The sequence below is a fragment of the Aplidium turbinatum genome, chromosome 15, assembly GCF_918807975.1.
Source record: "Aplidium turbinatum chromosome 15, kaAplTurb1.1, whole genome shotgun sequence".
Classification (NCBI taxonomy): domain Eukaryota; kingdom Metazoa; phylum Chordata; class Ascidiacea; order Aplousobranchia; family Polyclinidae; genus Aplidium; species Aplidium turbinatum.
Window position 1 is genome coordinate 21405596 of NC_137486.1, and position 144179 is coordinate 21549774.

Genomic DNA, 144179 nt, shown 5'->3' on the forward strand with positions numbered 1-144179 from the left:
GCCCCATCGGCCTAACACTAGCAAGACAGGCATGGGTGCGCCTCAGCAGTCTCCGTACGGGCGTCGGGCTTTTCCGCTCCACCATGCACCTATGGGGAATGGCCTCTTCCTCCTCCTGTGAATGTGGTGCTGAAGAACAGACCGATGACCACATCATCAATAACTGTACCATTTTCAAGCCACCTAACGGAGTGGAAGGTCTGCGTGTCATGGATGATGAAACCAAAGACTGGCTGCTCTCTAGTAGCCTTACAGTGTAGTCCGGGAACATCGTGAATCTGGGGTGGTAAAAGGATAGACCCTCGGCCCCAGAGGCTCACACGACGACGACGCAACAAATGAAGCTCTTCTCTATTCATATGTCGTGCCTGTGCTATATGTTGTTTGTTTTTACCTTTGATCTTAAATCAATTTGTTGCCTTCATAATTCACACTATAGGAGCAACAGCGACATCTGCTGACCATAGATTCTTACACAAAGTGTGGTTCTCATTCACAACAGCAATTCCTTGAGATTAGGTTTTATGACAATTGTGTTTGACAAAGTTATATATGGTGTTTAATTCTTTTAAAAAAATTACGAAATTCCATGTCAAATGTCCCCACTTTTCCATATCGTAGCCTATACAAGATATGTTTCACGTTGCTCTTTTAAAAAATTGGATGTGTCAATTTAATTGTTTAGTAGTAGTAGCAATTTATACGTCGCCAATATACTGTCAAAATATAATATAACCGCAAAAGGTAACGTAACTAATCTTAGATGCACTATAGTAGTTGAATGCGCGATGTGTTTCCTGTCGAATACTGCATCATTTTTTGTTTGTGAAAAACAAATGAAAATGTTCTACCCTCAAGAGTCAATATCTATTAGTACAGAAAACATACGTGCCTCATACCGCTGGCTAGGTGAATGAAATATAAGCGAGCGAAAAATGCTTGTACCAACCGGAATAATTACAAATCTTCTCTCAGTTTTTAAGATGGTAGGCTACATGGCCTTGTGCCTCACTGGATCCACTATTTGCTCCTTGATGTAAGTTTTGCGTTAATTCGTGTAATGGCAAATTTTATGTTATTGCATAAAGGTAAATAAAAATGATTTCAGATTATGTTTTAGAAATAAACTCGTTGCAAGTGTTAAGCCTACCATCACTGTCCAAAACTTCACTGTCACAATCTTGATGAATGAATTAATTAAACGAGCGAAAATTAAACGAGCGAAAATTTTTTGCAAATACCGAAACAATTAAATACGTGAAATTGAGAAGGGCCCAATTTTCACAAAGGTGTTTTTGAGATAAATACGTTGTATTTATTTTGATCATTTACTTTTATGGTGGAATTTCGATAATGATTTTATGCTCAGATATAGGCTACCGGTGAGAAGTATTATGTCCGAAAATTGCACTCAGTAAAGATTCTGCAAAAAAAACTATGAAAAAGTTGATTCTCAATGTCTGGAGTTGGTCCCTTCTTAGCCCTAGGATGTACAACGATTTCCGTTTCGTACTTTAAACGACCACAATCAAATTGACCCTAATGCATTTTTAATTTGATTTGGCAACTGAATTCCTCCGTTTTGCTAATATCACAATACAAAACGATATAACTGAATTTGCCATGTTGAGTTGGTTTATTTTAGTTTAATAAAACATGATATTGCGAAGACATCAATGGTTTGTATAACTAATTTCTCATTTGAAACAAGTCACCAGGGTGACGCTCGGAGCAAACTGCTTCATGCCACTGAGCGTAGTAACATCGCATTTTCGATGTTTTGCATACGTGCGATGTGAAAGAGAGAAACAACTTTATTTACGAACCAGATTCTATAATGATACGGTGCACAATAACTTAACATCACAATAGTATACAATTGATAAACGTAAAGGAACGCATCAGCACGCTCAATGTTGAATAATTCAATCTGATTAGCCAGGAGCAGCGAAAGACCGTTTGGTCACCCAGTCAGCTGCTCCCAACTGGTTATATTACAGTAATAAAGCAAAACGAAAAAACAAAAATGGGTTGAAGAAAGCACTCAAATTGCATAGTGGCAACAAAATAATTACGATGCATCAGTATGTTATTTAGTCATTTTTAACACCGTAAACCTTTGTAGAAGTAGGTTAAGTTGCTTTTTTAAGTAGGGGTTGGTTTGCGTCGTTTTTAGATAATGTTATTTTAATTTATCACTGAAGGCTTTGACGTTGGAAAGTTTGGGCATTTCGTGTGGAATTTCATTCCATACTTTTGGACCTTGAACTTTTAGGCTAGAGCTTGATTTCTTTGTTTCAAATCTAGACAAAAAGTAGTTGTTCTGTTGAGAAGGTCTTGTGCTATGGCGTCATATCTTCCGTTTTGAAGAACCGGTTTGTTGTTGCAATTGATCGACATAAATCAATGACAAACCGCATCTTATCGTTGCCTCTCTGATCGGTTTATGGAGCGATCGTGTTGCATGGCGCTTTCTCGTGTAAACCATAATGGGTTGTGCGCAAGTTTCTTAATTGAGCAACCTTCTCGCGTGTGTTACTCCGCCCATGTAAAGGTAAGCGAAGTCCCATACTTGACCCAAGCATAGGTGAATGAGAAGACAAAGTCCGCTCCGTTAGCTCAGTCGTTACGCGCCCGGCTCAAGATCACGCGGCGCTGGTTCAGCTCTCGGGATGTGCGCTTGAGCAACGCACTTTCAGGACTGGTCTCCATTCAGCGGCACCTAGTGAATGGAATAATTCCCCGGCAACAACACTTCGACAATCGGAAAACTTCATTCTGTCAATCTCGGTAACCGGCCCTGTGTCATGAGCCTCCACAAATATGCGAAACTACCAGGAATAACCAATCAAGGCTTTGTCAGTCCGAGGATAAAGATTCAAAAACCAACTATTCTCATTGTACTACGCCGTCGGCACTAACGATAGTAGGGTGGCCAGTTCCTTTCTCTCGGTCACCTTTCCTTCAGCAATTATGCCCACTCAATTTATTACACCCTAGGACCTAGGTAAAGGTGAGCGGTGTTTTCAACAACCAGCTTAAGCCTGGAGTTGAACCAGGATTGCAAGATTGAAAAGCGAACGCCTTATTCGCTGCGCGATCCCACCCCACCGCCCATGTAATTAGGTTGAAATGTTTTGAACTTGGTGAATGCAGTCGGTGCGGCCATGCCAAGCTTGTTATGCCAAAGAACTGTCGGCCACCTCCTTGCCATCCTTTGCAAGAAAACATTTTCATCATCTTGTCAGTTATATCAACTACAGTTGTATAAGCTTACAGGGATATTACATTATGAGAAGCGCAGCTCCGTTTTCTCGCCTCATTAGAAGGGCCAATTGCAAATTTGAGAATTTTTTTACCCCCTGGCCTACTACAAACATTCTTTCAACAAAAACCCTGAATTGCTTAAAAACCAACCTCACTACTCATATATCTCATATAAAGTAGCGTGCAATATTTTGTAAATTGTAATTGCAGAGCACAAACGGCATATTGCGGTTTCGGCACACCAACATCATCCGTTGCTATAGAGCCAAATCTGACTATGATGTAACGTATAAACGAATATGAACAACCAAACACCTCAAACGTAAATCTTTTCATGGTTTGAAGCAAGGTTGGCACTTGGCAGGTAGTTCCATTTTGTAAGCCATATGTTTTCAGAATGAGTTTTAACAACAGGAAAGTCACAACCATTTATGTCCGCTTCTCTTTGGTTTATTTTTATTGACAGACCACACTAATCCCAAACAGCAAAGTGACTTCCAACTACTGCAAAACGATTTGTTGACGATCGAGAGCCCAATAAGATTCATTACGTCATAACCACCCAGTTGTTTGCCAAAATAAAGCACCCCTGAAAAGGCTTTAGTTGGGTTAGACAGCTGCTAGCCTATGTCGAATTTGCAGGCTACAAGATGAAAATAGAATGACCTGATTCAAAACCTTCAGTAAGACAATTTTTTCTTTTCTGAAATATTTGATCGTTATTTTTATAAAGATAAATCGGTCATTAAAGTATTGAGAGATCACGTAGTGATCAGTGAGTGAGTGAGTGGTTCGCCATCCCTGTTATAAGGCTACATCACTCAGCACGAGAAAGCACAGAAATTATGCCGAGAAAGAAAAACAATTTGAGTACGGCGAAAAAACACGTTCGGATCCAAACAACACTCAATAAATTATTTTAAAAGTAATCGCGTGCTGTCACCGGTACGCGTACCACAGTGTGAGTAGGCTAGCACTGGTTCAGAAGACACTGAAAGAGTCTGAAAGCAATCAGACAACAAAAATTGAAATTTGGCAAAATAGAGTTGGGACTTTTTTATTCAATATTAAATTTTTATCTCGGTTTCTGTGATGGTGCGTAACCTTAGATCTCCCTGGATCCGCCACTTGTTCTCTGATGTCAGTTTTGCGTTAATTTGAGTCAGTTAATGGGAAATTGTATGTTATTGCATGAAGGTAAATAGAATTGACTTTTAATTATGTTTCAGATATAAGCTCGTTGCAGATGTTGAGGCCTACCACAACTGTTCCAAACTTTAATCTCCCAATCTTGATTTGATAAGTTGGTTATTTCGAATTTGTCATTCAGAAATGTCAATCAGTCGTTGTAGGATTGTAATTGTGTTACTGTTGTTTTTACCTTAATTCGGCTTTATTTTCAATGACCTGACCTGACCTGACCTGTGGAAAGAACGCGTTCCACCGTCACCTAAGCTACCGCATGTCTATGTTAAACTGTATGGGGCGCCGTTTGGAAAAACACAATTTAGCAATTTTGCAACACCAATTTAGCAATTTTGCAACACATTTAGCTATATTGCAACAATTTAACTAAATTGCAAAAATACGATTTAGTTATATTGCAACAATTTAGCTAAATCGTATTTTGCAATTTAGCTAAATTGCAACAATTTAGCTAAATTGCAAAATACGATTTAGCTAAATTGCAACAATTTAGCTAAATTGCAAAATACGATTTAGCTAAATTGCAACAATTTAGCTAAATTGCAAAATACGATTTAGCTAAATTGTTGCAATTTAGCTAAATTGCAAAATACGATTTAGCTAAATTGCAACAATTTAGCTAAATTGCAAAATACGATTTAGCTAAATTGCAACAATTTAGCTAAATTGCAAAATACGATTTAGCTAAATTGCAACAATTTAGCTAAATTGCAAAATACGATTTAGCTAAATTGCAACAATTTAGCTAAATTGCAAAATACGATTTAGCTAAATTGCAACAATTTAGCTAAATTGCAAAATACGATTTAGCTATATTGCAACAATTTAGCTAAATCGTTGTTGTAATATGCTAATGAGGACAGCCGCGTTTCCATCTGTAATTTAAAGAATTGCCAAAGTCGAATGGGACGGTTTTTGCTGTTTAGGCTAGGCCTATTCTGTTTTGCATCTGGTACGGTACCTGTAGATAAGTAACGCGTCGTTTCTTACAGTTTGATATGTTTTAGAGCCCTAGATCAGTTGCGGCAGTTTTGGGATGTGGATTAACAATTGCTTTGGAGAACCAAGCTTAACTCAGTAGGCCTAACTGTCTGACTATTAACCGTCGAATGTCTTTCAGGCTAAAATTGACTGCTTGGACGAGGCATACCGTACCGGTGCAGAAATAAGTTGTGTGGCAAGTGTGTCTGGCTATTACAGTTTAGTGTGCTGCATATTGGTTAGCAAGATACCAGTAGTAGCCTACCGGTAGGTTGCCATTTTGTATCGGTAGGTACAAGTAAGGTGGGTGCTCTTCCACAAGACGCCCTGTTGGTCAACCGGACAAAATGATGACGTCACACACATTGGAATGGACTATTATGAAGGAGGAAGTGCGGGGTGGAAATGCAATGAAACACACCAGAAGGAAATTGTCTCCCATTTATTGATTTGTTGTTCAATTTCAACAGATTTGCTATCGTTGAAAAGCACAAGCATAGATCTAACCAACTAAGTTAATACCAAGTCCCAAAATAGTTAATGCTTGCATACATGATCAATGGGACAAGGGGCTATGTCCCAGGGGACACTTTGCTAGATACATCAATTGATTGTCAAGGGTATGATGGAATGAAAGAGACTCAAGAGAAAAAGAAGCAGAACTTGTTTTCTTGGTTTTCATCAATAAATAGACCCGCTTTTCTTTTCAGACATGATAAAATAGGACACTTTAAATGTTCAATGAATTGAAATCTAAAAAGGTATATACTTTTGCCATGATCTATAGCAAAGTGTAGTGTAATAAGGCTTTTCAAGATTGTACAAAATAAAGCAGTAGCTCTTATTTACATCCCTAGTGAAAAATACTTTTTAAGTGAAAAAAATTCCTTTTTATCATTGCAAATAAACTTTTGATAATGGTTTGAATTTGGTCAAGTTTAGGTGGCCACCAGATGGAGCTAGTACTATTTTGGGACTTGGTATTAACTTAGTTGGTTAGATCTATGCTTGTGCTTTTCAACGATAGCAAATCTGTTGAAATTGAACAACAAATCAATAAATGGGAGACAATTTCCTTCTGGTGTGTTTCATTGCATTTCCACCCCGCACTTCCTCCTTCATAATAGTCCATTCCAATGTGTGTGACGTCATCATTTTGTCCGGTTGACCAACAGGGCGTCTTGTGGAAGAGCACCCACCTTACTTGTACCTACCGATACAAAATGGCAACCTACCGGTAGGCTACTACTGGTATCTTGCTAACCAATATGCAGCACACTAAACTGTAATAGCCAGACACACTTGCCACACAACTTATTTCTGCACCGGTACGGTATGCCTCGTCCAAGCAGTCAATTTTAGCCTGAAAGACATTCGACGGTTAATAGTCAGACAGTTAGGCCTACTGAGTTAAGCTTGGTTCTCCAAAGCAATTGTTAATCCACATCCCAAAACTGCCGCAACTGATCTAGGGCTCTAAAACATATCAAACTGTAAGAAACGACGCGTTACTTATCTACAGGTACCGTACCAGATGCAAAACAGAATAGGCCTAGCCTAAACAGCAAAAACCGTCCCATTCGACTTTGGCAATTCTTTAAATTACAGATGGAAACGCGGCTGTCCTCATTAGCATATTACAACAACGATTTAGCTAAATTGTTGCAATATAGCTAAATCGTATTTTGCAATTTAGCTAAATTGTTGCAATTTAGCTAAATCGTATTTTGCAATTTAGCTAAATTGTTGCAATTTAGCTAAATCGTATTTTGCAATTTAGCTAAATTGTTGCAATTTAGCTAAATCGTATTTTGCAATTTAGCTAAATTGTTGCAATTTAGCTAAATCGTATTTTGCGATTTAGCTAAATTGCAACAATTTAGCTAAATCGTATTTTGCAATTTAGCTAAATTGTTGCAATTTAGCTAAATCGTATTTTGCAATTTAGCTAAATTGTTGCAATTTAGCTAAATCGTATTTTGCAATTTAGCTAAATTGTTGCAATTTAGCTAAATCGTATTTTGCAATTTAGCTAAATTGTTGCAATTTAGCTAAATTGCAAAATACGATTTAGCTAAATTGTTGCAATATAACTAAATCGTATTTTTGCAATTTAGTTAAATTGTTGCAATATAGCTAAATGTGTTGCAAAATTGCTAAATTGGTGTTGCAAAATTGCTAAATTGTGTTTTTCCAAACGGCGCCCCATAAAACTGTGTAAAGAAAAGCCGCGTTCTTTTCTAATCTAATTTGGTAAAAACTTATTTATTCTAATTGTAGTTTTAAACTAATCTAAACAGTAGTTTTCAGCAAACGACAGAACATTCCTATCAACCAAACTTTATGCAAGGAAAATACAATAAAACGTCCAAAACCAAACTGTCATGCTATTATATCGCTTCAGTAAAGTCATTAAAAACTTGAATGTTTTATCAATTCATTTACGTCACAATGTCTATTATGACGTAAATGGATTTGGTGCTGTGACAGTGAAATGACACTATGATTCAGAGTTGCCATATTAGCGGTTTTGCTGGTCCTGCTGTGTTTAGGTCCCTGTGTACGGTTGCAGTGCATGGTCGGATTTATCTTATAATTTTCATTTTATGTATACTGTAGATTTAACTAATTCCTGATGAGGACACACGTACGTGTTAAAAACGTTTGAGTTGATTTTTTAATTATATTATATCTCTTTGTAATAAAACATGTTAAACCCCCTAAGATGCTTTGTTTTGTTTGTCTATGGTTCAACAAAGCAAACTATCTACCAAAGCTTTAGCAAACCTTGAAAACAAATCAACTCGTGGAATACCGTCCGACAGGAGACTAAGTTTTTTGTTGGTGGAAAATCCGCTCCGATAGCTCAGTTGGTTGAGCACCCAACTTTACGTGCAAAGAAGCTGCAAGATCAGGCGACACTGGTTCAACTCTCGAAATGTGCGCTAAAGCAACGCATCCAAGGACTGATCTCCATTCAGTGGCATTAATGGATGGAATAGCTCACGGCAACAACACTTCAACAATCGGAAACTTCACTTTGTCAATCTCGGTAGCCGGCTTTGCGTCAGTGGTGCAAAGCCTCCACAAGTATGCGAGACTGCCAGGATTAAGCTGTCAAAGAAACTTCCTCAATCCGAGGATAAATTCATCTTACGACATCATATTTGCATCAATAAAGATAAATCAAAGGTGATATCACACAAAGTAATTATAGCATATGTCCGATTTACAAAGACAAGAGTTTTCTTTGCTGTGTCGATACAACGTTTCGGATTGCAAGAAACAACGTAAAAAAGACGAAAATCTTGACAACAAGATTGCCTGTGGCATTTTGAATAATGAGGATTATGATGACGACCTATCACGACGCGTGTGAACCAAGTTTAAAGAATGAGTAACTAGGTTATTGAAAAATAAAGGTAATGACGCATTGTTGAAAGCAACAATTTTGCTGGATAAAAGAGCACAACAATGTGTCAGTGGTATTAACGGTGAAGGTATGTTCAACTACTGAGCGTATTGAACAAGAACTGGCTCAACAAAATAAGTCTTGAGTAGATGCTGAGTAGGGTGTTGCTTAATATCGTCGCTAAGAATTTGTAAGCAGAAGTCTGCTATGAATTCGTGGTCTCATTTTTGTTTTTAACAATATTGAAAAACCACACAGTTGAAATTATCTTACGCAGAATCGAAACATACAACAGTAAAAAATAAAAACAAATCAACTTGAGCAAACAGGATAGAGCAACAGTACTTGCACTGTTAATGAAGACAGTTTAATTTTCGAAGCGCTTGCTTTCATATGAGTATGATTTCTTCTTTTTTGGCTCTATCCTTTTTGCTCAAGTTGACTAAATGTTTCGACCATTATGCTCCGAAACAACAAATCAGTTAATGAAATTTCTTTTTCAAACAACAAACAAAAGCCCATGCGAATCATACAGCTGAAACTATCTAATGCAGCATTGAAGTATAAAATATTAAAAAATGACATTGAAGCATTGAATTTTTTGCTTAGTGGGATTTTTGGAAAGTTTTTTCAATATTAGGTCGAACAGACGCACGACAGACGATGTGGCAACTCTCAACTATACTAAGATTTTCATCTGTTAGCCTCGACCTGTAATGACTTTTTGTAAAGTGCATTTTAGAAGTGAAGGCATAAAACAGCTTTGAGGTGTCTTTTGTCTTTGCATGAGCGATTGTCAAATGGTTTTGCGGGCCGCACAAAATTCTTTGACGGGCCGCAGGTTCGTCACCTCTGGTTTAGTATGAAGTTGATTAAAGACTTGAAGAGTAGTATTATGGTACGGTATGCTACAAACAGCCTAGCCTGAGAAGCAGCAACGTCCGTCCGAATGAGATGAAAGCTTTCAGAGACCTTAATACTAATACCAGGGCTTTTGAGGATGATCTGGGCCCAGTACCAGTAAGATCTTCGGGATATAAATCATTTCTATAAAAAAAGGTTTTATACCTAAAGAATATGCGGTGTTTTTTCAAGTTTTAGGGCCCCTTAAAAAGTATCTGGGTCCCTAAATTCATCCCCAGCCCTTATCGAAAATATCTGATACATATCGATAATAACACATCTGTTAATACAGTACTAAAGAACGTTATTAACGTTGAAAACTACCAAGCACTCGCCGGTATAACCGATGTTCCACGAAGTGTAATCGGCTTCTGTCGAATGAGCGCTTGTGACGAGCTAGTTTCCCAGATAGAAGAAATGCCATCTCAACACATTTGTCGAACTGCAGTACATGAACAACATTGTGCTACCTTGCTCAATCACCTATAGCCTTGTGGCATTTGAGATAGCTGAAGGAAAGAAACCTTGATCACAAACCATCGATTATATGGAGTGTGGTTCCCCCTTCAACTACAGCCCTTCATGTCTCTCATGATCACGAGCAGTAAGCTGTTCTAGAGAGAAATGCCTACAGCTCTTCTGAGGGCTATGGTCTGCTTAACTGAATTGAATACTAGGCCTACTACTGTATATTGTAGAGAATCCTAGTTTTATCAGTGTTAACTACCATTCTAAAATGCTCATAAGAGTTATTGTAGGTGGTGGCTATCTCGTGGAGCTGTAATGTAATTGAGAGTTTTCTGATATTTTTTTTATTTATTTGTAAACTTTAGAAAACTAATGAAATTAACCTTGCAACATGAAGTGAAGGAAATAGCCTTTTTAAACCTTCTTTTACAGATTTTATTTTTGAAAGTGATAGGTATTTTTTCAAACGAGATGAGTGTGCATTTTTTTAATGGGAAAGGTAGAATGTTTGTGCGTTTTTAAACGTCTTCAGAAAATAAAATATTTTCAATTAAAACGAAAGATAACTTATCCCAAATGAGGACGCATGATAACTCTAATTTTGTATGTAACATTTAGCATACATGAAACTTTTATAGCCTATATGTAACATTTTGTAGAAAAGAGATGTAGCCTACTTGTGACCATTAAAATTTATTATACGACCCCGCGAAGGGTCGCGACCCCAGTTTGGAAAGCCCTGATATCTATTAGAGGAGTGTGCTCTGAACCGGCGGTTCCGTTTGAAGTTGGAACAAAGCCGAAAGAAGAAGAATTAGCATTTGACAACTTTGCCATTAAAGTCAAACATTTTTTAGTTACACACATCTTTGACTAGTTTTGAACTTATTTACCAAACACTTCAAAATTATGTTTTAGCTTTTCCAACTTTTGCTTTGAACAAGCAATCTTCCACCTCTATCAAGTTATGCATACTTCTACTGCACTATCTTTATCTTAAACAAAAGCTAAACGACTATAGTTTGCTTATATACATCATACTACGTTTTCTGCAGATAATGTTACAGAGTTCACGACCTCACACGCATTAGGAAAATTTGAACACCTCAAAACCTGGTTGCTACATTGGAAAAGCATTCTTGAATCACACTATGTTGCATTATATAGGTGATGACTTTTGTAGCTTTTGTCCTACTGTAGTCTTGTACATTGGTTGGTTGGTTGATTTTTGAATCTTTATCCTCGGACTGGCAAAGCCTTGATAGGTTATTGCTGGCAGTTTCGCATACTTGTAGAGGCTCTTGACGCAGGGCCGGTTACCGAGATTGACAGAGTGAAATTTTCCGATTGTCGAAGTGTTGTTGCCAAGGAATTATTTCATTCACTAGGTGCAAATAAATATTAATAATAAATGCAAATAAATAATAATAATAAATAGTTGCCTACCATTGATTTACAGCTGTTTGTGCAGGTTTATTAATCACAAAATTATGGCGGTTTATTTACTAGTTCTATTGGTTGTAAATACCGCTTTGATAAGTTGGGTAGATTGTCTGGAATGCATGAAACTATCGATAGTTTTGTCGAACGGAACCAACCAAGCACACTACACAGAATACTCCAATGAAAAACAAGTTTGCCAAGTTAGCCCCCAGCAACCAGGACCTGTTCAATGCTTTCGAATCGACATTAAACTCGACTTCTACGATGACACAACTGGTTCGTGAGCTGAAACTAGAATTGTTTGGAATTCTTAGGTCGGGCTGAAATTTCCAAAGTCGACTTGCTTTCTTTTTGCATTTAAGTTTGCCTCGATAGGATGGCGCAGCGGATAAAGCGTTGCTTCCCGGCTTGAGCTGGTTGTTGAAAACACCGCTCACTTTTACCATGTCATAGGGTGTAATAAACTGGGTGGTCATCGTTACCGAGAAAAGGACTTTGCACTCTACTTTCCTTAGTGCCAAAGGTTGAATATGATGAGAACTGTATTTTCCCATCCCTGACCCTTGAAATCAAGTATGGGGCCACTTTTACTAACTTCATCCACCTTTTTTTCAGGGTATTATTCACGAGGTAGTTGTGCATTGGAGAGGTATTGTCCAACTTTCCGCTGCGATCCCACTGAAGATTCGTTGTGGGGCTATCCGTATATCATATCCATAGGGTATGTAGTAGTTTACAAACAAACGCACATTTTTTTTCAATCAGAAACATACCGTAACAACTTTTCTGAATGGAACAAAAAGTTTATTGAAAATATAATAACACAAGACTTTCACAAAGAATATTGTCTAAGATCAAGTGTTGTTGATTCAAGTCTCGACGCTTGCATTCAAGAATCTTTTTTATCTAATTGTTTAAAAATGCCAAGCAAAAAAGCCAAGAACAGCAAATTACATCAAATATAGTTATGACTTTCTAAAACCTCTACAGCCTGTTTCACCCTAAAAGGGGGATCATCAGAAGGTCCGGAAAAATATATACAAAACCAAGAACTCGGTAATAGCCTACCTGAAAAGCTATTAAACAATTATTATCTTATTTTAATATGCAAAAAAACTCAGAATTACATAAGATTACCTCCATCGGACGCCACAAAAGCCTCAATTACTGCATGACGTCTAAATGGAGACCGACCAGATTTAATAACAACATTTGTGACGTCAGTTTAAAGTTTTTAAAGTTAAATGGTGGTCGTTTGAGTTTGAGATATGTTAGCAGTCAATCAATATACATTTATGTTCGACTCTCGGCGTGTGCGCTTGAGCAACGCACGTTAAGGATTGCTCTCCATTCAGCGGCAACTCATGGATGGAATAGTTCCCCGGCAACAAGACTTCAACAATCGGAAACTTCACTCTGCCTAGCTCGGTGACCTGGCGTGCGTCAGTGATTCAAAGCCTCTACAAGTATGCGAAACTACCAGGATTAAGCTCTGCAAGAAGCTTTCCCAGTCCGAGGATAAAGATTCAATCAATCAATGTTCACGCATTCTTTTCTTACTTGCATGAATCATCCTTAATTAGTAGGCTGGGGTGATTGGTGCCATGCTTAAGTGTGGAGAAACAGATGGCTTCGTTGACTTTGCGTACTCTTCATTAAAATATTTAACTATCTCCTCACCGCAGCAGCTAGTAGCTTGAAGTTATAATGTCACTTATTTTATGATTTCGACCGGACAACACCAAATAAACCATTTGTGTTGTTATTCCTTGGTTGGTTCGGCTGTGATCTGAGGATAGTAGGATCGGACTAAGCCCCTACTAAAATAAGAAACAAATGTGAACGATTTAGCAAAAAAATCATCATGTGCCTAAGCACCTGCATCACCAGGCTGATATAGACACTTGATCGCATGCTTGAAAACGGACACGGCCTTGGCTTCGCGTAATTTTCATTTAAATCTTCAGCAACCAGTCGTAAGGTTGGATAACCTACTGTATATTGTCAATGTCCTCTTGCTAGGACCTAGCCTTATAGTGAATTAGAACTTATAATCAATTATAAAGCTTGTTGTTGCATATTATCTTAAGCCTTGCAGGCCTACTCTTGGAAGGTCAGTACGACAGTGGTCAATGTCCTCAGGCGCGGTCAACCTTAGTTACGTCACTGAGTTGTAGCATAATCACAATGTGTTTTGTTTACGTTTCAGAGAATGCGTCACCACTTGTTGTGACACAGATTACTGCAACAACGTCACAGCCTTCTCAGACGACGTTACTGCGGCACCCACAGATAGTATTTCTACTGCATCTACTATATCTGCATCTACATCTACTACATCATCCACATCTAAGGGTATTGCTGGACACACAGAGGACATGTCTACCGAACCTACGGATAAACTTACAACTGGAACCCCACATACACTCACTACCGAAGGTGGTGCAGTCAACAACGCATTCCACAAGGTTGTGACATTATTGCTCATGTTTGTAGCGATGTGGCTTGTTCCTTGAATGTGTTGAAATACACAAAAGCATTCATTTAAAGTCATGGTGAATTTGAAAGTTTTATGTAATCCGTTATTTAAACAAAGCAGTTGTTCTTTCATTTAAAACCTAAATGTTTTTTCTCTCTTTACTGAATCAAACGTTTTTTTGTTTTGTTAGAACAGCTATGAAGTATTAACTGAGCTATCAAGTGAAACGTGCCTTGAATCAGTAGGCTATAACGAAAGGTGGAGACGTTTGGGGTGAAATTTTACTGAAAGAATGCAACGCTATACACAACTTTGTCAAACATAATTGTTATAATCCTAATCTTACAGACTTGTTGGTGGGAGCCGCATTTTCTGTAAAAATGTAGGTCAGCAGATGTCGCTGTTTGTTAGTTGAGCATTTAGGTTCCTTCCCAATGCCAACGTTGAGCAATCAAATGCCAGGTTTTAAAAGAGCAATGAGGGGTTAAGTTTCGGGATGGCGCTAGGTAAGATTCATAAGGGAAGCCCATTTGAGAAATCGATAATTAAGTTACATATCATCGTCATATTGTGCGTCAGAGTCTGACCACTTGGTTGATAAATTTGTTTTAACACAAAGAGCTGCCTAGTGCCTATGTAGCTAGCAAAACATGTGTGTGGTGACAATTAAGTATCATTGGACAATGCACATGTCAGTGAGCCCTTCAATAAGCCAGCAAAAAAGGAAGCACCCATAGGAGGTATGGGGGCTACCCACAAAAAAAAACTTAAAACTGCCCATTCTGAGAGCACTTTAAACCTAAATCCGTAGTAAAACTCTATCGAATGATGCTACCTAGGCCTATATTTGACGGTGTTCGACGTTTTTTCGTAAACAGTTGTTCGTAAAACAATTGTTCGTAAACAATTGTTCGTAAAATTAATTCTTCGTAACACAATTCTTCGTAAAGCATTTCTTCGTGCATGCAATTGACTGTAATACTAATTGTTCGTAAAACAGTTACAATTCTTTACGAACAATTAATTAGGGTTGCGTATATGCTAGAGATGTGCTAGACGTGACGTGCTGTAGACGAGCAGACAGAGTGTAGAGTCCCTGGTTCAGAATGGCAGCGAAAAAGAAAAAACTTTTGTATGGTGGCCAGCTTTATAACAAAGATTATAGTGCACTTAACGCACATTGCACAAGGGCAAGAAACTACTTATTAAAAATTTGAGCATTTTCAAAGGAAATGTCCTGCACGAGTAACAACAGGGGGGCCGAAACAGTTTTTGACTGGGGGGGGGGGGGGGGGGGCAGGATTATGAAAAAGGACACTTTTGTTGCTGAAAGGCCAATTTTTTTAAAACTTTTAAGATAAGATATAGCGATAATGCTCATCTATCAGCTCACTATCGAGTAATGATACAAGTGTCTGGTATACAAAGAAGGACACCATGCTATGTTATAATGATGTAACCTACTGTGTTGCAGAATTTGTGCTGTGAATACTTTTTTGAGCTTTTGATTGAAAGCTTTTGATTAAGATAACGTAGGCCTAAACACAAATTCCAAGAAGCAAGCAGAGATTAACGACTTTAAAAATATTTTTATTGTCGAATATCTCGAAAACTAGAGCCAATTCGAAAAAACTAAGTGCATTTTCGAAATCAGGAGCCTTGAAATACTTCAAAATGACTCTCACCTTTATTTGTGCCAACAATTTTTTGTTGGCCTGTGTTATAATTAGGCTAAAAGCGAAATTGTTATATTGCAAAATGTGCAGTAGCACACATGAATTTGAAAGGACACTATTGGCCCCTGTCCCTCCATGATGCCCCCTACCCCCGCTTTCGGCGCCCCTGAGTAACAACTGAAAAATTGTTTACAAACAATTGACCTATCACCTGTTTACGAACAATTCACTATACGAACAATTGATGTAGGCCTATATATGAAGAAAAGATTTACGAAGAATTGTTTTACGAAGAATTAATTTTACGAACAACTGTTTACGAACAATTGTTTTACCAACAACTGTTTACGAACAATTCACCTATAATCATATACACCACCTTCATGATGGTGAGTAGCTTGATGTTGGGCAACACTAAAAGGCGGAAATGCGGAAACGAGGAAATAAGCCGAAATAACTTTAGAATTAAAACAGTCATAGTATTTAATGATCTCACAATTGCTTCTAAATAATATCTTTCAATGATATTTCAACATAAGAAAATGTTCGGTATTGAGTTGTGGCTAAAAATCGCATTTCCGCCTTTTTCCTATTTCAATAAATTCCATTAAATTTCGAAATTTACTCGAATAACTGTAGAATTAAAACAGTCAAAGTATTTAATGGCCTCACAATTGCTTCTAAACAATATCTTTCAATGATATTTCAACATAAAAGTAGGTTCGGTGGTGAGTTGTTGTTAAAAATCGCATTTCTTGGTGCTCATGTGCACTTTTGCAGAGCTAAATAGCCTATTTTGATTGTCTTTTTTCTGCATGGATTGTTTCAACAACACACATACAATTTGAATTTGTTTTCGTACGTTTTAATGTTCGTTTTAGACAACCTCGTTGCACTGTCTTTTTAGCTTTTTTATTTTTGACTGGTTTTGAGAATAGCAATTTTAGAATAAATTCAAAAATCGTTCTACGAGTTACGATTTTTTTTCCTTTGGCTAACACCCCGTTCAGCTGCATCTGATGGATGGAATAATTTCCCGGCAACAACACTTCAACAATCAGAAACTTTACTCTGTCAATCTCACGTTAACTACGTTAGTGGTTCAAAGCCTCTACAACAGGAGTTTTCAACCTGAGGGTCGCGACCCCTGTGAGGGCCGAGTCGTTGTTCGAGAGATCGCGAGACTCGCGAATTTCCAGCCTATCGTTTTCAATTTTTTATTGCCACAAAAAATTAAAAACTGTGTTTTTTTGCAATCGATCATATCTCGACCTGAGGTTATTTTATTGTTTGAGCTTTCAGACGTTGCAACGGGTCAATAGAAAAGCATTTGATACTTTTCACCTAGTTCTTGTAGGCTACGTTGCTTCGTGCAAACTAAAAACTAAAGTTAACCAGTAGCCTAACCACGCTATGGAAAAAAGCAAGGCTAGGCTATTTTAGTATTTGGTATAGGCCACTGTGTCAAATGTGGATTTGTCCGTATCGTGTCCTATGGTATTGAAAAAATTCGATGTCTAGGCTATTTTGTTTAGGCCTATAAGTTCTTTCAATAACAGTTCCACGCATTAACAAAGATAAGCTTGTAAAAAAAAAATGTAACACCAGCCACCTCAGTGAAACTAACTTTGATCAACCCATAAAAGATTTCAGTAAATTGAACCTGTGAAAATGCAAAAATGCAGCTTCATTTCATTATATTTTCTCCTATCTAACCAAGCTTGATAGGAAATAGAAACAGCAAATGGAGGAAATGTAATCAGTCGTAATAACATCGTGAAAAGACGTTTTTGGTTTCAGAAGTTTGCATTAGATTATAAGATCAGCGAAACGAGACATAACTGGATGTCGTCGTGAATCAAACTTAGTTAAATTTTGCATTAAATATGCTTTTGTGAAGAAAGGCGTTCTTCCCGGCTATCAGCACAAGGCTGATTACTCACTAGCACAGCGAGCTGCAGTGACGCTTCGCTAACCAGAACGGTGTAGCTTCCACGCCAGCCATTGAGACCTCCAATTAAGCTGGCGTGGAAGCTACACCGTTCTGGTTAGCGAAGCGTCACTGCAGCTCGCTGTGCTAGTGAGTAATCAGCCTTGTGCTGATAGCCGGGAAGAACGCCTTTCTTCACATTGACCTACCCCTGGCACCTGCTGGTTTTGTTGGCTCTTTCTTTCCACAATGATAAGAGTTAAACTGACTGGTAAAGCGGCGGTCGATTACTCAAGTGGCAAGAATACGGTGCGATACTGATGAGCCCAGCCTCATGGGCGAAACACGTGTCTATCGCTGTCTATTCGATGCTACAATCGGCTGCCAAAATAACTTAAATATGCTTTTGTTAAATATTATGAGTGTGTTTAGAATAAGCATGCTGTTAATCAGAAATTACATGAATCGTGATGAAATTTTAATCAGCTGATCAGCGTTACAAAAATACGCGGTGAACGCTGAAGTTCTGAACAGCAGAGCCCATAGGATTTTTGCAGGACCATTGCTGCAACAGCCAGGGATTAGGGTTTAGGGCTTCCACTTGTGAGGAAATTTGACTTCAAAATTGAAGAAAGATGAAATTTGTGAGGAAATGAGAAATTAGGAGAAAAGTTGGCAAAAAAGCAAAATTCTTGCTTGACATTTGTCATTAAAAATAGGGGAAACAGATGACTAATATACAGTACAGTAGGCTACCGGTAGTCTTTTGGTGCTTTTTGTGTGTTATGGAATCTAGATTGTTATGGTGCTATTTTATTTGTATTGTTTATAATTGTACCGTATACTATTCTTGCAACAGACAAAATAAATGCTTTCTCTCTCTTTCTTGTTCTTGATGTCAGGGTATGGGACGGAGTAGAATGGAAGACATTTGAAAACATTGACATTGATGAAACCATTTTTTTTAAAGAAGTATTGTATATATAACTTTTTACAGCCACCAAACTAACTTGTTGAGAGCAAAAAATGTAATGCATCATTTGGCAAACACGGTCACATCCTCTTATGACAAACGGAAGATTACATTTCAATTTTTTTTATTTCTAACCATCACAACGAAAAAAAAACAATATATGACAAACATAGCAGAGGTCCAGAAAAAGCTAGAATACTAGAATTACCCAGAGAAATTCTCAAATTTTAGCAAATTAAAAAATTCTAACTTTATTAGCCTACTCATATTTGAAAAGACATAAAAAATTGGGCTGTAGGCTACTCAAATTAACAACTGACCACAAAAATGCAGCAGCCTAACGATTGAGTCACTTCGGGTCAAAATTTAGTTAAAAAAAAAGAACGCCCCCGGGTAGTATCAAATTCATTCCCTCTGAAACACCAGCCCGATAAGTATTGCGCGCGCCACTGATACAGTTGAATAAAAGTGTCAAATTTAGAACGTATATAGTCACTTTCTCGTCTTTTGCTTTGAAGAGAAAAAGAAAAAAAGTGCCTATATATAGTGACGTCAGGACCGGTCAAATAGTGTTTCAGATTAAAAGGCAAAGCGGTCAAATAGCCATTAGCCAAGCTGCCTATTTGTTTATTGCATTTGTTAAAGTCAATTTATTTTTCTTGAAATGCAATTTTTGTTCTGAAAAACATTATTCAAGTTTTATCAACTTATTGATTGATTGAATCTTTTATCCTTGAACTGGAAATGCTTTTTTGAGAGCTATAATAACAATCAATTGATTGATAATCCTTGCGGTTTTGCATACTTGTAGAATGTAGAGGCTTTGAATCACTGACACAGGTCACAGGCCTGGTCACCAAGATTGACAGATGAAGTTTCCGATTGTTAAAGTGTTGTTGCTGGAAAATTATTCCATCCATTACTTGCCGCTGAATGGAGAGCACTCATTACGTGTGTTGTTCAAGCGCACACCTCGAGAATCGAACCAGTGCCGCTTCATCTTGAATCTTCTTCGTTCATGAAGCCATGCGCTAACCAACAGCTGTTGGAGCAGAGTGCCAAAATGCCAATAAAGTTGGTAAATTCAATTTCACTTGCAATTGTACAGTTTATAATATAAGATACGGTATATGGTACTGTAACTGTACTCTAAAGCTCACTGGATAGCCTACAGTACACACCTGGCTTAGCATTTAGCAAACAATCGAATGGAAAGATGCAACATGCGTTATTGACTAATGTATTTCAAGAACAGCCCTTCGGGAATGCACAGTCTGCTGGTTCATGTTCACATATGAATTGAGTTAGGGAACAAATCTGGAAATACCATGACTTCGTATTTTGTTAACTATTGTTTTAGAAATAAGATTACTTAACTACAAGCTGTTGTCATGGGGAGTAGTGAATCAGTTGATGAAAGCAGTGAAGAACCTTCTATATTGAAAGATCAAGTTGGTGGTATGAAATACATATTTGTTTAACTTTTTATCAAATTTAACCTGTGATTAAAATGTGATATTAATGTTTGGATGGCAGCTGACTTTGGTAGCATATTGGTCTTTCGCTGCCATTTTTGTTGTGCAAATAATTTGTGTTTTGTATATTTTTATGTTTTCCCCAAAAAAACAAATAAACTAAATGATCTTATTGAATTAGTCTTAGCTTTTGACTTCATTGTTACAAACTTCTTGTTTTGGTTCAGTTCTTTGGTTTGATTTTATAATACTGTATTTATAATTCAGGCACGTTTTAAACCTTTCAAGGTTTTGCCACCTTTTCCCGTTCGTTAACGTGCTGGTAGGTTTATATCAATTTTTGTAGTTAGTATCTTTTTCGTCCCGGACGCGTTAATGACAAAAAATAAAATGATTGATTGATTGTTTAGTGTTTAATCACAGAAAGAGTTCAGACGGCATGACAGATCTGGTGGCAACCACAACGTCTCAATTATGCAAATTAGCAAAACCTTATCCGCTTTTGTAATGTGTATTCAGTTGCTTAATATGTTCAATTGTTCAATGTTCATGTATTGTGTGCAGTCCTTGCAAAAGATGCTGCAGATGAAAATGTTGACAATAATATTCCCAAAAGAAAAGTATACACATTATGGCTCCATGCGTCAATAATGTGCGGCCGAGAGTTTCTATATGCTGTGGAGATTGTTCTTGTGACTCCAATTATTCTTCAACTCGGTAAGTATATATATGTGCTTTCAACAGAACTTGTTTTGTATTGTGTATAAAACAATTTAGTTGTGAAGTTGCAAACTGTAATATACAGTGTATAATTCAACCACTGCTTTATCTCCCTTGTAGACATTGTCAATAGATTTTACTTCTATAAACATCAGATTGCATGGTTCTTGCACAATGCACATGTTGAAATATCATTCTGAAGGCAATGCGGTTTTTTATTGTTTATTATCTCAGTTTTTGATACTTGGTACTAGTGCATGGCCATTAGCCAATGCTTTCTAAGTAAACGAAGTTCTCTGTTGCAATAAAGAGATTGCGATTGAAAACAGTTCCAATTGTGTTGTATCATGGTTGTATGCAGTGCACTGTACTTTTAATGTTACATACTTTTTACTGCAAAAAACTAACATGGAAAAGTTCTGTCCCCGCCTACACAAGGTTTCATGTCACATGACAATTCCGAAAAAAACTCTTTATTATCTGTTATGCCCCTGATAATTTTCATCTCACATAAAGCCACAAGTAACACAGAACTTTTCTATGACAGTTTCTGTTGTCATTTTTTGGCTCTGTTTGCTGCATCGAGAACTTTATTTTGCAACTTCTGCATTATATTTGAAATATATTATAGCCTATACTTTTTATCAGGCCTGTGGACTGTGGAGTCTGTCAAAAAAATACCGACTCCAACTTCTTGGTTTATAACTGGACTACTCCGGTTTCAATGTTTTTCTGAATTTTTTTCTTTTTTGACTTTTTGAAAATTAATTTCATTTAAGTTGTAATCTTATTTAAAATGGTGACTTTCACAAAAGCACGTGAAACTTTTTTCTCATTATTAGTCGAATCGCAAGCTTTTCTCACATGCCAAGCAAAGTAACATTTCTAATAAAATTTGGCAAAGAGTCTGAGCGTCGACTTATAAAAATTCGAAGACTAGTTCTACATCTACTTGGGAAGCAGTGCATTCAAATATAACTGCAAATACGTTCTAGGGCTTTGTTTGCGTTCTTACTTGAGTGAACATAAAAACACGACATCATCCAACGGATTTTAAAATGGCAAATTTTTAATGGATTTTTTATCTTGACTGCTGGGCGCGAGAATTTGGCCGCCTGGAAGAAGCTCTGGTCGGCCATGCTTGGTCGCCGGCAAAATATCGGAGCTTAGAGGCGTAAACTTGCAAATAAAAATTTTATTGTTCATCGTTTTGTATCAAGTCGGAGTCGGCCTTTTTTAACGACCCACTAAGGCCACGTCAAAATTTTGCCGACGCCACAGCGCCGCTTTTATACGCAACATTATTTCCAATATTGGTATCAAGGTGGCTGCTGTTTTGCAGGAATGCCAGAAAAATTTTACAGTTTCATGTGGTGCTTCAGTCCAATTGTTGGAGTTTTAGTCGGTCCTATCTTGGGATCGTGGAGCGATCGGTCCACTTCCAGGTTTGGAAGAAGACGTCCATATATTGTTGTGTTGGTTATTGGAGCTGTTGTTGGCTTGACTTTGCTCATCTTCAGCAAAGACATTGGTAATTACTTTATAATAGTGCCATTGTTGTTAATATGTCACATTTTAATGTGATTACATTATTTATTCATTTTAGTTTTTAATTCAGGTGTAACTTCAGCAATATTGGTTTGTAAACAATATTGTGCACATTCATAAATATGCTGCTGTGTATTGTTAATTGCTTTACTTGGTTTCAACACATTTTGTTGTTTGCTTACTTCCTCACGTCCAAAAATAGGCTTCCCTTCAGCAGCCTATCGGTGCAGTCCGAGCAAACGTCCCCAACCTGGCAAAAGAACAGAATCTCGACCCTAAAAACTTCAACGAAAAATATTATGTACCAACTTATACATTGTATTCTTGAAGTTTAGTTTTTCTCTAGCTTCCTAACAATCTTCCAATGTAGTTATATATTCAGGATGACGTTTTTTCCACTCCTTTGAGCGCATTATTTTAGTGTTGGGTGATATATCGAATTTTCGATACGATACGATATCTTTTCAATATAGATATTTATTTCAATTTCGTTCGATATTTTAACTGTTACAGCCTTAACTCGTAACTGCAAACCCCTACAAAAACGTTGACGAGGCCAAACGGCAAAAGTTGAAATTGCCTCGGCAATTGCTGTGAACGTTTATTACGAAAAAAATTGTACCAAAACATGTAAAACTAAAAGCGAAAAATATACTAGAGTAGGCTAGTCTATCACGACCGCACTGTTAGATTTGTTGCGATGTAATAATACCAAAAGTAGCGATAAAGCGAGCAACGCGATACGCACGCTGTTACGGTAATTCACGTTAAATAACTCAGTGAAGGGGGAAAGTAAGTTAATTTTGGGTTGATTCAACGTTTGAGTCAGCACAAATCAATTTAATTTTCCTGGCGGGTCATATTGCGTAACAATAATGCTCAATAAGAAATTTACGATTGTTTTACATTAATTCGGCATCTAGCGACGTTGAATTATCATAAAATAGCGTAAATTGCTCAACCAGGTACTAGCTTCCTGCGAAAAGATTGCCTCGATTTACGTATGCACTAACATAATTTCGGCGCAATTGGGACACTACGAGCAACACAAAGTCTGTTTAATAAAGAACTAGCTGTCAGAATCGGAATCATCAGATGTTGTATCGGAGGATGAGGTTGTCACGTCATCACTGGAATCAGACACATCAAGAGGCTCATCGCTTGGCTGTAAATCTACACTGTCTTCGCCGTTCGCAATGAAGCGTCTACGTTTTGCTGTTTTCGTGCTTTGATACCCATCCATCCACACGCCTCTTTCGCAGAGCTCCATCAGGGTGTTGACTAAGGAACAAATCTATGGCTGTGGCATAACGACTGGGAGGAATGTCTAACCCTAACCCAGTGTTTCCCAACCTGGGGGTAAATTACCCCCGGGGGGTAATTTGCCTGTTTTCGGCGGGTAACGAGACCGGAGGTAGTAAACTTTATAAAAGCGAAGGAATGGAACAGTCGTCTTTACAAGGAACTGTGCAAGAAGATGGGAGAAATATACGAAGTATTACTGTACCACACAGAAGTACGATGGCTGTCTCATGGCCAAGGATGCCAGAGCTTGGTTTTTCCACCTAGATCTGGGTTTTTTTGACCACATCTGGGTTTTAAGTTTTTTTATTTCAAATTTAGGTAAATCTAGGTTTTTTTGGTTTTTAACTTTGCACAGAGCTTGCACGGTATTAAGGCACCGGGATCTTCGATAAATGGTCCACACTGCAATACAAAAATGATAAGGTACCGGTAATGTTTTTTGCATCAGCTACTGCAGTCAGTGAGGTACAGGATGCTGAAGAAATGATCCAACTTTATGAAAATGTGGATGACTAAAAATTGGAGTAGTACAACTATTTGTGTTACTGAACATTTATTTATTGTGAATTTGAGTTATTCTTTTCAACATTATGTTCAAATAAAAAAAGGCTAAGCAGGGTTTATTGCTAAGAACCAAGTTTTTGTAGTTGTAGGCCTACACCAAACTGTAAGAACTAAGCAGGCATGATGATTCTCCTCAGCTGCAGTCTACAACTCACACAGCAAAAAGTTTAGTTCAAAACTCAAAACTAACCTTAATGGCTAGCCTATACACTCAATGAGTGAGCCTATACACTCAATGATATGAGTGTCACTCATACATCTAGTCAGTTTTAGAAATTTTGGTTAAACACACACTGAACCTTGCTAGCTAGACGCTTTACCATAAAGGTAATTTTGAACCAAAATCTTTGCTGTGAGCTCATATAGGCCTACCAAGCTCTTGTTTTTGTATATAGTTATATTACCGGTACACATATATTAACTACCATACCAACATAACATGTATATTGTATAATTATACATACGTGTTACTATTTGTAGCTTTCTGAGGCTTCTGTGTAATGATTTAAAATGGTGCTGAAAGCACACACAGGTTTTTTTTTTACCGCTTTACTACATATTTTCTGGACCTGGGTTTTTTTCGCCTCATCTGGGTTTTTTTTAGCACACAATCTAAGTTTATTGGAAATTTTTCGCTGGCATCCCTGCTCATGGCAAAGGATAACCCGCCTGGTCGAACTTCGTGAGGCTGTCCATGTTTTTCTGATAGAAAAGAAGTCCGACTTGACTGAATACTTCTCTAACCAACAGTGGATTTCCCAGCTGTGCTACCTGGCTGATATCTTTGGTGAATTGAACAAAGGCAATCTTTTAATTCAAGGCAAGAATGTAACTGTGATCGACACCGAAGTAGCCGGAGCAGCATTTATCGCAAAGGTTAAATTGTGGAACAAGCGAGTTGGAAGAAGCACAGTTTTAGACGTTTGACATGTATCTCGGAGGCAATGGACTTGAGTTGACAGCGGCGTTGAAGAAGGACATAGCTGACCACTTAGGCCAGCTAGCCAAGAAGATGGACAACTACTTTCCGAATTTGAACACGGCTAGTTTTCAATGGTGCACTGAGCCCTTCACATGTGATGACAGCCAGGTGGATGATGACGACTTTTTGGCCAAAGAAGAATTTATCACTCTCCGAATTAACAAAGCGTTGAAACTTGATTTCAATGGGAAAGGCTTAGAAACCTTCTGGTTTAGCAGACTCCAGGACGCACCAACATTAGCGACACGGGCATTAAATATCCTGACATCTTTTTCAACAACGTATCGCTGTGAACAAGGATTTTTAACTGTCTTGGGAAGGAAGACAAAGAAGCGCAATCGCCAGGATGTCGAAAGCGACACAAGAATCGCCCTCAGTACCACAAAGCCCAGGATCACAAAGCTGGCGCCTGAAGTCCAGGCCTGACCTTCGCATTGAATGTTTACCACGCATTGTTATCTTGTATTCAGCATTGTATTGCATTTTGATTGTCATAGTTAGCCCTTTGAAATACATAGCAATAAACATTTTTGTTTTTGAAAATTGATCGTGGGGGTAATTGGCTCACTTCAGGGTGGAGATTAGGGTAACAGCCAAAAAAAGGTTGGGAACCACTGCCCTAACCTTACAAGCGCTCGTGTGACCTCGGCATTTTTATTGCCGACGCTAATCCGCCATTCATGCATCTGCGTCGGCAATCACCTCGGCAGTTGCCGACACTAATTTCGAAGACTGAGAAACTCTTTTCTTAATTAGAACAAAAGTATCAAAATATCGAGTATTTTTTTCAAATATCGTATCGTTTTTTGTTTTTTTCAATATTGCCCAACACTACAGTATTTGTAAGTCTCAAAGTTGAGCAAAGAAGGTATTGTCGTTGTCCCATGCTCGAGTGATAATGTACCCCCACTGTTACACAGAGAGTTATGCTATTAATTGGCAATAAGAAGATATTGTCCATGGGCCTACCTACAGTTATGACCCGATTATGGTCTACAATTTTCCCTGGTTCCTTTTGAACTAATATTACTCTAGCTCGTCCACAGCTGCAACATTGGGAAATCCCAGTGAGGACAGCCAGCGACTATGGGGAGTGGTAGTGGGGGTTCTGGGAGCACAAGTCATGGACTTCTGCTTGGACCAGTCGGAAACCCCCCTTCGTGCGTACACCTTAGATGTGTGTTCATCTGAAGACCAACAACGCACGTTTGCCCTCCAGACCGTCTTCATCGGTGAGTATGTTTGTTGGTAATGCCAAGCAGCCCTAGATCTTGCTAGGTCATTGATAGAACAATCTGCTTTTGATATTCGATACTTTGCTGGTTTATATTAATAAATTATTGATGTCCAGGAACTTGTATTCGTGCAAGAATCGCTTGTACCAAAATACTTTACACTTACAGAAACGCAACAACTCCCATTCATGTTTATCACATCATAATGAGGAAATTTTAAAGGATTGCTCTCCCTTCAGCGGAACCTAGTGGATGGAATAATTCAAAGACACAATACATCAACAACTTCACTCTGTCACTTTCGGTGACCGAGCTTACGTCGGTGGTTCAAAAGCCTCTACAATGCGAAACTGCCTGGATTTTACTCCCTGAAAGAAGCTTTCTCAGTCCAAGCATAAAGATTTCCGCAATCAATCAAACGGATTCAGCGTAACAATGGAATGTGGACGTGGCTGTTGTTATAGGCTCCGATTGCACTGCAATTGTTCGCTTATAAAGCTTTTAGAATACTTTTGTTGTTTGCCATGTTTGCCATGCACATCATCATCATCTGCTTGTTTGTTGGCTCAGGAGTTGGAGGAGCACTCGGGTTCATCGTGGATGGAATCGACTGGCAAGGCACGAGTTTCACCAAGTTCCTGGGATCCCAGATCAAAGTCGTCTACATCTTTGCTGTCTTTGTGTACCTCGCCACCACTGTCGCCAACCTCGTCAGTATAGAAGTGAGTCCACTTAACTAGGTCGGAAACTAACCTTTCCAATACACTTGTGCGTTGTCATACACACATCGTCCCACCTAGAAGATCGGTCACTTTAGTTTGAGTCATGACTTTCTGATCTGTCATATTCTGCAGAATTTTGCTAACTTTTGGTGACTGTCTAAATAAAATTTTGAAAAATTGTAGGCTATTTGAACGTTTTCTTTGCTGTCTTCTCCAGGTAACACAATGAATTTAACATCATCGGGCGTTGAAAAACAACGACAAACTGATTCATAAAATTGCAGTCAGATCGTTAATCAGTAGTTAACAACCTGAACATTTTTCGACTAACCAGTACTTCTTTCATTTTTTTTACTGCTTCCCCAAGACAACAAAAAGCCTTTATATCATTACCAGCCACCAAAAAGTAAAAACATTTAGAAAATATCAGTGAGACAGTAACAGTAGCGGTAATCAAAATAAAAAAATCAGGCCCGTCTCCAGGTTGCCATGGTTGGGTCTATGTCAAACGGACTGACTATCTGGCTGGTGCAGCCCATGCTCTCCTTGACGAATGAGATCTCGAGTTTATATCTCCAACATCGCAGAAATGTCTTGGGTTTTCGGATCATTGTTTTCATGTCTGGGATGGAGTAGATTCCTATTCGCGTTGCGTCTGTAGTTTGGCTCGAATGCTTCAATGCTGTTTACACAAATAGTTGAAAGTGATTCCTCAAAGACCATCTCAAGTGAAATTCATAAATTCTAAGCGAATGTTTAGATTACTGCAATCCGAAGTGTCGAGAGCTCTGTAGGATGAAATAGTGGTGCGACACCGATGAGCCCAACCTTATGAGCGAAACACGTATATATCGCTCTCAATTTTGCCACCCTCGATTGCCGTGAAACATTTGAAGTACTGGTAGTGCAATTGTTTGAAGAATTTCTATTATGAAGATTTGTTCCCATGCTAACGGCATCATAAAGCATGCCTTCGCGTTCACTTTTTTCCAGTGCGTTCAGAGTCCATCACATGAGTCAGCGTACAATCGTACATGGGCTGTGCGCATCGTGCGTTGTGTACTATACGTCTATTTAATTAACATCCCAGAATGCAATTATCGCCACATGAGTTAAAAAGCTTTTAAACAAAGAAGTGTTCGCTCAGCCACCTGGCTGCTCTATACTTTACAAGTACGCGAAAGTGCCAGGATTAATTCTCGAGGAAGCTTTTCCAGTCCGAGGATAGAGATCAAATCAATCAATTATGTCACAACATTGATAGCTTCATGAAGCTGGCATTCGATGAATGTGCAAAGTGGATTGTGACTCAGACTTCCATCGCCATCTGCTTTTGTCCATGAAATGCTGATTTAACGCGAAAACCAATCATGAAATCCTTGATTTGATGAGTTGACAAAAGTTATTACGAAGGAATCATGACTTGTTTGTCAAAAGTCATCATGATGGTTGTCTGTGTTTGTTGAATTCGTGGATATGCAAACCTACTTGACACGAGTCTCCTAGTCAGCAAACGTTCTTTTAATGTCTAGTGACGCTGAAAAAAGCACCTGACAGAGCCAGCCACATTGCTTTCTTGCAGTGTTCGCTAAAATTAAACGTTTTGTCGAAGTTGTGTCTGAAATGCCGATTAGCCACTTTCTAGAAATGCTTTTGAAGTTCTGAAACTTTACTTTTTGTTATGTTCGTGACGTCGTAAAGTGACGACACGAAAAGGCATCAGGAAGGGGCATCTAGTTTTTTTATGGTGCTCACTCACGAATTCATAGAAACTTATCTTGTCCTCTTCCCTCTAGGAAACCCCTTGGAGCAAGAAAGTTACTTCTTGGGAAACAAAGCTAGGCCTATGCAAATGTGGACCTTCAAAATTATCTTCCATTAAAAAATCAGCCTCAAGACAAACCACAGGTGGCTCAGGTGATGAAACGGTTTGTGCTAATTTTGAGTTTGTTTTCACCGCCTTTGCTACGCGGCGATTGGTTACTCCTTGTAAAAGAGCATTTTGGTGCAACTTCAACACTTATCGTGCGAGGCTGCAATAACAATGCATTGCTGCAGAATGCGGGAAGACTCTTGCGTCTGGAGGGAGCGGATGCCACGTGACCAATCACAACCTCAACGTCACATCCGGTGCCTTGGTTAGTGAAAATTTTATTTGTAGGTTGTTAACGTTTCTTCTACGTTGTGCGACTATTTACTTAATAATAAATTAATTTAATAAACAGACGAAGCTATGTTAAACAAACCACCGTCTTAACCACCGCAATGTCATACATTTGGCATGTCTAGACTGCAGTTCTTTACCGATTGTAAACTTTAGTTAGAACCGTTGAACTCTTCACGTTCAGTAGAATCGTATTTCCACTTAGACCAGACCCCTCTGCACTGTCTCGATTGCAAATATTTTCACCATTGGGTATCGTCTGTCACGTCTCAATCGGTTAGTGATGAAATAATCTGCCTTATTGTTTGCTCAGGTGACGCCATGTGGAGGCGAGGAAGCCACCAAACGAACCACACAAGGTGAGCTGTGTAGTGTGTAGCTCACCACCATGTCAGGGAAATTATGTTACGAATGTTGGACGACTATGGCAATATTCCTCCAGCCAGCATGCCAGTCATTGTTTCGTAGATTCAGCGTTTGTGGTAATTTTAAAAAACAGACAGATTTGCTGGCTAGGCCAGTGGTCGCCATATGATTGAGTTGGGCACCACAATATTGTTTGCAAACTTGTCTTTTTCGAGCCATTGTGGCCATTACCTGTCCGATTCCTCATAGTCAACGGCAGGGCTGGATTTCAGCCAGAACGGACCGGAGCGCCGCTCCGGAAGCTCGATCAAAAAGTTGACTTGTCCGGAACGGCGTTCCGGAAGCTCAAATATTTTATATTCTTGTTATGCTTTGCCCTGTTCAGCTGCTTAAAATCATATGGCATGTCGACAACATTTTTATCTTCTTGTTTGATTAGTGTTGTATGTGATGGCGCGGTTGTGATGTTAGGTCGCAAAAATGGTGTGCAAAAATTGCTTCGTGATGAATTTCCAGACATTGAGGTGACGTGGTATTGTGCAAACCATAGATTGGAACTATCGCTTCGTGATGTTGTAAAATCAGTCAGTAGCCTAATGTGAATCGATTTCGATCTTTTATGGACAAGCTCTATTGCCTTTACCACGCTTCTCCTAAATATAGCAGGGAATTGGGTGAATGTGCAGCGCGCTGTTGAAGTGCAGTTGTTGAAAATCGGAAGGGCACTGCGCACACGTTGGGTAGCCTCCAGTTTCCGCACAGTTACTACCGTCTGGAATGATTTTCCGGCACTTGTCGAACATTTCAAAAAGGGAGCTAGTAGTGACACAAGAGATTCTCGGGAACGTGCGAAATACATGGGCTTCGTTAGAGGGGAGGCGCGGGGGTGATTACTCCCACCAATTTGAGTGGGGGATAACTAATGCAAAACTACCCCCCACTAAAGGGTGACCCAAAAAAAACGGGCCCCGCGTACACTTTATGTCATATCTCCTTTATTTCTTCACCGATTGCCCTTATTTTATAGGACATGACAGAATCAACGACCGTAAGTACACCAAGACCCCAGTGGGAGCTGGGACAAAGAATACACTGTGTTAAATTTTACTGCAAAACAAGCTCGTTTAAGAAAACCCAGCACAGTTTCATGCATCATTTCGAATGTGAAAATGCTCCATCCAAACGCAGAATTCAGAACTGGGTGGACCACTTCGAGAAGTATGGGACCGTGGAGAACCTCAACACTGCCAGTGAGAACCGTCCAGGCCACTCGGGACGTCCCAAGAAGCGGACAGCCGAGTTGGTCGAAAGTGTGAGGGAGTCTCTCCAGCAGAGTCCGAAACGCTCTGTGCGTAAACGAAGTCAGTCTCTCGGTATGTCCTGTGAGACTTGCAGGAGAGTGCTGGTGAACGAATCAGGGCTTGCCACCCATAGAGAATACAGACGATGCAGACCCTTACAGCCTCAGACAAGAAGCAGAGGAGCGCTATGGCAGTCAAGATGCTCGAGAAGATCGAGGGGACACCAGGTTTCCTTAACCTCCTTTGGACCTCAGATGAAGCCCACTTCCATCTTGACGGAAAGGCGAACTCCAAGACAAATGTCTTCTGGGGATCCTCCAGACCCACTGAAGTAGCCACCAAGCTTCTGCACTCTCCTCAGTGCACAGTGTGGGCTGCAATCTCAGTCAGAGGCATCATCGGACCAATCTTCATCGAAGAATCTGGCGCAGCAGTGACAGTCAACAAGGAGCGGTATGTGGAGGTCCTCAAAACCTTCAAGAGTGAGCTCCAGACCCTCTACCCGTCGCTCATGAGCAAGTTCTGGTTCCAGCAAGACGGGGCAAGTTCTCACACCTCAAACCTGTCCCGAGATTGACTGAAAGAGAACTTCGGAAGCCGAGTGATCAGTCTCAAGACTGATTTTGAGTGGGCACCCCATAGCCCGGACCTAAGCCCCCCAGATTTTTTCCTTTGGGGCTATCTTAAGGACAGAGTGTACGCAGGGAAACCCAGAACCATCACGGAACTCAAGGAATCCATCAGGGAGGACATGAGAGCCATTCCCAAGTCAGTCTGTAAGAACGTCATGGACAACTTCGTGCTGCGCCTCAACAAATGCACGGAGGTAAATGGAGGCCATCTAGAACACATGCTGTAGAACGGAGAAAAAAAGGTCAAAGACCCTAGTGTTTTGATGAGATGTTTTGAACATAATAAACTAGTTATAACCAAAATTTCATTTCATTCGGACAAAACACTAAGAAACGGGGCCTAGTTAGAGTTGGGGCCCGTTTTTTTTGGGTCACCCTGTATAGAGATAAAAATTTAATTTTTATATTTTTTCTACTTTTGTGTTTTATTTTCGTTTTTTTATGTTGTTGCACAACTTTTTAGTTGTTTGCTTGGAAACTCTGACTCGCACGACACCACAAATTTGCAATAGAGACCTGCATATTGCTATGGGAATTGTTCAGGAGCTAAGCAGTTTGCAAAATCAATCTGGCAAGTTTAAAATTGCCCTGCAGGAGGAATCCCACCATGGCTTGCACACTTTGTGCCAAACAAGATGGCTGACACGTGTACCGGCCATTTCTTCAGTGTTGTCAAACTACGAAGCCTTGCTAAATACACTTCAAAATTTCAACAATGCGAAATCATTAGGCCTTTATTCCCAATTATTGCAAGGCAACACATACTTTGCATTGCAGTTTTGCCAAGTTTTATTCAAACCACTTGAAAAGATAACTGGCCTGTTGCAGATCAAGTCTTGGCCTATACCATCAGCAGGGGCGCCGGAAGCGGGGGGGCAGGGGGGGCAATGGTGCCTTTTTAAAGTTATGTAAGCTACTGCACATTTTGCAATATAACAATTTCTGCTATTCGCTTTTAGCCTATTTATAATCTTTCATTTTTGCCTCAAAATAATATTTACGGCACAAAATTTTGCAACTGCAACACAGTAGCCTACAGGCCTTAAAACTCGTTTTTTTTTCGGCAGCCATCGTGGCCTACTGGGAGCTCCTTCTCGGCGGCCAAATCTGCGTGCTTGGAGGCCAAAATACAAAATAAAAATAACGATAGCACAAGTAAATAAAATTAAACTTGCAACAATGCTAAAATGATCACTTAGCGTTGTTGAAGTCTGGGCCTGGGCGACAGCCTACAATAGAATCGTTGCACCACGCAGTAACTGCTTTATCGGGATTGTAATCCAGTACTGCAGGACCATCTAACGACACTCGCACGAGTGTCTCCAATGTGGCTTATTTTAAAGAAGTTCGCCACTCCCCTAGAATTCTTTTTAGCAACGAAAAACAACGTCCGAGATGTGTTGACGATGACGGCAAGGTAATAAAATAAGTATTTCAATGATGTGAAGGACATTACTAAAAGAAGCATAATTTTTGCAAAATAACTTATGATCAAAAAATGTTTTCCCCTCGGATGTCAACTATCCTAGTTCTCCTTTTCAACAACGATTCAATGTCCGACACCATCGAATCGACATAAAAACGACAATATTGCCAGCCGATGTATATTAGCATTTCGGATTAAGACTTTGTTAAAATAAACGTCGGGAATTACAAACAAGACTTACAGCGCTGGTGATCGTAGATGGATATATTCCATCAATAACAAATATTCCCGCACAATGCAACAGTGGCGATTATGACACGCTGACCTAATTCTGCGTCACTCTTTGATACTACATATTTTCGACATTTAATCCACGGAATTGCGAAATTAAATAATTGGCTAGAAGAGACCGGCGGCCAAACTTGGCCGACTGAGGAAGTAGCACCGGCGGTCATTCAAGCACTACTTAGCGGCCATGGCCGCCGGCTGCTTTGAAGCTTAACAGTAGGTTGCATCATTATAACAATATAACATAGCATGATGCCCTTCTTTGTGTACCGGACACTTGTAGGCTATCATTACTCAATAGCCTACATAGTGAGCTGAAGGATAAAACTTGAAAAAAATTGGCCCTTTAGTAAACAAAAGTGCCCTTTTTATGTAATCTTGCCCCCTCCCCAGTCTAAAATCGTTCCGGCGCCCCTGACCATCAGCGACATGATGGAGCTGGTTGAAAACTCAAAAGTTAATTACCAGAGTCTTAGAAATGAAGAACAATTTATGCAGTTATACAAGGAATTTTAGCAGCAAGTAGATAGCTTAGGCTTAGCTAAAGTCCAAATTTCAAGAAAGCGCTGTGAGCAGAGTGCTTCCCATATGACCTCGCCTCTCATTACAAAAGACAGTTCTATGCATCTATTGACAGCATAGTGCAATGCCTCACCCACCGCTGCAATGGCGAAGAAATTAAAACTAACCAAATGCTTGAAGAAGTTTTAATATCTGGCACAGTCAACGACAGTGCTGTTACAGCGTTGGAACGATATGGCTTCGACGTGAAAATTTTGGGCTAAGATTTAAGCCACTTCCATCAGAAATTTGGGCCGATCAAGTATGTGTGCGATGTTCGAAACAAGTTAATGGGACTTAGGCCTATTATTGTCAAAGAGTTTTATGCCAGTGTGAAAAAACTTGTAAAATTGCTATTGGTCAATGGCCCCTTTTCTGCAGAAGCTGAAAGATCGTTTAGCTCGCTACGCCGCTTAAAAACATGGCTCCGAAGCACAATGACTGCTTTAAGACTTAATTTCATTGCCATGTGCAATGCCCATTAAGTGTATTTGGATGAACTAAGTGTAGATGAAATCTGCAAAGAATTTTGTTTCAACAATGCACAAAGATTTAAAGTCTTTGGCGACTTCTGGCTGTTCTGCTTAGAATAGAAGCAGAGTGCACACAGTGTTTTGTTTGAGTTGAGGTGTTCGTTTATAATGTTATTTCTTTGTGGTTTTTGTGTGATTTTGGCACAAGGTATTACCTGGGTGTTATGGCATTTTTTGTTTAGTGTTATTTCTTATACGGCGCAGATGGTAGGCCTTCCTGTAGTATCGATCAAGATGTTTCCATATTTTTAGTTCTTGTAAAAGTTAATGCATTTTAGCTTTAATTTATTTTTTCTGAGTTGAATGTAGGCCTAACCCTAGATGCGGAAACATTTCATTTTCCTGTGGATGTTATGGTACAGGTTGTCGTGCTATAGGCTATTCAAGTATTCATGTAATTGTAAATTAAGTTTTATAGATTATAGCTTTGACCATAACGCTTTTGGCCTTTTAAATCTAACCTTTTAGCGTCTGTTGAAGTGCAAAATTTGGAGGACTTGAGCCAAGGAAGAATACAGAGAGGGATTTTGCGTACGTCCCCTCTTCCAGTCAAAATTGTCTCAAAACCTCAAAAAATGTGGCAAATGTTAAAAAGCTTTTGCTCGTGATTTCAGATCCGTTGAAAGAATTTTTCGATCTTAAATTGTGCTGAAAGGCAAAAATTTTGCGCCTTCGGCGCGAAACATGCAGCTTTAGACGCTGTATAAGAAACTGAAGCTTTCAGTAATGCGAACGGGGTCTGGAGAGCGACCTTCCAGAAGTATATCTGATGCGATAATCCAATAAGCCCCTGTCGATGTCAAACCATCGTTCCCGCTCCTGCTTAAATTGCCCCCCCCCACTCTCAAGAAGTGTCCGCAGCCCCTGGCGAAATATCAAGGACTCTTGTCGAAGATAACATCCACGGATTTCTTGTTGGACTTGGCTTTGATGTACGAATTCTCGCAAGAATTATCCGAAGTAGCCTAAGCCTCGAACTGCAAAACAGAGCATGTACTATTTGGGATGCAGATAACAAAATTAATAATCTTGCAAAATTATTTGAAACACGTAGGCACGAACCCGGACGACATTATCGCATTGCCAAGGATGCTGAAGAAAACGTAGAGTTCAAAGGTGTTGAATTGCATGCAAACAATTGCAGAAATAGCCCGCTAATCAATCCCCGCATCTTCTATCATCACTTAGGAAATTCCATCCAAGATCACTTGTTGAATTCAACAGACTTGTCATTTATTAGCTGCAAAATACTTGATTCAACTCTGCCAGAGGACACAGTAGGCCTAATGACACATGGAGAAAACGAAATCATCGAAGTGGCAAAGAGATTGAGCTTAGATGAACGCGAAGCTGTGAGAGGACTTCGTGAATAGATAACTACGGTACGAAAAGAAGATCCCAGAGTCTTCAAAATTTGATAACGTCATTAAAATACCTTCCAATTTCATCGAGCGAGTGTGAACACGGATTTTCAGAAATGAACCTCATAGGCTAGGCATAGGCCTACTGACATCTGACCGTGCTTCTCTACACACTATGTAACTGTTTCAAGTTTACTCTTTATACGAATGGTCGGTCCTCCACTGAGAAAGTTTTCACCAGCGAAGTATGTTGGATCCTGATTACGCCAGGGACGTAACCCGGCAATTGAGACCCGAAGTCGCCAGAGGTTTTATGGTTTTGAATACGATAAATGTCTTAAAAAATTGTACTGTAGGAGGCTATAACTTGTATTTTTTAGTGTTATTGTTTCACTAAAATACGAATGTTTGCGGTGAACAAGGCTATATGATACTTACTTTAGCAACGTTTTACGTAGGTCTACATCAAGTATGTTGTTTTAAAGTCTTATAAGGGCATATTTCTGAATCTCTTCTACGGCACCTAGCGCATTTGGAAAGTAAAAACTAACGTTCCGGAAGCTAATCTTCTGGAAATCCACCACTGGTCAACGGTAACACCGAAACTGTCGGTCTCATCATGGCACAATAATATCTGAAATCAAGTTCAAGTAGTTTAGCTAATCCTAACTAGTCGTTTGTTTGCAATTGTGAAATAATGGCTATGTGGCTCCGGTTGCTAGATGCCCACTCGCTATGGCCCGACAATGCATTCCCTGCCAACGTGTTGTGTGTATCATGATGCTCAATATAATAGAGAGCACTTCCTTTGTTCAGACCAATCGATGCATCGAGTGGGCCGCCCTGTCACCCTCTTCCCCCGCATCTCCATGAGCAAGGGATTGTACATGTCCACCTCGTGTCCGGGGGGGCTACATGGGGATGGGGTGCCGGATGATGATAAGTCGTTAGCGTCATTTGACAAACTTGACTCGACAATTGAGGAGGAAGATTCAAACTTGCAAAGTAGCTCTAGTGGAGGTAAGTGATTTCAAATAAATGAACGAGTAACTTTTCTTCGTGGACTCAACTGGCTTGGGGAAATGCATTTTTTTATAGTTTTGTTTTGATATGTTTTGCTTCTTTTGTTTAAGTTAACTGAAAAACCGAGGTCATCAATATCTTGTCATACTCACAACTAACGGACTTGCGGCTATCGAGGCTTGTACTCTAATTAGCCTCCGGTTTGAAACCTGCTGCATTGGTCACTGTTGTAGATTACATCTTTGACATACCATGCTGCCGGTAAAAACATAGTCAATTGCTTGTGCTTCATTATTAAGGCCGCTGAACATACATGATATAAATGACGCGTTTTGAGTCATCACTAAGTAGCATTGACCTTGCATCCCGATGTCATTATGCGAACAATGTGGGCTTCAATTCTAGATTCGACCTCGGAGTAGAGATGCTGCGCTGGAACCAAAACGATATCAGATAACAAAAACTTTATTGTTACAAAACGTCTATTTTGACGCCCCATGATGTCACACGATAAGGGACATCCCGGCCGCAGCTTTCCAAAAGGTATCATAAAAAATTCCCTACTTTGAAGTTTGACCAATCAGAGTGGCGCTGATCACTAGGGTAGGCACTTTAACATTTATTACTTTGAACTTTGTTTGGTAATTAATTACAGAAGAAAAAAGAGCAATAGCAGTGGTGGGAATCAAACCCACGTTAGTGAAATGGCTACCATCGCCCTAACCCTTTGCACCAAGTCAGCCGATGCCAAACCGATGATTTAATTGAGCTACGATAATCGCTTTTCCTTTGTTCTTCGGAAGTTTCAACATAGGGGATTTTTTATGGTACCTTTTGGAAAGTTGCATCCTGGCCAGGAAAAGTTACCTTGTCAAGCGATGTAACCCCCCGGGTTATTGGTATGCTGTCAAATTTTCATTTATTTAGCTGATTGTGAAAATGTTTCTCTCTCGATGCCAACTCTACAAGTCAAGCGATCCTTGCCGCGCCGGAGGAGTTTGTTGGACTTCATACGGAGCAGGGAGTTCTCTTCATGGTCCACCAGATCCAGGGATTATAATTCAACCTCCGCCGAAATCATCCCAGAGAGCTTAGAGAACTCTGACAGCAGCAAGCAGTTAATCAAAGATGGTGCGTCGACGTTTACACCAACGCACGACTTGGCCACCCGAAATGATGTCGTCATCACCACAAAGTACAACTCGCATTATGACGGCATTCGTACTGATGACAAACATTCCACCGCGGCGAACGGATGCGCTGATGAGAGGCATCACCGTGTAAAAGAGGGGCAGAAACAAGATAAAAAAGAAACAAGAAAGAGGAAAGAGGCGGAAGAAGGTATCATCTTGGTGTTTTGTCATTTACCTGTTTATTATTTGATAACTGTTCACAATCAAGTTATTTGTTAGCAATGATTGTTGTTACGAATCAATATAAAGCAAGCAGAAAGATTCACACTTACCCAGTTGTCGGGTTCTAACTTTCCACAATCTGGTTACGCAAGATTAAGTGATTATTAAAACCATGTTCCCTTTTAACAACCGGTTCGCCAATCATTTGTTGTTGTTAGACTCAGTCGATGTAAGTTTGTTGTGAGACAATAAGCGCGTTTCATATACCATTCCTGTTCACACCTTCAAGCACATTATGCTTCTGTGGTGCCAATACATGCACATACAGAAAACATGATGGTTACGGTGCTTATTGATTTTTTGAAGTATGTGATTTTACAAGTGATGGAAGGATTTGGAGACATCGCTGTAACCTTGTCGCCTTTATTGTGTACACGTTCAGTCATGTCATTAAATTTCATGCCAGACGCAGCCACATGCTCTTAAGGGGAACCTTTCAAGCATCGCACTGGCGCTCACCAATCGTCTTGTGATTTGTTGCTTTTATTGCGCGATTAATTTCTATTCTAGTGTTCCTGTATCTCCTTTGCATGAAGTGGTGGTGAGAGCCCTGGAACGGCAATCGAAAGGGCGCCGGTTCGACACCGCTCAAGAGCATGCGATTGTGTCTTTGGCAGGACACTTAAAGGCATGCTTACTGAAGGTGGATACGAAGATTGGCTTCCTTGCCTTCCCGTCCACTTAATCTAAATCTTCAACCACCGGGTGTAAGCCTGGATACGACAAACAAAACAGAAAAAACTTTGCATGAAGAATCCTATTGACCATAAAGTTCATTTGCAAAACATCTACAATCAATGTTTTTTCAGACCGACACGTCTCCCTGAAGCAGTTGTGGTTGTCCATAGCAACCATGCCAACTCAGCTCAAGTGGCTCTGCTTCTGTCAATTGTTGGGCTTTGTCGGCATGGAGACGGTGTTGCTGTGGTACACCGATCTCATGGGCAGGGTTGTCTATCTGGGAGATCCCCAGGTACTTATTATAATTTTGCTAATATGCTCTTTTCAATGCAAAGTAAAGCCACCACATGATTTGAGTTTCAGTTTTAGCCTAACCTATGTACTAGCAAGTTTTTATTCAGTCCGATATTATTTTTTGGTGTTGAAGATATTGCGTCACCTTGCCTCCAATCCACCTCCAAGTGTATGATTAAAAGTCTTGCCTAGACACAGCTACATGCCCAGACCGGTTGTCGAATTGGGGTCCTTTCTATCACCAGTCAGCTTCACCGAGTGGTAGTGAAAGTAGACATGTACCAATAACAATACTTTTACAGATATTACTTTTTTAGGTCGATACCGATGTTTTTGGCGATACTTTGGTTTTGTAAAAAGAAGCAGTTTTTGTGTTTGCAAGGAGTTAGATCGAAAGCTAAGTTTTACCTTGTTTGCATGGAAAGCACCCAAGAGCCTACTTTGCACAACAGATTCAAATTGTGTTATTCTGTAACATGCCTTTGGTTTGCAGGCTCCTGTCAACTCTACACAGTTTGTTTCGTACAACGCGGGTGTGAAGATGGGCTGCTGGGGACTCACTGTCTACTCAATGGCTATGATTATCTTTTCCGGTGAGTTTTGATGAGAATTTCAATCGTTTAAATGTAAAAAGTTTTGTGCCTGCCAATGAGAGGTGTAGGTGGAACCGATATGCAGGCCATGCACGCAGTGACGTTGATGGGGGTCTAGGAAGCGCTGTTGGAACCGGGATCATTTTTGGGGCCGGATTTTTTTCACGGTCGCAAGAAAGAAGACATTGCTGCATATTCTGTAGAGTTCTATTGTTTTGTTTAAAACTCTCTTATTATTGGAAGGTAGAGCTTTGTTTTCGCATCGAGTCCAAATTGTTCTCTCAACGACCCTGTATGTGCGTATCAAAGGTGTATGCGACCCTTAAGTCCACAAAACATATTTCTTCCCGAGTGGGTTTTAACGATTCCTATGTCAACTTAGCCTTCCCAGGTATTACAATTTAACATCAGTTTAACCTCCACAAATTTTAAATCAATGTAAAAAAGATTCTCCTACTTCTCCATGATTCAAAGATTGCACAGAACCATTCACGCTGTGGTGTCAATCCGCTCATTCTTTGTGCCAGTGGAAGCATCTTTTGTCGCATAATCTCACTAGCTTCCAAACGTTGTTATTTTTTCAGTCGCCATGGAGCGGATGGATTTACTCACACGATGCCGCACTCGAAGCTTATATTCGTCCGCCTTCCTGTTGATGGTTGTGGCAATGGTGTTCATGTTTTTATTTCCCAATAAATACGTGATTCTGGTGCTTAGTTGGTGCGTGGGAGTATCTTTCGCTATCATGCTGACAGTTCCCTACTATCTAGTCGGCAAGTACCATCAAGATTCCAAGGTAAGGGCAATACAGTAATAGTATACAACTCTGACAGCAAAATCCGTCATTTTTACATTGAATCAACGTCTGCAGACATTGAATCAATGTAAAATTGACGGATTTTACCGTCAGGGAAGGACACTGATGGTACCAAAAAATATACGGTACCTTGTTAATGTATTAACTGAACTTTTTAACTTGAGAAGTCAAAATACTTTGCGTTAGTTGTTGCTTCACATTTACAGAAGTATTTATAGTTGCGTCATACAAGTAATATAAAAGGCTAAAAGCCCGCTCATTAGACAATTAGATTGCACTTAACTGTTGTGCGTGTTATGCAGTACGTCAGTAAAAGCCCAGGTGGTTCCAAGAGGGGGTTTGGGTTGGACTGCGCCATCCTAGCCTGCCAGATGTACGCCGGCAACGTCTTCTCCGCCTCCACCAGTAGCCCAATCATCCACCTGTGCGGGACCTGCAGGGCCATGCTTTTGCTAACCGCAGCCTGCCATTTCTTGGCCTTCTTTGGTGCGTATTTCTTTGTCACTTATCCTGACAGTGGCAAGCCGTGTTGTTATGAGGACTACATTGTGTCTGTGGCCGAGAGTGGTTGAAGTTATTTCAATGTTGCCAGTATTGTGACGACACAAATGTGACGAAGTTGTTGAGATGCTTTGAGTTAGCGCAGCATGTTAACCATTTGGTGGTGTTAAAAATTTTTTACCTGTTTGTCTTCAAAAGTGTTAATTATTTGTGAAATATGGCACGACAACGGAAGTTTCTGTGAGTTGTGAAAACGATTATTTTTGTGCTTTTGCAAGAGCTACTCATGATTGCACTTATGAGCTGTCGCTTCACCACATCACTTGTTCTTAAACCAGTTCGTTGATTGTTTATTGACTCCTGCACACGCCATTTTATGGTGTACTACTCAGTATCTTTTCTTGCACCAGTATTAACGACTGTGACCTTTACAAAAGTAAATATCGTTTTAAGTGACCTTTGAACCTACTCGTGCGTGTGTGTCTGATTTATTAGCCCACCAGCTTGTTCAAGGTGGACTGTTGCTTTAATTTCAGTATTGATGCTTTGCAATTGTAGACACTGCTCTATTTTTAGTTGATACAGTCGCCCCCTTGCTGCACAAGTGTTGCCTCGTTGCTCAGGTTTACTGTCTTATACTTCGCACACCTCATTTGTTCTAGTCAACCTCTGCTACCTCACAAAGGTTATTAAATATTGACGTTAAGAAAACTGCCGTCTTCTTCTGGTGAGCTGTGATATTGCATCTGGGAGGAGGAGGAGCATTCCCCCCTAGTATGTCATATTTGCACTTTTTGTCACAAATATACTAAATGGTAAACCCACACTGCTGGTAGTTGATCAAAAGTTTTATTGCTGCACATCAAGATGAAAGGTCACTTGCAACAAGATCAAACACAATTATCACGTCACAATAATCATCGTGCAACATCGCGCGGTTCCGACCCGTTGGAACAGTAGCATTGTCAGAATGTGTGAGCCACATATCTCGCCATGCTGATCATACTCAATACAACAATAATCTCTACAAATCCAATTAAAACAAAGATCACATTTCAGTTCTCCCACGAGACAGCAATATTGGAAACGTACTGGAAAAATAGCCACAACCCAAGTCTTTTTGATCGTGGCAAATGAAGTGAAGACTGCACTGGCAAGCCCAGGACCGCAACAATTGACGTTTAAAAACAAACTTTAAAATTGATTTTACACTCACTTGTACAGTACAAAAAAGCTACAAAACTTTTTCACGAGACAAGAATAAAACTCTAATGGCACAATTGAGGCAAAGACACCAATCACGCCGAAAAGTGCAAATCAATCAGTAATTCGGTCCACGCTTGACCTACTTGCATCGAAGGCTGACTGCCGTGGAGTCCAAAAATCTCGTAAAATTATAAAAGTTATAACACGGCGTCCCTCAACGTGCGACCGGGCGTTGGATCGCGGCCATGGTCGGCTGCAACTACGCGGGCCGACATATTGTCAAGTCTTGCTCTGTCTGCTGGTCATCGGGTTCTTGAAGCTCTTTTTCTTCAGCATCGACTTGACAAGGATCTGAGCATAAAAGTGACCAAGTTAGTTTAGTTGGTTTTCAATCTTTATCCTCGGACTGACAAAACCTTGATAGTTTATTCCTGGTAGTTTCGCATACTTGTAGAGGCTCTTGACACAGGGCCGGTTACCGAGATTGGCAGAGTGAAGTTTCCTATTGTTAAAGTGTTGTTGCCGGGGAATTATTCCATCCATTAGTTGCCGCTGAATGGAGAACAGTCCTTTGAATGCGTTGCTAAAGCGCACACCCCGAGAGTCGAACCAGCGCCGCTTGATCTTGAAGCTTTTTCATTTACGGAGTGACGCGATAACCAACTTAACTATCCGGGCGGACATTTGCAGTAAAAGATGCTGACAAATAAACTTGTTTCAGCATCATCGCGCAACGTTCATTCGAAATCTTGGGTTGCTGCATGTTGTCATACACTATTTTCCGATGGAGATTTAACAATGTGGGGGTACAACCGGTACATCAGTGGTTCCTAAACTTTTTTGAGTTCGACCCAAATCTGAGTAGGCTATGGTGACCATTTCGTGACCCAAGACACAGATAACTTGCATAAACAATTTCAGCACTCTACTGTTTTTGCAATCTTTGCCTGCTATAAAGACACAGACAACCAGTTATAGGGCTGTCTACTGTAGCGCGACTTGCATAGAGGCAAGCATAGCGCTGGATTAGTTGCTGAGTCAAACCGGCTTCGCTTCAGTGTTGCTTCTCGGTGCTTAAAAAAATACGTTCGCTTTTCACATGCTTCAAATGTCTTTGACTTGTTGTACTTTAAGGATTCGTTCGACAACATTTAATAGCCCAACCCACACACAGACTTCACAGTACAAGGATCGCATATAAAAATGAACTCCTAATTTAAAAAAGTAGTTCAGCAATCTTGAATTATGAACTTAATACGGTATAATTTACGTTTCCGGTATAATTTATAATTTACTTAATACCATAAACATTTGAACAATATTGTTCGACTTGTCGCATTGCATGGTCGATATTGGACAGAAAGTGCTAAAACTCTGTTTCGCAAGTTTTTACTTGACGATTAATTTCAGGGGAATCCCCACTGAAACTCGGTAGCAAAAAGTGAAATCCTCCAGCGATGTCGCTTACCAGGGTCTTTATCTTGGGGATGGTTTTGATTGAGGCCTTCACGTCCTCCTCAGTGACGGTAACAAGCTGGCAATTATCGGTCTCCGATGGCAACCTTGTCCTTCCAGACTCGGTTGTCCAAGGATGCTCCTTCACTCCACGCAGAGAGATCCTCATAGTGGGATCCTTCATCAGCATCTTCGAAAGCAAGTCCTTGCATTCTTCAGATACTGACGGCCTAGAAAAGCAGGTTGGTGTTAGGAGGTTTACGCTATTTAACCTGATGACGTGCACGAGGCGTGTGGGGAGAATGGGGTAATGGCGTCTCCGGGAACCTACAAAGGGGCCGTGGTGAACGATCATTTAAAAGAAGTTGAATATCTAATTACTTGGAAGATTTCTTTTCTGTTCGGAAAACAAGAACACGGTGTGTAGCCGCAACATGCCAATCAAAGGTTTCACAGCCTGTTGAGTTAAACCATTAACTGAAGATCGAAAAGTATGTTTTTAATTGGTTGCCCAGAGACATATAGTTGAATGGATAGTCTGAATGGCTAGTGTAGAAGCTACACCGTCATGGTTAGCCGTTAGCGAATTGCAAACTACTCGCTGTAAATTACAAGTGAGTGCTAAGCCTTGTGCTGATAGCCAGGAAGAACGCCCCTTTCTTCACATCGAGAAGTATAGTTAACATCCAATGTAAGCGCTGTTCAGAGTTCAATGAAAACTACTTTGCATAATAAATAGCAAGGACTTCGATCGACAGAAATACTTACTCAGCAGGGAAGATGACGTCATCGTTGCAGATCTTCTCGTTGAGCTCAATGATATGTGGGCTATTAAACGGAGTGTCCCCGAACAGAAGACAATACAAGGTGATGCCGAGAGCCCAGATATCCAGTGGCCGCCCCTAGGTCACAGCAATGAATTAGTGAGTTGTCTTTTTTCAACATCAGATTTTTGAACTTTTGGTGTTTAAATTTGCCCTACAGAGGCCTATACAAGCGTGCACAATGCAGATTTCACCGTGGGATGTGATAGACCTCTTTTTAAGCTAAAGGTATGCGAAACTGTCAGGATTAGAGGCATAAATCACTCATGCAGGCCCGGTCGCGAAATTTTTTTCCCACGAGATTTCTGCCTCATTTGCATATTTTGGTAAAAGCTTGTATTAAAACCGCGTGAATGCAACATTTTCTCGTTAGCACGGTTGGTTCAGTGGTTTCATCATCTGCCTAGTGATCGTGAGAACGAGGGTTCGACGCTCGTCGAAGTCAAACTTTTTTTTCTTTAAATTAATTTTTGCGGTGCACAAGAGCTTTTCAAAAAAAGTAGGGTTAGGGAAAGCTTATATTTTATTATCATTGCAGAATTTCATTGGCAAATAGATATTTCGCAATCTGAATCAACCAATCTCTCAAAACACTTTCCGAAAATCTTCTTTTAGAGTGACTAGAATCAATGAAACAGAAAGCTCGTGGGAAAAAAAATTTCGCGGCCCGGTCACCGAGATTGACAATCTTGATTAAATCCTTTATCCTCGGATTGACAAAGCTTCTTAGAAACTTAATCCTGGCAGTTAAGCGTACTTGTAGAGGCTTTGAACCACTGACGTAAGCTCGGTCATCGAAACTTCAGGTTACATCGACCACCAACAGCCGTGTCTATTAGTGTGATAATACACCTTCTGCATTAGCAGCTACAGAACAACAGGTGCTGTTGCATCATGGGTTGCATACATTCCAAGCTGGTCATGGGCTCAGTACGTCGTCTTTAGTTAGTTAACAAAGAGACTTACATAAAACTTGTCTTCCTTTCCTGATGCGGCCTCGGGGGGCAGGAAGGCCGGTGTGCCGACTGTGTTCGTTATTTCTGCATCATCACCGGAAAACTGCTGACTCACACCCAGGTCTGCTATCTGAAAGAAACCAAATATGAAAAAGGTTAAAAATCGATTATTCTACTTAAGCACAGTTTCTTCACGCTGTAAGATCCAAAAGATTAATGCAGCGCAACTAAGTGCTCAATCACCTTAAAATCACCTATAAAATCCATCATATCGATTGGTACAATACTTGCATTGTGCGAGCAACAGCATAATCAAAATTATTAATTTAATCATGTAGGCCTTGCAGAATCATCTTAATGACATTTGACCGTTTGCACATATCCATCGCCTTATTTTTCATGTTCACAAGTTTGTTGGTGTTTTCTAATTTGAAATGGTTATTGCACACTTGAGAACATTTCCACTGAAGAGAAGATGAAGAATTCTGCGCGGTGTCTGTAATTCCATTCTCCCCATCTCTCTTAATGAGAAAGAATCAACTAATGCAATGAAGCAACCACGCGGGATAAATAAATTACGCTCCAAGTTTGATGACGAACAAGCGAACCCACCTTCACGCGCCCATTGTCATCAAGCAGCAGGTTGGATGGTTTGATGTCGCGGTGGATCACCTTTTGAAAGTGCACTGCAACACAACAACGAAGGTCATCATTGCTGGGACAAAGCGAAGAAATCCTTTCCACGTCGCCCGCGGCTTGTATCGACCGCTGGAAGACGAGGCAAACAGGAAACTGATTCGAATTTGTTTTTCGTCATTTCATTACGATCGTAAAACGGCAAGATTTCAATCAACGTTAAAATATAGCAAGACACGCTTTTCCTGCGTTTATTCAACGTTTTCTGCTGTTAATTTCATAGAAAAAGCAACTTTCATTGTCACACAGGAAATCAATAAATCACCAACCGAAGCGAAATAAGACCTGAAATTATTTGCAACACAAATATTTAAGAGGAAACTGTTGATATAGCAGTGGCACAGGTGAGTTACATGGAATCCTCCTTGAAACTGGGTTCTTGGCATTCCAGCCGTGCGAAGAAAAATTATGATTTGATATACAGAATAAAATATGTGTTTTGTATACCGCTGTCAAAATCATAGATAACTTTTGTTTGCAGTGCTTTAGTGTGTTTCTAATGCTTTATGATGGTAATTTGATAAAAAGCAATCTTCGTTATAACACAGAAAATCAATAAATTATCAACCGAAGCGAAGGAAGCCGTGAAATTATTTCCAACACAAATGTTATGAAAGTGGTTGACTTCAGACAGCAAATCGGCCATTTTTACATTGATTCGTCGTCTGCAGACGTTGAATTAATGTAAAAACGACGGATTTTGCTGTCTAGAGCATTTGCTTCATATCAATATTTTATGTCGTCCACGTAATCACACGTCATCCAACCCTGTTACTGTGGAATACAAAGGGAAGGAGAAAAGTGGCCATACCACAGCAGCGCAGTCGGCTGCAAGTGCATAGCCGAATGGTGAGAACTCGGGTTTGCAACCGATCATGGGCAATGGGCATGCAGCTGTGTCTTTGGCAGGATACCGAACTACCAGTGTAACCCTGGATACGATGACTGTAGCGTCAATATGTGAAAGTCAATTATCTAAGATCAGCCCCGTCCCCGTCCCACCATTTCCTCACACCACGGTGTCATTACTTTGCAAAACAAACCTTTATGACGTCACACGGTTATAACTTTGCATAAATCGCTGAAAAAAACTCGTCACTGTTGTGAAAAAAAATTTTTTCGGCGCCAATGTCATCACAATAGACGCCATCACTAAACTGAATTACTCACAGTATTCCAATCCCAAGACAACATCGCGGAAGTATCTTCTGGCTTCCTCCTCACAAAGTGGATCACTGGTGGGAACCGTGAGAACCTCCCTGCGGAAGTTATTGCATCATTCTAACAACTTTCCGTCATACAATAATGAAAAAACAATGTAACACCTTCTTGACACTAATTCGAGCGTTTAGTTATTGATCCTTCAATTTAAGATTCACATCTTCGTATGGGATTGTTTTCTTGACATTTTTTAGTTCCTTGAAGTTGAATGTTTTTCGCTATTCTCTAACATCTCGACGTCACACAGCCACATGACGACATTATCACGTGACAATGTCATAGCTAGAGTTCACACAGGATTTAGTGATTTTTTGTGCCGCAGTTTAAGGGATAAAAATTCCCTTTTGATCGTTAGGATTTGAAATATCTGTTGGAGCAAAACAACTGACACCTGATAGTTTGTCGAATAAGGTTGAGTGACTTATGTCCTTAGATACATCCAAAGATAAAACATGCAGCTTAAATATCACAAGCTAAAGCGCAGTTAGTACACAAGGTGAACTGCCATTGTGCAACACCTTTTCCAAAAACGGGTTTTTCCATTGTTTGTCCAAAATTCAGAAGAAAAAAAATCGTAAACCCCAATCATGGTCACGTGACCGGAAAGCGCATGTGGCCCCTATGAACAATCACCGGCCACTCGGTGACTCAGTATTGCCACGTAACAACCCACCCTCGCTTCATGAGCTCGAACACCATGTAAAGAGAGTCGTCGTCGGCGTCGTCCAACACCTGAGGAATACAATAGCAACACTTTCACATCACGTGGATATGTTTAAGAGAACCTTATGCTATGAGGGTTAGATACTTCGAACATATACAGTATACCAGTGGGGTTTTAACGTTTTCCCTTGTTGGTATCACATTGAACCAGTTCTGGCACCCCCTTCTAGAACGGCTGAAAAGTAATAGTCGCCTACCATTCACACTGGTGGTTAAAAGCCTTGTAAACAAGCATGACTTCTAACGACATTTTATAACTGACCCTAGTTATTCGATATCCACGCACCCCTGGATAAAAATCCCTGCTGTATGCAATGAACTTCTACAACCCAACTGGAAAATTTGAAAGCACTTTAGGCTAGAAAGTTTACGAAATGTAGCTACGTATATTATCAAATCTACATCAGTCGAGTGCCAACGTGTTATCTCAATTCTTAGATAATAATCCATGAAAAAAATCAGAAATATTCAATGCAGCGTTGCTATTGCGCTTGTACTCCAGCAAAATTCACCCCTGTTCAACACAAGAACTGTCACTAACACTACGGGAAGTGTTCAATGCAAATTAAAAGTCAAAGAAAGAGATTTGAAGCAAACCTAGTTGCTACTGCCCAAAACCTTCAACAACAGGATGTTAAGGCGAAAACTTCCCATTCAAAGATCATACCAATGGTGAAACACGCTGTAAAGTTTTTAGAAAAGTAGCAACTACGGTATATATATATATCTGCTTTTATTTTTCCCGTAGAATGTGCAAGGATTATTCTATATTATATTTTTCATCTGTTGACCCACACAAATCCAGAGATGAACAATTCTGTTGGAATCTAACTTATCTACTCCACTCATGGATGACATTAGTGGTGTGTTTCCTTGTCTATGACGTCAGAGTTGCCATGCCAACAACTACTTCGGCAAGCAAGCGGTTGGAGGTTTCAAGGAATGCAAAAAATTGCTTCTACGAAGTCGCAAACCTTTGTGACGTTGTGTGAAGTCATAAACGCTAACGTTAACAAAAAGGATTTGAAAAATTTAACAATAGCTGTGTCACTGCCAAGAATTTGAATTTTAGCTCTTTAAAAAGTTCGTTTATTTCCTGATTCAAAACCATGTTGTAGGTCCTGTGCCCGTGGTGACAGGCGCAGCATTCAAAAATAATAATAACTTGAGCAATAAAGGTTTTGCGATAGTTCAAAAGGAACACCAACAAGCTTATTGAGAAGACTTTTCAATAGCTCCCCAACCTTCCATTCAGACACGATTACACGAAGGCAAACTGTATTGACAAAGCATCAAATATTAATGACGTCGCATTGGATCAGGGTTTCATCATAATGACTTTAATTCTTCACACAAAAATAAAGCGTTTTATTTCATTCATCTTGGTGAAGCAGAAGCTCTTAATCTTAACCAGGGAAGCGCACGCCATTAAGGGATGCGAGACCTGTTCCCAGGAGCTGTATGAACTGTGAATGCTGAATCATTGGGGAAGTTAGAAAATGTCGTGAGTACCTGTTCCTTGCATACAGAACATTGAACCCATATTCTTGATTGCAAAATATGAATTATCACTTTCACCCATTCTAGAAGGGGGCGAGAGAATTAGTTTTCAACAAGAAAAATAAACTAAGAACAACAGAAATGGAGTAACTATTCGTTGTTTCCTTTCATACTTTAAATCACTTCTCTTTGATTTGTCATAATGAAACTATTATCACATCATATTATTTTATCTTTTCTCACCCTTTACAAGATTTTGAAAATTAAGCCGATCTCACGTCGCAACTGACAACCAAACAATCGACCTATAGAATATAGATTTAACTTGCCTCTGGCCAACTTACTAATAAATTGAAGGCAGGATAGGGTTTTGTGAAGCAGACACAGTGATGCAGAAAGTAGATTAGATCACTGGGCAATGTAATTGAAGATTAATTTGAAAGACGCTCATCTGTAAAGTGCACCCATCGCTCTAAGTGTCGTTACTGGCAGCGAACGGAAAATTGCGAGCAAAGGTCAAAGGTGTTGGCGCCACAGAGGTTACGAGAGTTTTTCTGTTAAGTTTACGTCAAATAACGCAAAGTTATGATCGCTTACCTCGATCAGCTTTACCACATTCGGATGATCCAATTTCTTGAGCAACGCTATTTCCTGGTAGACTCTATCCAGCGGAGTGACAGGCTTCTTCCCGCCACGCGATGGACGCCCTGACAAATGGTTTATTACGTCACGTTGACATGATTGACAAGTAGGGAGAGTAACCTTTATGACCGATTACATGCAACACAATGGTCAAAGTTCTATGGATATATAAAATATACTGGACAGAAAGGCGGTAACTCATGACCAAGTAGGAAGTCAGATATTGAGAAATGAAATGTTTATGAGTAATACTTTATTTTTTCACATATTGCGAAAGCTCTTTAAAGAAAGGTCTGTGATGTTTTGTTAATTCATTCAGAATGACCAAGAAGTCTGGCTCATTATCAAGCACTTTTTAGAGAATATAGTTAATAATCCAAATTGTTTGGCTATTTTAAATGACTTGATAAAGCCTTCCTTTTAACAAACTTCCACAAAATAAACAAAGTTTTCGGGAGTGATGCGTACAATGCAGCACGAATAGCCACATACGCCATGCTTCGGCTATTCTGTGACCTCATTAACATCTCATCAACATTCACTATCACAGCTATCATAGTAACAGATCAACCATGCACGTGGACAGTGGTGAGGTGGCAGCAGTGTTGCCAAATTTTTACAAAAGTAACATAAAACTTCAAAACTATATATAATTTACAAATAGACTATATGGTGGTTATTCAGTAATTATTATATACATAATTATTTTATGAATCAAAACCTAGCAGCAATTCAATCAAATACTATCATTTATTGCAACAACCAAATACCGACGTTAATAGTGACACAAGACACTGCCACACCCCAGAAGCCTTCAGTCCACCACTGCCCACCATACATAAGCAAGATTACAATAACACAAGTATAATATAGATCTTACGTCCAAAACCAGCTTGTTTGATTAATCTCTTCTTTGAAAGCATCTTCATGGCCTGAACAACAGTTGACAGTGTTTAACTGTTTATGTCATGCGCAATACGCTAGTTAGACTAATTACAGTTTATTTACTAGCAATCGTTTATCACTGGGGACAGAATTTGTAATTTTTGCAGGCGCAAGAAATGCGTGACGTTACGAAATACGACGTCATAATCCGACCCGAAGCGCTTTAATTGTAGCAGCCACTGCACGAACATTCAATTTGCAGATCACACCAGAGTCCAGATTATTCAATCAATGCTGTTTAAAAAATTATTTTGTGTCCAGGTACCGGTAGATTCGAATGACGTCATTGTATGGTCATTATTGCGACAAAGAGCTGCCATTTGTAACTCACATATAAATTGTTGTCGTCTTCGTTGTAGACCAACTTGACCATTCCATAGGCTCCTCTTCCCAAGTCTTCCTTGAGAAGATACTGATTCAGCTTCGTCCCATCCTGGAGAAATAGGATAGTGATCAACATGAAAGTAGGTTATTTTTGTCATTGGCCTGACGAGTCTGGTGCAAAAAAGTATCAGACAAATGACGCAATGTAATTGCGTATCAATGAACGAAGAGGGGGCACAATCTTGAGGTTTACAAAATCATGTGCATGAGCGTTTGTATGCGCAAAAACGTACCTACGTATTTGTTTGGGAAGTAAAAAGATGTAGCTAGCAAGGTCTCAAAACCAGAGCATATCAACAACAAAAATGATATTTTTTACACACCCAGGCACCTAGAAGACTTTAAGGCTACTTAGTCTAAGGAATGCTATCTTTTTTTGTGCTTCGAATCGTTATAATGAAAATAAATATAAAGCGAAAGTAGGGAAATTTTTTTAGATATTGCATGAGAGCGGAGACTACAACAATGTATTAAAACCTCAACAAAGACACATAGATAGCAATATACGTTGTACAAAAATGGTGAATAATATCTCTGCTGCAACACCACTGAACGCAATGCATGGGACAGCTGTCGCTCAACGACTAACGCATTACACATCAATTCAAGCCCAAAAGATTGTCAGTCAAGACGTTGGTTAAACATTCAAACCCTAACTTGACATATCAAAAATTTATTCAAGAAAAAGCTTAAAAATGTTGAAACAAACATTTGTGTGAACGCTTCCAGCCAGCTACAGTGCGACAGTACAAGCGACAGTACACTACAAGCGCGATCGACTTCCAGATATGTGGGCTAAGTCTACACAACATGACTGACTATAAGTTTATGAAGCAGCAGAGCATGACTAAACAATGTGTTCTATATGGAGATTGCAGAATGACGTTTTGATCTCGTGTAATAGCGGTTTAGAATGCTTGCAGCAAAAACCACATCACACAAACACTCTCAGGATACCCTGCAATTTCACAGTTTGTACCTCACAGGGGAAATATCATTATTATCTATTTATTACTTGAAAGTATCAGTTGTTAAAAATAAGCTGGAAATTGCAGCACACAATATGTTTAGTTGAGTTAACCTACAGTTACCAACATAACAACTGTACTTACCATCCTTACACAACTTAAGCAACAATTGATTGATTTCCTCCCAAACAACAACAAGCAGAAACAATAACAAAACTAACCAACCCCTCCGATTCCAAACAACTGGAATTCGAAGATACACTTTACTTGAACACTTTACTGTGGAAGTGGCTTCTACACTACCATAACAAGACACTGCCAAGAAACGTCCAAAAACTGAAAGTTTAACTCGTTTCTATTGAAGCAGGTTCCCCTGTGTTTACATTGCAACTAAAAACACACACAAAGCAGATGAATATTCAACCTGATTTTTTTCCATTGATTGAAACTATGTTATCAAACGTCGAAAATGACGCGTGTCGCGTGCCATCGCCGTTCAATTTAAACCGCAGTTGTTTGAGCGGAGTCGTCAGTCTATTATGACAGAGCAAGTGAGCCTAAGACTGAGGTCAAGATGAAGTCAAACAATCATACAGTAGAAGTTTGTTTAACAACTTAAGAAAATGGATTCAAACCATTTACGATTGAATGTGTGCCGAATGGCTTTTGAGTTGCAGAATATAAAGGTTTCAAACTGTCAGAAGAACCACTTCGGCGCAGCGAATTAATGAAGCCAAGTACAGTATAAGCAATCAATCATTTCACATTGAAATGGCATTAGTCTTGTCCGTGTAGACTGCGGAAGTTATGTACAATGATAATTTGACCATATTGGGTATTTCGTATAATGCTACTTTCAACTGGCCAATAAAACACAGCAAAACAAGTGTGGACCATCAAAGCGAGCAGGTAATACAAGCTCAGACTGCGGGCCACTTTAACTTTTCAAAGATAAAACATCAACACCAGATAAACAAATCTCTTAAAAAAAATCTCTAATTTTAAAAACTTTTTGTTCATATATATATATACCTTGCAAAATAAGAAGAAACTTGACAATTAATCATTAATTGAGAAATCTATGGCACACAGATGATTGTATAAAGCAGGTTTCAAGCATGTGTTATTTTGCTGGTGTACAAGTCTTATAAAAGTGTTTCAACTGAAGCCCAACAGGGCCAACACAATACATATATACTCTGTATTTTTACATCTTTCTCAGAATACCTCAACTAAATTTTAAAAAGCCTTTCATTCCTCTTTTCCTGTAATACTGACAAAATTTGATTGATGGATTGTTGTTTCTTAAACCAAGACTAATGCTAAGATGATACTGCATAAACTCTTCCCTGCTGTAAACAGAATATACCGGTATATGAATGAAGATAAGATTTGTCTTTCATTGCAATGCTGCTTCCCACCCATTAAGCTTAACAACCATATCAGCACATTCAAAGCATGACCTGTGGTCAGCAGCCCAGCACTGATGCATTATTCATCATGGTGAAGAGTGACAGTTTCACTGATCGAGAAAGCAAAAAACATGAATCCATAATACATTAGTTTATCTTCTGATAAAAGAACAATTTAGGTCTAATTTTATGTTTCACTTTCTTGTATTTAACATATAAAACACACAGAAATTTGTCAAATAGATAGACGTAAAATGCAGTTGACTGAACTGACATGCTATCTTCTGTAAGCAGGAAAGGACACTCCTGGTCAAAACATCATGACTTTGAAAATGGGCAACCGCAACAAGTTCATGCTTAATTAATGGCACAGTAACTCTTAACCTGCCAACATTGCCACTAACCTAAATCAAACAAATGCCCAACAAAAAACAGCACACACAGTCAAGTTACCACACACTCCAATACTCCGACAAGATAATTACTCACCTCATATGATTTGATTTTACTGGAAATAAGCGTTTTTCTTTTTGTCATGGGTGAGGTTGACGGCTTCCAATCAGAGGACGGCTTCAACTTTGCATGGTTTGGTGATGTGTTGCAGGAGGTACCGCTATCGTGGCTCTGTAGTAAATAACATAATGAATCTACTAAACTTAATATGATATATAATATAGAGTATTATTTAATATAAGTTGCAGTACTATAGACAGGCATTTCACACCCTCAACGTGATGATTAATTCATGGCCTGTATAATTAAAATGGGCTGATGATGATGAAAATAACTAAATTACACAACAATAAGATAAACATGTACTAGTACCATATAAAAGGCACTTCCATTATGAATCAATAATGCCATTGCTGGAAAATCACTTCTACAGACTTTCCCACAATACTGGCATTTTGCTTTATTCAAACAAACAAAAAATTGATTTTCAATAGGACAATGCTATTTTCTCTTTGGAAACTCTGAATTTTTGCTTATTATATATATATTTTTAAGTCCAATTAGTGATTTCTTCAGACTATCTGCAGCTTGTTTTGTATACTAGAGCAAATGCCATACACATGGCCAGCACTTTTCTATTCAGACTCTTTGCTATTTCAGTGACAGCTTAGTTTAACAATCAACATGCAATTAATTGGCTATAAAAACAAAAGCATAGACTACTCACAGCAGTTTCTGTATCACTTTCATTCAATGAAGAATCCTCAGGCAACACCAAAGTTATTCCAGAATCACTTCTTTCATTCAGTGAAACTTTTTCAAGCTTCTTTCTTGTGGATTCTGGCAACACTGATGATTTACCAACACCAGACATCTCAATACATACTTGCTAAATTACACAAGAAAATAAAAAATGTAGACGGTAAATGTTTTTACTTTTCACTTTACAACTTTCATAAAGGAAAGTAACAAGCATCAAAAGATTTAGTCCTGTCAATTCTACCGTACATATTTGGGAGCTGGTGTTCAAATCTCCGCCCTAAATACCATGATATCATAGATAGGAATCGACCAAGACATACAGGTTCAGTTCAGTTCAGTTTATTTATTTGTCACAAACACAAACATGAAAAGAATACAAAGTATACAATAATAATCGGTTGTGTGTCATATGACGAGGAGACTGCGAAAAGACCAAACAGTCATCTAGTCAGCAGCCACCTCAAGCTTGGTGATGTAGGCCTAAATAACATAAGTAAATACACAAACACACATACAAAAAAAGAAAATCAAGCATTTGGTGATACAGATACACATGTTTTCATTATGCAAAAGAAAAAAAAAAAAAAGCAAACAAACTAAGCAGGTTTACCGTGCTACTGAATGAATTAATTGTGAGTGGAGTTTAAGAGATATCAATCGACAATTTTAATCAGTAAAAAAGATAAAAAGCAACGTATACCAAAGAGATGAGCAAATAGAATAATGTAATTATATAGACAAAACAGTTATTATTCAACAATGGCGTTTAAATCAAGAAGGTAGTGTTTAAAGTTTCTTTTAAAAGAAGTTGGAGAAAGACCTTTGAGATCACCTGGGACCTCATGCCACACTTTAGGACCCCTTATTAACATCTGCCTTTTACCTAATTCAGTACGCACCCTTGAAACAAAATAGTTACTGCTGGATGATTGGCGCGTATTGTGTGAGTGGCATTCAGATAGTCTGTGGAAGATATTACATTCCGTTTCTGGTAATAGATTTAAATGGACTCTGTGCATGTATTTTGCTATCTCTAGTTTATAAATTTCTTGTATATTTAACAGCTGTAGTTTTTGAAAGAGTTGCAATGTGTGAGCTGTATAGTTACTGAATGTCATGGTTCTAACAACTCTTTTATGCAGCTTAAATAAATGATCCAGCGCATTGTCACAAGCTCCACCCCAGCTGGATATGCAGTATTATTGAAGATGAGAATATATAAGACTGTAATACACAGTCTTCAGTGTGTTAGTATCCACATAATTTCTAAGTTGAAGAATGGCCCAGGAGCCTCTAGCAAGTTTTTTACAAACATTTTGAATGTGACATTTCCAGTTGAGAGAGTCATCAATTAATACACCAAGAAATTTAATACACTTTTTTTTTGCGATGCAATTCCGTTTATCGTAACGTGCATCCTTACATCGAGCTTTTGTTTAGTTAGTATCATGTACTCAGTTTTGTTGTAGTTAATGGAGAGCTTGTTTATTTTCATCCAGTTGTCAATTTTGATTAATTCTGTATTGACGTTTTGTTCTAGAGAAGAAAGATTTTTGTTGGACATAGTTAAATTGGTGTCATCAGCAAAAAGGCTCACCTGGAAAGAAGAAATGGAAGGAAGATCGTTTATGTAAATAATGAATAACAACGGTCCAAGAGTGGAACCCTGTGGAACACCACATGTTACACTGCGCAGACCTGATGCCATACCATTAATTATTGTGTATTGCTTTCTGTGTGTGAGATAACTTTCTAATAGTTTCAAAGGTAGTCCACGTATTCCATATCTTTGTAATTTCTTGATTAGGATATCATGATTTACTGTATCAAATGCTTTTGCAAGGTCAAGAAATATTGAACAAGTTATGTTTTTTTTATCTATATTTGAAATAAATTCATCGTATATGTGAGAGACAGCGAGTGAGGTAAAATGACCACTCCTGAAACCATGTTGACATGAAGTCAGAAGATCTGATTTGTCAAAATAACTGTAAATCCGTTCATAGAGGCATTTTTCAAATATTTTAGAAATTGGGGAGAGAAGTGATATAGGTCTATAATTTTTACAGGTTTCAAATGAACCAGACTTGTGAACTGGTACAATTTGAGCTACTTTAAGCTGGTCTGGATACGTGGTTTGTACAATACATTCATTAAATAAGGTAGTTAAGATTGGAGAAATGATTGGAGAGGACATTTTTAAAAACTTAATTGGTATTCCATGCATCCCAGTGCTTTTATTTGCATTCAAGTTTTTTAAATGTTTTGATACTTCTGTGGTAATAGGTTTAAGAAAAAATGTTTTAGGGTGGGTAGGAATAACTGAGACAGGGTCATGATAACAATCTTGAGATGGAACAGAAATTTTTGATGCCATTTGTAGATGTTAGATGCCATTTGTTAGATGCCAGGTTGAAATGTGTGTACAGTAAAGCATAGATAAAGTAGTTTCACGCTATATATTTGGTCAATTCCTGTCTATGATGTCATGGTATTTTTTACCAGGGTGGAAACTTGTACACCAGCTCCCATATTTGTTTAGATAGGGTTTTAAAGAATCAAAAAATATTTAAAGCAATATGCTGCATGATAGATCATTCACATTTATAGCAGTAGACAAGCTCCCTGAACATAGCCTACAAGTGTTCTTTGACAGTATTTGAGGGACGCTCCAGAAATACTTAAAATTTGAAAAATTAACCACACTTCATGGTCACTATATACACACTTTTTCGCCAAGAGTAATTTTGTGAAGCAAATAACCAGAACAGAGCTTAGCAAAAAATAACTTTGACTTCTAGATTCAACTATTGGGAGTGAAGTTCCAAACAATCTAGAACATCTGCCTATCTACACTACAGTATCCTGCAAAAAATGTATTTCCTGAATGGAGAGCAGTCCTTGCAATGCATTGCTCAAGCACACACCCAGGGATCTGAACCAGCGTTGCTTGATCTTTTTTCATGCTCAAGGTGAGATGTTGGACCAACTGAGCTATAGGGGTTGACATGCTACTGATAGACATTATCTGATCAAGCTCCATGAAGAAGCCAGTTGTGTTTTATGGGCAAAATGTTGCAATAATTGCAGATTATCACCTGAAACACCTAGTGGATGTTTAACTTAGTCGTACACCACAAGAGCATACCTTTGCGGTATGGCAAGTATTGCTGTTACTATGAGAGTCAAAACTCATAACCAGCTTTGCATCACCAAGCCTGCCACCCCTCCCCATTTCCTAATCCTTACAATTAACAAACTAACTTTAAATTTTCGATTGAAATCATTGTACACTACAGGCACCTTGTACTTGCACAGTAAGCTACAGTGCTGGCTGATGCTAAATGAACACGTGAACAGTGTTCTCAGAAATGCAAACAAGAAATTTCCAAAATCTCTGCTTAAATTATTGCATTAAATTCCCTGAATCTTCAAAAAACAAAAAGAACTTGGTGTAGTGTTGCAGCAGTATCAATTTAAAGGTGAGAAATTATGCTAAATCACATCACATATAAAACTCGCTAGATATATACAATTACAAATGCTCTAGTTGCAGTCTCAACTGTTACTCCACAATAGTTCACTGCAAAACATTCTCTATAGTTGGGTAAAAATTGATGTGGGAGGTTGAAGTGGATGGATCAGTACAAAAAGATGTAAGATACAAAATTAATTCAGCAATAAGTACCGGTACTCGCAAAGGTACAGTACACTATATTCATTCAATCAGTGCAGCAAGTAAACTAAGACAAGAAATTTCCCTAATTTTGTCCCTTAGTAGGCATAAAAATTCTAACCTAAGGACAAACTCCTTAAATATAAGGACACTGCTGATGAAGCCACACTTCTGTGGGACAGATGTGTCCGGTTCCATGGTTCTTAAAATCCTGATGCAATCCTGGTTTTTCTTTTTGAGATCAGATCCAGCAATTTTCAGTAGGCCTATACTCAGATCCAAAGTAATTTTATGTCTGAAATTTAATTATCAAAGTACGGTATTTTATCATGCGACAGATTCACATTTTTTGTAAAAATAGTTTACAAATGGATTCATCAAATTTAGTAGGTACCATAGCTTCCTACGACACTTAGTGAGTGTATAGTGCTTAGCCTGCTGTCAGACATGATGCAATTACTATTATAACAATAATTAACACGTCATTAACGCATTAATTTTTCGTCATTAACGCGTCCCGGACGCGTTAATAACGAAAAATAAAATGAATGAACGAATAACTGAATAATAACAACATATGTGATGTTGCAAAGCAGAGTGCTTGTTCATCTTTCAATTATATAAAGTAAACAAACTAATAAAGACAATAACTATATTGAAGTTAACAGGTCAAAAGACACACAAAAACAATATATATAATACCGGTACCAAAAATTATGATCTGCTTGATATCATCTGCCTGCTACAGTACCGTACTGCTTGATCTCATCTTATAGCCTTTTTGGTGCCTACATAACAAGTGTCCTGACTTGCCATGTGTGGTTTGATGAATTGCATCCTGACTTTCTTCATTTAAATGCACAATTGAATACTGACACAACTACTATGGACTGTGGTTGCTGAAATAACCATTCAGTGCATAGCAAAGTAAATAACACCCCAGACGGCGAAATCCGTCATTTTTACATTGATTCAACGTCTGCAGACGTTGAATCAATGTAAAAATGACGGATTTTGTTGTCTGGGAGAAACATGTAGGCTGCAAGCTCTAACATTAAACCTTTTTAACATACTGCAGTAAACACGGTACAACCAAAACTGATTACAAGGGCGCTTCGTATAGCAGAGCGGAAATATAAAGGGATCAAAAAACTGATTAGAATTTGGAAAAAACTGTGATCTTACAAGTTACATTGTTACAACATCAACTTTCACTTGACAAATTTCAGTGTTGCCACAAACGCAATGGTTCAAAACTTTCTACGGATTTGGAAATGTTCCCCGAAGTTCATCAAAATTTTGTATTTTTGTGTAAAAATTTAAAAAAAAATTCATGAAAATTTAGAATCCGAATCTTGTTTTTTTTTTAAACAAGATCCATATCCGATCCGGTAAAAACAAGATGATACTGATCCGGTTCCTGCACACCCCTGTGTGAAAGCCTTGCTTCAAGTTGGATTTTTATCCAGTGTTTCCGGACGCCGCCTAAATAAATTTTCTCACACCTGCTTCGCAAGTTCTCCAATTGAACTTTCATTTGACCAGCACGTTCCAACCGCAAATCACCTTCAAGAGATATTTGCTCCGTCAAGTAAAAGTTGACATTCAATGCAAAAAAGTTATTTCCATACTTTTGAGAAACATTTTCCGTCAATTTCTGCATGAGGGAGAAACAGCCTTCATTTAATTTGTCTGTCATGAGAGTTGTACAATTCATGTAGGCCAAAAAAACATTATATTTCATAGGCTACAGGCATCCGTTTGTTTTGCTTTTTTGTCGTATTCAGGCTTACACCTTGACCCGGTGGTTGAAAATTTAGATTAAGTGGACGAGAGGGCAAGAAAGCCAATCTGCGTGTCAACCTTCAGGCATAGCCTACATTTAAGTGTCCTTCCAAAGACACAGCCACAGGCTCTTGAGAGACTTGAGCAGTTTCGAACCAGCGCTCTTTCGAGTGGCGTACCGTACCAGTGCTTACAGACATCTACAATTTTACAATAGGTAGCCTACAGAAGCAGCAAAATACCATAATAGTCACTGGTTTAAATCGATTCCTGATAGAATCAACACAACAACTTTAAAAACTGTACCGATTGTGTTGTTTCTTGCATATAAGAAAAACTCACCGTATCTAAAAAAAACGTTGTGGTTTCTTGATATTGTCTGGCCACTTGGAAATTTTCCCCAAAATAATCTCGGGCCCGGGTCTAAAAGTACCTCTTGGACTTCCCTGTCAACGCTACAGTGTGGCCCACACTGTAAAAGTAGCACAATTTCTCATACTGACAGGGAGACAATGAAATGATCATGCAACATATAAAAACTATAAATAGGCTAAAACCATAGCATTATTATTATCACTGACGACAAACTCCTAAACTGTAGAATTTTGGTGTAAATTCTACGTTAGAGAAAATGTTTTTCACTGGCACCAAACCGTGGATCAGGTTAAAGCATGCTTCACTTAAATGGTTTTGGGACATCCAACAACAAGACACAAAAACAAGCGAAGTAGATTGAACTGAACACGTTCTTGAATTCTGTTAGTTTATTGTGGCAGAAATTTCACAAGGTCAAGATAGCAAGATCACAAAGTCGTTTGCCAAATTTAGTGTGCAGATATACTTCAATCCTAAGTAGAGCAGCGGTAGGAGACAGTTCAGTCGACTCACCAAAATCAGGAGGGCCGTAATAAATCCGTACAAACAATAATCCGAATGAATGAAATCCTGATAGTCATACAGCAAATAATTCTACTAATTCTACTACTTGCCAGACCCCATTCTGCCCTGATTCTAGGAAATGAGACGTATAACAGGAAGACGTAAAACAGGAAGAAGAAGAAGTGTATCTTATTTAAATAGAATATAATACAAAATTATTTAACATAACTTCTCTCAATTTATGATTAAGAATTAACATTAAACAGCTCACTTTACGAATGCAGTTAATATAAACCCAACACCATCTTGTCTACTGTACTTTGATGAGCAAATAGGTGTTCACTTTGCTGAACTATTGCGCTGATGTAGCAAGCACAAAGAAGAAATGTTATTTAAAGAACATGGTGAAAAATAACTTTAAATGATATGTTTCATTTGGAACAAGCAACTGCTGGATAACAAACGTTCGCTAACATTGATATTGAATTCCTTTAAGATGCCGCAAAGGCTTCGATAACTTACTACCCTTCACAAGTATATACAATGGCCGACAGGCGGATGCTATTTAAACGTTGAATCGACATCAGGGTGCGCTATTTTAGCGTTTAAATAGATGATAATTTTCAACGCACTAGAGAAGCAAGTTGTATTGTGTTTGAAGGGGTTGAATGCTAAACATTGCATTTCTGAAACAGAGCAAACAAATTCTTGCCGCCTTTTTATGACTCAAACCTTTGCAGATTCTATTCCTAGTCTGGAAAACTGACAGAATTTTGTTTGTTAAATCAACTTGTTTTTCTGGAAAGAATAAAGGATTGCTAAAAATGCAACTATTTTTGTTCCGGTACAATCTGATAGACCACCAGCAGCGTTGTGAAATAATAGATCAAAATTTAGGTAAACGCAAGCTTTGTGTCAGTAAAAGCAACGTGATAATGTGTTAATGCAAAAACACAGGCTAGAGTTTTATAGAGACAACAAGTACTGCTTTGGTTAGCTATAATACTTGGTACAACATGCACGATTATAAAATTAACACAAAAGAGATTCAGACGAACAGCACTGCCGTTTTGAGCAACAATTTTTCTCATCGTTTTATTCAAGTTTTGTAGCCTACTATTAATATATAGAGAAATAAAACAAAGTGACTTCAGCGGGTTTAACATGATGTATTACATACACAAATATAGCATAATTAAAAATAAACTCTAACGTTTTCGACACGTACGTGTGTCCTCATCAGGAATTACATATCTGCAGGAATTGTATATTGCAGATAGGCAGTGATGGGCATTATCGGCGATAATTTATCGGCGATAATTATCGGCGATAAATTTTTATCGTTTATCGTTATCGCTTAACTATTTTTTCAGTTATCGTTTATCGTTATCGCCAAAGGCAATATTTGATTATCGCCGATAATTAATCGCCGATAAATTTTATTTCGGATCAACACACAAGTGGAAAGACAATGAAAAGTAATATTTTTACTAGCCATCTAGTTCATGAAACTAAAATTAAAACCAGTTCATCTTCAGTACGTGAAGTGTGTGTGCACAGGTCGTTGTCATGGGAGGAGCACGCCCCCTGCAGCGACGGCCCTGACAACACAATAATTTTTAGAGTTGCAAATTGCAATGCAATGAAATGCATGCAACAAGTCTCTTGTTGTTTTGCTGCAATCGGCAATCGCGAGTGAATTTTACAATTACAATGTAAGCGCACAGGCAGTACAGATTCCTTTGAAGCGAAGCGAAAAAAATTGGCAAGTGGTTTATGAAAGTGTCGCAATACGAGGCCGCTTTTACATCGGAAACATGGTCTTTCGCGCCACCATCACTGAAACAAGTCATTGCAGAATATGATATTGCTTGAAGCATTTGACATGCAAACCGACATCACACTTTTTGCATCTTGTAGTAGTTTTTGCATGACAATAGGCGCATCGAGTTCGAGTTGCGTGGTAAAATTATGCTAAATACAGTATAACCTTTCTCATTTACCTATGCTGCATAGACGAGTGGTGACAGCGCTGGAACGGCAATCGAAAGGGCGCCGGTTCGACACCGCTCATGAGCATACAGTTGCGTATCGAGTTGCGTGGTAAAATTATGCTAAATACAGCATAACCTTTCTCATTTACTTATGCTGCATAGCCGAGTGGTGAGAGCGCTGAAACGGCAATCGAAAGGGCAGGACACTTAAAGGCATGCCTGAAGGTGGACATGAAGATTGGCTTCCTTGCCTTCCCGTCCACTTAATCTAAATCTTCAACCACCGGGCGTAAGCCTGAATACGACGATGATTTACCTATGCGACATAGCCAACGCTCAATCAAATATTTTTATTCCCACTAATAATACAGTGCCTATATTGTAATTCTTATTTCAACAACTCAGCGTTCTGCCATTGCTTGATGGTGTTCACAAAGAAAACAGAAAAATTTATCTGAAATTATCAGTAAATTACGATAATTATGTTATTGTTCTTGAACAAACACGACTAATTTGACAAGTTTGATGGATTTCACAGTATGCATATTTTTACTACCAATAACGCTTAAGATTACTGATAAATTTTCAAGCATTTTGCGTTTTTTGGAATTTTTTCAATTATTGCTGACTTTGCTGTAAACAGCCCTGCAGAAAGCAAAATACAAAGTTTGAAATTTTTTATGGTAGTTTCATTTGATTTAATTATTTTGCCTACTGCACGTAAGCGCCAGTGTAACCCAATTGATAAAAGCATCCAACTGGTATCTGAAGGTATAATTATAAGCACGGCGGTTACCTCAGTGGTTTGATTCTGTATCAAGAGGTTGAAGATTGATACCTACTGCCGCTGTTGCGATTCTATTCATGCATAACTTACAAAAAGTTTTGTCCCTTTACAGTATATTATGTTCGATTTTTCGTCATGTTGATGAAAACAGTTCGTGCTGCATGGGATGGGGCAGCGCCAATCGAGAAAAAAAAATTATCGTTATCGGACATTATCGGCGATAATTTATCGTTTATCGTTATCGCTTAACTTTTTTTGATTTATCGTTTATCGTTATCGCTTTAGGCATTTTTCGTTTATCGATTATCGTTATCGCTTAACTGAAAAATGAGTTATCGCGCCCAACACTGCAGATAGGTATGTAATTCCTGATGAGGACTCACGTACGTGTCGAAAACGTTAGAGTTAATTTTTATTCTGTTATATTTGTATATGTAATACATCATGTTAAACCCGCTGAAGTTACTTTGTTTTATTTCTCTATGGTTCAACAAAGCAAACTCTCTACCAAAGCTTTATTAATATATAATAGCCTACTAATTACTATCAACATATAATAGGAATATTTGGTCTAATTATTCATCTGAGGCCGTCGATGCCTGGTTTAGGCAAGGCAATTGAAGAAGAAGAAGCCTACTATTGATTGATTGATTGAATCTTTATCCTCCGACTGGGAAAGCTTCCTGAAGTGAAGTGCCTAATCCTGGCAGTTTCGCATACTTGTAGCCTCTACAATGTAGAGGCTTTGAATCACTGACGCAGGCCAGTCGCGAAATTTTTTTTCCACGAACTTTTTGTTACTTCGCATAGAGTTTGTATTTATACCATGTGAAAGCAAACGTTTTTCATTGGCGTGTTTGATTCAGTGGATTCGTCTTTTGCCTTACATTTGTGAGGACATCGGTTCGACGCCCATCGAAGTCAATTTTTTTTTCTTTGCATTAATGTTTGCGGTGCACAAAAGCTTTTCAAAAAAAGTAAGGTTAGGATTAATAGGTTAGGATTAATTCTTAATCAATTCGGAAAATCTTACTTTTAGACTAGTGACCAGAATCAATTTTTTTTCTCAACTTTTTTAAACTTGACTAGACTAGGTGTGTCTCCAGGTTAGGCCTACGTTTTTTTCAAGTTTAATGTTTAGATTTGAACCTGAAGGGCCAAAATCAGCTGCTGTGACGGTGAAAATCGGTAATAACAGGTATGCGCGCCGCGCGGTAACCAGTGATGGCTACACTTACAGAAATATGCAAATGAGAGAAAAAGTTCGTGGGAAAAAAATTTTCGCGGCCGGTCACCGAGATTGACAGAGTGAAGTTTCCGATTGTTGAACTCTCAAAGGAAATATTGTTGTAACGTAAAATGTACAAAGTTTTGAGACGGAAAAGTTATTTTTTTAGCAAATTAGAATTCTGCCAAAGGGGTGATGTATTTGGTTTCATTGAGCAAGTTTCGAGTTGATTCCTTGCTAAAACTTCATGGAATTTTTTTTTATTTGTTTTGGTGTTGAACGTTCTCCAGCCCTAGTTCGGCTCATTCGTGTATTCAGCACAAACACTGTTGGGATTCATTTTGTTTCAAGTCAAAACACACGGCAGTTTTGACAAGTTAACATGTACAGAAAGACTATGGTTACGAACAGCATTAGCGTATTGGTCTAAAGTTTTCTAAACACCTTGCAAGCCAGTACGCAACAATGATTATGCGATAAACTTCCTTACGAAGGAATAAAAACGTATAGTTGTTTCTCCTATATGAGGCTACCCCTAAATCATGAAGCAAATTTGGTCACCTTGAACCATTACTATATTAAAATGCAGGCAGCATTAAAGGTGGGACCTTTCCTCCTCCATTTCCGAGGCGGGTGAGTGATAGAAACAATGTCACAATATAACAAAACACCTTGATTAGGCGTAGGCAAAGAATGATGGTTCAAATCTCGGGTGTGGAGGAAAATGGGTGATTTATTATTTAAAGTACTAAACATTTTTAACGTTTGTGGAAACAAAACAAGACAAAATTCTTTTTCAATTTTTAGACAGCTCTTAGTACCAACAGCAGTTTTTTACTGGAATAGCCACAAGGAGAGAAGTACATTTGTTTGCAAATTAGATTCTGTAAAAGTACGCTACACAATAAGTTAACATCGCAGTAACGTACGATTCATAAACATAGAGGAACCCACCAGCGCACTCAGTGTTGAACAATTCAATCTGATTAGCCAGGAGCAACGGACCAGGAACCAGCTCAAGAATCTCATATTAGATGCTTACAATTTTTAAACACTTTTTAAGCAAATTACTGAGCTATTGACAGCTCATTAAATTTGTCATCTAAGAATGCATGCTCTCGATGATTGCGACTGTCTGAAGAGCGTCGACGTCGATAGAACGCCGTTCACACTTACAAGTAATACAAAAATATGTCATGGAATTGAAACAACTACAGCAGAGACTTTTTTAAGGAAAAAATAAAAGTTCTTTAATTTGTCACAAACCCTGTTTGGTTCCTAATCAAGGCCATTACAGTGAAACTGTCACGATCCAACAATATTTGTCATATGGTCGCTCTCGTGCTGGGGTGGGGTATCTGCGGCAGTGAGGCTATTTTATGTGACTGGAAGGGGGACCTAAAGTGAAAAGTTTAAATTTTGTTGTTGGGTTTTTTAGTGTTAAAGTGTTATCTTTTTCAAAAGAATATTTAGGTAAGCCCACACGTCTCTGCTTGGTAGATATAACGAAATAAAAATCGGCCGCTGGGTGACGCTATAGAAACAGCTTCGGATTATCCGGATTATTTAATCCGGATCTTCGCCTATTCCGGACAAAAGTTGCGCTTTCTCTATCGCTTTATCCGGATTTGCCCGACAGTTTTGCTATTTTATGCTAAAACGTAACGTGGCTTATTGCAAGAAATTTCTTATCTATTATTCCGTTAATGTGACGCAATAAATTATTTCTTCCTTTCATGAACAGTAATCCCTCCTAACGCAAAATTCATGCGCAAATGCCCAAACTCGTACTGTAACTTGAAAAGATGTCGGTGGAATTTTCGGCGGTATGTCGGTGACGTTTTTCCAATAGAAGACTTTGTTTGACCGTGATTTTTTGAAAGTTTTCCATAGAAACTCGTCTTCGGTAACTATTTTCAAAAGTTTTGAGTGACTACAGATTATTCCGACACGCATGTCTGAAGATATAACTTTTGCCAGTGTGTTCTTGTGTTAGACGCAGAGTCTACAAAAATACATTCGTTTTACATGCATACTGCATTTCAAAAGAATTTTATCGCTAATGTGGTGATCGCGTCTCAGAATTGGCAGATGACCGCACTAATGCGTTTAATTTCGGTGATTTTTACCGATACCCTTCTATCGAGGTAACGTCAGGCTTGATAGAACCGTCATCGGTTAATCCGGATCTTCGCCTAATCCGGATGGAATCGCCGGTCAAATCGAATCCGGATTAACCGAGTTCTACTTTAAGTTATAAGAGACTACCATCCAATTGTGACCTTTCTAGCACTCAGCAAGAGAGTTAATCCTTATTTGGTAGTTACAGAAGAAAAAAGAGTAGCCTAATGGTAGGGATGGTAATCGAACTCATGTCTTGAAATAACTACTTTCTAGCCTTAACCCCACCAGCTGACAGAGAATCCATCACTTGATTTGCATCATCTTCTTTTCGCCCTTTTTCACGTCACCGAAAACGAAGCTTATGATTGGTCCGAGGCTTCAGATGCTGTTTACACAATTTTACTAATAAAACAATGAAAACTATCAATACTACAAAAAAGTGCTCAATGCTAAGCAAAAAAGCAAAGCAGAGCAAATTAATAGAATCTATTTGAATAAGACCTTCTGATGATCCGTTAGGTGAAACAATTTGTAAAGGCTTCAGATAGTAATAACTATATTTGATTCAATTTTACTAATATGTATTTGAAACTCTATTTGTAACCGAACGCTTTTTTAAAGATTTTACTGCTACAGAGAAGAGTCAATCAGAATGCGATTTAGGATAAAAGAATTTTTCCCGTTACTAATGTGCCTCGACTAAAACCCTTTGTGCTCAAACAATTGCATCAGCTTCACAGTTATTACATCACAAAAGGTTACGTGCCGTTTCTTCGAAGCAGTTTATGTGAAGACATTTTAAAAATTGATAGGCCGCAACTGCAACCTTTTCTCTGCTGATGACATTAAAATTTCATTAGCTGCAAGCCAAAGGATAATTGAATGTTCTGCTTCCCATCTAATGCTAAAATTCTATAAGAAAAAAACATGTCATGCATTTTTTTAACGTTTAAAAATGGAAATCTTTTCAACAAAATACAGTTCGATCTGTTAAGAGAAGTCAAACATTTTCATCTTGAGAAAGCCAAAATCTACACCTGGTTTGGCAACACCGATACTGTTGTACACAAATGAGTATTATTATCTTTTGAAAGCAGTTTTGTGTGCCGAGCCTAATTGCTATCGGGATATATTTAAAATTCCTACATGTTTTGTATTTTTACCTTCAGTCACCCCAAGTGTGGGCAGCCTAATGCAGTGCCTTTCAAACTATGGGTGGCGGTCTCACTACGGAGTTACGGCTTCAAACATAGCCTACGACTGTAATAAAAATGGGCCTACAGTAGGTAGGCTAGTTTACACAGAAGGCTGTCCAACCAGGGGTAGCATAGAAGTAATTTCCTGAAATGGGGGGGTCACATATGGGCTATGGCATTAACCGTAGGTTTAACACAAAAATATTTCTGGACAAACGTTTGTTTCAACTGGATGTAAATTATTTTGAATGTGTTAAAATTCTTCATTTCGAGAAAGTTTTGAAGAGCTGGTCTAAACTTTGACAAGCAAGTGAAGTATCTTGCAATAATTTAGAGCATGGACGCGACTGGAGATAGTTCTCAATGGAAACTGAGCACGTTTTTCACGCTTACCAACGATGTGCAGCACGATACATATCGATCACCAACGCGAAATCAATACATTTTATGTCGAGTTAGAGGTGTTTAAAAATATTATGACGCTAAACACGGCACAATGCGACGTCCCAAACACCTCCCAAGAGTGATATATTTGAACAGGCCGATGCCATCTTGGTCAGTTAGCAAAAATGATGGTTTGGTCGCCACATTTCCCGATTTTGATAACTGTTTGCAACATACTGCAAACTAATTATGAAGCTTTTAGCAGGCATGCTCCGAGTCCATTAACATTTTCGCAAATCAATATTTCACATCAACGTGACATGTATATTGCGGCTTTGGTAATAAAATGCATTTCATCTGCTTTCTAAATCTCATCTCTACAAGACAAGATCAGAAGCAACCTTGGCAAGAATAAAAGTGTTGATTTTTACAAGGTGACATTACCCATCTAAAACGAATAGCCAGGCTACTCTGTGCGGGGTGCTGAGAAAAACTCATTATATGAAAGTATCTCCTTGGTACACCATGAACGCGGCTTATTTCTGCATGTGAGCTGTTCCAAATTGTCGTTCAATCTTTTACCACAACAAAGACTCATTTCATTACAGCGGCACCGGCTTTTATTTGTAAACTTCCGTGACAATCTCTCGCAATGAATAATGCAAGGCCTACTTGATCGCTTTCAGCACCGCCGCCCGAGTTTCATGTTCGTTCAAGTCAAAGTGTCACTGCACAGGCGGCAACCGAATAATCAGTGGATGTTCTTAGATTATATGACGTATGTTACTTTGGGGGTCATGTGGGGGTGAGTTGAATAAAATGGCCTGAAAATACTTTCTCTGTTATCACACCAACGTTTTGTCTACGTGTTTTATTTTCCGTTTAGAAACACAAATCACAAATTTTTAGATAAACTACAAAAAATTATTTGAATAGTAATCTCATATCTGGTTCAATGAAAAGGGCATTTCCAAGTGAGGGCAACAAAATGAAGCCGTTTGACAGTTTTGTATTAAATTTTATCTTAAACATCAAATTTATAAACAGAAAGAGTGACACCGTAAAAAAATACATCACTTCATTGGTAGTGCACTTCCCTATCGAAACTGATGTTTTTTTTAAACGTAATATCACCAGAAATACCTCACAGATGCGGATGCTATGACAAAGTTACAAATCACCACACCGGAACAAACATAAAGTACAACCGACACCAGGTGCGGCCACATAGCCTGGCGGCCAACACAAGTTCGGGCGATTCCTGATGTTCGTGTGCGTTGGCGCTTTGCAAATTTTCCACAATTTACATAAGTATTTATTATTCAGAGTTATGTGGTTTGGAAGTACTGTGGTAAGTAGGAAAAGTGCTTCAAATATTCCAATAGAAGTTCAAAAAGGAATCTTGTCAAGGTTTTGTTTACAGAACTCGCTTTCATAGAAAATATTTAAAAACTTTAATTTTTTAGAATTAGCCCAACTTTGAGGCCAACAACAAGCATTTTAAGTCACACCAATCGCTCTACAAAAGTTGGCGAAATTTTAAAAATTGCTAACAGTTTTTGTGAGGATATCTGCTAGAACTGTGTAAACAACAAATAATTGTCCAGTGGGGAGCAGATGTAGTACGATTTTCGTTTGCCTATAATCAATCAAAGAATAGTCCTTGGATCCAATATCTCAAAAAATGGAATGAATAATAAAAAAGTGCTTGCAACTCTGTCCATGTCGCGTCACAATGCATCGGCGGCGGCGTAGTTCATCACTTGCTGGTCATCATGTTGACGAACTCTGCAAAGTAATCGTCGATTGTGAGGTAACAAGTCGGTTGAAGCCAGCGATCGCACAGAGGCTTGTTCTGGATGTTTGTTGTGTCAAAAAACAAAGTACAATAATGAAACAGAGCGCGAGGTTTCACGTGGCATTCACATCAGCCAAGCAACGTTGACGATACGATAGGGTCCATCGATCAGTTTCAAGCACTTCCTTTTCAGGTGATCAGCACTAGCTGCCAGGGCGACGTGTGGAGAGGGCAAACGCAATGTAATATGTTGATAAAACAGCTTCTCAGTGCAAAACTCTTTTTCTAACCATTCACAGGTTTTCTCATCATGAACACAAACTTATTCATGCATATCAAGATTGCTGTTCCGCCGTCACGTCATATTGATTGATCAACATTTCACTATTTTATGCAAAATATTTCATGAATCGAGTTGTGGCGATAAGCGCCCCAGATTGCATAATCCGCCATTGTTATATTGATTCAACGTCTATAGACGTTGAATCAATGTAAAAATGATGGATTTTGCTGTTTGGGGCAGGACATTCAAATTAGCTAGGTTTCGCAAATGTAATGTGATGGCCAAGAAACGAAAGACTCACCATTAAGATGAACTGTCGCATTTGTTAAACTCAAAAACCTTTATCCCATACTCACAAATTTATATTAAATAATGCCAAGGTACGGCTAGCACACAAATATAATGTGTTAGCCTGGGTCGAAGTACGACTTGTTGCGTACAGGCATGTCGATCACTGACTTTCATTTCCATGACATGATAGCTAGTACCATAGGGCCGTTTAAAAACCATTTTTAGTCTAACTCTAAATAAAACAAATTTTTCACAAGAAAAACAATGGAACCGAAATCAAAGCAAATGAATTTTGAGTCAAAAATACATAAAATTTAATTTTGGTTTAAAAATTTTGTTTTGACTACTCGTAACTGAAGAAGTTGTAATTGTTTGAAGATTATGGCTGACAGCCTTTAACTTCAAATCGAGTGAGCGTTTTGATAACATTTTCATGTTTAGTTTTTGTTTCAAATTAGCGACAAAATCGGCTTGTTGTTTGTTGTTGTTGTCGTATCCAGGCTTACACCCGGTGGTTGAAGATTTAGATTAAGTGAACGGGAAGGCAAGGAAGCCAATCTTCATGTCCACCTTCAGGCATGCCTTTAAGTGTCCTGCCACAGACACTGCCGCATGCTCTCGAGTAGTGTCGAACCGGCGCCCTTTCGAGTGGCGTTCCAGTGTTCTCACCACTCGGCTATGCAGCCGACCTGCTTGGACATAATCGGCTTGCTTGGACATAACAAAATCGAGGGATTCTATGTTGAAACATTTCGTAATTTTCTTGCAGCGCTGGTAATGAATTGGTAATGTGGTGAAAGTACCTTCATAGTTAACCTGGCCATCACCATCGACATCGGCTTCTCGGATCATCTCGTCGACTTCTTCGTCGGTCAACTTTTCACCAAGATTCGTCATGACATGACGTAATTCAGCAGCAGATATGAAACCATTGCCGTCCTGAAGACAAGAGCGCATGAGTATACACAAGGCTAATCAATCGCTGACAGGCAGCACCGACCTGGACAGCAATGCAACCCTTTTTTACATTGATTCAACGTCTGCAGACTGCAGTGTAAAAAACGGTTGCTTTGCTGTCTGGGCCAGCATACCTTCAACGAAGGCGAGCATTTGATGTCCTGGGAACCATATACATTGACATTCTAGTTTTCGAGTAAAAAACTCATCAAAAATCAAGATAATCCTAACAACATATTGAAAGGTGGTTGCCAAGACAGTTTGGATCTTTTTCTTTTATAAAAAATGCACTTTGGGATGATCACGCTTCCGTAGAGCGAGTAAGCCGTGACAGAGCTGAGTAAGCCGTGAAAGAGCTAAGTAAGCCAGGTTTGCGTGACAATGAAGATAACATCTGTTTCAACTTTGCTGAAAATGCTTTCCAGTTGGGTAAGAAACTAGGCATCATACCAGTGACCACGCGGTTTACGCATTCATCAAACCACATAAACAAACTAAAGCCGTCTCTTGTGAAGTTCGACAATCAACTTAAAAAGTATCTTGATATGATTTTATTTGAATCCTGCCAAAACCGTCTAAACGGCTGCGTAAACTCTATGAATAAATTTTATAGTTACCAAACCTGATTGTTCTGAAAAAAATAGAGCTTCAAAGACAAACACCCAGTGGTACATGATTGTCTAAATTAAATCAATTACGAAAGCACAATTCATTGTATGATGCCGCTAGTTATAAAAAAAACTCACTGTTGCAAGTGGATTCTATGACTGTGGAAGTCAGTAAAATTCCTATAAATTTTGCTGCTACAAAAATCTGTCATACCATGTACCGGTACATTGTACATATTGACAATATTATGCTGAAACGTGATAGTTACGTCATTAAGTAGAGTTTGTGGTTGGTATGTATACGTGCATTATATATACAATGTGCGTATGAAATCGACCATTTATGATATGACGGTCATAGGTAACTGGTTGAAAGTTTAACTGCTAAAACGATGGAATTCACCATCAACACAAAGGCCACCAACTTACAAATCACAAAGAACATTCTAACAGAAGTGAGAATATTGTAATATTTGCTGAGCTCCTATTGAGATGAATACGATTTCTTTGTTATCTTCACTTAAATATTCAAACAAACCCAGTGTAACGGTGGATGCTTTCAAAAGAGAATCTGAGCGACGCCTCAATAATTCTTCTCGCGCAGAAGTCTAAGGTTAGAAATGAAGCTTTGAGCTGGTTAACCGGCCCGCTATTAATTATTAATGAAGACAGAAAAGAAAATTGAATCAATTCTTTACTTTTGAAGCGCACCAGACGTTTAACAACAAACTATACAGCTCCACACATCGATTCAACGTCGCAACATTGTGAATTAACAAAAATTTGAACAATCACGAAACCAAGTATCAACACGGGAATAGACTAATCATATTTATTTCAGGTATATATTGTGGACATACAGGCAAATGTTAAAAATTTCATGGAAACAAAAAATCACTAACGATGAAGTACTCTCCAAATTCAATTCAAGCAAAATGCTCTTACAAACAGTCAAAAGAAGAAAATTGAAGTATTTCGGACACACAATAAGGCAAAATTCATTACAAAGATCATTAATAGAAGGGAAGATAAACGGTAAAAGAAGTAAAGGCAGACCAAGAATGATTTGGACAACAAACATCACAAAATGGACAAAATTAAGTTATGAATGTGCAGTACGCACAGTAGGGTGGAGTGAAAAAATTTTTTTTTTTCAAATCAAAAAATCAGATTAACCAAAATTGGCGTATGGACCTAAAACCAACTTCTGAGAAGGTTTTGGGTTTGTGCCACCTACACCGAGGTGGCCCATAATTTTTAAAGGTCATCCGAGGGTCAAATTTCATGAAAATCCCATAACTTGGAAACCGGTTAAGCTAGAATGTTGGTTTTTGGCTTAAAAGTTTCAGAAGGTCCATGTTTATATATGCTCTAATGCAACTTTTGTCTCTATTTTAACTATATAAGCTGATAATAATAAAAAATGACGTTTTAGTTTGAAAGCTATGTAATGTGGAGAATTGAAAATGCTATATTTGAACTATTTGCACCCATAGTTATGTGTTAAAGCATAATAGGTACAAACTGACTAAGTACTGCTTAAAATACTTTCTAAGTAGTTAGTACAAAGGATATGCAAGCAACAATCATGGATATGTGACAAACAAATTCAATGACAAAAATAATGTAGCAAAGACTCAAATGCAATAATGTTACAATGCTATTTGACATTAAGTTTCAAAATTTACATCTTTGGTTTCCATGAAATTTATTAGAAACTACTTACAATCAGGGTCACATTATAAAAAATATCATGTGGTGAAAAAATATTGAAAACCTTCAACCTGAAAACATTAGGACCATCAAAGTCAGAAAAAATATATTTCTACTCTAATCCATTGCAAATTTGAGCAAGGCTGACTCTGCTTTGGTAAAGACCAGCCTTAATCCACCACTGTTTGCAATGAGTGTTACAGAAACCATGACATCAACTCATTTATAATTACACATATCCAATGGCAATACACAGCCAGGGGCTCCGAGAGGGGGAAAGTCGGGCAGCTTTCCCCCCTAGCATAATATTGTGAAAGAAAAACGAGTAGTTTTTCGTTTGTGCACGTTTGAGGGGGGCCCATTTTTGCCACTAAAATGATAGTGTAACAACTTAAAAAAAAACAAATTTTTGAATAAAATAGGCAGTTCCAAGTATTTTTCGATCATAGCATATGCAACTTCAAATGTATCTCATCAAGAACGAATCATTCTTGTATTAAGGTAGGCATTGTTAAACTGTTTCAAGACGTAAAATTTGATGCCTGTTAAGCCTACTGATTTCTGCATCATCAATTTTCTATTGTTTTAACTTAAAAACTGGTGCTGCTGCGATTGGCTAAGCGTGTAGCCTACTATTTTTGCTTGACCAACAGAACCTTGACTTCAAAAACAGCATTGGCCAGGCGTAAGTCCACCGGTGTTAGCTCAGTGGTTATGCGCCCGGCTCGAGATCATGCAGCGCTGGTTTGACTCTCGTGGTCATATCATTTTTGGAGTAAGTGATCAACTGTAGCTTGTGTCATTTTCAAGTGTAACCAGGCCAGATAGGAAATTCAAAATAAAGCTGCCTCATTCAAGAAGCCTACTTGAGCAGTTTCAAATCCATCCTTCTCTGCATTTGTTTTTCCTTTACAATACTATGCTAGGGGGGAAAGTTGCCCGACCCCCCCCCCCCTTCTCGGAGCCCCTGACTGTGTATCGTTATTGGATATGTGTAATTATAAATGAGTTGATGTCATGGTTTCTGTAACACTCATTGCAAACAGTGGTGGATTAAGGTTGGTCTTTACCAAAGCAGAGTCAGCCTTGCCCAAATTTGCAATGGATTAGAGTAGAAATATATTTTTTCTGACTTTGATAGTCCTGATGTTTTCAGGTTGAAGGTTTTCAATATTTTTTCACCACATGATAATTTTTATAATGCGACCCTGATTGTAAGTAGTTTCTTATAAATTTCATGGAAACCAAAGATGTAAATTTTGAAACTTGATGTCAAATAGCATTGCAACATTATTGCATATGAGTCTTTGCTACATCATTTTTGTCATTGAGTTTGTTTGTCACATATCCATGATTGCTGCTTGCATATCCTTTGTACCAATTACTTAGAAAGTATTTTAAGCAGTACTTAGTCAGTTTGTACCTATTATGCCTTAACACACAACTATGGGTGCAAATAGTTCAAATATAGCATTTTCAATTCTCCACATTACATAGCTTTCAAACTAAAACGTCATTTTTTATTATTATCAGCTTATATAGTTAAAATAGAGACAAAAGTTGCATTAGAGCATATATAAACATGGACCTTCTGGAACTTTTAAGCCAAAAACCAACATTCTAGCTTAACCGGTTTCCAAGTTATGGGATTTTTATGAAATTTGACCCTCGGATGACCTTTAAAAATTATGGGCCACCTCGGTGTAGGTGGCACAAACCCAAAACCTTCTCAGAAGTTGGTTTTAGGTCCATACGCCACTATTGGTTAATCTGATTTTTTGATTTGAAAAAAAAAATTTTTTTCACTCCACCCTAACGCACAGCTCATGGTCGAGAACAATGGCGCATTGTATCCAACCCTCCAGACGAGGAAGGAACAAAATGATGATGATGATATATTGTGTATAAGCGCACGTTGCTAGGCAATCGGCGCAATAAGACAACACGGGATGCTCGCGTCTGTTAATTCTCAAACTGGATGATGACAACGAGAGCGATCAATGGTGCGAGAGCCATGCATAACAACAATGGAACAAGGCTTCCTCATTGTGCTGTTTATGACTGGTTTAAATAAGACGAAACAATGTACCGTATTGTATTTCTCAATTGCAGAAGACAGGTGAGGTGAGAATTATCTGATCACCAACTGTTCAACATTTCGCTCATGGATCTCACGAAGGTTTGGACTTTACGGCATCCATATTGAATCTATGCTAGGTTTCAATATTTCTAATGGCCATGCTTTCAGTGTGTTCAGTATTGATTGTAAAACAAAGCCATAATTGCAAACCGAACGAACCGAATTGACCTTAAAGCACCGTGTTCAATTAGTGTTTAAATCGAAGTAAGATCACAGCACTAAACAGACCATCCAAGTCAAATCGACATAGACGGTTTGGTTCAATAGCAAACACATGCTGCCTGCTGCACTTGTGCAAAACACAACTCATTGGAACAGCTGCCATTTCTCGAACCACACGTGACAGAATTGGAAAAGTATCCAATTAAGGTGATAGTATGCAATTATAATTTACCACCTTTGCTACAGAATTATATGTATAATTTTTTTGTTTAAATCAAAAATTCAAAAGAACACCTTTGGATGGTTGGTACAAACGAAAAAAGAAAATATTTTCACAGATATAATAGTTTTAAAACGTCAAGTTTTGAACAAATGAAGCCAATGTGCATCAACAGCTATAAAAACACCATAACTAAACAGACATACTTTATCAAAGACTCTGAATGCTTCACGAATTTCTTCTTCTGAGTCTGTGTCTTTCATTTTTCTTGCCATCATGGTTAAGAATTCAGGGAAGTCAATGGTTCCATTGCCATCTGCATCCACTTCATTGATCATGTCCTATTGAATGAGATGCCACAGTATCCTTACCACAACCAAGTTAACACAAACAACCAATACAAAGGATATACACCTAAAATATTATTTGTACCACAGGTAGCAAAACAAGAAAATGTTTGGTACAACCGAATTGAAAAACATAAAATACAATGGTTATTATAACTATAAACAGGAAATAAATATTTCTTTCGGCAAAAGGACTTCTATCCCCAATAGCTCAGTTGGTTAGCGTGTGACTTCTGGAACAAAGAAGCTTCAAGATCAATCAGCGCTGGTTCGACTCTCGGGGTGTGCGCTTAAACAACGCACGTTAAGGACTGCTTTCCATTCAGCGGCATGTAATGGATGGAATAGTTCCCCGGCAACAAGACTTCAACAATCGGAAACTTCACTCTGCCAATCTCGGTGGCTGGCCTGCGTCAGTGATTCAAAGCCTCTACAAGTATGCAAAACTGCCAGGATTAAGCTCTGCAAGAAGCTTTCCCAGTCCGAGGAGAAAGATTCAATCAATCTACCATAACATAGCATTGACATCAGTAGAATGTAAATATCTTGCAGCACTAATGCATATAAAATGTGCATTAAGTTGAGCTGGTCTTCTTTCAAGTACTGATACAATTACGTTGAGGTAGTTGACTGATACAGTACTTCTGATCATGACTCTGCAAGCTAGAAGCAGCACCTTTAGAAAATTCTGATGTGCAACAACATCATACCTGTAGTTCAGCTTCAGTGGGGTTTTGTCCTAATGATCTCATTACTGTTCCCAATTCTTTGGTTGTGATAGTGCCGTCGCCGTCCTTGTCAAAAAGAGAAAACGCTTCCTTAAATTCTGAATAAAGCAATTATAAATATATTACCGTGTATGCTGTTGCAAATTATTAGGCTACTAAAAGGGGCTGGGCTATTTATAAAACCTGCCACAGTGGGACATTGAACTAACATTTTAGAGTGTTGCTCAAATACCTTCAATTCTGCATGTCACATTGTGTTTCACTTTGATGAGAAATGGATACATTTGAAATACTTAAACAACTGACCTGCAATCTGTTCTTCTGTTAATTGATCTGCCATTGTGTGATGATGAATTTAAACTTTTGAAATCACTAATTACAAATACTATAAAATTCTTTAACCTAGATGAAAGAACAGAATGTTTTGTACATAGCATATGCTTTATGCATGCAGCATAGCATTACTGTCATCCAGGGGCCACAAAAATACACAAATTATGAGAAAAAAAAAACCGAAGAATGCAACCAAACTTCAACTTTCATTCATCATTACAGAATAGGGTGATGGTGTTTTGAAACTTTTTACAAGATCATTTATATGTGATAAAAATGCTTGCAGGTTATCGTGGCAATCTCATGAAATGAAATGCTGAAGTTGCCAACATTGACTTGTCAATTTCCATTTGCAGTTACATTTTTACAGTACTGATAGTAACAATACCGGTAACACAAAATTTTACAACACTGACTGCTTTATGCAAACAACAGGACGACTTTTTACATTCAGAAATCTAGTAAACTGCACAATGATGAAATTAATCTTAGAAAGTCGCTAATGTTTTCACAAAACCCTAACGCATGGTTTTGTGATGGGATTGGTGCATGTGTGATAGTTGTAGAGTCAGAATCGTGCTCCTTCTTTAAAAGCAACAATCAGAGATGGGTGTGATCTTGAAAGTTGGTGTGTGACGTTGCAATTCTACTCAAACTACATCAACGATTGATAGGCCTAATAGCAACAGTCACTATTAACTTATTACACTGCTTAGGCCAGCGATCTGCATTTTTTTAATGGACAAAAAGTGATCTGATCTTCAAGATCACATATTCTTTGTGATCTTGACCACCTCTGACAACTACTGCTTTAATATTAACTGATGTTGCGATACATGTGCTTACTTTTTACATAGAATTCTATCATCAAGCACACCGTAGCTGAGACTTGTGTTGTCTATGTAGTGTAGTTCAGTTTATTGTTTTGTTGGCAATAAACAAACAAAAAGTACATACAAATTGAGTGTCTATCAGCACAACAGGATGGCAACAAAAGACCTGTAAGGTCATCTATGTCAGCTGCCACCCTAGGCCTGGTCAATGGCATTTAAAAATAAACATAGTTAAGTCACATTTTTGCAGATTTACAGTTGTTAAAATATTAAGAAAATACACAAACAATTCATACATCTTGAATTCAAGTTTTTGATTTAATTATACGAAACTGCAATCATAACCCACAACTTCAGTCTTTTTCTGAATACAGCAAATGCCAGACTAACTAAAAACTCTACTTTCAAACATTGTTCAAGCCACAGAAATTTTGAATAGCTTCAGCTCATAATGCCTACTGGAGTAAGGTAGTATTAAAGATAAAACAACTAAGCTAATCTGTTTTAACGGGTTATTTTCAGATGCTTCTGGGCTTCCTGCTCTAAAATCTAGATCATTTTATCACAGCTAAGGGGTACGGTAGTTTTTTTTGTGATGAGGAAAACATGTTAACCTTGCCTATTTTCATTTTTGCAGCTGTATGAACCATCATGACCTATGCTACTTTGACACACAGCAAAAGTAATGAAAGCTATTTCAGGCTAATTACTCGAATATGAAAGTTGTCACCATACCAACAGTGCTGCCTTCAATAAAATTCATTCTCTCTGAATAAACCTGAGAAAAAACGCATTTGGTTAAAAAACCAAAAACAGTACCGTACTGCTGCTAAATTGATGGTTGAACTACATAACTTCAACGCTGAAAGGATAATTACACATCTTCCACTTGTCAGCCTGCCGGTTGTAGTTGTAACCGGGCCAACACATTTTCGAGTGTAGTGAAATAAATCGAGACGTCAAAGGCGTCGTCTCATCGTTAAAATGATCCGCCCTCCGCAACCTATTCCTATTGGTCACTGTCTACCTGCAATGCGGGATATTCATTGTGACGTAATGACTTGATTATACCAACGGAAGGTTAGATGGGAAGGCTAAGTTGGCTTAACCCAGCCCGAGTTTGTCAACAAACGATAAATTGCTCAACGATATTTTACTGTCTAACAGTTTCATAACTTTTCCTTATTTGTCCAAAACTTTATAAAGACGTCATGCCGCTCAACTAATTATGTCTTTTGCACCCGATACACTTAAGCTACGAACAGAGGCCAGACACATTTTCTGTTTTTATGGTTATGGGCCAGATATACGGACCAAGGCCACTTGTAAAAAAAAACTCTTTTTCAATAACCAAATCAAGGTTTTGTCTTGCTTCAACAATTTTTTTAACCATTTCTCCGTTGTCGTCAATCAAGCCTTAAATTTACAGATTTTAAGAACGTGCTGTTAATTAATTTATCTTTGGTTTGTAGGCCTAACTGTTGAAGCCACAGTAATTGACAGAGTCTTTTAACTACAAAATTCATTTGAACTGTTAAAAGAAAACTATTTCGTTTTTGTAAAATAATTTGTTATCAAATTTAAGTAGCTGCGCTTAAGTTAGTTATGAGTTCGAGGCGAAACATCAAAAATTGTTTAGAAAACGCCATAAAATCCATTTTTAATTCTAAAACACAAAGTGTGTGGACAAATGTAAGTGATAGAAACAGCCAGTGTAAAGATTCAACAAGAACCATGTGGTTAATTTAAAACTAGTAGGCCTATGATAGAAGCAGTAGAGTTGACAGGGGGGGTCAACAGACCACGAGACTATCTTACTCTTCATGATGAGTGTTCACTATTCACCCTCAAAGTGTTCCCCTCAAAACCATCAGCACTTTTGATAACCCACCATGGTCGTTCAACATAGCAACTGTTTATTTTATCTTTTGTTTTGTTTAGGCCTATTTATCTATTTTACTCGCTTAAATTGTTAAAAAAAATTCAGTTGCCTTTTTTTCCAAAACAAACTTAAAACTTATAAACTACGAACGTTTTCGGCCATACTCAAGTTAGCCCTTCTCAAGTAACGATAAAAACTGATTTCACAATAACATCTACATTGAAAATAACAGATCTACACAATGAATTGAAAAACGAAATGCACAAGAAGGAAACTGCAAAGCAGTTCTGCTACAGGAGTGGGAGTTTTGGAATACAAGTCGAGAGTGCCGGGTTTATTGAACCGAAAGCAGACAGGAGTTGGAGTCAGTTGGAGTAGGCTCGGTCAGTAGCCTAATATACACCGGTGGAAGCCCAGCCAGCTTGACCCTATAAGGCAGGGGTCACCAAATGGCGGCCCGCGGGCCGCATGCGGCCCGCCATGGCATATCGCTGCGGCCCGCGGAAGGTACCAGCGTACAAGTATAACCAAAAATACTTTTCTTGAGGAGTCAATGAGCATGAAGGTAAAAAATACTTTCCGGGAAGAATATTTTCGCTGTGCATACGATTCCACCGACCGACCATTCAGATTGTAGTTCTAGGTGGGGGTCGCTCAACGTTATTCCAATGCGATGTCCAGCCACACTGTCCCAGTGGTTGATTAAAACGTCTGTTTTCAAATTTCGAAATTGTCTGTGAGCATAGGGTTGCTTATTTTAAGTTTGTAAGTGTCATGTAAACACTAGTGTGCGTTTCACCGTTATTGTGTTTCACAAGCATTGTTCCCTTTAAGCAAGTTTTTGTTAGCAAAATAGGCCGGTGTGCCAACTCAATTTATAATAAATTGGCAAAGTAAGCTTATTTGCCTACCGGTATATATAAATTTAAAGACATTTTCTGGTGGTATCAAGAAAATGAAATATCTTGTCACAGGTATTGGTTGTAGGCCTATTATTTCTGGTTGTATTTTCATAAGACAACTTCTGCTTGTATTATGAAATATTTAGTTCGTTACTGCAAAATTTTGTTAATCAACAATTCTTGCCATGCTGATAAGCACTGCAAGTGACAGTTGTCTAATAATCAAGAAATACGGTTTTATAGACTCTCACAAAAAGATGAAAAACCAACTCATTGCTTTTTTAGAGGGAACACCGTTCATGAGTTACGATAGAACGTTTTTTTAGGTGATTTCTACAAGCGTTTGTTTCATGGTGCCTAGTTTCTTTCTCCGCTGATATGTTAGCAGCATAGCAGGTCACTGTTGTTGCCTGTATTGCGATGTGTCAAACATTTCTTTGGTTACTGAAACTGTTAATTGCAAGATATCTTTTGCGAAGCGAAGTGACATCACTCTTGCTTGGCGATGAATATTCTAATGAAACCGTTCGCCTCGCTACAAGTGCGCAAAACAAGTGGCCTTGTTTATTAGACATTGTTAAGGAAGTCAAAAGTGTTGTTAAAGGAGCTTGGCCTGGCGGTAGCGTTGTTCGACTAATTTTGTTGCTGCGGTATTCTAAGATAAATAGTAACAACATGTAACGATGAATACTGGGTACGAAATGCGTTCATTTCTAGCATCAGAGTCAACCTACCTAAAATTTTATTAGTGCGGCCCGCCACAGCTCTCCTTAGTGCCAAAGTGGCCCGCATGCAAAAAAGGTTGGTGATCCCTGCTATAAGGCTATAGGCTAACTATAAATCTTAACCAGACATTGATATTGACTACCTTGACCCTATTGATGCACATTTGACTTGCTTCATAATAACAAGTAGGCTAGGCGATTGATGCCATCACTAGGCTATCTGTTCTAGCAATAGTAGCAACCACCACTAATTTACATAGCCTATCTTAAGCCTATTCCTGGACATGGCCTACTACGGATCTTGTCATTAAACTTTTCACAGTGTCTAAAAGGACCCAAAATAAGGCTATTTCTATCGTAGGAGAAAAGGCTGCTTAGGCTAGGCCTATTAGGTCTATATAATATACAGTAGGCTAAGGGTCGACTTGCCTTCTCTGAGCCACCCAACATCGGGAGCTCCCACTCTCGCATGTAAGGCAACGTCTACCACAGGGTGTGAGGACTAGTCACACTCCCCCGTACATGCTACCGTTAGGGGCGTTAATCTGGAGTAATTTTTTATATTCGCACAAAAATAATATAAGCCTAGGGAAATATTCATGCTGCACTATAAAAAAGAGCAAAAAGCCTGTGGAAGTTTCGAAATTAATTTTAAGTAGGCTAGATATGGTTAGGCTTATATTTATTTTATTTGGTAATTTAGCCAGCTCAATACAAAATTTGAAACTAAAACTTCGTGAATCAACTTTTTTTTTGCAGCAGTCTTGCAAAATTATTGAAGTGTTTTAGGACAGTAGGCTAGCAGGCAAGTAGGCTAATATTTGAACTTTAAATGCCATAAACAAAAAGTGACGGCCGTAGGTTACAATACAAAGGCAATTTGACGCGAAAAGTAATTTTCAGGTTGGGGGGGGGGGGGGGGGTTTGTACGAAAATTTTTGGAGGTCTTGTTGTATCGTCAAATCAGGGCTACAGTTGAAATTGAAATTAATCCTCACCTCCTCGCTCCCCACTGATAATGATTTGTAATAAACTCAAAAGTACACAAAATCAAGGGTTCAACAGCGCCACAACGCGGTTGGATTTAAACTGCGTACAGTAGGCTACACTAGTCTGTAGCTTGACGTGTTGCTCAGCAAGAAGAAGATAATTATCAGAGCGAGAAGACCTCTTTACGAGCGTAATCCTGAAGAGCGAGAAGGCCTCTTTGCAAGCGTAATCCTGAAGGTTTCAAGTACTTCTAGAGCAGGGGTTTTCAATCTGGAAGTCGCGTGGGAGTTGCGAGCCGTTTCTCGGAGGGTTGCGAGCCGTTTCTCGGGAGGTTGCGAGCCGTTTCTCGGGAGGTTGCGAGCCGTTTCTCGGGGGGTTGCGAGCCGTTTCTCGGGGGGTTGCGAGCCGTTTCTCGGGAGGTTGCGAGACGCCTGAAAATCCAGTGCATCGTTTTCAATTATTTTTTGCTAGAAAAAATAAAAAACTGTGTTTTCTTGCAATCGATCATTCCTCGACCTGAGGTTACTCTATATTGTTTAAGCTTTCAGATGTTGCAAAGGCTTTAACAACAGAAAAGCATTCGATATTTTTAGAGACAATCTCTAGATATTTTTCACCTTGTTTCTTTACGTTGCTCTGTGTGAACTAAAGTTAACCAATAACCACGCTAAGGCATAAAAACAAGGTTATTTGGAATTTTATGTCAAATATGAATTTGTCTGTAGACTATCGTTCCCAATGGCATTGAAAAATTCAGTATGTAGGCTATTTTGTTTAAAAGTTATTTCAGCAGCAGTTCCACGCATTGACAAGCTTGTGAAAAACATGCAGCACCAAAATGTGAAAGTGCAAATATGCTGCTTATCCTCTTTATTTTTCTCTTATAATTTAACTAAGCTTGATCGGAAATGGAAATAATAATTGAAGAATTGTAATAAAGCCGTATAACATCGTGAAAAAACGTTTTTTTGGTTTCAAAAGTTTACATTAGATCAGCGAAACGAGACATAACTGGATGTCGTCGTAAATCAATTAATTATTCACACTGATTGGTGTTTTGATTTTTATTTAGTTTTTTAAGAATTGACGGGAAAATGGGTTAAAAAACGTTTTTTTTTTAGTTTAAAATTGAAGCAACCTGTCAAGCCCCTGGATTGGCAACACAGCAAGCCCTTTTGGGGCATTATGATGTCATGGGTTCATTAAATATGGTTTTGTTTTATCGGTGGTCGCGGGGCTACGTTGATTGCTCTGAAGGAGTCGCGAAAGAAGGTTGAAAATTCCTGTTCCAGAGGTTTGTAATCAGTGGCGGATTCAACGTAATTTATGGGTAGGCCTAGTAAATATCTTGGTGGGCCTTCACCAATAATGCCACGGTGGGCCAGCATACAAAAACTTAGTGTTACCGAATATCTCTTACAAATGCTGTGACATAGTGATGTCACAGACAATTCAGTGCCACTTAGTTGTTCTAATGTAAAACATTAATATGTTTTTTTTCATGAATCTGATTTTGGGTGGGCCCACTGTCAATGTGGGTGGGCCTTCCGCCCCTGCTTGTAATGTATATGTGCTGAGACTTGGCAAGCGAAGTTGATGCTATGGAGTTTCCCGCTTAGTATTATTGCTTCCTGTGAATTATTTATCCACTAGATTTGGTCGATTGTTTGTTGGAATCTTTATCCCCGGACCGACAAAGCTTCTTAAATGTTTACTCTCTACAGTTTTGCAGAATTGTAGAGGCTTTGAACCACAGACGCAGGACCAGTTACCGAGATTGACAAAATAAAGTTTCCGCTTCCTACCTAGAGCTGAACCAGCGCCGCTTGGCCTTGCCGTTTCATTGTTTGATAAGTCAGGCGCTTGAGCAACTGAGCTATCGGAAGCTATAATTTTAATTCTTGAATAGCCAAGAAATTCTTCCAGGTGTGAAGACCCTCGCAATGTTGCCAATTAACAAGAGCTTCAATAAAGCTTAGGTTCTATATGGCCTGTAAACTGCAGGGTTGTGCACTGAGATTCCATGCTGGAAAAGGTGACAAATAACGTGTTCCACAGTGTCTGTGTTTACTTCGTTCATAGCTTTTGGTGGACTGCCTCTAACAGTCTACATCTACACAATAAAAGACGGCGGCCATAGACTCATGAGAAAGTAACATATTCTGTGTATATCAAACTGCACAAAGGCCCACTAACAGCACAACATTTGGCGCATTGTAAATGGCGCAGTTACAGACGGTGTGGTCTGTGGTTTGTTCCTCCTTGTCACACTCACAGGTTGCGGATGGAGTAATAGTAGGCCTAGATACAGGAGCCTATTCGTTGAAGCAGATTTGTGAGTGGTGGTGGTGGTAGCCGAGTGGTGAGAACGTCTGCGCGACGTTCGAAAGGACGTCGCGACGTTCGAGTGGGTTCGACACCGCTCCAGAGCACGCGGCTGTGTCTCGGCAAAGACACTTAATGGCAAGCCAAAATAAGAGGAGCAGCTGACTCGAAGACTATATGTCACTTGACTCGAAGACTGCTTCCTGTCGTCTGTTGTATCGCATCTGTGATCGCAGTGTGCTGTACGTTATCGCAATGGGCGCAAATAAAAACACGATTATTATTATTATTTAACTATTATAAATTTGTTTCTGACAGTTTTCCTTCTCAAGCTGAAACAGCCACTTCGGAAGATTAATCTTGATTTCGTCAACTTGTAGAAGATTCGAACCAGTAACGTATGGAAGTCAACGACGCAGGCGGACACGGAAGTGGACAGTGTAGTAAAGTTTTCACTGAATGTAGGCTACTTGTGATATGTTTCCTCCTTTCAGTTAATTTGTTCCCATGGTTGTTGTTTGATCGTCACTTTAAGACGGAATCACTTGGATATCAGAGAGAAAAAATATGAAAATATAAGAAAAACATAAACATAAGCTTTTCGGTAACATATCAAAGTGATTTTGTAGCTTGTAACTTACAGAGCTGTTTTCTCACTTGACGTTTGGATGGGTACACTGTACGTACAGCCCTGTTTGTCTTAGAAAAATTCCCTGACAAGATATTGGGAGCGGTTGGGATTGCAACATATAATTTCTTTGAAGCTTTGTATGCCCAGCATTCGCTTACGTTGGTATTGGATGTCATTTGTAGCAACCTGAAAAGCCTGTTCTATTTTAAGAACTTTGAAGGAGATGAGAACTAGAGATGTAAAAAAACGGTTTTTTTTGTTTTTAAAAAAAACGAGCTCGTTTTTTTTGTTTTTTATCGTTTTTTTTGTTTTTTTTTCGTTTTTTTTGTTTTTTTTGTTTTTTTTACCTATTTTTTTATTAAATGTCACAATATGCAGCAATTAGGGTAAACTCATTGCAATAGCGTCTCTTTCAACAAAAAAATAGTCTCATAACTCGTATAACATCTTTCAAATGTGACAATATGTCTCTCAAGTCTCAACACACGAGCCATAAAGGTTTCTCATCGTCTTAAATAGTAACACAGTGTCCTATGGTTGGCACATCTCAAGTATTGTCTGTAATTTGGTTCAGCCAGTTGTTAAATGCAGTACCACACTCGTGTACAGTTTCGAAGCCACCTGGGATTTTGGTTAATGGGCATGTTACGTTAGGACCAGGTGGTCAGGGTCCTGTTTCTCTACTTCACAAAGGCACTTTTCACCAGCACACCACACCATTACCAGTACAACGTCAAGAGATTGTTCCAGTTGATGTGCATTTGGTGCAAACGTGATGAAAATCACACAAGCGGTTCTCGAGTTATAAGTGAAATAACCTTAGCCACTAAGTGGCTTTATAGATAAGGAGCAATAGAAAAACGGCCATATCTCAAGAACCGCTCAACATATTTACATAAGTTTTAGCTCTACCCCCATGTTTTATGGGGTGGGCTATCTGTTTATGAATATTAAAACAAGTTTTGGCTACTACTTTTTGAGCTAAAAAGAAATTAACCTCTTGTCGTTACGCACCAATAAAACCATGGTGCGTAAATTAAAAAAAAAAATAATTGGGTAGAAGAAAGATTGATGACAAGTTTGGCAAAAGCAGTGTAGTGCTAAAGTCCCAACTTTTAGCCCAAATCTTATTTAAATGTAGTGAAAGATGGAAACGTTTTGATGTTTTTTTATTTTCCCTGAAGAGATTCAATAATCCTTTGTGACGTCATAGTCATGTTTGTTTTCCCTTAATCACACCATTGTGCTGTCATAGACATGTTTAAAAGAAGTATGGTTATTGGTTGCACTTAATCCATCCAATTTGAACTAGTTTGCAGAACTTTGAGACTTTAGCACTTTTTTTTGTTTTTGCCTAACTTTTCGTCAATCTTTCCTCTGCCCAATAAAAAAAATTAAAGTTTGCATCATGGTTTTATTGGTGCGTAACGACAAGAGGTCAATTTCTTTTTATCTCAAAAAACAGTAGGCCTAGTTCTCAAATAAAATAAGTTTTCATCTTTGATGTTTGTTTTGTATCTTTATCCTGCATTGTGGGAATATGGGTAAAACTTTATTCTTGTCAGGAAAAGCATTATAAAGCATTTATTCACTATGTGAACACTGAGCACTGAGCAGTGCTGAAAAACTCCACTTTAAAGGAAAAATTTTTTCATTCAAGGTTGGTAGAATGGTAGTTACTAGCAATAGTCAACATGGGTGGTGGGCATTTGAAAGGAACATTAACCTAAACCTTTTCTGACAAATGCACTAACTTTTGACAGCTAAAAATATCAGTGATAAGGTCTCTTGCATTATATGTCCCAAATAATCTGCAAGAAGCATCAATGACGAAGTGTCCAATCCAAGATCTTACAACACACGAAAAGAATACTTCTGTTTCAACATTTATAAAGCATATACATCGTTGGCAAGCTATCAGTTACAAAACATGTTTAAACAAGCTATTGGCAATAGCTTGCATTAGTAAATTACCACGTCCACAAACAAGGTAAATGTGTGTACTGAATACTGCCACCTTGTTTTGTCAAAATTTCGTCAACCCATTGAGTGTGTACAAGAATAACCAGTACCACAGTATACTAACATCATAGGCTAACTTCCATAAAAGGAAAAAGAAATTAACTCATCTACATTATGTCATGTATCAAATTTCATTAATTCAATGTTTGTCAGGTCTACTGCCACAAACATGCCAGAGAATGAAGAAGAAAGCGAAACAACATAGGTCCTCATAGGACTATGCAAGAACATATGCTGCCAAACACAAACACTTAGGAATTTCAGCACACCAATAAAACTATTTTTAGTAATTTAATGTTTTTCAAGAGCACTATAATGAAACTAAGCTGTAAATTGCAAAAAAATTGCAACTTTTTCAGAAAAATATGAAAAAAAACAAAAAAAACAAAAAAAACCAAAAAACGAGTGTTTTTTTTGGCTCAAGTTTTTTTTGAAAAAAAACACGTTTTTTTTAAAAAAAACGGTTCGTTTTTTTTGCATTTACATCTCTAATGAGAACACACACAATGACATCGGGAAATACCCCCATAAAGGAATATCTCAAACATTCTTTCGTCGATTGTTTGCTCACAGTCATATTCAACGGAGCGAGGCGAAAGCACTTTATCGCTGCAAATACAAACGGATCAGCAGCAAATATTGAAGCTAGGCTCCTCAAACAGAGCACTACAGCAGCTACGAAGGCAACGTGTACAACTTTCTTTCAGCCATTTAATAAATCGTAAAATTGGACATTGACCAACGGCTATCGCAAGCATTGGAAACAATAATTCTATTTTGGCTGAACCAAACTTTGGGTAGAAACTTTGGCTCGAAATTAAACTTCGTTTCGACTTAAACGTTTCGAACGATCTAGCCTCAACCAGTTTAAACAACTTCTCTTGGCCAATATTAGGCTGTCAGGATCTAATAGTAATAACTCACTGAGGTCAATGTTCCATCCTCAGCAGTTCACTGAGGGCAGGGACGTAGCTAGAAAGGTAAATTTAAGGGGGAAAAGCGACGGTTTGATGGAAAACGTCATTGAATTACCCCGTGATTGCCCATCAAGTCCCCTCGTCGCTACTTCCCTTAGGCAAGGTGGAACTGAACCTTCTGGAAATGCTAAAAATTCTTGAATTTAAAAAAAAATTCAAACCACGGGTCGGCAACCTTTAGCATTGAAAGAGCCATTTGGTCTCGTCTCCATTAAACTAAAACCTGCTCGGAGCGGCACCATCTAACTGACTGCTTACAACAAAAACCTAATGCGTACAGGAAAGCCTTTTGCTGGAGTTATTCGGCAAACCCTGTAGTCTGTGGAACTGATTTGTAGTTACCATTTCAACAGCTGTCAACTTTTAACATGACTGGGAAACACAACTACCGGTAATCGGTTCATGGTCAGATATAAACATACACATATTCTTTTAATGATTTATTTCACGCAGTTAATGTGATTTCTGCTCCTGAACTTCATTGCATAGCGCATCCGCGTGAGCCAGAGCGCAGAGATGAAAGAGCCGCATGCGGCTCCGGAGCCTCAGGTTGCCGACCGCTGTTTTTAAACCTAAATATGCGTCTTTCTTTGATTGAGTTTTGCTTTAAAGATTTGATCTTTGCAGCAACACCTACAGTGGTCAACATAGCTCCATAACCCACGGGACAAAGCACTTTTGAGTCGCGTTTACGAGCGACGCGATACAATGCTGGCTAAAAAGAGTCGTTTCGAGTTACTTTCCATTTTGATTGTCAAGTAATAATAATAATTGTTGTCGTCATCTTCAATGAACGCCTTCCACTTGTTATAAAAGTTGTCTCTGCTTGTTTAGAACCACTAGGTGGAAACGAGGAGCAAATTTAATTTATTCTGCTCGTTTGATCTCCTCTATTGCATTCAATACAATTTGTTACCGATGTTGCTTATTTTTCGACAAACAATTAAAGCAAAGCAATTATGCCATACTGCTCCCAGCATATACAGTAAATACCTCGGATGAAAAGGTAAAAGTAAGACCCATACTTGAATCCAAGCATCGGGAGATGAGAAAATAAGCTTCTCATTATACTAAGCCATCGGCACTAACGAGAGTAAGGGGGCTAGTTCCTTTCTCTCGGCCGTCTTTACTTCAGCAATTATTCCCACCCAATTTTTTAAACCCTGGGTAAAGGTGAGCGGTGTTTGTCAACAACCAGCATAAACCGGAGTCAAACCAGGATTGCGTGATTGAAAAGTGAGCGCCTTACCCGCTGCGCCATCCCACAGCCAATATCTCGGGTATTGCACAAAATTACTTTGATGGTTGGCTATGATACAAAAACTCTACTTGAATAAGCCTAACTGAAGATCTAGCTGCTAGCTGATCGAAATCGATTTTCAAATGTTTATGATTAAACTGATCGTGTGAAAATAAATTTGTTTGTATTACATTTGGTTTGTTATCATTTTGCTCATACACGCGTGTTGTCTTACCTAAACAATATTCATGCACGATAAAAAAAAAAGCAAAGTTATGTCAATTTTTCCAACCATTGACATGCTGATGTACTGTATTGCCCGTTGCAGGTGATACTTTATTTTTGCCCATGGCACGTGACGGGAATAAAATATTTTTACCAACGAGACTTTCTCTTGCCTCAAGTCAACAAGGACTTTAGCATTCTCTGCTCTCTTCCATGCATTCCGAACGCATGCTTTGTTTTGAAGAAAACAAATTAGGCTATTCTTGTCATTGTAAAAACTATTTAAAGATGGTATGCGTACATTGCAACTTGTTACAAGCTTCATTGCTTGTTTATGTTAATCAGATTGTCAATATTGACAACAAATAGTTGTTTTGAACTAAATTATTGAAAGTGAACTTTTTAAATTAGGTTTTTGAATCAGTGTTAACAACTTATTTGTTTTTTGTAGACTTTTTTCTTGTTTGCTTTGTACAATTCTTTCCACCTATGTACCTGTCTACATTCAATACAGCTTACGATAGCTTACGATGGTTGCTTACGATAGCTTACGATGGTTGCTTACGATCGCTTACGATGGTTGCTGACGATAGCTTACGATGGTTGCTTACGATCGCTTACGATGGTTGCTTACGATAGCTTACGATGGTTGCTTACGATCGCTTACGATGGTTGCTTACGATAGCTTACGATGGTTGTTTACGATAGCTTACGATGGTTGCTTACAATAGCTTACGATGGTTGCTTACGATAGCTTACGATGGTTGCTTACGATCGCTTACGATGGTTGCTTACGATCGCTTACGATGGTTGTTTACGATAGCTTACGATGGTTGTTTATATTAAGTCAAATGGTGGATAATCTCAACAAACAATTACTTTTGTTTTGAAATTAATTTGTTTTGGAGAACTTCTTTTCATGGAAGTATATGGTTTTGAATTGAAGTAACCAATTTTTTTTTTGCATAATTATTTCATAATTTTAAGACTTTTTGGTGTGCCCGACAATCGACAAATATGGTCTAGCCATGAAATTGCCACTTTACTGTATGTGATTTATAAGAAAGAAAGTTTTGAGTGAATCACATAATAAAAACCTGTCGAAACGGAAATTTTATTTGCTTCTTTTTTGGCTGAACCATTTAAATTTTTCGCTGAATGGAGAAATAGTTTTATAGTAGACAACGACAACCATAGCATTCATTCTAACAATAACAAATTCAAAAAAATGTTCCAACCTAAATTTCTTGGTTTACAAATTTTTTTAAATTTTTTTTTCGGTATAAACTACTTCCATTTTAAAAGTAAACATGTTGGGGAATTTCTTGTGCCAGAAACCTATTGCTCAATGTGACATGTGAAAATTAACCAGTGTTTTATGAAAGCTTGCTTGAAAGTGAAGTGATATTGGATATGTTGGTCACAAGGCTGTAAGTACGTCATGAAAGGAAACGCATTGCCAAGAAATCATCAAAACTAACACTGAAAAATCAAATTCTTACTAAATGATGAATTTGTATGGAGGCAGTAGAAGTTGCTTCCAGAAGATTAGGCCAATGAAAACGTAAAGTAGAAAAAATACTTGCTTATTACAAAATTGTTTGAACCTAAGAAAATTTACAGACGTATTTAAATAGTTTAAAAAATTTTTCTGAAAACTTTTAGCATCTTTTAAATTCAAAACAGGCTCCTAAAATTTTTGTATTAAAATAGTATTAAAACGTTTTGAACTTTGAAAGTTTACGTTAAAATGGACAAAGAAAAATTTTCCAACATTTGTTTTGAAAACTTTCGTTTGTTGAAAGGAACTTATATCGGTTAATTTCATCTCTTTGATAATTTTTGACACTAAACAAGCAAAAATAATGTAAATTTTTCTTGCTGTTGGTAACGAAAGAACGTGAAATAAGTTTCTGACATGATTAATCCCGAAAACTAAGTGTGGAAAACTCAGTTTTAAAAAATAAAAAATAATCTTCTTCATGACTGGAAATAAAATTTTATATTATTAGATTGTTTTAACGATTTTGTTAAAATTGTAACGCTTTCCGACACGATAAAGACTTAGCGGAAAATATAAGTGCGCGAAGTTTTTGACGAAAGAGAAGTTTTTTGACCATTAATTTTGTCATAATGGCGTTGGCAAGATATTTTTTATCTGCAAAAAATAAATCCCCATCTAAAAACAGTATTTCCGCGTTAACGACGACCGACATGTGTCTCATAATGATCGCAGAGTTTGTTCGCTTAATCACAATGTTTGAGTGCTGGGGCTTGTCGGTTTTCCACGTGACGTGTTTATTGACGTCACAAGATAAGGTATTGAACAAACGTGACCACAGCTGCATGTCTTGGTAAGGTGCGTTTCAGGGTTGAACAAGGATGATGTAACATAAGGCCCGAAAGTTTCTCTAAATTCCCCAAGTTCCCTTATAAATACCGCGCTGGCACAGACGAAAAAGAATAGACTGGAAGTTGACTTGGCAGTTCAGCACCTTATAGGTTAAGAAAGCTTCGTTTTGTCTTCAATAAGTAAGCAACCATTTAACTTATCCATGTTGGATACTGTTATAGACTTGCTTTCTGTATCTTCATTTAAGTTACAGAATTCTAAACATCCATTATTGTCTTGTCATTAAACCTTATCCATGATCAAAGCTAGTTTTCCTAACTTGTGTGGCTTATTCCGAACGACAAATGTTACAGGTTAAACTCACAACTGGAGAGAGGTAGCCTAGGGCACGCCGTAGCATAGAAATACAAGTCTACCACGAATGAAAACCCAGGTTACAGAGAGTAGGCTAGTGGCAGCAGGCCTGGATCAAACGTAATAAATGCATTCTCAGGTATTCTCCCAATCCCAGGGAGAGAGAGGCTTATATTTGAGGCCCATATTCGAAAGAACACCATATCAGAAGCAGGCTCGAGATTTGAAAATATACGTACTGCACTGTATGTATCAAATAGGAAAATTGGCAGTCTATACGCTAAAATCTACAAGATCTTCTGAGGGGTTATTAATGGCCGGGCCGACTTTTCAACTCTATTCAGTAACTTGAGAGGTTTTTCATAGCATCTCAAACCATGTGAACTGCTGTGCCATCCACATGTTGGCTAGATCAGGAGCTTTCAGTTCCAAAACTTCTGATTGGCATTACAAGGCTTGATTCAATATAAACATACAGATAAATGAATATTGAATAGAAATGAGTTCGATAGCCTCGAAAACCACGAACTATAATCGCATAATAGTCAGATACAATCAGTGTAAGATGCAAGTATTTTGTTCAAGCAAGTGAGTTCAGATCTTCAAATATTCAAATATTCTTTGCTAGTTTTCCAGTGGAAAGTTAATCACCAGAAAAAATTTCACACTTGAAACAGCAAACAAGCTTTTTTGTGTAAAAATAAGTTTTCTAATTAAATTATGGGAAACTAAATATATAAACCACATTTTTGTGGTTAAAGCTCTGAATAATTAAATTCATCAGTTTAATTTTTTAAGTTTATTAATATTGTTATAAAAAAACTATTTATTTATGAATCACTGGCAAATTTAATGAAAAATACCGTGGAAGTTAATACATGATTTCGTATTCTTTGTACGTGCTTTATGGCCTTGGTCTGAGCTTTGCACTGTATTAGGCATGATGAAAATAAGCTTTTTAAATGATTAGTTTGATAAATTTAAAAAGCGTATCAGTTTCGTTTTGAATTCTATTAGAAACAAAGCGTAATTGGAAGCCAACTAGAAGTAGCAACAATGCAAATCCCATGCTGTGTCACTGGGATAATACATGATACGGCTCTGTTCGTTTACTAAGTTTAATTATACTTTTTCAAACTAGCATACTAGAAAACGCGGAAGAAGACCTTTGGTTTCTATGCATAGTTTTGCCAGTATGAATGTAAAATAGATTAGAGAACAATAAAACTGTGAAACTCTTTATACTTTATTATTCGCAAGCCCAATTCCGTGAAAACCCCCTTGGCAACAAAGTGGGCGCTGAAGACGATTTGACGTGTTTCAATGGCGATACTCACATTGTGGTATTTCGTCGGCGCATGACACAACACCCTTATTGGCTTTCACCAGGTTAGGGTTGACCGTTGCCACAGCAAATCAAAGGTCAATCATATTTCACATTTTTCACAATGGCAGGGGATTATTTACTAACCGCGTATGGATACATGACCCAAATAGCATAGCGGATGAATCATACAGCGCATGAGTTACCAACATTGTATCAACTACAAGGCAACGTTTGTGAGGTAAACAAAGTCAGAATTACCCGATTGTGCGTCACAGTTTACACAGTCCCTACATTGGTGACGCATAAAAACGTCCAAAGGAACAGTCTTCTAATAAAGAAGCACGGGAAACCGTCCTCTCACAAAAGCGACCTGAATCATTTACTGCTGCGTCAAGGGGAATTTTGGAGCGAAGATTATGAAAGAGCACAACGCGAAGCGCTCACTCGTAATAAAGAAAAAAAGAAAAAAATTCCCTCAATTTCTCGCGAGCAAGCAAAATCGAAGTCTCTCCATATCGAGCAATGAGTCGACAAAGCAGCAGGCTTCGGGCAACAGCAATGGCAGCAAGCGACAGCCGACAGGCTCGAGCGTTACATAACGAAGGGTTAAATTTAAGACAGAAGTGCAGTGATTTGTTAATGACATTTTTATTCTTGCATTTTCAGATAAGAAGTTACATAAAAGTATATTCCACAATACGAGTATTTGTAAAAATTTTGTTTAGTTGAACAAATTATTCAAAAAATGGACCGTAACGCACGCAAAGTCAACCAAGCCGCTACCAATGACTTAGGAAAGCCTGCCTTTCATGATACTGCTGACCATCATTGGTCAAAAGAACAAGACATTGACAGACTAGACTCCGGCCTCGATTCACTCAAATCTTTTGACAGTGTGCAAACTTCTGGATATTCTAGCTTTATCGAACAAGCCGTGACATCTCAGTTTTCAAGCATGAACATTTCATCTTCATCAGTGACAACTCAAAAGTCGTTTCAACCACTAGAAGATTTCAATAAATCAGGTACAAGTCATTTCAGTGTTTTAAGTTTAGTTTGAACAGTTGTGTCATGGTTGGTGACATGTCAGTACTAACCTGAACATTTTTTAATGCAGATGTCACCGATGAACGAGAAGATTCTGGATTTGTAAGCGTGAGCATCCGAGAAGAAAGTCTACCTGAACACAAACAGCAAGGTAATATGAGTAGCAGTTTGGAGTGTTGTAGGTTTTAAGCTGTTATACCGTAGTTACATGCAGCCTTTCTCATGTATAGACGTGGTGGAAAGCAAAACTTATAAAAACTTAGTTTGTTTTGAGAAAATGTCTGAATGAAGTGGAAGCTGAAGTCAATCTTCCAACCGGTTCAATCTTAGACTTTGCATCGCGTTCACGAAAATATTTACTTTTCTTCATTTATTGCGTGTTATATTCATGTTGTTTTACTACACTCTACAGCTCAAGAAGAGACTATTGAGAATGACATCATAAAGTGCTTCCTCCCAGACAGCGATGGCGACACGTAAGTGATTCCACATTATTTTGTCACAATCATGTTGATTTATTTGAGGTCATAACCATTAAGAAAATTTTGTGAATTTTTGAATAATTTTTCCCATCAACGAAAACTTTGTCTAATTGATTGTTGTTTTATTTTAGGTGTCTTCAGCTTGCTATTATTCAACAAAGAAGTGATCTTGCCTTTAACATGATACAAATGTGTGGTGTGCCTCAAGCTCTCGATATTGCAAACAAAGAAGGACAGGTACAGCACTTCTTGACACTACATAGTTTCCTAGTTAGCAAAATCCGTTCTTTTACATTGCCTTACCGCTTGTACACGTTAAATTAATGCAAAATAAATAAATTTGCTAGATGATTGTTGCTGTTAACTTTGTGGTTCCCATAAAAAATCAATTTCATTAAAGAAATCATGTAAAGTCGAAAATAATGATGATGAAAAAGTAATCAAATCATTTTCTTTAGACTGCCCTTCATTTATCGGTTCTTACCGATCAGCCTCAACTCACGAGATGCTTGGTAGCTTACGGCGCAGATGTTTCTTCCAAAGATCAAGAAGGTAAAAAGCCTACAAAATAGGTTTTTCTTTTTTCTTAATCTACGGTAAGCAATGCATAGGCCTAATCCTTACTGCATTGTGAAGTGTTTTTGCGAGATTAATTTGCGGTTTGACTGTGGGATTTTTTGCATGTTTGTCGGTGTGTTTGTTTTCTGCAAAATAAATTTGCCTTAGACATGAACAATGCTAAACGCGACAATGTGCGACAAAATTACCAAAAGGTTTCATTGTGTGGTGTCTGCTTCTGCTGTCGAAACATCCCCTTCTAAATATATAATTTGCTTCATAGAACGCGAAAAAAACTTATGCTAATGAAGCTTTTCTTGGACTTTCAGAACATGGTGCGTTAGTTAATCATTGAAACACGTCACAATTTCATTACAGGAAATACCCCGCTTCATATTGCTTGCCAATTGGGTTTGGCCGTTCAGGTGGAGATGCTTACTGTAAGGCTAAGCCATGAAGAAGACCCTGGCCTGCAAAAAAATTCGCTTCCTCAAAACGTCAACGAACGGAATTACCTCGGTGAGTAGTGGCAGGTTATTAATATATTTGTACTTCTCTGAAGCCTTTGAAAGCCTTTCAGTCAAATAAGGACCGTTTTCTCACTTTCATAAGAAGAGACGGTCACTTGAAGTGTTATAAAAATATCACACATCCGAGTCGATTGGGTCGACAAAAGGCCTTTGTTGGTCTGCAATGCAGCAGTGCTTCGCCATATTTCTTTTTTTATAATTTTCCTTGTTTTTGACACGCGCCAGGAAACTTCACGTTCCTTAGTTAACAGGGGTTGTTCACTCTTGCGTTCAGAGCTTGCACTACCCACACACGTTTGTACTCCTAAATTGCAGCAAAGCAGGACAGAAAATATGTTTTCGTGTCAACAGTTGTTTGAACTTTGTGGTTGCGGTGGTTTTTCTCGGACGCGAATTAAAAGATTCGATTTCATAACTGATCGCAATGGGATTGCCAAAGGATTCGTCAACACAATAGCTCGCGCGCTGTTGTTTATCTGGACCGATCCCGAGTTCAGCGAAAATTCCCCTCATGGTTTCGTGATAATTACATTGTTCCTTGCGTGACTGCAGAGCTTGAAAAAAATACCGCAAGGCTAGAAATGCGTGAAATGTTTTCACAGAGATTAAAAAAAATTCGGGTTTTTTTCTATAAATTTCAACATTTGTAGACAATTCTATGTTTTAGTTGTAATTTCTGATAATTATAAGTTAAGAATAAACATGTTAATTTAGAATAGCCAAAAAATAAATTTTTGTTGCATTGATTCAACGTCTGAAACGTTCAATTAATTGGCTTGAGGTAAAGAAAATTTAACGTTTTCTGTAGCTGTTCAACTTCACATGACAAATTCAAACGTTGGTGATTTTATATGAAGATAAATTGACCTCTAAGGGTTGTAACTACAAGAGCGTTAACAGTCTTTCCACGTAAAATTCCAAGTTTCCAAAACCCTTGGAATCTTTTACTTTGGTTTAAAATTTCCACAGTTGTCATTGGACAATGTTGTCGAGCAGTAGAGGGAATTTGAAGGGATTTCATGTCTGAATCATAGCGATTTTACCAATGAAGAAAACCTTTTCGATACTCATTATATACGTCACAATGCGATATACGTCACGATAGCGAATAACTTTGGATTGCATTTAGAATTTTGTTCGAAAATTAAAATTGGTAGTTTCTTTTATCCTGTTGCTCCATGCGTGCAGGAAATGAGCAAAAATATCTGGTTTTCCTTGTACTAAACGCGTCACAGTGGATAAAATTTATAGGCTGAATTGTAGCACGTAACAACTGACATGAATTGAGACCTGGATCAAATAGAAAACTATTAATCAGTAAATTTGAGTCCCCTTACGTTTGCATTATGAAAAATAAGAGAATGGTAATTATTATAACCGACTGTGATATCACAATCACATCAACCGAGATTTGAACTGAAGTTAAACTGAAAGCACTTAACGTTTTTGTAATACTTCGGCTTGTTTGAGCGCCTTGATCTCAAAATGCAAACTACCTGAAAAATGTTTTCCTGTTAATGCGTTGGCGCTCACAATCATTTCGGGGAAGAGATAAAAATCATTTAAAAGAAAAGATTTGTGCTCATGGTGTGGAAAGCCCCCGCCATTTTGCTGTTGTTCGCACAGCGGTTGTGCTATCTCAGCCTATCTGGAATGCACCTCTTACATTCAATTAATTTGTACATCGTTTTTTGAATACAACTTTCCCAGAAATACAGAAAATTGAAATAACAGTAAAATTTTCCAGCGGTGGTTTTGGGTATTTCTTTTGAATTATTCTTGTCAGTGATCTTTGCAGTGAACTTCTTTATTGGTCAATGCAACTAGCAACTATACTTTTGTTGTGTTCTCTATTTCGTTTTCAAAAATAAAACTACTTTTGGATTTTGACCCTTGTACCAAGCTACAAAACTACAAAACTTTATAAAAGTTTTTGAAAAAAGCGGAGTTTTAAAGTGCTTTCTATCTGCCTTACTGGATTATTACGTAACAAACTATGCTGCGTGGTAGTGGAAATTAATCACAATTCATAAGACGAGCCAAGCCAGTATGTTGCGGGGGTTATTTGGTGAAATGTCACCAACTACGCACAGTAATCTCCCGAGCATTGTGACGCTATATGGGACTGTCTGGTTAGAATGGCTCAGCAACTAATTTTATTTTGCGCTCATAAAGCGCTTCAAACAACTTTAATATAATTTGTTGCGTCATAAAGACAAAAATACATGATGAAGACTTTTTGCGCAGACAGTTGGGTTGTGCAATGCAACTTCTGCCATAACTTCGTCTAATTACTCGACAGGCCGACTAGGTTTCGCACTGGAGTTTAGATTGCGTTTTGACGTTCTGCTCGCATTCTGACAGTCACTCTTTAAAATGATGTTGTAAAACTAATTTTCATTTTCATGTATAAAAAATATATGTTTTGAAGGGGTTCGACATTATCGCTTGGTCTCTTGCGTGAGTTAAAATAAAGCGGTTTAATTCAAAGAAGCAAACTTTATTGTTAGCGCTTTGGTTGGAACTTATTAGGTAGAGCTGAAATTATTCTCGTAATAGTTGGCGCTAGGCTCTGCAGCCTTGTCGCTGATTAGCTTCGCGCGATCATATCTCACGTTATTCCCCGCGCGCTTCGGTCGCGAGTTCTCTTCTTTCTCTTTTAACAAAGCCGCCGTCGAGCGGAACCACGCACGAACACAAAAGGATTTTCCAAGAGCGATTGACAGGGGATTTTTCTAGAGGATATTTTTGTCATGGCTTTTCTACCTGGGAGTTTTCATTTTAAATCTTTTACATCTGCGTTGAAGTTTTCGCTGAATCATTAGCTTTTAAATGTGAGATAATAATGTAATCTACTGCATTGTGATATTTGAAAATTATAGTTTTTGATTTATTGCAACAACCAAGCAAAAAATCGGTTATTTCACTTTGCTTTAACGTCTGCAAACATTGATTCAAAGTCTGTAAAGTTGCAATATTTTTGTTATATATTCATAAACATTCAACAGCCAATTAACCGATCTCTTTCCTTTCAGGCTTTACCCCTCTTCACTTGGCAGTCATCAACGACCATTCCCATATTGCCCAAGTTCTCATCAACGACCTCCATTGTGACGTAGATGTCAGTGACTTGAAGTCTGGGAGGACAGCGCTCCACCACGCCATCGAACGGCGAAACCTCGACCTTACTAACCAAATCCTGAGGGCCCAGCCAAATGTGAACGCCCTAACTTACGACGAGTAAGTTTGCTTTCTATTACTCACATTCTTTTGTGATAGTTGTCAACGGCTTGATAGCTACAATAAAACAAAAGTAACCTTGTCTTAGTGCATCTTAATTTTCCGCTAGAAGATGTTAGGCTACTTTACGTTGCAGTTTTTAAATAAACTAACGTTTGCTTTTTACTATTTGCAGATGTTCCCCATTGCATCTAGCAGCCGCCAGGGGTCTCCGCCGTGAAGTGCAAACACTTGTAGACAACGGCGCCGACTTGTATTTGATAACGCGCGACGATTGTGACGTATTTGAACTTGCCGACCACAGCTTCAGACTTTACAATCAACTTCGAGAAGCTGAGAAAAACTACAAAGAGAGGCTTTCTTCTCTGCAATACGATTCTGTCATGGGATGAACTGGGTTAAAATGGAGCGCTGAGATACAGATCCAGCGCTTAAGTTCAGATAACCACCCCTTCTCGGCTGTGGAGCTAGGGTTTAAACAGTCGAGGATGGTGCCTTCTCTGTGGCTCTGCTCTTCAGGGTCCGTTGCCTAGCCTTGCCCGACGTAACAGAGTTGGAGCGATTTTGCAGTAAAGAAAAAGTGACGAAGCGGCTTTATTACGAAAACAAAAGACTTCGAGATAAATCCCCGCTTTCATTTTGAAATGGTGGAATATGTTCAACATGTTGTGCAATTTATCGCGTTGATCATGTGAGTGGTCTTTAGATGTCGCTTGCCCTTCCTGGAGTACTTTGAACACTGTAAAAGGAAATTGCTTCCAATGCAATATCTCAGCGATATTTCCCGCAAACCACTCAACGCTACGTAACCTTGAAATAGAATGACGTCATAAACAACTTTGTTTAGAGTTTAATTTTTGTTTTATCTATATTTTCTGTGTAACGAATTGTAAATATACCGCTAGAGAAACTATAGAATGGTTGTGCAGTGCGACATGGACTAGCAAGGGACGAGGTAAAGACGCGAAGAAACACAATTTGGCGCCAACTAGCTCAGAGTGAGGAAAGTCCCTGAGTTTAATTAGTCAAAACGCGCCATTTTAATGGGACGTGATGTGATTGTTCTATCTGGAAAGTACATAGCGCTTTTGATTAGTCAATTGGTCGCTGCTGAAAAAATGTTCCCCAGATACACAAAGTCTTTCGCTTTCGGCGCTAATTTCTTAGGCTCTGCGTGGCAGGAGCCTGTCAGTAAAACTGCGGGTGTACAACGTCTGCAGACCTCGAATCAATGTGAAAAGGCTCAATTTTGCTATAGAAGAGATATTGCAAAGAAATGCAGCTTATTGCCATGGGAACAATAGCTCAACCATCAAATCAGTTGGTTTTGCATTGATTCGACGTCTACAAACGCTTAGTAAATGTAAAACAGAGCTCTTTTGACGGAAAGTTTGCAATGTAGGCTACATTGTACAGGCCCAAGTTCTGCTGAGGGCAACAGCCCGCGCATACTTCCAGGTTGTACACTGTACAGGAAGGTAGTCACAAAAACGCTTCCTGGAAATGGAACGATCATTAATAAAAGCAAGCGTCTGTTGTCGCAGGACAATCAACTCATCACGAAGCCATTATTGTAAGCATGATTATACGACTCATGGTATTGTTAATAATGGATGACATACAAATTTGTTCTACACATTATTGTTGAGCCGCGAACTCTATCGTTTTTTAGGCGAGTTCACAGTCGCAATATATTTGCAAAGTTTTATTTTTATTTTTTTCCGAAATCTTCATTTTCATTCTTCTGCAAGTTTGAATGCGGTGGCTTTCCGTCAGTTTCGCGTTGAATGAAAGAAGACAACAAATACTTTCCAAGCAAAGCAAGATACAGAAATATATACAAACTAAATACAAAACAATAAACAGTGAAAGAATGGAAGCATTGTTTTTTTCATCTTCAGCATGCAGTTCGTGTTTGTAGTAATAGTTTCCTTTAGCGTTTCCACACTTGAAGCTGTCCGCCCCGATAGCTCAGTGGTTGCGCTCCCGGCAGAAGATCACTCGGCGCACGTTCGACTCTCGGGGTGTGCGCTTGAACAACGCATTTCAGGACTGCTCTCCATTCAGCGGCACCTAGTGAATGGAACAATTCCCCGGCAACAACACTTCAACAATCGAAAAACTTCACTCTGCTAATCTCTGTAACCAGCCCTGCGTCAAGAGCCTCTGCAAGTATGCGAGACTACCAGTACCAGGAATAACCAATCAAGGCTTTGTCAGTCCGTGGATAAAGATTCAAAACCAAACCAACCAACCAAGCGGACAGTGGCAATAGTAATTAAACCTTTGGTACAATCTATTCTATCATGAGAAGGTGGACACGAAGATTGGCTTCCTTGCCTTCCCGTCCACTTAATCTAAATCTTCAACCACCGGGTGTAAGCCTGGATACGACAAACAAAAATGAGATATAACTTCTACAATATTTTAATGCAAATTTATATGACGGTAAAGTGCAGACGTAGCTCAAACCTTATTACCGAATAGGATATTTGATGCCCACCAAAGCAACCAGTAGATAGAAGTTATGATGTCACATATGTTATGATTTCAATCGGACAACATCAATGGACCATTTATGTTGTAATTCCATGGTTTGGCGTCCCTGAGTAGATTTTGCCGTAACTAAAGATATCTCTTTACCAAGATTGTATCTCTTTACCAATAACTTTATTTTAAACGTTCTAGCGTGGCCAGTTTGTTCCAACGCAGCGCAGTTTTGCTTCAAGTTGCTTGTTGTAAACCAACCATGGCTGCGGCTTCAGGAACTGAATACTTGGCAAAGGCTTCCGGTTGTTGATGTTAAGTAGCATGCACAGGTTGGCCAAACTGCTGCAAGGCTCGGAAATCAATGCAGATCTGAAAATGAGGTGCTGATGCTTTGATGGCGAAATATATTTGTTTTAACTTCAGAATTTCTCGCCTAATCCAGCTGCCTCCTGTTTGATCTGATAACCTGACGAAGGGAAAGTTTACCGGACATCCAACTGAGTCTTCATCTGGTCACGATTATGAAAATTCCACAACTCTGCGGCTACGTCCTGTCGTAAATCAAACTTTTCGTTTCAGCTTCCGTTTCATACACTAATCAGGCGAACGAAGTCATCGACCTGCCTGTACATTGATTCAATGCAATATCTACAGACGTTTAATCAATGCAAAAAAGGGTGTTTCCTGGCAAAGTATAATCAGTAGTCACACCAACAGCTTGTTTCGCCCTTAGTGAGATGATTAAACCTGGCGACCGAGACGCCACAGATCGGCTGCAACACATATGAGCAACAAAAAGACCAGCTCAGTGACCGAGTGGTTATCGTTTTCGGCCCTGATGCTGGTTGATCTTAAATCGATTTCAAATCAGATCATATCGAAGATTTTAAAAACGGTACCGATTGTATTCTTTCTTGCGTAATGCAAGGTGAGGAGGAAGCGGAAAATGATGTGATGACATCCGAAGCCAGATACAAAATTAAAATTGAGCCCTGTCGCTAAAAGACCCTATTAGCAGTTGTAGAGCGGCAATCAATAAACCTTGGTATTATTATTATCAGCCAAGTCGATCCAAGCGAGTGGCATTGTTGTGTTGAAACTTAGAATTAAAACTGGTTTGTTCTTTTTACCCAACGCAATGGCGATATGTTAGAGAAACATTGAGGCTACATCGCAAGACGGTAATGAAATGAAAAATTGAAAAAATACATAAGCTTTACCATTTGTTAAACAATAATGTTCATCGTGATAATTTTTGGAGTAATTTAAACAATTCCATATTTATTATTATAACCACACACGCATTTCAATATTATCTACCCCGATAGCTCAGTTGGTTAGCGCGTGACTTCTGGAAGAAAGAAGCTTCAAGATCAAGCGGCGCTGGTTCGACTTTTGGGGTGTGCGCTTGGGCAACGCACGTTAAGGACTGCTCTCCATTCATCGGCATCTAATGGATGGAATAATTCCCCTGCAACAACTTCTATAATCACAACAACTTCTATAATCGAGACTCCACTCTGTCAATCTCGGTGACCGGCCTGCGTCAGTGATTTAAATCCTCTACATTCTACAAGTATGCGAAACTGCCAGAATTAAGCTCTGCAAGAAGCTTTCCCAGTCCGAGGATAAAGATTCAACCAATCAACCAACTAACCAATATTATCAGTTTTCGTCAGAGTTCACAGTTCTGCTTTGCGTTTCTGTGGCCAAGCTGAATATCGAACCCACAGCTTCCGACTGAAAGGTGCGATACTGAACCAGACTATTTCACAATCAGCTGGTTAAAAGACTAGGAAGTTATATGGAACCAGATGTCAACTGCAGAGAAAATGATTCGTCGTATTTCAGAAAGGGTTGGGCAATTAAACTTTAAAAATTTGTGCTATATTTCCGAATTATTTCCGCTTTGAAACGTTTTTCAAATCCAAAAAAACTGATAAATTTGTGTTAACGATTTTCATTCATGAAAAAGCGTTTGCAAGCTTTTAAATATCAAACATATCCTGAACGTGAACAGCATCACAAAGTAGCAGTGAGCTTATACTCTCACTATTGTGATGAGATTGCCAACCACGACTTCACTGTCGTGGTTTATTTTATTAGTTTGTAATTGCCTACACAATTGTGTGTAAGTTGATATAAGTTCGCCACATGGTTTCAATCTGGTATTCTACTTCTCTTTTTGTCTGTAGCTGCTTAGTGCCCATGTGGGAAAATTGTTATTTAATCATTTACTTTCTCGTCTGCTCTAAGTTTATTTTTCATGGCACCTGGGATTGGTCATGTCCAAACACTGATTTTGACGTCAACATTAGTGAAGACGTCTGATGTGACCCAGTCTGTGGTGGAATGGACGTGGGAAAAAGTAACATTGTGTGATGGGTGGGAAGGGGTTTGTTTTGCTTTCCAGGTATTTCGTTTCTCCTGAGTCTTTTGCTTCCTTTTTTTGAAACAAGTTTGTGTCATCCCACAATTCTTCTTCCTCAGATTGATCTGTCATTGGTAAGTTGTTCCATTAGATTAGATTTATATTGGCGTGGTTTGCAAATACTTTAGGTCGTATTTCCTCATATCTGTTCTTTCAGGTGGTCATTTCACTCGGCTCGATAAATGAATTAGAAGAAATCTCATTGGGTCCATCGCACGGCATGTCCAGTCGAGGTTGTAATATGATGGCTTCTACACATGACAACCTAGCACGACTGAAAATCGTATTGTTAGTAAGGCAATCCTCCTGACGAGTTCCCGACATTTTTCCAGGTTTCTCAGCTGGAAATTAAAAAAACTCTGCAGTGATAAAATTTCCAGGTTTTACAACATAAAGAAGGGTGGAGGGTGACTGACCGAAAGACCACAATTTTTGTACGGGTAAGTATAGCATGGTTGTTGTAAACTCGATGGTTAAGTCTTCTATGGGCACAATGTGCTCCTTTCAAACGATGTTCAATATTTTTGTCTCGTGTTGGTATTGTTGATAGTATGCTACCAAAGTAAAAGAAGTATTCTTTATACGGTGATGATTGCTTGAGTATCTTGCTGGTTTATTAACTAATACAGTATGAGGAAACATTCTACGGCCTGACTGGGTATCGAACCTACAGCTCCCAACTCAGAGGTAAGATACTGAGCCGGACCGTGTCACCATCAGCTGATGAAAACACTACGAAGCTATATAGAACCACATGTCAACTACAGAGAAAATGATTCGTCGTATTTCGGAAAGGGTTGGGCAATTAAACTTCAAAAAGTTGTCGTAGTTTTCCGAATTATTTCCGCTAGGAAACGTTTTTCAAATCCAAAAAAACTAAAAGTTTTAATTTAACGATTTTCAATCATGAAAAAGCGTTTGTAAGCTTTTAAATCTCAAACATATCCTGAACGTGAGCAGCATCACGAAGTAGAAGTGAGCTCACTCTCAGTTTTTTGATGAAAAGGAGAAACTTTACGGCTGTAGCTAATATCCAGGGCACAATCTAGAAATAAATATAGAGAGCACCACAGTTTCAATATTGCAAAGGGTCTTGTAAAAACCTAAAACATTTAATAAAAAAATGTCTTTTCTGTTTTTGAAGAGCAGATAAAAAGTGTCTACCCATGATATATCCACTACTTGAAATACGTGTTCTCTATTCCGTTGAACAAGTTAGTAAAATGTGATTGAACTAGTGATGGAGGAACGTAACCATGTGCTCTTAGATACACTTACGATGCATATGGGTAGCCAGGATTGATCGCAGGTCGGATCACACTACTGCCCCTCTATATTCTCTGAAGAAACCGTTATTGCGATTGTTTATTTTTTACAATTTTGACAACAAATTTAATTTTTTAAACATTTTGCGGTCTAAACGGATATCGAACCCACAGCTCCAGTTTCAGAAATAAGATATTAAACCAGACTATTTCACAATGGTACAACTATTTAGCTGGTAAAAAGACTGGGAAGCTGCACACAAACGCACCCCAAACGCAGCGAAAAAGTTGCCAAATTGCAAACATAGGCGTAGCCAGGGGGGGGCGAAAGGGGCCATGGCCCCCCCCAAATTTTCAAACTTTGGGTTCAGAAGTTGAGCCTTTTGTTGAAAATATAATAAAATTTGTAGAAATTTATAACAATTTCCAAGACATCTGGCTATTAACACCCCCAAGGACTTGTTTTAGACACACAGAAAGACACCAATAAATTTTGCAAATCGTAAATCGCGCAAAATTTACGCGATTTACGTTTCTTTTAACTAATTTGTGGAAGCAATTTCAGAATGGCTTACTCTGTTGGGTTTTTGTGTAGTTATTGAGTTTTTGTGTAGCTGAGTTTTTGGTGTTCTCTCTTTTTAGCCGCAGTTTTTGTCCGTTCGTGTGTAAGAGCTACCTTTAATAAGTTAATAGCTGTTTATCTGCAAATAAATTTCATACAAATATTACCCTAAAAGTGTTTCCAGAAAGCGCTATAATCTATTATTTGAGTGTAATTTTGCAAAAATTTTCCGGGGGAGCATGCCCCCGGACCCCCCTAGAATACGCGTGCCTTCGGCACGCTCTAACCCCCACCACTTTTATTGCTTCCCTTGCTCAACTCACCAGGATACGTCACTGCACATCAGGTGGCGATGGCTTAAATCAAACACTTTGTCGTCCTCTTAAACTCATAAAACATTTGGCCCCCCCAAAATTTTTTTTCTGGCTACGCCACTGATTGCAAATTACAATTGCCAAACATAAACCGATAGATTATGTACAAAAACCAATACAAAAAATGTACCAGTTATGAACCATAAAGTGGTTTTAAATAAAGCCGATATTATCTTAAAAACAAAATCACTTCTTTATTTGAAACTCCTCCCCAGCAATCATAAAGTTCCTCCCCGGTTGGGAACCACTGGTGTAGACTGGAAGTCGCATACAGCCACATGTGAAATACAGCGAAAATGATTTGTCGTTATTTCGGAAAGGGTTATGCAATTGAAGTTTAATAATTTGTCGTAGTTTTCCGAATTATTTCCGCTTTGAAACGTTTTTCAATTCGAAAAAACTTCATCAATTTTGTATTAACGATTTTCATTCATGAAAAAGCGTTTCCAAGCTTTTAAACATCAAAGATATCCTGAACGTGAGCAGCATCACAAAGTAGCAGTGAGCTTATACTCTCACTATTGTGATGAGAAGCAAAACTTTAACACTCGATTTAACTTCATTGTTCAATAATTTCGGTAAGTTTTGTAGCTTGAGGCAGTTTAATTGAACTTCCGCGTCGAAATCCACAAAAGAAGATGCTGTTCTGATGAGTTGTATAGGCTACTTGTTGTGAAATTGTGGCTTCAAATCGTAAACTAAGCTTGTAAGCCTGCAAGCGAAAAATATTGGGACTGTATTTTCTACAAATGACAATGTTTATTATTGTGAACTTACTAAAGGCAAAACATTACAACATTTAAAAAATAAATGAGGCTGTTTACCAGACATTTAGTTATACTGTATAACATGATACGTTCGGCTGGTGTAAACTAAGCTGAATGTAGCTGGGACAATCGAGAAGGAGCAAAAATACGCGTCAAGTCCCACTTCAGCAGGAACAAGATGTCAGTCGTGTTTGAATGACGAAACGTCGTAACAAAAGCAGATTGTCGCCAAATACACCTTGTGATAGTTCAGCTTAGTTTGCACCAGTAGAACGTACCATGTTATATAATTACAACATCTTTTGTTAAAACAAATAAATCAAATATTTTTGTCTAGAGCAGGAACCTACCAGTAAATCTACGTGTTTGGCTCAAAAGACCATCTTTCTATGATTGTAGCTTTAGTATGGCAAATCCGAATATAAAGTCATTCATCTTTTGCTGTGACAGTTTGACTACTAAAGAAGAATGCGTTTGTCTTCTGATACAATAGAGTAATAGACCAATTGTTGTTTTCGAAGATATTTTACGTCACAATTCGGCAGTTAGGCTACTTCGAATTCGAATAAATTGTTTGCAAATCAACTAACACTTGTGAAGAGATAAACAAATTGTAAAGTCTGGTATGGTTAGTTTAACAAGAATAAAAAAATAAGCTTGTGCTGGCCTGAAACCCAGTCTTTTCGGTTTTTACAAGCTTTGGGTCTGCTTTTAAACATTCGGGCCAGGGTTAGCTTTGGAGTTTTGGCATAGTTGCTTTACAATTTCAGTTTCTGTGCATGGACGTTTGTTGCTTGTGCTAAGCCTAGTGCTAAAACAATCTCACTTAAGTTCAGTTTCGATTATTTTTATATACGCAGACTTGTTTTTTACCGATTTTATTTTATAAAAAAGTTTACTTTCTAGGTTTACTTTCGACTATGGGCCATGTTCAGTCTTGGAGTTGTGGGTTTGACCCTACAATGCCTCACCAGGAGTTTATAGAAGTACGAGATGCTCAACTACCTGCCAAACAAAGGGTGCGTTGAATACAAGTGTTGCCAGGTTGTTGGACTTCAAGTGCTTCTATGGATGTCCGTGCAAAACTCGCTCGTCTTTTGTCCAGGCAATAAACATATTGCCAAGCAACAATAACTTGATTGTTTGGAGGCCTTGCGGGCGTTTGATTGCAAGAATAACATCATCAACGTTCAACAGTATGAACGCACATAACAAAATTGTAGTGTTTTTGTAAGTAACACTAAATTAAAAAGAATTTCATTGAAACTTCATCAATTGAAACTACCGGAGTCAAGTTTCAATTGTTGTTTGTTTCAAGATCGTAATTTATTGTGATCAATCAAATCTTGGTTCGAAATGTGAAAAACCATTAACAATATTTATGTCTGGATTTCGGTATCAATCTCATGAGCTGTTTTAGCAAGCCAAGACCGAAATCAAGACTGTGATTGGCACGACACCCTTACCAAGGATGCATATGTGACAATTGTGACAGCGTCTTGGCTTGCAAGCTTGCAGCAACCAGCTGAAGCTGGGGCACGCCAAAATCTTTTCTCCACAGCGTTGGTTACAAACAGTTCAGCTTTCAAAACGTTTCATCAGCCAAGAGTTTCATTTCTACATTTTGAGCTCTGTGCATTTTATTGTGATTGACTTCAACCGATTGTTTACTAAACACGATAATGAAGGGATTGTTTGACGTGATAATGCACTATTGCGCTGGCTTCTGATATAGTTCAGAAATATCTCCACGCGCGACTGGGGGTCTACGCATTACTGTTTAGTAAACACAGCTGAGTTGTTTTGTCAACAAAGCTGTTGGTATTGCTTGCAAAATGGGGAACTTTGTTTCAGGTGGTTTCCTTTCCAACATTATTGCCTGACAATGTTTATTGTTGAAGACAGCTTCAGTTCCTCCATTGATCACGTGACAATGTGTTATCTTGAATGTTGAGCAGCTTGAGTTCTGTCAAAATTATTTACTTTTCCATCAGCAGCTGCAGTGTTTATGTGACGAAGGAATTACTACAGCCAAAAAGAGCATAGATATAAATTGCTTTATTACTTCACTAACGCTTTGGGCGCTGTGACAATGCATATTTTCATGGTGAATGAATTACAATATCCATACAGCAAATCAACCGTTTTTACGTTGATTTAACGTTTGCAGACCTTGAATCAATGTAAAAACAGTTGATTTGCTGTTTGGGATTGTATTAACATTTCGAAAATATTCACCAGCAGGAGCGATATGTTCAAAGTCTTTTGTTTTCAATACAACGGCACTCTGAATGCGTTTATAACCCAAATTGTTATGATGCTGAAACTAAGATATCACATTTGAACGGTTCAACACAAAATATTAAGGATTGTGGTAAAGAGATATAAAAAAAACTTTGATTTTACCTGGAATAACTCAAAACTTAAAAAATTTAAAACCGATTAATCCAAATTTGATAAAAACAATAAAAATTAAACAAAACAAGTCTGGCAACACCCCAGACATAATTTCAGGCTTGATGTCTTTTGTACAATTGTACCCCACTTTGTCTTGATGTTTGCTTTTAAAATAATAAATATTTAGTATGCGCAATATCAAAATATCCAACATTTTTCAAAATCTAAATATACTTTTTGTCCGCCCCGTTAGCTCCGTTAGCTCTGCGGTTACGCGCCGGATTCAATATCACGCGGCACTGGTTCGACTCTCGAGGTGTGCGCTTGAGCAAAGCATTCTAAGGACTGCTTTGCATTCAGCGGCATCTAAATTAGATGATCTAATAGATGGAATAGTTCCCCGGCAACAACACTTCAACAATCCGAAAACTTCACTCTAGCAGTCTCGGTAACTGGTTCTGCGTCAAAAAGCCTCCACAAGTAGGCCTATGCGAAACTACTAGGAATGACCTATCAAGGCTTTGTTCGAGGATAAAGATTCAATACCAACCAAAGCTGTTGCCAATCCATTGCACTTTTAAGTTTTAAGACATTGTAGTACAAGTAAATTTGTTCAAGAGTTCACTAAACTGGGTTGCTGTTGTGAACACGCAACGGTTTGTTCATACAGTTACTAGCAAAAACTATGTTGCAAACTTTTCTGCAAAGACATGTGCTGCCACATGTGAACTTGTATTAAGACAAACAAAGAGCTTAAAAAACGTAGTAGCCTATTTTATCTGGATCTTGACCCAATTGAACCAAACATGATGAAATAAATGTGTGAAGTAGACTGCAAAAGTAGATTTCAGAATCATTGCAACTCTTCTGTGACGTGATCTGTGGGGGGGTTTCCACTCTTTAGAGTGTAACACTAAACTTGAGTGGTTTGTATTATACTTGATTTCAAGATATGCAAATGTTAGCTTTCATCTAAATATAACAAAGCGCTTCATATCGCGATTTCAACTTGCTTGTTTTCAACCTGGTTCCTTATGAAACAGAAATAAATATTATCAAAGTCACTTTCGGAACACATTCAACATCATACATCATCACTCCGACTTCTGGTCAATTTCAGGCTTAGGGCATCCAGGCTTTGCTGACGCCCCTTCGAATCAAACACTCATCTTAATTTACCCAAAAAATTTTACCTGTGACCTTCAAGCAGGTAAAAAGTTGCCAAAACAACACGAAGAAACTTCTTGTTATGAATAGCATGTTGACAGGGGTGCAACGTTAACAGGGGTGCAACGTTGACAGGGGTGCAACGTTAACAGAGGTGCAACGTTAACAGGGGTGCAACGTTGACAGGGGTGCAACGTGCTATTTTCCTACCCGTACTTACAACTTTATTGCTTCAAAAATATTACGCCTTTTCTGTAATGTTGCAATTAACTTTTTATTGTATTTCGTTTTAAGTTATTGCTCTGGTTTGCTTCTGTATTTGGGCGTTATTGGTGTGGTAGAAATAAATAACGAAAACAAACAAAAGTGTTTTGAAGTTGCTGTACTGGACTGCCAAGACACCATAATCAATGTAACAGATCTTGCTTTAAAAAGGTTTGAGCTGTCATCGCCAATCTCATATTAAATGGACTAACGACCCATAAGCAGGTTATTCATCTTAGTTCCTGTACATTCATACGGTGAAACATTTAAATTTAGTTTAACGTCTTCGTGCCAAGACAGGAACTGTTTCTGATCATGGAAATCACCTGATGCTCATAAAGTGCTCGTTTTACTGACAACGCAGCAACAACAAAGACACAACCACGGCAACTATGACAACCATTTGATCCAACGTTGTATATAGACGTTGGATCAATGAAAAAACAACTGATTTTCCGACTGAGTTAAAAAATTCGACTTTCATCCTATTTGACAAGCAAGATGTGCACCAATAACTAGTTGTTTGCAATGAACAGACCCAGACAGCAAATCAACCATTTTTTACATTGGTTCAACGTCTGTTAAATCAATATAAAATGGTTGATTTGCCCTGGGGATGAGCTTCATTGATGCATGGGTGCATAAATAAGTGGTGTATGTTGTGCGTATGAGTTGCATGATCAACAAGCAAATCAATCGTTTTTTACATTGATTTAACGTCTTCAGACGTAGGTTTTGAAAAATAGATAGAACTAGACGCCTTTTTGCAACCGTTATTTTAACATTAAGAGACGACCATATTGGGTTGGTTTTGGTTCTGACCAACTGAAAGAAGTGATACTCTGCCAAACCAGTGCTTTGTACATTGATTCAACGTCTGTGATGTCGTTGGCTGGGACGTTCCAGCGGAAAGAACCTTCTTTCGACATTTGTTGCGCCTTGATTGAGATCCAACAAGTCGCAGCTTGATTATAACAAATGACTTGTGATGATAATGGCGTACCAGATGATAGAGTTGTCTGATTTAAATGGAGTGACCGTCTGGCGTCAATTCAATGTAAAATAGATCTATTTTGTAAGGTGAAAAGTTTTAGAATTTGCATTGAAAGCGCGTTCATTACGGAACTGAAATCGTTCCCGAGGGTGTTCAACTTAATTTTGTTAATGTGTTGGTTGTACCGACGTGGTACTAACATGGTACCAACGTGGTACCAACGTGGTACTAACGTGGTACGTCTCCAACAAAAGTCCCGCAACTGTTGCCATAGTAACCGAGCTTTACTCCAACGGGAAAATCTCAAGCGAACGTATTGAAAGCAACAAGATTGATCTAATTGCTACTTCTCATCGATTGGAAGCGGTGCGGCTGAAGGCAAAATTGTAATTAGTGGCAAGTATGCTTGTAATTACCGCGTTATTTTTATATTGACACGTCCAGCAGCGGAAGTGATTACGTCTTTCAACTTATTTGATTGAAATAAACATTTGTAATGGCCGTGGTTGTGAGTGCCTTCCGTGCGGGAAGAAAGTGGTCACGTGCCGTTAGGTTTACGTCACATAGGCTGACGTACCTGACGTACCTGAGAGTGCCTCTTGGTCAAACTTTTGTTGGGCTGAAGATGAAAAAATGTTAAGGTTTTGGTTCCCAGGGATGGATTTTTTCAGTCGTGGAAACCAAAACCTGTTCCTGTTTTTCCTCTGTTCCCTTTCTTGTCAGCGGCGACCCCTTGCACCGAAACAATGTGATCGTCTGGCCTTCTTAACCCTGTTTTCTCATTGGGATGCATTCTTCTTCTTCGTGTGCCATGCCTATTGCAGACTTAGGGGCTCATGCATAGTATGGATGCATTGCATACCCAGATTGCAAATCAGTATTTTTTACATTGATTTAAGGTCTGCAGACGTTAAATCAATGTAAAAAGCAACTGATTTCCTGGCTGTTTTTTATTTATCTCTTTATTTGATTCACTATATATTCAAAATTGTCATTATCTTTATGTAAACATTGGCATGAAAAGGAATGTCAGATTTTTTTCTATAAAACTAATTTTGGAAGCCAAAAAACACAAGCAGTTTTACGTTAATTTAACGTCTGTGAGCGTTGAAGCAATGTAAAAAAGGATAAATTCTGCTGGCTCAGCCTTGTGTCGACTTCCAGAAGAAGGTTCTAAACAAATCTTTTGTTAACTTTTATTGCATTGAAAGTTTTGGAATTTTTGGCTTGCAAAGTTTCCATTTTAACATTGCATCAAGGTCTAACAAGCAATGTTCAATGTCAGTAGACGTTGAAGCGATGCAAGAAGATCAACGTCCATTACCTGGGTTGTAGCTTTTTGTTTACATTCCTTGAAAACTTACTCTGAAAAGTCAAATTAATGTTTGTGGTAAATTTCATCACCTCTCGAACAAAAGACCTTGGAAAATTTAATATTTGTCTTGCATGTCGTAAAGCCTGAACAAAAGCAAGCGCTTTGAAAGCATAAAATCATTGAATGTCCATCAGATATTTATTTTTAGTCTGTTTGCACATCAGGACCTGCGTCGTGAAGCTAACATGTGCATGACAGGAATCGTATTGTCAACTTCCTTTTCAAATGCAAGTTTCATCTCATACCTCAAGTGCATGACATTTGCAAAGTATAAGGGAAGTCGGAGTCAATATAATAAAAAAATAAAGAAGCCAAAATGTAGATAATGCGCTCAATGTGGATAAACAAACCAAACACAAATGTCGATACAGCCCTGAGTTTAGTATCTACAGTACAGTTTGAGCTCTTCATTATTTTATTAGACTGACCAGGCGTTTCAACCATTTTGCTCGTGGGTCTCAATATGGAAACATGGTATTAAAATAAGTGCGATATTTTTCAACTGACCCAGATAGCAAAATCCGTCAATTTTACATTGATTCAACGTCTGCAGATTTTTCAACAGAGATTAACTTTGCCGATGTTAGAACAAATAACGATAATTCGTTGTTCAATATCAACAACGGATTTAGGCCTACTAGGTTAAAAACTTTATCTTTGCGTTTAGTCGATGTCTGCAGACGTTGCATTGAAGTAAAAATCACAAAGGTTGTTTACTAAGTAAGCGCTGCCGATCAGAGAGCTTACTTTACGGCACAGGTTTGTGCCAGCAATCTGTTTAGTTTTGTTCCTACAATGCACTTCCAACTACCCGAGCAGGTCTCCCGAAGCCATCTCAGTGTGTAGAGATTGAAATGCACTTTTCGTGGTTTGTGTTGATCTTAGAATCGCCTATCATATCATATGACCAACAAAAATATATTTTTTTCTGCTAAAAGTCGATTTTAGTGCTTCTTTATCCAATTCTTTCAAGCTCTTGATTGCGCTCTGTCCCCATTTCAGAAAGTCCGTCGTGTTTTTATCATATTTGTGAAACTTTGCAAAAAAATACAGAAAAGCGGTTACAGAAAGCATCATGCTAATATGAGTTGTTTGTTCTTATAGTTTGTAAAGGGTCAAATCTGTTTCATAAATAGAAGAGCTTGTTTGGGCAAGGCATCCGTTCAAAGCAATATGTAAATCAGGCTGATTGCTGCAAAATCAAAAAAGGGAAATTCCGCATTGTCTAAATATTTTTAAAGCTTCTGACCAGACGATGCAACAAACACTGTCAAGTAAATTGACAAAAGACGAGAAATTAATTAGATAAGCACAAGCTGGAACGCACAAATATCGTCATAGTGAAGACAAATCCATTCCCCTCACATTGTCTCATTAAGCGTTGAAATAATAGAACATTGATTCAATGACATGGAATTATGGCAGCCTGATTCATGCTTTGGCTCAGTCATTTCTTGGGGGCCCACAAGCCTTCTATGACTTTACAGCTTGTAAAGCACAAGCTTCATTGCGAAATTGAATCAAGTAAACTTCAAGCTTTTTCAAAACTGCAGGACATGCACACAAAACATATAACAAAAGTATGACATTACAATTATTGTTTGTTACCATTGTATTATTGTTATTGACCCGGCATTGCGACATGACACACCACTTCAACCACACCCTTTTCCTACGCTACTACCCAACCCATGGGTAAAGCTAAGGATTAAATTAATTTTTCAGAAATCTATTGGGACTTTTTACTACGATGACTACTCTGGTTCAGATATTTATAAAATTTTTCCACCATTTTGAGAAGTTAAGTCACCGGAAAGTGCATTTGTATTTTGTGTTGTTGGGTCAAATGCAAAAATACTTACAAGACTGGGATGACAGGCCAGTGACATAGAATCATTACATAATTTAGATCATAAAAATTTTCAAGTGACTCAGCAAAGATAAAAATAAAGGATTGTTTACAATGTCATCTTTTTACAATAAATGCAGCAGCGTATATTTCTTTGCCAATTTTGAAGGGAAATTTTGTATGTTATTTGCGTATGTATTATGTTAAGTTTTTAAAATGATTCACATTGTGTGTTACATTCAAACGAGCTTGTATTCTGTATAAGGCTTGTCCCATGCTAAGCATAACTAATTTACTGACTGATCATAAATATATAAATATTATACAAACGACCACTCTACAATAGAGTCTACATGGGCGTGGGGTTTTTCCGGTCAACCAATGGGAAATGATATCTTCCTCTTCCTGTCAGTGTGTTACTTCAAATTCCGATGAGACACAACAAATCAACCAAACTGCCCAAAATGCAACGCCCCGAATTAGTTCATAGACCATCTCATATTGAAGTGCCCAGTAACCAACCTCACAGCCCTCCAATGCTACAGCGTCCTTAGCGTCATACGAATCAAAACAAACCACCAGGCATCTTGCTAACGACTGCATCAATTGAAGTTGAAATTCTACATGTTTTGGACCAGTGTTACCAAAACTTAGGTACTCGGTAGGCCTAGTTACTTTTTTATCACCAGTGGTACGTGAAAAATTTTCTTGTGCTCAGGCCCGGATTAAGGTAAAATGGGGCCCCTGTGCTAATGAATTTTATGGGGGCCCTTACCAGCTTACGTGGAGCGTAATGGAAGTGAGCTGGTTTCGCTTGCAGAGGAAACCGAGCCTTGCTTAGGTATAGCACGTGATCGATGATTAAATTAGCATGTGCAAATTAAGTCAACAATGTTTACGTTATAATGGATGCAAAATCACACACATTAAATCAAGGAAACCGTGCAAGGGAAAACATTGTAGCAAGGGACCACTGTTAGTACTGCACACTACACTGCAAATTGCAATGAAAGGTTATTCTGAATTTCTATTTTAAACTGCTCTTGGATTCACTACTAACTACAAATAGGATTTAGAAAACTAACATGAAATTTAGTCGAACGACTTTTTTCTGGCTTTCTTTGCTGCAAAGTCTTTGTTGCCAAAGAAAAAAATACAAGAACCATAGTTTTATTTCACGTGACGGGGAAGATATATTGATAAATGGGTTACTTTTTTCAGACAGAGGGGCCCCACTTTTCTTAATTTTTTTTCTTGGAAATTATTTTCAGGAAAAATTTGTTATTTTATTTTATTTATTTTAATTTTAGGAAAAGTGGGGCCCTCTTTCTGCGGGGCCCCTGTGCTTTAGCACACCCTAGCACAATGGTTAATCCAGGCCTGCTTGTGCTACGCGAGCAACTCACTCCTGGTTGAGAAAAGTGAAGAAAAATAGCAGAATTTGCGAGAACTTTCACATCACACAATGTGCGTTGTTGTATCACAATTAATATTTTCGTGGAAAGTGGGAGGTGTTCAATCGTTTATGACGTAACAGGGTTCTCGGGTTTGATGGCTATCAAATCGAAATGCAGGAACAGTTTTGTTGCGTCTGGGTATGATTTTAGATGTTCTATTAGTGAAATTATTTCTGGCACTGATGAACAGATGGAAAAAAATTGCATCCATCTCAATTACAACTATTCAATGAGTTTTATTTATTTTTTATTACCTATTATTGTATGATTTTAAGATGTTTTAGATATAGTAGGTACGTGAACACTGTGGAAAACTTTCAAATAGTACGCGAACAGACAAAGTTTGAAACGTTTGAGTTACAAAAAATTTGAAAAGAAGTTCACCACTTTAGGCTAGAGCATCTTAACCGCAGGTCCACGATTTTTAGGGGTCCGTGAAAGTTTCCGAATTTGCAGCATGACTGATAAATAACAACATTTAAAAATCGGCTGTGCTATATTTACGCATTACGATGTTTCTCAATCTGTGCGTTGCGACGCGCTAGTGCGTCGTTTGAAATTTCAAAAGACATCGCACAAAGGTTTGTTTTCGTAACTAAAAAAAAATCATCGTTTAATTAAAGGGCTATGCATGTTCAACTTAATTCGTTGGGAATCGTTGGTTTACTTTGGACAATGGGACTACAGTTTGTCAGGATAACAGTTTTATTGTCGTTTTTTCCATGTGATTGGGTAATTTGCCTTCCATACTTGAAGTGGCTATTGTAGATTTATCAATCCTACGCACACAAACGCTGAAAATAGAATTCAATGATAACATTTTTGGTTGAAACATTTTGGTATGTAAACTGTGACAAGGGACGGCAGACATAAAGATCATTATTTAAACACAAAAACAACTTATCAAACAAATATTCAAACATCCATAAATTTCTCGTTGTTTTTTTTTGTGATTTTTGTTGGATCCGAAGCAAGACGAAAGTTTTTGAGCAGGACAGTGCAGAGTTTATAAAGAACGTTCTATAGTTTATAAAGAAGATTCGATTTGAATAAGTTTATACTGATGAAGCCACACTTGTGTGGCGAAAGCTCTGTATTTAAATAAACCGATTCTTCTGATTTGGTGTGATATTGTTTACTTTATTTAAAATGTTTTGTCACACCGTGCATCCCAGTGGATCATCAGTTGAATTATAGGAAAATTTGATGAGAAGTTTAGGAACGAAGTTTTGTTTTGGAATTTTATGAAGAACATTAGTGAGTTTTTAAAACACTGACATAGGGTTAGATTCCGAGGTTGACAGAGTGAAGTTTCCGATTATTAATTGTTTGAAATGTTTTCGTCGGGGAACTATTCCATCCACTTCGTGCTGCTAAGCGGAGAGCACGATTGAAATACGTTGCTCGAGCGCATTCCGGCAATGCTTCGGATTATGATTGTAAGGATGCGATCCTAGTTCGACTCCTGGGTTAAGCTAAATATTTGTTGGCAAGATACAGTGCTCATTGTTTTTAGAATCAGTTTTTCATTTAATCAGGAAATATCAATTTAGTTTGTTAGTAAATATTTACTCCTTTTGTATAAATTTTGCTTTCGTCATGTAGTTTTGTTTAAATGTTATCTTGTAGAAAAGAGTTTGTGGCTGTTCTAGCCAGAAAGTTACATGGCTGGTTGGTTTTGAATCTTTATCTTCGGACTGACAAAGCCTTGATTGGTTATTCCTAGTAGTTTCGCATACTTGTAGAGGCTTTTCACGCAGGGCCGGTTACCGAGATTGACAGAGTGAAGTTTACGATTGTTGAAGTGTTGTTGACGCTGAATTATTTCATCCACTAGTTGCCGCTGAATAGAGAGCAGTCCTGAAATGCGTTGCTCAAGCGCACACCCCGAGAGTCGAACCAGCACCGCGTGATCTTGAGCAGGGCGCGTAACTAATGAGCTAACTAGACAGACGAATTACATCATCCACCTATTGATTGAATTGGTGAAAGATTTGTCACTTTTTTCTGTTTATTGGGACGCTGACGAATCTCATGAACTGGTACTTTCTTTCATCTAACGAATGTGATGACAATGATGAAAAATAAAACGGGCGTTGTCTTGAATTATCTTCGGCCACTCACGCGATCGCTTTTAATTGGAATTGTTTATAGTCCAATGGAAATTACAGATTGTAGCGCCATGTTGGAAAGTTTGTAGAAGCTCAACCACAAAACCTCAATGACCGCACTTTCTCAAGACGACTATGTAATTTTTCTTGTACTTTTCCACGAAATGTTATCGTGTTATTGTGTATGTGTAACTCTACAGTCTACAAGGTATCGTTGCTTGCACACCTCCAGTAGGTTTTAGCATTGTAGCTACGAAGCGCCACAATCGGCGGTGTTGACAGAGAGTTTAGGGCAGGGATGGACAACTTCTCAAGTCGGCGGGCCGGATATTGAAAAGTGTAGTACTTGGCGGGCCGGATTCCTGAATCGACACATCAATCGCATATTTATCCACCTTTCCAAAGAATAAATCATAACTTTACGTTCAAAGCACAGAGACCAAAAAAAGTTTTCTGAGCGGTTTTGACTCTTACGAATACATTCTGCTGCTTTACAAGTCTTCTGTCTAGTTCTGTTACTCTTGTTTGCCGTTCCACTACTGAAAAAGTACTGCCATAGCCTGCATGTTTTGTCGCATAATGGCGGCTAATGTTCTACTCTTTAAACACGGCAACACTTTCATTGCACAGCAAACATAGGCCCAGTGCTGTATTCGAGGGTATACCGTATACGGCGGTATACGCAGTATACTCTATGCTTTTCGAGCAACTATAGCAGGGCTACTTAACTGGCGGACTGCGGTCCGAATCCGGACCTTCTGGGTGTTGGTGGACCTCGGGCTTCTGGAAGAATAACCTCATTGCCATATTTTAGGGTCTCTTTAAACAGATTTCCATTGGGGAAATCTGTTTAAAGAGATTCCCTCAGACCCCCCAACGCTTTGCCGTCTTCTCTGATGTGCGATCCACACAGCTGCACTACAAAGAAACACAATACGTTTTTTCCTTTTTTATTTCTTTGTTTGTGTCAGACAAAAATCCAAGTCGTGTAACTTAGTACCTGAAAAGTATTTCGGTGCTCGTAGGCTACTGGTTGTTTAATTTTCGTGGTTGCATATAAAATATTCACCAGACCGCAAAAATATTCAACTTGTCAAAATGGACCTTTGCTAACATTAGTTGAGTAGCCCTGAACTATAGTATACCCTCTGGTTTTTCAAAGGAAGTGCCTATGCTATCCTTACTGATTCTTGACAACTACTAACTAACCACTTAACCATTTGAGGATGGTACGCGGCTGTAGGCCTACCATGAACTTAATTCCGTACCGAGGAACATAAACAGGTACAAAAACAATTTTGTACTCTCGTCCAATTTTGATGTTGATAATTCATGTTATGGTGGAATAAAGATTAGTACTTTTCAAGTGTTGTATTACTTTATATTTTGTTAAATTCGCGATGCTCCTTGTCAACTTTACGCTTCTTGGCAAAATCCAAGGGAAAATATTTATTGTAAATTCAAAATCCAATTCAACCGATAGCAAAGAGTCTATTAACACAAAGAAATAAAGAATAACTAACGATCCCTATTATTTGTGTCCGTTCCGCCTGTAATTATTACACTAATCAGCCAAATTTCACTTTAATCTATTTTTCTGGCTTGTGCTTGAGGCAAGGCTTGAGTCTGAAGGAGATTCAAGCAAGAGACAAAGAAAAAGATGGAAAGGCCCTTTATGACGAAACATAACATGCCTGTCACTTGACTAAAAAAAACTGAAAACGAAGAATCAAAGAACACAAAGAACTAAAGCATAACTAACATACACTGTTATTTGACGTAGTAAGCAAGTAGTGGGGTTGCGGCAGCGGTAGACTGTGGCCGAGGGCCACATTATCATGTAAGACTGGAAACTGTCGGCGGGCCGCTCAAAATTCCATCGACGGTCGGGTTTGACCCGTGGACGGTATGTTACACGCCCCTGGGTTAGGTAGGAATGATGGCGGAAAAAGCTTTGGACCATTGTCTTAGACCCAGTCACTGAGGCTGATAGCATGAGGTTTAGCTGAAGTTTTGAGTCACTTGCAAACTGTTTGGTATTGTAGATTCTGAGTCTGGTAAAAGATATAGTTTTTAGTCTTAGTTTATTTGACAAATTTATGATGATTAAAAACACCGAAAAAAAGCTAAAATTTTTGCAAGTGTTTTATCTTTTTAACTGTCAGTACAAAAACAGTTTCAACATTCTTTCAGTAAAATTACGAAACACAGAAAAAATTCAGTTAAAAAGTTTTAACCTTTCATCTGTTGGATTTTCCCATTCGCGAATTGCTTCAAATGTTTGCCAGAAAAGTACGAAGTGTAGAAATTCCGCTTACATAACAATTAATCGTAGGCCAATGGCTTTAATTGTATCTTGCTGATAAATTTCCCTTTGAAAAGTTTCAATTTTCTCGATGTATCAGTGACCTTTTCCAATCCGTAAATATGTGAAGCATTCAGATGTCTACACAGCGGAGGAAATCCCCTTCAACAACTCGCCTTCGGGCGATGTCGAGGTAAGGTCATGGCTTCTTCCTTGTCTTTGCTGGTATTATGTTTTGACTCATTTTTTTTTCTCTACTGAGTTGTTTGTTTAGCAATTTCTGCCAATTTACCGTTTTCCAGCTGCTGCTACAAGCTATCCTCATTCATAATCACTTTTTCATTGATGCACAACAATTTGATGTGCCACCCTAATGTGCCTGATGTGCCACCAATCCTTTCCTCTTAGCTCCTTCGACTTAAGGTTCTTCGTTAGTGATTTGAAGAAGTACCTCAAATGTTATCAAATGACCGACCAAGAAATGTTTTAATAAAGTTTAAGAACTTGCAGAACTTCAAAACATGGCTTTAAAGTATGTTTTGAAGCTTGTTGGTATTTGAGTGTTATATTCTTTCTTTCTGACGTAAGAAAATTCCTTTCATCAACTAAATATGATATTTGTAAAGATCTTTAATTTTTTTATTTAGTTTATTTTATTTTTTTATTTGCATCAGACCAATAAGTCCATATTAGAACGCTTAATATGTTACCAAAGCACTTCATGGCTCGATCTATCCCATTACTAGAGATAGCACAACGTGTCTCAAAAAAACTTGTGCCTGAAGAGAAAAGTAAAATAATATCAGAAACAATCAAGAGTTTTGTTTGTTTGAGATTTATATTCTTTCAACATCGAGGTATGTGTTTGTGATTTTTTCAAAGGGTTTCTATTCAAATGCACTTAAAATAAGCATCACTTTAAACATGGCAGAAGTCAAAATAAATTTGTAACGTTTAATGCTTTTATAACGTCAAAACATTTTTCTCTTTTGCTGGTGTAACGAGAAACCAGCAAAAAGAGCATCACACATTATCATCATAATTCTCTTTCTTTTGGATAAAAATGCGGAAAATAACTTTCGACTCTTTCCTGACGAGCTGAGAGAAATGTTGATGCATGAATAATAAAACTTTTTTTTTGTTAATATTCGAAAAAGGAAAACTTTCGTAGCGTTGGATGAGAGAAGAAATTCGTATGTTGAATGATGTTCATAGATTATATCATATCATGCCGAGAGCTAACAATTCGGATAAAATGAATAGGCAATAATTTCAGTTTTATTCGATATTTTCAAGCATGTCATTAAACGTCATTTCAAGCATTATGGTGCCGGTTGGAGTCGAACTGACGTCCTTCGTATCTTCAGAAGACTCTCATACCACGAGGCTACACATCTGCAGGTGGAAACAAGTTAGGAAGTTTTATGTAAGAAAAAGTATATACACTATCTTGGTTTGAGGAAAGCGAAAAAGATCTTGCTTTCATTGTTTTCTTTGCCGAAGGGAACAAAAGGAAAGCTAAAAGTTAAAATATGGGAACTAATTCATGTTTTAAGAGGAAGCGTGATTTCAAATCGCTTGTAATCCTTGTATTGCCAGAAAATTTCTTTTCTGTGGTATTTTTCTAAAATGGTCGAAATGCAAAGAATTTTAAACTTTACAAAATGTTTTAATTTGGATGTAAAATTCTTCAAAACTAAGTTGTGATAGTTTTGGGTCTCCAACCTACTGCAGTCCTATTCACATGAGACAAGTCCATTAAGTTACAAAGTTTGATGGAAAAGCAAAACTGCAATTGTAATGAACCAACATATTTCAATGAGATCTTTCGGCCGCACTGAAACAATCAAAACGACGCTCGACAAAGCTTTGGTTCATTGTTTTAAAAAATAAAGTAGGGCCTTTGAAGGGATAATTTGGCCCGGTACCAATGAAATATGTTATGCTTTAAATCAAGACACTTCTAAGAAAAACGCGCTATACTCAAGGAATACCCGCTGTTTTCTTCAGGTTCCCAAGCTCCTCGGAATGATTTCGGCCCTTAAGTTCATCTCAGGCCCGAGTTCAAAAGTACCCCCTGGACCTCTCTGTCCACGCTAGTGCAAATAAGTAGCCTACTGTATATGACACTTAACCTCACCTCTACCCAGCAGGGTGTGATTAACTGGGTGGACGCAGTTGCTGAAGTAAAGGCGGCCGAGAGAAAGGAACTGGCCACTCACTCTTGTTAGTGCCGATGGCTTAGTACAATGAGAACCTTATTTTCTCATACCCGACACTTGAATCAAGTATGGGATTCACCTTTTATATGACACTTGGTCAGATTAAGCGTCTGTTCACTTTGGTTTGCATGGATTGTTTACTGGAACATGATAATAATGAACTGAGAGGAATTTCGTTTGTTAGAAGTAATACGCCGCGCATCGGAATCGAAACCGCGAATTTGCATCAAAGAACTCAAACGAAACTTCCAATGTTTTCGTTAAAATTTGAAGAGTTTTTTTAAATTTCGTTTCTTTATTGTTTTTTTGCAAAAACATTTCAACTATGAAGTTTCCTGAACCTTCTAATGACGTAACAAGTGAACTTTTTCTAACCTACTGGAAGTGATGACGACAATATTGTAGTAAATTCGTCAAACCACCAAAGTAGGCCTATGTTTGTTGTACAAAATAATTGACAAAGAACTAAAATTTCCAATACACCTAACAAGGTGCTTTGTATGTCATGATATTGTTGATTGGCGGCTTTTTGCTACTTGGGTTTTCTAACAAACGTAGCTTTTTAAATTTTGTATCATGCCTGTGATATGACTACATTGTTGTCGACTCATTCTCAGTGCTCTACTCAACAACAAACACAACTAGTATCGCTGTGAGACAGTAGTGAGATTCAAATACTTTTCAAACAAGTCTTACATTGGTGCTGGCAGCATATCACATTGACCCGATATAGATATGCATAGGCCAATACATGAGCTTGTTAGTGACCTGTGGAGGTCATTAAATAACAGACTCGTACGGACCAACTGAATCTCACAACTGCTTCTGACGATGTTATCTGTATAATGTATATTATAATAACCGGGCTTGCATTCGAACCAACGTCATCAGAACAAGAGGCGAGAACACAGACATTTTAGCCATTGAAGCTACCCAGCTGGATAACTTGGTTTCATTTACATTGATTCAACGTCTGCAGACAATCCAAGATAGATTAATTCGCTTGCTGGCTGGTGATGTATCCCAGACAACAAACTACGTCTGCAGACGTTGAATCAATGCAAATATGACGGATTTTGCTGTCAGGTAAGCCTATGCGAACTTCAATCTAAGAAAATAATCTAGTGGAAAACTTGTGATTGTCTATATTGCGTAAGTAAACGTTGCAAGAACATATAAGGAATGCAAAACGGCTAAAATTACCCTTGTGCGTTGTAAAGGTCGTGAAGGGTCTCAGGCGAGCGCAAAAATAACCCATGACGCACGAAGTGCTGTTCAGGTCACGTTGACGCACTGCGCACGGACGCATTGTGACGTCACAAAAGTAAAACACGCAGAACATCCCGATGAGCGATCACGGCCATGGTCTGTCCCTGATCGAGAGTTTGAACGGGGATTTTAAAGCGTTGGAATTTTCCTGCCTGTCAAATTTTCCAACTTCGATCGAAGACATCTGCTTACTAAATGTAACCATTTGCAATAATGTGTGGAGTTGTTAGTCAATACTTATGACATTTAGCCTGATCATGTGACGCATACCGTTTGCAATCACGTCAGCAGGCTACCGCTTTGACTAGCAGGCAAGTAGAAGGTTGCTTGTGTGGTATTTACCTACATTGAAGCCAGTGTTAGAAACATCTTACACTCAGGGTCATGTGATTTGCAGTTGAACTTCAATACCCGAAAGAATTTGTAACTTGCTCAAGTCCATTTCTCTTTTCGGAAAATTCCGACGGTCTTTGTTGACTGATATTTGCTGTTAGTGGACTACTTCGTCAGCAAATATATTATTACGAACAGGGGCTCTATCCACTTTTAGAATTCGGGGGGGTGATTTTTGGACAGTGGGCTAAAATCGTCATAGGCTAGTCATTTCAACTTCTGGGGGGCTACGCCCCCCAGACCCCCCATTGCAGCATCAGCTTCTTTCTGATCGAAGCATAGGGTTTCCAAATCGTTTCACAAAGTATGTTTCAGGGCATTTTTGGGTAAGCAAACTGGTAGTCACTTAACAAGAAATATTTCTCGCACTGCAAATGAAAACTCGAACCAATCATAAACTACGTTTTTCGTGACGTGAAAAAGGGCGAAAAGAAGATGATACAAAGCAAATCAAGTGCTGGATTTTCTATCAGCTGTTTGTTTGTTTGTTTATTTGTTTTTCATATTTTTACCCTGCATTGCGAGAAAGCGGACTTGAGCGCTATGCATCGGTGTACGCCTTCTGACGTACACCTGACCCACGCTGCAGCCGACGGCAATGTCTGTTTCCGGTTGTCTACTCTACTTATGACTTAAATTTGGTACTACATTACTCGAAATCGATCACTGAGTAGAGGCAATTATACTCATAGTGAAGTTTCTTCCCCAGAGAAACAACAGCAAGTGCGGGGGGGGGGGGGGTGGAGTCGAACATGCAGGCTCTCGACTGCGAGCCCAACGCGCTAACCACTCGGCCACTGCTGCCGACTAAGTTGGCAACTGGTTGGCTTTTTAGGGGTTAGGGTTAGAAAGTAGTCATTTCATTGACGTGGGTTCGACTGCTATTGCTCTTTTTTCTTCTGTAATTACCAAATAAATTTCAAAGCAAAGATTAACTCTCTGGCTAAGTGCGAGGAAGTCACAATTGGACGGTAGCCTCTTATAACATGTTCTGATTGGTTGGCGGTGTCATTCTAGTCATTTGCAGTGGCAGAATTTTTTCTTGTTAAAGTGGCTACCAAGCAAGCTAAGTTAAAACACAATGTAAACGCCTGGCTTGTAGTTCAGGGTTGCCAAACCAAAAAATCATATTGAAATGAAATATATATTCATATTGATAAAAAATTCAAAATGTGCCAACAGCGAAAATATATTTTTCAAAATTTGATTAATAAAATAGCACAAAACCTTTTCAAAGCCAAATGAGTGGGGGGGTGATTTTGCATTGATCACCCCCCCACTCCAATTAGTGGGGGGGTGATCACCCCCCTCACCCCCCCTTGGATAGAGCCCATGATTACGAACCACGGTCCATCGAACTATGACTTATCAAACTATGGCCCAACGCACCATGGCTCAACGTGAAGCAATGACAAGAATTTCAGCCACTTATTTGTTGAGGTGAACAATGTCGTATCAGTGTGAAGTCAAATAAACAATTTTACCGAAATTGATCGAAACTGCGTAGTGGTGACTACTTTTCTTACTAGCATGAAAAATACATCGGCCCAATTCAATTCTTCGCCCTTATTTGAGCTATCCTGATTTTGGTCAAAAACCAGGGAGCAACATCAACAAAAGAGTCTGTAGGCAGTGTAGGCTATTGAAACAAACCGTATTGGGCAGAGATTTCTAATTTCTGACTTACAAGCAACACAGTTAAAAGTTTAGAAGAATCAGTCTGAGTTTCACGAATGTTGCCATGCGCTTATTTAGAGAAAACGGAATTTTTTTAAACTGAGGTGAGTTGATGATGATGATGCATCAAAGGAATTCCATTTAAAACAAAGAAACAAGTTGAGAATCTTGATCATGAATCGTGAGTAAAGTTGCATGTAAATGGAAAGAAACCAACCACATTATTTTCTCTCTGAAGTAAATTGCAACGTAATTTCCCTTTCATTTAGCCTCGAGATAAAGAAGCCATTTTGTCTTGTCATCGGCAATTTACCAAATCAACAAATTAAGTATTGAGAGAGTCTACTGTTCTCTTAATTTCTCACAAGTTACCGCCAAACCAAAGAAGTGAAACTTTGAGATAGTAGCATAAGCAGATGGGATGGGTCGGTTGGACTGACAACTCCGACTGACAAACCCTGTGATAGGTTATTCCTGGCAGTTTCGCATAACCTACATGTAGAGGCATTGAACCACTGACGCAGGACCGGTCACCGAGATTGACAGAATGAAGTTTCCGATTGTTGAAAACTTGTTGCCGGGGAATTATTCCATCCACTAGGTGCCGCTGAATTGAAAGCAGCCCTGAAACGCGTTGCTCAAGCGCCCACCCCTGAGAGCCTAACTAGCGCCGGTTGATGTTGAGACGGGCGCAACCCCGTAGCGCCTTATGTTGCATAGCCTATAAGCGACAAAAATTTTTGACATTTAAGTTTTGTGAACTTTGCAATTTTTTGGCCATTCTGTAATTGTGCCAACCAAAGGCAGTTGTAAAAGTATTCTTTATTTACTTTTATACATTGCTTCAGTGCAGGATGGTGAGCGCATGCATCGTGTTGTGTTGCGTTAGTTCAATGACATGATTGCGTTAGATTCGGCAGCTGCTGTAAAACGCTGCATTTTACAGCAGATCTAATGTTCTGATCTGGTTACTCACTGTGATTCGCAATGTTTTTTAGTTTTTTTTTGTGCATGTCTCTTTTTCTGGCAGTTAATTCTTGTGTCGTAGCTCCGTATGGCGGTCATCTGATAATTTTATTGCTGCCGCTAGTCAATTAAAAACTTCGCGTTCAATTCAATTCAATTCAATTTATTTTTCTTTGTCAGAATGCAAAAGAAATGATATTGTGAAAAAGAAATACAGTAACAAAACTAACAAAAGGAAAAGGTGGCAAAACCTTAATGGTTTAAGACGTGCATGAAAGGATCTAATATTGCGGTATATGCATCAATAAATATAGTTAAGCACGGCCACCAAACCTGATACTTTAAAATAAGTTGATGAATTAGTTAAGAATCAGTCGCCTCCTCGTTCCTGGAACAACTGGAGCGCCAATTCTTAAAGCAATGAGAACACGACTGAACCCAACATCACAAAAACAAACTAATATACACAGTTACACACACATATTGAAATTACGTAACGGACTATCAAAACAAGGACTATTTACAGATTTCATACAGAAATAAAGTGTTCGCAGCAACGATATTAAGTAGCCTATATATTGCAGAACAAATACATAATATGGCAGCTCATTATCAAGATAAAATAGTTAAAAAAGCTTTGTTTTTTAAATTAATTTCCTGCGCATGTAAGAGCATAAGAAGTATGATGATATAGCAGCGTGTTTTTGGTGTTTCTAATAAGAGTTGAATCATCTTTTGTTTTGTTTGTTTTGTTTGTTTTGTTTTTGTTTTGACTTGTTTTGCTAAGAGCGTTTCGGAAACATCCCCAGACATGGGCTCTATCCAAGGGGGGGGTGAGGGGGGTGATCACCCCCCCACTAATTGGAGTGGGGGGGTGATCAATGCAAAATCACCCCCCCCACTCATTTGGCTTTGAAAAGGTTTTGTGCTATTTTATTAATCAAATTTTGAAAAATATATTTTCGCTGTTGGCACATTTTGAATTTTTTATCAATATGAATATATATTTCATTTCAATATGATTTTTTGGTTTGGCAACCCTGAACTACAAGCCAGGCGTTTACATTGTGTTTTAACTTAGCTTGCTTGGTAGCCACTTTAACAAGAAAAAATTCTGCCACTGCAAATGACTAGAATGACACCGCCAACCAATCAGAACATGTTATAAGAGGCTACCGTCCAATTGTGATTTCCTCGCACTTAGCCAGAGAGTTAATCTTTGCTTTGAAATTTATTTGGTAATTACAGAAGAAAAAAGAGCAATAGCAGTCGAACCCACGTCAATGAAATGACTACTTTCTAACCCTAACCCCTAAAAAGCCAACCAGTTGCCAACTTAGTCGGCAGCAGTGGCCGAGTGGTTAGCGCGTTGGGCTCGCAGTCGAGAGCCTGCATGTTCGACTCCACCCCCCCCCCCCCCCGCACTTGCTGTTGTTTCTCTGGGGAAGAAACTTCACTATGAGTATAATTGCCTCTACTCAGTGATCGATTTCGAGTAATGTAGTACCAAATTTAAGTCATAAGTAGAGTAGACAACCGGAAACAGACATTGCCGTCGGCTGCAGCGTGGGTCAGGTATACGTCAGAAGGCCTACACCGATGCATAGCGCTCAAGTCCGCTTTCCCGCAATGCAGGGTAAAAATATGAAAAACAAATAAACAAACAAACAAACAAACAGCTGATAGAAAATCCAGCACTTGATTTGCTTTGTATCATCTTCTTTTCGCCCTTTTTCACGTCACGAAAAATGTAGTTTATGATTGGTTCGAGTTTTCATTTGCAGTGCGAGAAATATTTCTTGTTAAGTGACTACCAGCTTGCTTACCCAAAAATGCCCTTTCCGAAACATACTTTGTGAAACGATTTGGAAACCCTATGCTTCGATCAGAAAGAAGCTGATGCTGCAATGGGGGGTCTGGGGGGCGTAGCCCCCCAGAAGTTGAAATGACTAGCCTATGACGATTTTAGCCCACTGTCCAAAAATCACCCCCCCGAATTCTAAAAGTGGATAGAGCCCCTGTCCCCAGACAACAAAATCCATCATTTTTACATGATTTAACATCTGCAGACATTGACTATGATCTTTTTTTTTTTGAAAACGTTCAGAAAGGTTTTAATTTTGTTTTGTCCCTTTTGTACTTCAAAATTATACAATTTACCGCTGGAAATAAGCTTTACAACCACAAAGTATCCATATGGATCCTTCGGCCATGTGGTTAAAAACCACAGACAGTGCAACGTAAAAAAAGAAACACAGCTAAAATACTCGCAATTTAATTGTATGCTTTATCGCAAGCAAAAATTAGCTTTTGTGCATCTTGCAAAAAAATACTTTATTTAACACCGACTAAACCCGGCAATCAAACAAGAAAGTTAAACACTACTCTTGTGGGCCGAAGGATCCATATGGATCCCTTACGTCGCCAATAAAAACAATGATTTCATCACAAATTTTGTGAGTGAAATATGTTCAATGATACGGGAGTCCTACTGTTGTACCAAAAATTAATTTTTTTGCAAGTGTTTTTCTATGAGTGGCCTTTAAAAAGTGATGATAGTTTGTTCGCCATTGATCCAAAAATTTGAAATGCTAGCACCAGTAGCCTATGTCCGTCCCTACAGCTCAGTTGATCAACCCGTGATTTCGTGAACGAAGATGTTTCAAGATCCAACGGCGGTGGTTCGACTCTCGGGGTGTGCGCTTGAGCAACACATTCCAGGACTATTTTCTATTCAGTGGCATCCAGGCCCGTAACTAGGGGAGGCGCAGGGGGGCGAAGCCCCCCCTGCAAAAATGTTGGCACCCCCTGGAAAAAATTATGTTAATTAGCTCTGTTCGCTGACTTTTCAGTTTTATACTCAACTTTCTTGTGTTATTTAATTGTAAACATTGTGTGTTTAAGGGTGTGGTAGAATGTTGTCTCTAAAACAAAGTTTGCCTAATTTTAAACGAAACTGCATTAAAAGAGCGAGTTTTGCCAATACCAAACATTCAAATATCTCAGCCAGGAATTAGCAACAAGAAAACATAGAGACTTAGCTTTATTACCGAAAAATGCCCTAGAAAACATGATCATATCCTTTTGCTATGCCACCGGACAGCACCATTTTACAGGAATATTTATACCCACATGTTTGTTGAAAATGCTTTCAGAATGCACCAAATTCAAAGTAATTTTTCAAAATTTTCTGGGGGAGGCCCCCCAGACCCCTCGCTGCTGGGTGTCGCCTTTGGCGAAGACACCGTCAGTCTTTGCCCGTCGGCCGTCAACCTCCACCCCCTTTCAAAATTCCTGGCTACGCCACTGATTGGTTCTATGATAAACTAGTCTAATGTAAACGTTGTATTAGGCCTACGATTAATGTTCTTGCGTAAATATACCCACATTGTGTACAAACGTCGTTTTCGTACATGATACGGAAAGTAAAAGTTGGGCCCCCTCTAGAATACTTTTTGCCCCCCCTGCTGCTCCAAGCTAGTTACGGGCCTGGTGGCATCTAATGGAAGAAATAATTTCCCGGCAACAGCACTTCAACAATCGGAAACTTCATTCTGTCAATCTCAGTAACCTGGCGTGCGTCAAAAGCCTCTACAACAGTGGCGTAGCCAAGGGGGGGGGGGGGGGGAGTTTGGGGGTTACAACTAGAGATGTAAAAAAACGTTTTTTTTTGTTTTTAAAAAAAACGAGCTCGTTTTTTTTGTTTTTTATCGTTTTTTTTGTTTTTTATTCGTTTTTTTTGTTTTTTTTGTTTTTTTTACCTATTTTGACATTAAATGTCTCAATATGCAGCAATTAGGGTAAACTCATTGCAATAGCGTCTCTTTCAACAAAGAAACAGTCTCATAACTCGTATGACTTACTTTAAATGAGACTATATGTCTGGTATAGGCCTATTTTTTCATTGCAATTTTGTAGATCCCAAGTCTCGACACACGAGCCATAAAGATTTCTCACTGTCTCACATAGCAGTAACAGTGTCCTATGGTTGGCACATCTCAAGTATTGTCTGTAATTTGGTCGAGCCAGTTGTTAAATGCAGTACCACACTCGTGTACAGTTTTGAAGCCACCTGGGATTTTGGTTAATGGGCATGTTAGGACCAGGTGGTCAGTGTCCTGTTTTTCTACTTAACAAAGGCACTTTTGACCAGCACTCCACACCTTTTCCAGTACAACGTCAAGAGGTTGTTCCAGTTGATGTGCATTTGGTGCCAACTTGATGAAAATCACACAAACGGTTCTCGAGTTATAAGTGAAGTAACCTTGGCCACTAGGTGGCTTCATAGATAAGGAGCAATAGAGAAATGGCAATATCTCAAGAACCGCTCAACATATTTGGATAATATTTAGCTCTACCCCATGTTTTCTGGGGTGGGCTATTTGTTTATGAACATTAAAACAAGTTTTGGCAACTATTTTTTCAGATAAGAAGAAATTAAATTCTTGTCGTTATGCACCAATAAAACCATGATGCGTAACTTTAAAAAAAAAATGGTTTTTTAATTGGGTAGAGGAAAAATTGATAAAACGTTTGGCAAAAGCAGTGTAGTGCTAAAGCCCCAACTTTTAGCCCAAATCACATTTAAATGTGGTGAAAGATGGAAAAAGTTTGATGTTTTTTATTTTCCTTGAAGAGGTTCAATGCTCCATTGTGATGTCATAGTCATGTTTGTTTTCCCTTAATCACACCATTGTGCTGTCATAGACATTTTTAAAAGAAGTATGGTTGCACTTATCTATCCAAATTGAACTACTGTAGTTTTCAGGACTTTGAGACTTTAGCACTTTTCTGTTTTTGCCAAACTTTTCATCAATCTTTTCTCTACCCAATAAAAAAAAAAAAAATTAAAGTTACGCATCATGGTTTTATTGGTGCGTAACGACAAGAAGTCAATTCTCACTCCTTTCTACTCCAGCGTAGTTCCCAAATAAAATAAGTTTTCATCTTTGATGTTTGTTTTGTATCTTTATCCTGCATTGCGGTAGCCTAATATGGGTAAAACTTTATTCTTGTCAGGAAAAGTATTATGAAGCATTTATTCACTATGTGAACACTGCGAGCAGTGCTGAAAAACTCCACTTTAAAGGGAAACTTTCTTCATTCATGGTTGGTAGTTACTAGCAATAGTTAACATGGGCAGGCCCGGATTTAGGGGGGGGCAGAGGGGGCAGTTGCCCCGGGCCCCCCTATGTGGAAAAAATGTGATTTTGTGTTATTTTTTTCCTTTTGGCCTTTAAAGTTTCTTCAAAATGCTGTGCAGTACTGGACTGATGCTACTGTAGACGTAGAGATGGTTTTTCGCGCCGTAGGCGCGAAAAATTTTTTTGCACGGGGCCCCCCGATCTAAAAGTGCCCCGGGCCCCCCATCAGCTAAATCCGGCCCTGAACATGGGTGGTGGGCATTTGAAAGGAACATTAACCTAAACCTTTTCTGACAAATGCATTGACTTTTGACAGCTAAAAATATCAGTGATAAGATCTCTTGCATTATGTCACAAATGATCTGCAGGAAGCATCAATGACAAAGTGTCTAAGACCTTACAACACACGAAAAGAATACTTCTGTTTCAACATTTATAAAGCATATTCATCGTTGTTAAGCTATCAGTTAAAAAACATGTTTAAACAAGCTATTGGCAATAGCTTGCATTAGTAAATTACCACAAACAAGGTAATGTGTGTTCTGAATACTGCCATCTTGTTTTTGCCAAAATTTCGTCAACCCATTGAGTGTGTACAAGAATAACCAGTAGGCCTACCGGTATACTAACATCGTAGGCTACCTTCCATAAAGGGCACTTCCATAAAAGGAAAAAGAAATTAACTCATCTACATTATGTCATGTATCAAATTGCATTAATTCAATGTTTGTTAGGTCTACTGCCACAAACATGCCTGAGAATGAAAAAGAAAGTGAAACAACGTAGGCTATAGGGCTATGCAAAAAACATATGCTGCTGCCAAGCACACACACTTAGGAATTTCAGCACACCAATAAAACCAATTTTACTAGTTTAATGTTTTTCAAGAGCACTATAATGAAACTAAGCTGCAAATTGTAAAAAATTTGCAACTTTTCCAGAAAAATATGAAAAAAAACAAAAAAAACAAAAAAAACCAAAAAACGCGTGTTTTTTTTGGCCCAAGTTTTTTTTGAAAAAAAACACGTTTTTTTTTAAAAAAAACGGTTCGTTTTTTTTGCATTTACAACTCTAGTTACAACCCTCTCTTTGGCACGCGTGTGACGTCGCGATATTGAGAATGATGCTTTCAATCTAAAAAAAATTGCCTAATTTTAAACAAAATTGCATTAAAAGAGCAAGTTTTGCCAATACCAAACATCTCAACCAGGAGTTAGCAACAAGAAAACATAGAGACTTAGCTTTATTTCCGAAAAATGCCGAAGAAAACATGATCTTATCCTTTTTCTATGCCACCAGACACAACCATTTTACAGGAATATTCGTAACCACATTTTTGTTGAAAATGCTCTCAGAATGCACCAAATTCAAAGTGATTTTTCAAAATTTTCTGGGGGAGCCCCCCAGACCCCCCGCCGCTGGGTTTTCAAAGCCCTCCTTTCAAAATTCCTGGCTACGCTACTGCTCTACAATATGTGAAACTACCAGGAATAATCTATCAAGGCTTTATCAGTCCGAGAATGAAGATTAAAAACCAAACAAAAGCTATTATGACAAGTAAAATTGAATTTTCTTTTATTTGCTGTAATCTATCTTGTTTCAACGTAATTTGCCGATGCTTGACATTTGTCACTTTAAGAACAGGGAACAGGGCCGGATTAACTATAGTAGCAGATGTAGCAGCTGCTACGAGCCCCGCGCTTCACAAGGCCCCGCGCTTGGTGAGCAAAACGTTTTTTTTATTGTAAAAAACTGGCAAACATAGTTGGTAAGTAATTTTTGGCTTTAAAAGTGGAATGGCATGGGAGAATATTACAGTTGTGAGATTAAATTACTTAGTCCCAACGTCTTATCCCTTCCTAATTATTGTAAACTTTAAAAAACGGTAATTTCCTTTGGAGGCAACTGCCTGATCCAGTGCCACGAGCCCACGATACTAGTTGTTTGAAAGATTATTCGACTGTACTGTACACCAGTGAGAAGAGTATCAATCTTGCCGATTGCCTTGAACAGAATTGTTTTTTTGTTTATATTTATCCTGCATTGCGGGAAAGCGGACTTGAGCGCTATGCATCGGTGTAGGCTACGCCTTCCGACGTACACCTGACCCACGCTGCAGCCGACGGCAATGTCTGTTTCCGGTTGTCTACTTTACTTATGACTTAAATTTGGTACTACCCATTGCTCGAAATCGATCACTGGGTATAGAGGCAATTATCGTAAAGTTTCTTGCCTAGAGAAACAACAGCAAGTGCGGGTGGCTGGAGTCGAACATGCAGGCTTTCGACTGTGAGCCCAACGCGCTAACCACTCGCCATTGCTGCCATTGCTCGCCATTATTACAACGCGTCCAACATGAGCGGGAAATATAACGGAGTAGGCCTACAGGCATTTGTCAAAAAAAAAAATGGTGCTGTTGCAGAATATATTCCATGCTATGGTCATTCGTTGAATTTAGTTGGTGTATGTAGGCCTACTGCACAATCGTGTCCAGAAACAGCTCAGTTCTTTGACTTCGTTGAAAATATCTATGTAGGCTATTCTTTGCTGCTTCAACACACCAGTGGTCCGTACTGGAGTGTTTAGGTGGTGGAGTGCTAAAAAAGCTCTCTGAAACACGATGGTCCGGAAGAACTGATGCCATTAAGGTAATTAAAGAACGTTTTCTTTTCAAAAAGGAGGCACTGGAGAAACTTGCAAATAACCAAGTGCAAAAGGCAGAATGTCGAGAGCAGGCAAATGGACTCCTCGAGAAAATGGAGTTGCTCGAAATTGGAATTTTAGTGGTTTTTTGAAATAGCTTACCCGATTGCTTCCAGGCAAGTCAAGCCTCTCTTCAAACAGAGCGGCAAAGTCTCAACATTGCTTCAGCGTTGTGTGCCTCTTTGGCAGGATCCCTACAGACTTTCAGAGAACAATTCGCTAAGTTTGAGTCAGAGGCGCATAAGCTGACTCAAGTGCCGGATTACCGACCAACAAGCACAAGAAGAATTGTCCAAAATCGAACGCACAACGAGAATGTAGGCAGTGGCCGTTTAGTTTCAGATGCAATGGATATCAACTAAAGACGGATTCCCGGTGGAAGTTTTCCTTGCAGTATTGGACAGCCTAAAATTTGCGCTGGAGCAACGTCGCAAGGCATACACTAATTTGTAAAGCACATTGCTATTGATTGCTCCTCTACAGAACTCAACTATTTCACTTTGATTAAAGAAAACAATATTGACACTAAGTTTCCTAACGTTGACAAGTTTGTTTCCCATTTATTTATGTATGATGGTAACTGATTGTAGGTACTGGAGAGAGATCATTTTCAAAATTGAAGTTGATTAAAAACTAGCCTATCTGCGAAACACTGTGGGGCAAGAGCGGCTACACTATAATCAAAAAATATCAAATCTATAAAATATTCAATTACTTCCCAGTCATTATCTGTACATCAAATCAATCTGCTACAGGCCCCGCACTTGGTTAATCCGGCACTGACAGGGAAGCAGATGAATGATATAGTCTTTCGCTGCTTTCTGTCTTTTGTGGTATCTAGATTGCTATGGTGCTATTTTCTTCTTATTGTGTATAATTGCACCGTACTATTCTCGTAACAGACGAAATAAAAGTTTTCTCTCTCTCCGTAATTTTTCTTTATCAAAAGTTCAAAAAAACTAAAAAAAACTTTGATTTTGGAAACTCTGTTCTCACATTGAAAGAAAAATGCTCAACAAGTCAAAAATCTAGAAGATTCGACGAGATAGAACAAAGCAGGTTATGACCTGTGTCTGTTCATGATCGTTCGAAGTTACTAACGTACTTGTTTTGGGAACAGAATGGCAAAGTGGGGCGAAGGTGACCCACGTTGGATTGTTGAACAACGTGCCGACGCCCACAATGTCAACAACTGGCACTGGACAGAAAGAGATGCAACTCAGTGGTCAAAAAAGAAATTAGAAACTTTGTTGAAAGATCTGTCTATTGTGGATGATAAAATTGGCTCATGTGTCATCAGTGAAATTACATCATGTACAGGAGAGGCATCAGTAAGCAATCGAAAGAAAAAAATTATATCTTTTTATGAGTTTCAAATTAAAGCCAAATGGAAGGGATCATTAACAGGGAGTGATATTACATACAATGGTGAACTTGAAATTCCTAATTTAAGTGAAGAAAATGATGCAGATGAAGTGGATGTTATCGTTTCATTTGGTAAAGATCAACGAGAGTGCAAAGAGCTAAAAGATGTTATGAGAAAAGTTGGGACAAAATTAATACAAGTAAAACTTCAAGAATACATTGATGCATTAAAAAGTGAGTGTGCATCTGCTGTGCAAGTACCTGAAAAAGACCAGAAACCTACAACAGCAGTTACATTAAGCAATGTAGCAACTGATAAAAATGTTAAACACGAAATGAGAACAGCCATTACAAACATGTCGAATTTAAACACCGGAACACAAATTCATACAAAAAAGTTGGTAATGTCTGAGACATTTATGACAGAGGTCAGTGAATTATTTAAAACAATGACTTTGAAAGATCGAATGTCTGCATGGGCTCGTAGTACAATACAAGCTGATGCTGCAACAGGGAATTCCTTTACATTATTTGATGGAAACGTTTGTGGAGAATATACAAAAATCATCAGGGATGAGAAGATTTGCATGAGATGGCGTTTCAAATCATGGCCAGAAGCTCATTTTTCAAACGTGTCTTTGAACTTCAAGCAAACTCCAGGCGGAGCAGAAATCAAGTTGGAGCAAACCGGTGTGCCCAAGGATTCTGTTGAAGCGACAAGAATGGGCTGGAAAAATTATTATTGGTCTGCAATAAAAATGACATTTGGATATGGAGCTCGTATTTTATGATGCGAGTAATATAGAACCTTTGCTATTGACTGAGAGGTTTTTAAAACTCTTTGCACCTAACCTTTTGTATGATAGGTTAGTTTGAAGCATGAATATGTGTGAAAGATTTCATCTAACTTTCATGAATTGTAGTTATTGAAAACACATCAAAAATAGATAACATTTTATAAAATGAAACAAAAAATTATTTGGAAGTTATTTCTACCAAAACCTTGCCAACACACTATTACAGACCAAATAAGAAAGAGGTTATACAAGTGGTTATTAAAAGTAAATTTTGTTATACTTTTACAAGATGGTTGCTGCTTGTATTGCTATTACCAGCAATTACTGGAAACTTGTTTATTACAGTAAAGTGCTATCTCAAGGTCTTTAAATATATGGCTTGTGAAATATTTAGAAGAATTTGTTGATTGATATTGAATAAAATGTCTAATGTAAAAATATTACGTGTATGCATAGGCGCCGAGTTTTCAAAATAGCTGGGCGGGCGAACACATACTGTCACGTCATCAAGGTTATTTTGTGCGTTTTTCAAAAGGGCAATTTTGCTAGGTTGTTGGGCTAGCCTAGTTTTACATTTAAGTCTATGTCTCCTCTAACACGATTTGGAAACAAGTAAATTTTGGGACATAAAATTGCATTAATTTTTTTTTTTAATTCCTGGAATGTCCGGCGGGCGTGGCCCGTCCGCCCGGGACTGGGCGCCGGTGCGTGTATACATTCTTTCAGTTTAGAGAATACAAAGTTCTAGACAATCACTCAACCAATGATCACTCATTACCTTTTAATAGTTTGATTTATATATTCATGCTGGAAGAGTTAACCATACTTTCACATTTTATAAACACGTCGGTAGTGATTCTGAATGCTTCTCGGAATTTAATCGTTAGAAATTTTAAACTGTCTTTGACATTATGAAGGTTACCAGAAGAGTGACATGGTGCAACATATGATTTTGTATTGTCGGCAATTTTTTAATAGCCTATACCATATGCTTTGTTTATTTAATGGCTTATCTTTAACCCTTTGAAGGTTGGGTGGGGGCTGTCAATTCAACTTTTTTATATCAACAGTTGTATCTCTAAAACCACTGAGGCTGCAACTACGATATTTCTTGACTTTTCCTAACTTTTATTCACCTTTATTGAGCTGAAATTTTGAGCAAAAAAGGTTATAAATTGAGAGATATAAGGCATTTCTCAGCACATCCTCTGAAATATTTCATACATATTCTATTGTTCAAAATTTTTCCACCTGCTGGAAGAAAGTAATTAATTTGGCCCTCCTAACTGTTTCACAGTGTGAAGGGAATTGGCTGTATGTAAAATTATGTAAAAAAATTTTAATCACAGCATTGCAATGCATGTTCTTCATGACTCTACCAAAAAATAATGTGTAAACTCACGCTACAATTACAGTCATAAGTCACCTCAACATTTCAACGTATATGAGCAGTTCTAAAACTTACATAGTTTTATTTTTCAGATATGCTCAGCGTGAATAATTTTACAAAGTGAATCCCAAATTTTGAGACCGTGCCTTAAAAAATAACAGATATATCACTCCTAAAGCATAAGAAGAATCGACAGCCCCCCCCAAACTGAGCAAGACTCCAGGAGCCCAACCTTCTAAGGGTTAAACTAGATTTTGTGAATGCAATAAATAAACTTTAAAACAAGACATTACATGCATATGTCATGCATTTTTGTTGACAATATTAAATACATATAGAACAGCTTTGGCAACTCTGGAAAAGTTGTTTAAAAATAATAATTTTTTTTTCTGCAGTTATTGTTTTTATAAAACCCAAGCATAAATTTCAATTAAAGAAATTTTAAGAAACTACTTCCCGTCATATTTTTAAAATTTGGTGTTAATGCTAAAAGTATCTTTCTGTATATGTATAATAAAAGTTTATATCTTTAAGCGATTGAGTAGAACAACCCATAACAATGTTATATACACTTCATATGTGTAACAATCTTTTATGTATTTTTTAAAAATCTTATCTCAATACTTTTTAAACTCAAATCTTGAACTAGTTTACTTAAAAGAATACTCATTTGTTTAAAAGAAACTCATACAGATTTAATTTTCCTATGCTGGTTTAAGATAAGGTGACCAACGTCTACACCATGGTAGTCCATGCAGTTTTATTTTTTCTGCAGAAACAGCTACAACAAAACAATATTGTCGTTTTGGGTAAGAAAGCTCGCTAATAGCAGGAACTCCACAAACTTTTCAAAAATGGGTTTTGTTTTGAATTCCGCAAAGTGTCATAGTTATACTGTAGCTCCATTATTGTTTGAAATTTAAGTTCTTGAAAATGGAGTACAAGAATTTGATTTCATGGAATATGTTGGTTAAAAACCATGATTTTGGACATATGAAAGTTGCCAGTGATGATATGTGCTCCAACTTTGCAATAAACTAAGTTGAAGTAAAGTTAGGAGGTTGAATTGCATTCATTACAGAAAAACATAAAAATATTAATAAGATCATCTAATAGGACGCCATAGTAGCAGAATTAAATCAAATTGACTGTAATCTGTTTTTCAATCATTTCTACTTTTAAAATTGTAATTTATTAGTGTGTTTTTTATGCCTGCTTCACAAAGTCAGTGTGTTTACAATTGTTTGATTGAAAGCCGGTCTGCATTGTTATATCGCAATTCAGTGCTAAGTAGATTTTTCATTCTGTATCAGAACTTGTACAAAAGAATAGGTTTCCAAGTAGAATTCTGTGAATTTGACTAAGACCATTTTTACATTTTATTTGTTCAGATTGTAATAAATATAAACTCTGCTATCAACAGAAAAACTTCATTGTGTCAAACTGGTAGAAAACTCACTTTTTTGCAGTTGAGTCTGTTCCAATCTCGACATGAATTTTATTTTGGCGTAAAGTTTCCTTTAATTCCGATTATTTTATATATTTTGGTGATAAGTATGTTCTTGTAAAGGATGGCATAATAATGGTCACACCAGTACCATTCAGCGTAATATGTTGATGTCAACAGGATTTGCCCCCTATTCTATTTGTTTATTTAGCTGGAAGCAAAGGCATTAGAATCAGCCGTTTTCATTTCATCATATCTAAACCAAGCCAAATTGATAAATTCCATAAAAGGTAAAAAGTTGTACAGAAAAGTGGTATTAGAGTCAGTGAAATTTGACTTGATTGAGCGTGTTGCGATTGTACGAAACTCAACTGTAATCCATTTTTTTTGTCCTAGAAGTGTGTGTCATGTGGTATCATATATACTTGCAACGTATTTTTTCACAGATGTCTCATTGTTAAGAAGGAGCGAACTTCCTGGCTCAGCACTACCTGACTACTCACTGTAGAACAACATGCATTGTGTTTCGCTAACCATACGGTGTAGCCTCCACACTAGCCATCAAGACTTTTCCAAAAACATGTGTTTCTCTACAGTGGAGGCTACACCGGTATGGTTAGCGAAACACAATGCTCGCTGTTCTATTGTTGATTAGTGTCTTTGCATGTTACACTAACGCCTGGAAGATCGCTTCTTTTCAACAGTGCTTATCCTTGGCGACAGTTAGTTTAGTTGTTTTCTTTCCATAAAGGTGAGGATTCAATTGACTGACAAAAGCAGTGGTTGAGAACTATGTGGCATTAATTAGTGGTGCGATACTGATGAGCCCTGCTTCATGGGCGAAACACGGTGTCTATGGCTGAGCTCTTGCTACACTCGACTGCCGAGAAACAGATGTCTCATTGTTAGGTATAATTGATTTCTGTGCATTGCTCTTGTAGCAAGACCTGGTTTCTGTCATTTGATAATCTTCTGTGACCGGTATTGTAAGTTACAATAAACTTTTTCAGCAAACCATCTTTCTGCTACTCTGCAAATTCAACTGCCCAAAACTTTCAAGAATAGTCAACATTTCAGTTTCTTAACCTCAGCAAAGTAAATAAATGCTAGAACAGAAGATCGTAAACAGGAGGTCAATACAAAAGAGGGACACCCCAATTCACCTTGAAATCTCTAAAGATTTGAAAAGCAAATAACAAATTTAAGAAACAAAATATTGATTTCACTCGTGTTCATTCTTTGGGTTAGGATAAAGGAGATGTTTTGCATAACCAATAACCACTCCCAGACGCTACTTGATTGGCGCTACATTTATTTCAGTCGCACTCCC

General features: G+C 38.4%; 6 protein-coding genes across 7 annotated transcripts; 4 read left to right on the forward strand and 2 right to left on the reverse strand.

The window, feature by feature from the left end:
• The first annotated feature begins 11714 nt into the window (after nucleotides 1–11714).
• Nucleotides 11715–14205, forward strand: LOC145784114 (uncharacterized). Its single transcript, XM_082595868.1, has 3 exons — nucleotides 11715–11956; nucleotides 12296–12401; nucleotides 13890–14205. The coding sequence occupies exons 1-3, from the start codon at nucleotides 11728–11730 to the stop codon at nucleotides 14194–14196; spliced, it is 642 nt and encodes a 213-aa protein (XP_082451994.1). The 5' UTR covers nucleotides 11715–11727; the 3' UTR covers nucleotides 14197–14205.
• Nucleotides 14206–20813: 6608 nt separating this feature from the next.
• On the forward strand, nucleotides 20814–42062 carry LOC145783872 (polyamine-transporter SLC45A4-like). Its single transcript, XM_082595624.1, has 13 exons — nucleotides 20814–20930; nucleotides 22276–22464; nucleotides 26379–26564; nucleotides 27138–27289; nucleotides 29086–29206; nucleotides 29348–29427; nucleotides 29767–29812; nucleotides 36738–36941; nucleotides 37872–38285; nucleotides 39169–39332; nucleotides 39828–39927; nucleotides 40512–40723; nucleotides 41047–42062. Exons 1-13 carry the CDS (start codon nucleotides 20864–20866, stop codon nucleotides 41314–41316), a joined length of 2205 nt encoding a protein of 734 aa, XP_082451750.1. The 5' UTR covers nucleotides 20814–20863; the 3' UTR covers nucleotides 41317–42062.
• A 22-nt stretch (nucleotides 42063–42084) lies between these two features.
• Nucleotides 42085–55515, reverse strand: LOC145783873 (calcium/calmodulin-dependent protein kinase kinase 1-like). The gene is made up of 12 exons (XM_082595626.1): nucleotides 55358–55515; nucleotides 54667–54801; nucleotides 51745–51846; nucleotides 51349–51400; nucleotides 50424–50533; nucleotides 48277–48335; nucleotides 47553–47641; nucleotides 46299–46372; nucleotides 45697–45816; nucleotides 44675–44808; nucleotides 43920–44136; nucleotides 42085–42802 (listed from the first exon to the last, which is right to left on the reverse strand). Exons 1-12 carry the CDS (start codon nucleotides 55502–55504, stop codon nucleotides 42731–42733), a joined length of 1311 nt encoding a protein of 436 aa, XP_082451752.1. The 5' UTR covers nucleotides 55505–55515; the 3' UTR covers nucleotides 42085–42730.
• Nucleotides 55516–70301: 14786 nt separating this feature from the next.
• On the reverse strand, nucleotides 70302–79115 carry LOC145784343 (calmodulin). Of its 2 annotated transcripts, XM_082596143.1 has the most exons (5): nucleotides 78999–79114; nucleotides 78675–78790; nucleotides 77824–77958; nucleotides 72621–72756; nucleotides 70302–71233 (listed from the first exon to the last, which is right to left on the reverse strand). In XM_082596143.1, exons 1-5 carry the CDS (start codon nucleotides 79030–79032, stop codon nucleotides 71205–71207), a joined length of 450 nt encoding a protein of 149 aa, XP_082452269.1. In that variant the 5' UTR covers nucleotides 79033–79114; the 3' UTR covers nucleotides 70302–71204. The 2 variants fall into 2 exon arrangements, with proteins under 2 accessions (XP_082452269.1, XP_082452268.1); XM_082596142.1 differs by lacking the exon at nucleotides 70302–71233 and having other exon boundaries at nucleotides 72331–72756; nucleotides 78999–79115.
• A 17332-nt stretch (nucleotides 79116–96447) lies between these two features.
• LOC145784325 (NF-kappa-B inhibitor alpha-like) lies at nucleotides 96448–102580 on the forward strand. The gene is made up of 8 exons (XM_082596125.1): nucleotides 96448–96836; nucleotides 96929–97009; nucleotides 97271–97334; nucleotides 97472–97577; nucleotides 97799–97892; nucleotides 98277–98417; nucleotides 101464–101668; nucleotides 101844–102580. The coding sequence occupies exons 1-8, from the start codon at nucleotides 96557–96559 to the stop codon at nucleotides 102058–102060; spliced, it is 1188 nt and encodes a 395-aa protein (XP_082452251.1). The 5' UTR covers nucleotides 96448–96556; the 3' UTR covers nucleotides 102061–102580.
• Nucleotides 102581–138891: 36311 nt separating this feature from the next.
• LOC145784264 (activator of 90 kDa heat shock protein ATPase homolog 1-like) lies at nucleotides 138892–143866 on the forward strand. Its single transcript, XM_082596052.1, has one exon. It carries the CDS (start codon nucleotides 138972–138974, stop codon nucleotides 140004–140006), a length of 1035 nt encoding a protein of 344 aa, XP_082452178.1. The 5' UTR covers nucleotides 138892–138971; the 3' UTR covers nucleotides 140007–143866.
• Nucleotides 143867–144179: the final 313 nt, after the last annotated feature.

Bases quoted from the DNA above. Each gene is read 5' to 3' on its own strand.
- LOC145783872 (XM_082595624.1), top strand. From the start codon at position 20,864: ATGTGCGGCCGAGAGTTTCTATATGCTGTGGAGATTGTTCTTGTGACT. The intron at 20,931-22,275 runs GTAAGTATATAT...GCTGTTTTGCAG, and splicing joins TCCAATTATTCTTCAACTCG to GAATGCCAGAAAAATTTTAC. The intron at 40,724-41,046 runs GTAAGGGCAATA...CGTGTTATGCAG, and splicing joins AGTACCATCAAGATTCCAAG to TACGTCAGTAAAAGCCCAGG.
- LOC145784343 (XM_082596142.1), bottom strand. From the start codon at position 79,032: ATGGCAGATCAATTAACAGAAGAACAGATTGCAG. The intron at 78,791-78,998 runs GTCAGTTGTTTA...TGCTTTATTCAG, and splicing joins AACAGAAGAACAGATTGCAG to AATTTAAGGAAGCGTTTTCT. The intron at 72,757-77,823 runs GTATGTCTGTTT...TCTTGTCTTCAG, and splicing joins CATTCAGAGTCTTTGATAAA to GACGGCAATGGTTTCATATC.
- LOC145783873 (XM_082595626.1), bottom strand. From the start codon at position 55,504: ATGTCTGGTGTTGGTAAATCATCAGTGTTGCCAGAATCCACAAGAAAG. The intron at 51,847-54,666 runs GTGAGTAATTAT...CTATTTCTCCAG, and splicing joins GTAAAATCAAATCATATGAG to GATGGGACGAAGCTGAATCA. The intron at 47,642-48,276 runs GTGGGTTGTTAC...TAACTTCCGCAG, and splicing joins TTCGAGCTCATGAAGCGAGG to GGAGGTTCTCACGGTTCCCA.
- LOC145784325 (XM_082596125.1), top strand. From the start codon at position 96,557: ATGGACCGTAACGCACGCAAAGTCAACCAAGCCGCTACCAATGACTTA. The intron at 96,837-96,928 runs GTACAAGTCATT...TTTTTAATGCAG, and splicing joins AGAAGATTTCAATAAATCAG to ATGTCACCGATGAACGAGAA. The intron at 97,578-97,798 runs GTACAGCACTTC...CATTTTCTTTAG, and splicing joins TTGCAAACAAAGAAGGACAG to ACTGCCCTTCATTTATCGGT.
- LOC145784264 (XM_082596052.1), top strand. From the start codon at position 138,972: ATGGCAAAGTGGGGCGAAGGTGACCCACGTTGGATTGTTGAACAACGT.
- LOC145784114 (XM_082595868.1), top strand. From the start codon at position 11,728: ATGGCGGTTTATTTACTAGTTCTATTGGTTGTAAATACCGCTTTGATA. The intron at 11,957-12,295 runs GTTCGTGAGCTG...CCTTTTTTTCAG, and splicing joins CTTCTACGATGACACAACTG to GGTATTATTCACGAGGTAGT. The intron at 12,402-13,889 runs GTATGTAGTAGT...TTTACGTTTCAG, and splicing joins CCGTATATCATATCCATAGG to AGAATGCGTCACCACTTGTT.